General features: G+C 36.8%; 1 protein-coding gene across 2 annotated transcripts; it reads right to left on the bottom strand.

Annotated features, from left to right (window-relative positions):
- Positions 1-84,762: 84,762 nt before the first annotated feature.
- On the bottom strand, positions 84,763-142,940 carry LOC145693735 (luciferin sulfotransferase-like). 2 transcript variants are annotated; one of them, XM_081770028.1, is made up of 8 exons: positions 142,789-142,940; positions 114,004-114,216; positions 109,272-109,368; positions 107,293-107,488; positions 101,482-101,608; positions 95,265-95,359; positions 87,004-87,184; positions 84,763-84,970 (listed from the first exon to the last, which is right to left on the bottom strand). In XM_081770028.1, exons 2-8 carry the CDS (start codon positions 114,206-114,208, stop codon positions 84,864-84,866), a joined length of 1,008 nt encoding a protein of 335 aa, XP_081626154.1. In that variant the 5' UTR covers positions 114,209-114,216; positions 142,789-142,940; the 3' UTR covers positions 84,763-84,863. The 2 variants fall into 2 exon arrangements, with proteins under 2 accessions (XP_081626154.1, XP_081626155.1); XM_081770029.1 differs by lacking the exon at positions 142,789-142,940 and adding an exon at positions 137,015-137,167.
- Between the last annotated feature and the right edge of the window lie 1,239 nt (positions 142,941-144,179).

Here is a 144,179-nt window from a genome sequence, read left to right as displayed (position 1 = left end):
TTTTTGAGAATCTTATCCAAAAAGAACTTACCTTCTAACTTTGCAATGTCAAAAATTTTTGAAACGAAACAAAATATGGGAGACCTGCAGTAATAGTTTCTTAATTTGTTGAATTATGGATACAGTTTCATTGTGTGAACGTCTGAGGTGTATACATTAAAGCACAACAAGATTTTTAATATTTTATTTCGTTTCAAAAATATTTTAATACAGAACGGAAGATCAAAAACACCCTATACATATAAAAGTATTTTGATCTAAAAATGTATCCCTTATCTACGAGTAAAATACATAATCACGCTTTCAAAACATGCTTTTCCAATGTTATAGTATGATGTTTGTTGTTGTTGAAAGCGTTTGCATGCGAGTTGAATGTTTTGATTTAGTTTCTTTTTAAAATCAATTCTTCTCTAACTCCAATTTGATCTGCTTTTGGAACGTTAGCAATACTGTATTCAAACGAAATCCCGCCGGACACCTTATACAATGATGGCAGATGTGTGCAATCAACGTTCTGTTGAATGTTCATAAATTAGGAAAAGGTTATCACAACTACTATCATAACACAGTGGTGTTGTACGAAACATTAGTTTTAATATACTACCAGTGGTTTGATTCCGTAATCTGCATGCAGATTTCAACGTCCATTTAACAAATTCTTGTTAAACATATTGTGCTGTGCACATTTACTATTTGAAACATAAACTATTCAGAAGGTAATTTACAATTTGTTGAGGGTTTCCGTGAATGCTAAAGGATAGCACACAAGGCTTCGCTGTACGCGGTTTCCTTGCGCAAAGTTAAATGTCGGTGTTAGAAGGCCACTGGTAAGCTGGAATTATAGATATCGAATTTCGGGGTATAAATCCAAAAACTCAATCGCTGAATGGAAAAAGACTATCCCAAAAATAAAGAACGTTTTACGATGACGATTTCTGCATAACTAAATATTTAACCTCATTACGAATGTGTAATTTTGTAAAATGAAAGAGCTTAATATAAACTACAAATGTACCATATAAATATGTTTGCCTAAGGAATGGTATTCCTGGTAATTGGTTTTGTTTCTCGTTTTCCGAAAGTATGATTTGAAAAAATCTCCTTTCCCCACTCACTAAATCAAATTGCTTTAGGAATCAACATAGCGGTGCATCATTCAATTGAACGTCTATCAACGTGTGCTTTAGACTAACGTGGAAATCAAGCAGTGGCGTCATCTGAGGGAGCCTTATGGTAAATATCACTATAATATAATGGAATTAATACACATTTTATTACTACGAGGTGTACAAAAGAATTAGTACAAATTTATGTTCTTATCCTTTAACTTATAGTGATAAAATATTAAGTATTACCGATGTGATTTCGTGTCAGAATCGCCTCTAAAACCAAAACACATGAATTCTCTCAAGGAATCCAACCTCGGTCTTCCGCGCATCTGCTAAACATGTAGTCACGAGTTAGCTTTCCATTACGAGTTAGAGCTTCTGAAGTTTAATTTATTTCATTGATCATAATGGTTGTCATCATAATAAATCTCCTGCTTTTACCGAAAACTTATTTGTCTCAAGTTACGAGTTTCTTTGTCTTATGATTAACAGCCGATCAGGAGATTTGAGTAAGACCTGTACAATAAAATGGTTTGAGTACGACCTGTACAATAAAATGGTTTGAGTAAGACCTGTACAATACCGACTGCTCTTCCATTCCTTGTACTGTATTCATCTTAACTTGCACAAAATCGTGTATTACAAGTGTCAATTTTTGGTGATTTCGCTTCAATATTTTTGTACCTCGGTTTGCTATTTCCTTCTAAATTTGCTGTTTGTATTTTTATACCTTGCCGCCAAATCATCCTAACTTGGAACTATTGGAAGATCAACGATTACATATCCATCTTCCGCATATTTACTCATCCAATGAATAACAGTGATCACCGATATCTCTAACAGGATCTCTCCCGTCTTCATCGACCTAGCGTCTCCCCTAGGTAGAAGATACCACGTATTAGTCTTTATTAACCTCTTCTGTGTATTCTGATATGACTTGCACCTCATTAGACACTTCATGTTCATCTCTGGCAATGAAATAATCGTTTCTTTTAAATGAATCTATCTTGCATTTACGGTTTTCTATCGATGTTCCATTGACAATGATTCGATATCGTACATTGCTATTCTCAATGATGATTATGGCCACAGAGACCATAATGTTATGAAATCTAGGTGTTTTTAATAAAGAAATATTTTACAGTCAACCACCAGTAATTTCTCATCCATACAGTTCCTTGGAAATCCTTCCCTACAACAGGGTCTAACCCTCTACAAGACATCCTACATTCGGGCTAGCCTTGAAAGACTCCGATAACCTTGACGATGTTGCTATTTCATTGGTCAATTAGGGTGTAATAACACTTTTCAATTGTGTGGTTATACGGGACTATACGTTTATAACGGGAGCCTTTAGTCTTATATATTAACTTAAGAATAACTAAAACTTTCCTGACTATAATAAGATACTTGCGGCAAATAAGGCACAGTGAAAAGTGACCTATGTGAGAAGCACTGTAGGATAAATTTGACAATGTCGCGAGTAAAGATTACTCACACAATGCCTACTTGCGAGAGCTCATTTTTCTGCCCCTGGTTAGACGGAACACTGGCAGTATTGAATCGTCGAGAAGTCAGTTTCCATGTGTTGATATAATTTACGGAAGAAAGATAAATTCGTCTTTTGTGTGTGGAATAAAGCTAAAGTTAATATCTTGTATATTTGTGATGATCATAGTGTTTAGGACTTGGGATAGTAGTTACTTCGTTTTAATCGGAAACATGTTCGTAAATAATGATTCATAATATAACGAGTACATGGTCAGTAAATAAGACCCACCAAAAATCTACAGGTCGTCATTACCCTACAAAACATGTGTACCTCGTTAAATACTTAGAAACTGGCAACTTGAATGTGTGTTAGTTTGTTATTCTTTCTTGGCCAATGCCAGCCTCTGTAGTTGGGCAGTCTATCACGTTTGTTCCTAGTTGTTGACTATGGGGATTTGCAGGTTCGAGTTCTACGTTGATCTCCTTCATAATGTAAATCTCTAATTATAATGCGTGCGAATGGCTCATACCACCGTTTTGCGGTATATTCTAAGCACATTTTCGTGTGGTTCTGAGCATTCGAGGTATCTTGATATCTTCATTATGCGTCAAAGAATGCATCGGTGACATGCGAAGCTGTAAACGGTGCAGTGTATGAGTATATGACGAACGCATTGTCTTGGTCGACGCCGATGATGAGGAATTCATTTGCTACAAGTGTTATCAAGTGTAAATATTGTTGAAAGTTAGTGTGAAATCTGTTTTCAATGGTGACTTGTTTATTATATGTCCAAGCTTATTCTTTAAAATTCAGTTAATTGCCACGACTTAACTAACGACTGCATAACACACGAAATATTTATATATCCTTATTATTTCATATCCATATTGTTACTAAATGTCATTTTATTATTAGTATTTGAAGTGATGTAAAAATATTAGGTGTTAATTGAGACCCCATGATCTCTCAGGTCTTAAGATTTTACTTTTCAAATAGTGGGCCTTATTTACTTACCGTGCAGGTAATAAGGCCATTTTGATGTTTCTGTTTCATACGTTTTTCATATAGTTAGCTCAATGTTTACGTTAAAGTAAATATACCATAAGATAGATAAAACATTGACAAATAAAATGCATATGTCTATTACGTTATAAGTATTTATGTAATGAAGCAATTTTTCTTATGTGGGCCTTATTTTCCATATGTGCCTTATATACACTTATTTATTAACACTAAAATGTATCACTTATTTAGATTCATGAGACATTATCTGCTGATAACCTTATATTCTAACACTAGGGCAGTTAGTATTTAATGAATCTAAATAAGTTATATATTTTAGTGTTAATAAATAAGTGTATATATTCTGGTCAGAAAAGTTTGTGTTATTCTTAAGTAAGTTCCAGAGTCGTGATGGATAGAACAAATTAAATGTATTCTTCCGTGTGAAAAGCCAGTAAGTGTTGCACTAGAACAATAGAAGAAAGTTACAAGGTTGATATATGTTATTATATATAATAACAGTAACTATTGAATATGATTTTCCTTCTATGTATTCATCTCCAACAAAAAGTTAAAAAACATATATAAATCCACTTGCAGTAAATTGCTTTAAGGGTTGTATCTTGCTCAGATTTATTTCTACAGTATCGACCCATATTGTGAATTGGATGCAAATACATGTTTTAAGGTAATATAACTGTATTAATATGCAGTATAACTATAGTTATATTTAAAAACAGAATTCGAACCACTACTTTGGTTTGTATCCGAAGCAAGTATCCTCTCTAGAATCGAACCGGGGATCTCACATAGAAAATATGAAAGCAGTTACTTAGCCACGAATACGAAATGTTTCTCTCTTTTTGTTTAGTTTAACGTCCTGTGAATATGCTCCAGGGCTAAAGGAAACAATGATGATGAAACTGAAAAAAAGGATGGAATAACGGAAGTGGGAGAAACGTGAGAACACAGAGAAAACCCACGCACACGGTGTTTATCAACCACAAAACCCCGTTTAGCTGGAACTGGAATCTAACAAGGGACAACGCTCACCAGAGGTGAGCACTCTACCACTACGTCACCGTGGCTCCAGTAGTTGAAAGATAATGAAGATGATAGGATAGAACTTCAGGAATATTCATCCAAAAATTCTTGATCTAATACATACGATACACGTCCGCAGCCAGAACATGAGAGGGGGACTGAGTTTTCTTCAGGGGGAGCAAACTTGATTACACCTTACATTATTGACTATTTATTTTTTATGCATATTACCTGGACCTGCGCTATTTACACAGCGCACACTTCTAATATGAGCGTGAATCTCCTTCCCACTTAGGGATGCGCAGGAGACAAGATTTGTGGCTGTCTCGTCTCGAAAATGTACTGTAAAACTGATGTCTCGACTCGAAAAAAATATATTTTTCTATTGGAAGAGCCGTGTCTCGACTCGAATTTTTTCAGAAAAATTCTGTTTCGACTCGTCTCGTGCGCAACGCTATTCCCACTTCTCGCTATATATGTGTGCAATTACCTTTACGAACACAAGTAAAGGACCGGAAGACTCTCAAAGGGAGTGAATTGCTACAGACAAACATATAATTGTAGTATTTTAACTTATTGAATGTTGGGGGAGTTTGTTGCAAAGTTGGATAAGTAATAGATGATAGAAATGCAAATATTTTTTTCTTATAATTTTGTATCCGAGTACATCTCATTGTGGGTCCACAAAGTCTTCGAAGTTGTCAGCTTGCAATAGGCTTTTTTCATTCAGATTAAAGCAAAGTTCCCCATCAACCTGCTATACGTAGCTCTTCAACTGGTTGCCTTTCACAAGGGTCAATAAGGCCAAAACGAAGCCTAAAATATGGAATAGAAAAATAAAGACAATATTTAGAACTGACAAATCTACACAAAATTTCGGATTGACCAGCGAAAATGGCACGTTTCTAGTACTTGTGGTGTCCGAGATCTCATTGTCGAAATGATTGACCACAAATATAACATTTTTCTATCATTTTAATATATAGGTATTTATGTAAGAAGACAACTGAAAGTTTCAGAGGGACTGAAGGTGACCGCAGAAGAATGAGACTCCCTCGCTATCCTTTAGCCGCAAACCTGGTGAAACATAGGCTACTACGGTTCTTTCGTCTTTCTTAAAATCAATCTTGAGCAGGAAAAAGGGAGAGACGATAGATTTCGTGTATCCTTGTTTGTTACTCTCGATGAAACAAAGATTGTGAAGAGAATCGATCCACAGGTCACGGAATGACGGCCGCATCATCATTCGTGGAACGAGCTACCTTCTATCAGTGTTTGATGTGTTCCATCCGTCTGTCCATCCACTGGGCGAGCAGAGGACACGTCTTCCCTTCAACTGAGACCAGAAGGAGAAGCATCTGGCGCTTTTCCAGAGGCGAGCATCAGTTATTCATTCGAAATGCGCTCCTGGGATTAACATCGCTCGCAGGTAATATACCGAGTGATGCTAAGCAACTGAGGAAATGGCTGCCAGCGAAACAAAATAAGTGCCCTGGGAGGAAGAGTTGGACGTGGAAGTTCTCGGTCACTCGGAAATGTCCGTCTCCTTCCACACACACATTCACTTTCTCCACACATGACAGTAATTGCTGTCTTGTACGTACATCACATTTCTATTTTATTTCTGAAATATTTCACTGTTCTTAAAATAAAACACCTTCATAAGATAACATAATTTACAGCACATCTCTTCTAGTATTAGGGTTATTCTTAGCTACAGTTAACACACCTGAAACCAGTACATAAAATTTCTTTTATGTGGAAACGTTGTAATATTTTGCCTTCTGACCATTACTTTCTATATAATTCCGTGACTTCTATACTCTCCCAACTACTTTCGTTAATTTTCGTGAATAAACAAAACAAAATAAAGAATAATATTTTCGATGCTTTTCATTGTAGAAGCTAATGAAAGTTGTTTAATTGAATATTTTCGTCGCCTTAGCACTCACTAATTTTTATCTCAATTGACAAGAGTTATTCTCAATTTTAAAAATCATTTTGTTTTTAATAAAAGGTATTCTGGAACATATTTTTCAGAGAAGGATGCTAATTCAACCCTAATTTCCGGTTCATTACTTCCTCTTTTTGACTGACATGAGGTCTACGCCAAAGCAGTGGAAATGTTTAGAAAGCTTTTAAAACTTATCTACATAATAATGTACCAAAATCGATTTTTTAAAAATGAAAGTTATTGAACTTATAGAAAATCTTTGTAGAGTAAATTTGTTCCTTCATGTTTCACTGGTTGTAACTTTATACGTACATTAGGTATGACTTAGAAGCCTCTAAGTAAATGTGTGCCATATTTTTAAAATCAAAATCTAATATACTTTTTACGAAAATTATCGTGGAACTTTTCTTGAGTCAAAGATGGAGGGTTAAAATTATCTTACACATTTTAATATCAAGATCTGTGGGAGAATAGGAACTGTCAAAGAAAATATACGCCATATTGGGTAAAACTCGAATAATTTGTCGGAAATTTTTAGAAAAAGCTCTACTATGTTTTGAGCGTTTAACGAAAAAGAAACATTTCAAAAGTAAGATAGATTTGAAGAAACTGAGGATGAGTATAAATCCTCACATGAAGTTTTCAAAAAATTGACACATTTTATGAAAACCTAAAATTGATTATCGAACTTACTGTATGGTCTATGGAACCCGGAGATTCCATGCCGATTTCAGAAAAACTGTCCATTTATTTCAGTCCTTAGCCAAATGGATTCAGTCTCTAATTGTATTATTATATTTCTGTGAGATTCGTCTTAACCCATTAGCTACTGTGCTCTCGATTTGGGAATCAAGTACTTTGATCTGCCTGGTAACGCCCTCTATGTCTCTAGTAGAAAACTAGGATGTTCATGTCTTCCTACAGAATATCGTGTATAGCAGCGAACCTAAAGTGATTACGTAGGTGCATTGTGTTCAGCGCAGTTGATAATTTCCCCGCTAAACTCACCTCTTCCTATTACAAAAGCGAAACATCAGTTTTGAAGGCAGATGAGACTTTGCAGATCGGTCTATAAACCAATGCTGTAAATGTGATGTGAGATTTCACATGGGATACTTTAAAGAGTGGTACCAGAAATAGATGATGCTTTTCTTATTTCATTAATAGTATAAAATTATCTTTCATGTTCTATTGTTCAATATATATTTCATGAGGTTTCCTTTTATGATTAGTTGATTAGTTTTTCTTGTGTAGCTACATTTTGTTTTCATTAGCTAATTTGAATGACAACATAAAAGTTACGTTCATGTAATGAGTAATGCAAATGTGAGTTCACATATGTAACAAATCTATTATTAACTGGATTAGAAGCTACATATAAAACCTAACATATATATCACAAAATCAATAAAAAAAGGTAATGTTGCAAACTGAAGTAGCCGTGTTGCGATTCAAGGAAAGACAATTGCAAAATTACTAAATTTGTAGTACGAAAAGAATGTATTACATACAATATGTTAATGTTAGAATGGAGTCATATGTTATATTATTATTTTCGAATTTTCTAATCAGTAATATATATCGAAACATAAAACATACTTTTAAACTGGGCATACTTTCTTTATCTGTCAACGCCTACAAGTGTAATATTAATGTTTGATTCCACATTGAAACTTAAAAGTCTTAAAGGCATATACAAAAATGAAAGTGACTACGTTTGTGGCTTAATAACTTTTGAATCATCAGACTGATGTCCGTCAAATTTGCCACATAGATGAGGTTAGGGCCTGCTATGGTTTTTATCATTTCATTTTGACGGTCTAATTTCAGAGAGAGGGGGGGAGGATATATATATATATATATATATATATATATATATATATATATATGGTATCATCTTACTTACTATCGAAATCAATCCGTATGCTACATAGGCACTGCCCTTAGATGTTACATCATGCCGTTGCAGGATGTCTGACATCTAACAGTTTTCCATGTACCACATACATATACTTATGTTACCTTCGTCAGCTATATGTTATATACGTCCATTTGTACGTGAGATCCTGACCGCCTACATTGTTTCATACGGAAAGTACGTATAGATTGAACACTTATACAGAAAGTATTATAAAACATGCGTTTTCGGTTATACGTCTGGTGTACGTTAACTCCAAAAACTACAGGAATTACGCATGTAACCTATTTTTTTAAGTACGCCACCTACAATTTTTTTCTCAGTCTATATATATGTATATAAATGATCGAAAATGACCGATATTAGTGTCGAATTCATAATTTTCGAGGTAGCTGAAATGAACTGTGATACTTCCGATGCCGTTTAAATCAAAATTTAGCCCCGCAACTTGGGGAAGAGGAAGGGATATACATATATATAAAGGAGTTGTGTATTTAAAGTTTTAATTTCAGCCCATCGAAGCGGGTAATTATCGCTAGTTAAGTATAAAAAACAAATAGCTGTGTCCAACGTTCTGGATGTTCAGAAGAACATGTGGTTAGTCAAAAAACCGCTGACACCACAGCTATCATCTACTAGCAATGTTTTGTTTGTAAAGTAGGTCTCATCCAAAATGTTCGATATCTATCTTTATTTATACTGTTTTACGAGAATACAGCCGCTTGCTAGTATAATGCTTACCTCTAGTACAAGAGGTCTAGGGTTCAATTACACTTTATACACCTTTATGCCAACATTATGTCCAGCAGTTTTCCCGGGTTTCTCCCTTTACTTCTCACATTCTCTGCACCAATGTGTCCATAATCATTCATTTTCATTAATATTCTAAAGCAGTGTTTCTCAACCGCTGTATCGCAAGATTTTTAATGTCTTCTAAGATTTTCCGCAAAGAAATTATCTTTAGAAGAAAAATGAAATGAAATCTTTAAGTTTAACGTCCCACGCTTATGCCGGTTAGGCTAAAGGAGACGGTGATAATGAGAAATAAGTGAAATGGTGGAATGAAGAAAGTGGGAGGAAACGGGAGAACCTCGAGAAAACCCACGACCACGGTGTTTGTCCACCAAAAAGTCCACACGGCGCGAGCTGGGATCGAACCAGAGACACCACGCACCGGAGGTGAACGCTCTACCACTGAGCCACCGCGTACCCTATCTTTAGAAGAAAATAAAAATTTATCGCCAATCGGCTTAATATATAACTACTTACAGGTAAATTTAATATGTTTCTATTCAAGAGTCTTGCGTAATTAGCTTGTGAGATTTGTATGCCTTGTATTTTTTGTGTTTGCTTTTTTTGAATCTAGGAAAAAATCTCATACACGGGTGTCACGAGAGTTTGAAACGTACTTTGGTGCACTTTAAAAGGAAAGACATTGAGAAACGCTGTCCTAAAGGGCATGAATGGAAGAACAAATGACGTGGAACGTTAAATGAAAGATTATAATTAATTGTTGTTGTTCTTCATATGAATCATAAACTTTTGTTTATAATGTACGAAAAGTAAAGTCCCTTTTCCTTTGGGACAGGTATTGAATTTCCAAGGGATCTATATGCAGGGAAAAACTTCACTTTCTAGACTTTGGCACTTAAGAGTCTTCATCCCGGCGAAATTAAAATACCGCTAATGTTACAGTAAGCCCTAGACAACTTAACAAGAGCGCCCTAGACAATATAATTTTACATGAGATACCGTTATCACGACTCACTTATCTGCTTTCGATTTCGAGCCATTTTGAAAATCGGAATTTATTTTCGCGTTTCTAAACAGCTGAAAACGGAAAGCCGCTAGGAGACTTGTGATAACAGTACCTCACGCAATATAATATTGTCTAGGGCGCTCTCGTTCCATATTTCAATTATCTTTTATCTGTTTGAAGATATCACATAATTACTGTAAAATTAGCGGTATTTTAATTTCGCCGGGATGAAAACTCTTAAGGAGGTGAAGAAGTTAACACGGCCCGGCCCGTCTACTTCCCCAGGTACCTATTTCGAAGACGCTTTCTGAACCTCAGGACGACAAAGGAAATAGTGTTGAATGTAAAAATTCCAACCCTCATACCCGGGATCGAACGAGGACCGCCAAAACGCCAGGTAGATGCCTAATTCACTGTGCTATTGCCACTTTATTACATTTCATATCAATTGTAATGATCTTGTGATGTAGTATTTGATATTGCTTACAACATTTCATATGCACTGTAATTAGATTTGTACATTTTCTTACCCCCACGGGTTATAATAAAATTTATTCTTTCTGAAGCTCACGTCTTTAAGCATTCACCCTAGGAAGTCTACCAATGCGAGACAAGGAAGAAGACATTGGTCTTTTCGTGGTTGGTAGCAGTTTTTGCACGTCAACCGGATTTGAAGGAGGTACTGTCACCGAAGCGGAAGTGGAGATTTCCCAACTGACGTATTCGAGGAAGCAGTTCTCATTTCCAGACTCTTAAGTTGTCGTCGCGGCGGCGGATGACGAACGACCTTCTCAATGAGAGGCGATGACTAAAGCTGACAAGAATATCAACATCGTATGACTCTCACCAGTCAACAAAGCCACCGACTTCCTTTATTGCTGAGGAGGGTTTTCTACTGCGTAGCATGCAACATTATATATTTCAAGTAGAAAGACTGAAACATTATTATTATTATTATTATTATTATTATTATTATTATTATTATTATTATTATTATTATTAGTAGTAGTAGTAGTAGTAGTAGTAGTAGTAGTAGTATTAGTAGTAGTAGTAGTAGTAGTAGTAGTGTAGTAAAAAATAAAATTAAATCTTTAAGTTTTACGTCCCACGGTTATGCCGGTTAGGCTAAAGGAGACGGTGGTGATGAGAAATGAATGAAATGGTGGAATGAAGAAAGTGGGAGGAAACGGGAGAACCCCGAGAAAACCCACGAGCACGGTGTTTGTCCACCATAAAGTCCACACGGCGCGAGCTGGGATCGAACCAGGGACCCCCAAGCACCGGAGGTGAACACTCTACCACTGAGCCACCGCGCCCCCAGTAGAAGTAGTAGTAGTAGTATTAGTAGTAGTATTAGTATTAGTAGTAGTAGTAATAGTAGTAGCCGTGTAACGTGGGTTCCTGTCACCACGGCATGGCGCGTCCTCAGGTTGCGGATCGAGGAGAAGGCCTCTAGATATAGAGGTTAGCTGCGAATATACTGAATAAGCAGTCGCGGACAGACGACTAGGAGTGGTCCTCCAGCTTGGGGGTTTTGGGTAAGGCTAACACCCTCATCCTGTAAAAAAAAGGTACTTGTTCAGAAACATTCACAAAAGCCTCGGACAAGGACTGATAACTTGGCACGACATCAGCAAAAGAAAATGGACATGAGATTTGGAACATGGAATATTAAAAGTCTTTATAGGTCAGGCGCGTTAAAATCTGTAACGAGTGAGTTAGAGAAATACAGGATGGACTTAGTAGGAGTTCAGGAAGTTAGGTGGGAAGGAAATGGATCTGAGAATTCCGGAAATTTTACGTTCTTTTACGGGGAAGGAAATAAAAATCACCAGTTACGAACAGGGTTTTTCGTTCACAAACGAATATTACCAGCAATTAAACGGGTTGAATTTGTTACTGACAGACTTTCTTTTATTACTCTTAAGGGACGGTGGTGTGATATTGTTGTTTTAAATGTACATGCTCCAACTGAAGATAAGGGTGACGATATAAAAGATAGTTTTTACGAAGAAGTGGAACGGATATTTGACCAACTCCCGCGATACCATATGAAGATTCTATTAGGGGATTTCAATGCGAAGGTAGGACGAGAGGATATTTTCAAACCGATTATAGGGAACGAAAGTTTGCATAAGCATAGCTGGAGGCGAAAAATTGTGGAACAAGATACACAAACTCATTCTCCTTATCTGGAACAAGGAAGAATTGCCACAAGAGTGGAAAGAGTCAATCATTGTTCCAATTCACAAGAAAGGCGACAAAACTGACTGTAATAATTATCGAGGCATTTCTCTTCTGTCAACATCCTATAAAATCCTTTCAAATATTCTGTTAGCAAGATTGACCCCATACGCAGATGAAATTATTGGAGATTATCAGTGCGGATTTAGACGAAATCGATCAACTATCGACCAAATATTTACCATTCGCCAAATACTCGAAAAGAAGTGGGAATACAATACCCCGGTACATCAACTATTTATTGATTTTAGAAAGGCTTACGACTCGGTTAGGAGAGAAACATTATACAACGTTCTTACAGAGCTTGGAATACCGAGAAAGCTAATTAGATTAATTAAGATATGTTTAAGTGAATCCCAAAGTAAAGTCCGGGTAGGAAAATTTTTGTCCACGAGCTTCCACGTCGAAAATGGCCTGAAACAAGGAGATGCGTTGTCGCCATTATTATTTAACTTTGTGCTGGAATACGCCATAAGGAAAATCAAAGATAGCAACCAGGGCCTAGAGTTGAACGGCATTCACCAGGTTATGGCATATGCTGATGATGTAAATTTAATAGGGGATGATAGGAGAACAGTAGAAATAAATGCAGAGATATTATTAAACGCTTGCAGGGACATGGGTTTAGAAGTAAATGCAGAGAAAACTAAATGCATGAAAGTGCGTCGGGACCGTAATACGGCAAATTGTGGAGGCGTTAAAATATTAAATAATACTTTTGATAAAGTGGATACTTTCAAATATTTAGGATCAATATTAACAGACGAAAATCATATTCACGAAGAAATTAAATGTCGACTAAAAGCAGGGAATTCGTGTTACTATTCGGTTCAAAATCCCTTGTCGTCGCGAATTCTGTCGAGGAATTTGAAGCTTAAAATATATAAAACGATAATCATGCCTGTTGTTCTGTATGGTTGCGAAACATGGTCGCTTACTCTGAGGGAAGAACATAGACTGAAAATATTTGAGAACAGGATCCTGAGAAGAATACTCGGACCCAAGAGGAACGAGAATGGGGAATGGCGGAAGTTTCATAACGAGGAACTACATAGTTTATACGGTTTACCCAACATTGTTAGGGTCGTCAAGTCTAGGAGGCTTAGGTGGGCAGGTCATGTAGCTAGAATGGAAGAAAGTAGAAACGCTTTTAAAGTCTTGACTGGTAGACCCATAGGAAAACGACCATTAGGAAGACCTAGGCGCAGATGGGAGGATAATATTAAGATGGATCCCGCAGAGATAGGAATACAAAGTAGAAACTGGATCCAATTAGCTAAGAATAGAAGTCAGTGGAGAGGTTTTGTGAACGCGGCACTGAACCTCCGGGTTCCATAGGACATAGAGTTAGTTAGTTAGTTAGTTAGTAATAGTAGTAGTAGTAGTAGTAGTAGTAGTATATTTCTGTACTATGAACAGACTAATGGCAAGCATACACCACCTTACCAGACAAAAAATAAGTGGCCGTGGTTGTTCAGTGGTAGACCATTCACCTCAGGAGCGTGGGGATTCTGGTTCGATCCCAGCTCATGGCAAGTGAACTTTGCGGTGGACAAACACCGTGTGCGTGGGTTGCCTCGGGATACTTCCGTTTCCTCCCATTTTCTTCATTCTAACTTTTCATTCATTTGTCATCGTTGTAATGCCCTTTGTCGAACCGGACTACACAGTATGGTAATTTATATAAAGATGTTATTATACAAACCTTTCTGAAACTGTTCTGCTGTCGTATGCATTTTACAAATAGACGTCTAGTGATGTTATGTCGGATGCAGTTTTTTTGCAGTACGACAACACACAACACAGTTGTTAGGTTTTATAGTTTTCACAATTTGGTTCAGTTATTCTACTTGTGTTCTCGGTTCTACAATGGATCACGCTGAACGTTTCCCAGCAGTAACTGAGCTGAAGTTTGGCCCATGGCAACGGTCGCCATCCCACTTGCGGGGAAAATTCCTACAGGTCACACTGATGAGAACTATTTCTTGGAGAAGTAAAATTTGAACAGAGTAATATGTTGTGCAAGATTAAACAGAAAATTGAAATCTACGAAGTACACATACCAGGTAAGTACAATTTTCCTTATTTATTACCTGTTTCCAAATTATTACATTCAGCACTTTATTATAGCCGATTGATATATATATATTAATGAATCTCTCTTCTTTATTTAGGTATACCACGATCTACATCTCTTCCCATCGGATCTAATACAATATTAGGTGGTAAGTATATCATTTCTTTTCTCTCTTTCTTCTTTACAATATTTATATATTTTACTGTATTTTATTTATTTACTTATTTATTCATTCATATTCATTCTTACTTATTTTACTTTATATCTATATTATTATTACCATTATGTTTATATATTTCTCTTCCCATTCGTTGATTAATCTAATATATATATTTTTCTTTCTTTCAGATTGATAGCTTCCACCTGGACATATTTATATTCCGACCATAAACAAGAGATGCAGATATATATATACTTACATTATTCAATTGGAGATCATTCCCAAAATAAATTGTTAATTGATGTTCCATGTTCACAGTTTAACTTAGATTATCAGTCATTATACATATATATATCCATAGGTTAGCACTTGTCATGAACTCTATGTATAAGAATTACGAAAAAGCCACTGAATTTTATTTATACTTAAAATTTAGAATAATTTGTTTTTAAATTTTGTACTATTGTTTACCTCATTGTTTACATGGTGATTGATATTGAGGGAGAGAAAGTCTCCCCGAATCTGCTTTTATTTATCGCTGCATATTATTATTTTCAAAACTCACTATTACGTATATCCATTATAACACCATTTTTCCTACTTATTTATATTTATCGATTCGAAAAAAGTTTGTATATTTTAGAAAGTTTATATCTTTAGATGCGTACCAAAATCCTTATTGCCAATTTACATGTCGTGTAATGCGCTATGGTGCAAGTCTAGAATAGCGGCGCATTACAGACTCCCCTTTGTCTAAAAGAAAAATTTTGTCAATAGATAAAATTTTTCAATATTAATTATGAAAGTTTCTTATTCCACCGAATTATAATTTTTTCCATCAGAATTCTTAGATGTTTGTACTTCCTTTCTACTCATCCATTTGTCATATGACTATTACATTTGGATTTCGATTTAAAGTAATCTAATTCCATGGGTATGAAGTCAATTAACATTCATTGTTGTATAATTATGAATAACATACTTTTGGAAAATAAACAATAATAGATCAAATTATGGAACTTCAATAAATAAATAACGATAATAACTAATTCAACTTAAAAATGACACTTGTCCAACATAACACATCTTTAAAACTTCGAGGATTATTCTTGACTAAGTTAACCAGTATCAAATACAAATAGCTGCTTCCGTATTTGAAACCAGTGTTTTGGTTGATATATTTTGGTTTTCCCTTTTCTTTTTCCCTTCTGTATGTACCAGGTCTTCTTTCTTCTTTTCTTCCTACGTGTTCCACCAATTGTTAACTTCTCTCTACGTCTATATTTCTCAGCTACTTCAGAAGACCTTTTCCGTTTCAAGTATTTTACATTCATCTTGATGAGGTTTTCTAACTTCTTTCTCTTTTTACACATTTTCCTGTGTCCAGTTATATTTAATTTCAGCCTTTTCTTCTGATTTTCAAGTCTAGACTCTGAAGGTTCCTTCATTCTTCCTTTCTTCAACCAATATCTACTACTTGGGTTTTTCTTTTGCCTTTTCTTCAATTGATGTCTACTCCTATAAGACTTCCTCTTTTTCTTTCTCTTCAGTAGATGTCTGATACTGCTTAGTTTTATCATTCTTCTTTTCTTTAGTTGAATCCGATTACTACGGTTTCTCCAAATCCTCTTCCTTCTTTTGATTGAAAACAGTTCATCCATTTTTCGTTGTATCCTCTCGCTTCTAGTATTTTTCCTATTTCCAGACATAGGATGCTCTATCTCTTCTTTCTGGCTTCCTTGTGTAAGTATGATTTCTATCTTCTGTAGTTCTTTGTTATCCTTACATTCACATTCCTTTCCTGACTTCTTATCATCGTATTCGTCCTCTACTTCTTCCAAGACTTTAACTTCCTGATCTGCCTCAGATGATTCTTTTTCTTCTTCTATTTTATTATCTTTTCCTTCTGCATTAACTACATCATTTACATCAAGGAGTCCTTTCTCTTCTTCCTCCTTAATTGTGTTTCCTGTTTCTGTCAGGTTTTCGCCACACTCCATTTCTTTTCCCTTCATTTCGACTTCCATTTGGCAAAATTTATTGTCTATCTTTTTAAACAAATCTGCTGTAAAATTCACTATTTCAGTTTCAAGTTCGGCTACTTGAGAGTACCAGTAGGTGGATAACTGGCTAACAAATAAATTTTCAAATTCCTTAGGTTTCTTCTTTTCTACTTTTTCTTTATCATTATTCCCTTTCTTCTCCTTGGTTGCTTTCTTTTGTACATCACTATCATTCCTCTTATCTTTTGCTGAATAACTATTGGTTTTCGTTCTTCGTTCCTTTTTCTTTCTCTCATCCGTTGTATGATGGTGAGTTCTTTTCTTTTTCGTTTTAACTATTTTTTCGTCATACATAATTATGACTTCTTCTTCTCTCTTACTTTCCTTCTCGCTATCACTCTTGTCACTGTCATGGGATTTTCTCTTTCGTTTCCTAGAATCATTTCTGGTAACTTTCTTCTCTTTCTTTTCTTCTCTATGTCCTATAACTTCTATTTTCCTTATCCTTTGATTCACCTTTACTCTCACTATGATGTTTATGACGTCTTCTATCTTTGTCTTTTCTTTCTTCTTTGTTGTCACTCTTATGTTTTCTCTCCTTTTTCATATCTTCTGTATCACTTTTACTTTTCTTCGATTTCTTCTTATCCGTTAAATGTTTTGTTTCACCTTTCACTATTTTCTTTTCTCTTCCTTCGTTCTTTTCATCTTCTATGTGCCTATATTTTCTGCTTTCTTTATCTTTTACATTTTCTACTTTATCTTTTACTATTTTCTTTTCTTTTTTCTTATTTTCATCTTCTATGCGTACATGTCTTCTGTTTTCTTTATATTTTACATTTTCTATTTTATCTTTTACTAATTTCTTCTCTTTTCTCTTCTTTTCATCTTCAACCACATCTTTTATTATTTTTCTTTCTTCTTCCATATCTATCTTATTCTTCTTTAATATTATTATCATTCGGAAGAGCCTTATTCTCTTCCCTGTTCCGTCTACCACCTTTTATTTCTTCATATTACACATATATTAAAGCTTGATGATAATATACAATGGTAGTTCCAAATTATATTAAGAGAATTCTCCATTCCTCTTAAAATATCAAATTTTGAATTGAAAGGAACTAACGTTGATCCATTTCTCGTATTATACATTGGCACCCGTAGGTAGTATTCACCGTGATATGTAATGCCTAGCATTTTGTTAATAAAATATCAATTATCAAGTATCTTCCTGTTACTTAATGCCTGTAATTCTCAAAATTCATTCCAGCATTCATAACTACGTGAGTACTAATCTCTATTCGTTTTACGATCTAGCAGCCTAATAAAACATTTTTGAACGAACTTAATTTTGTTTCCTAACGTTGTATATACTGTATGTTAATCCAGATAACGACACCAAACTATAGACCTGATCTTCAAAATATTGTATCTTATATAAATATACATATGAGCTGGTATTTTGAAACTCAGGCCATGGCTTGAAAATGAACTCTGTTATTATTATAGTCCATTCGACTGTGAATTTCATGTTTCTATCAAATACTATGTCTAAATCTTAAATTTTTGTTGAACTTTATGCGATGACACTCGAACTACATATTTGATCACGTAGTATTGGGTTTTGTTAATACACCGGGTGTTCACAACATAACGCCGTGTTGTGGTGTGCTAAGTGATGACTAATATGATTGTCAATTAGTAATACAACATTTTCCATTGTTTAACATATTTGAACCTATTTGACCAGGTATTTGTATTTGTTCACAGGTCCAGTTGGATTGAAGACCAACGTTCCAACAGGATGGGGCGACTGCACATAGCACCCATAAGGCGATGAGCTTTTTACAGGACATCTTCGGTGACCGCATGATCTCTCGTGGACTCTGGCCTCCGCGTTCACCCGACTTGCCTCCACTGGATTACTTTCTATGGGGTACGTTGAAGAGAAAGGCCTATGAAGGCAATCCGCACACCATACAAAAACTGCAAGCTGCATTCACAAATCACATTCGGAACATCAGTCTCGATTTTCTGCACAACGTCTTCAAGAACATGCAGAAACATGTCCAACTCTGTCTTCAAATGCAAGGAGATCACTTTCACCATCTCTTATAACTTCCATGACATTAAAGTTTAGCTTCGAGTTAATTTCAGTTGTTTAAAGTGGTTTATGGAATATAAAATACATCAAGTTATGAACTGCATAGTTACTTTTTGAACATCCTGTATAATATATATTTAGTTTTCACATTTAAATCGTGGCGCGCTGACTCAGTGGTAGAGAGCTTACCTTTGGTGCGTGGGATCTGGGATCCCTTGTTCGATTCCAATCCATTTAAGTTTGCGGTGCACAACATCGTGTCTCTGGGTTTTCTCAAGGTACTCCCACATTCACATTCCACTAATTATTTTAGTATCATTCATTTAGTCTCCTTTACCCTGAAAGGCATAATTTTGGGACGTTAAATATTTTCAGAAAATTGTAGTAAATAGTTATCATAATCACTATTTACTATTCTAAAAAAATAACAACCATAAGTGAAGCTGTACATTGCAGATAGTAGTAACAGTTTTTATTTATTTTTTTAAATCAATATTTTAATTGCCCTACTTTTCATCAGTTTCAATCCTAACTAACAAGAGCAGCTATTACTCTTGAAAATGAGATATTTAAACCATGAAAGTTACCCTGGATCATACTTTTTTTAAAAAAATAGAGAGGAGATTCCGTTTCATGTAATTGACTGATTACACCTCTTCTCCGCTACAGTAAGCAAAATCACCATTGGTGTCACTCTTAGCTTCAGAACATAAACGTAGGATTTTAAAATAATAATTTTAAAACACAGGCAATATAAATTGTAATAAAGCCTCAGAGTATTGCAGTACATTGTATTCAAAGGATTTTTTTTAACTCATCGTGGCAGATAAAGAATTTAAGTTACTTTGTAGTTCTGAACTGATGAATCGAGCAATGGGAAACAATAGGAAACATCAATAAATTAGGTTGGTGCAAACGAAATATCTGCTTTGACATCTGCTGGAAAATTCACCGGAAAATACCGTGAATACAGTTTCTGAGGGGTGAAGTATTTCCATAGATTGTACACATGCATCGTATATATCAATCAACTGTCTTTGATGAAAGAAAGTGTGTCAATTCCCAAGATTCAAATTTGAGGATTTTGACACAATAAATTATCATAACACTACGTATATATCATCATACATTGTAAAAAATAAAAAAAACTACTTTTAGACACAGTAGAACACATTACACATTACCGACACTCATTGAACACCTCCAGATTACACATATTCATCCACTTTAGAAACTGTTGTTCAAGTATGTCCCAGATGTATGGACAAAATGTGCAAAATGCATGTTATCATTTTGTTCACGAACTGTTTGCCGACAAGAAATGTTTTAAATATTCAACTAGGTAGGCCTACTGTTTTTAGAGAAGTAACGCTTTTGGACACGCGAAGCACACTTTATAAACACTATTTCATCAATTTTCCCCTCAATATCTGTACTAAAAGTGTTTAAATACTGTTTTATTCTTTACAGGGTAGTATAAGATCCTTGATGCAATCTGAAGGGTTGTTCTGCACTGTAAAAAATAAAACAGTATTTAAACACTTTTAGTACAGATGTTGAGAGTGAAGTGTATAAAGTGTGTATTTGTAAACTGTGCTGCACGTGTCCAAAAGTGCTTATTCTCTGGAAACAGTATCTAGTATTACATACTTGAAACACTTCTCGGCAAACAGTTCGAAAACAAAGAGAGATGATATACATTTTGTACATATGTCTGCGACATTCTTAGACAAAACAGTATCTATAAGGGGTGAGTATGTGTAATCTGGATGTTCAAATAGTGTCGGTAATGTATACAGTGTCCTACTGTGTCTAAAAGTAGTTTCTGTATTTGTTTGCAGTGTGCTTCTGATTCAGAATGTTACACTTTGAACCTTAAGGAGTGAAGCCTGAAAATATTCCTGGAAATATATATTTGTTGCAATTTGATTGGTTGATCGTCTAACCGTCACCAGGTTATAGAAGTATTTTTTCTGGACGATCTGTATATTTCGTAAAGACAGTAATTATTTTTCGATTTATACTTTATTCTGCGACGCAAATAAGTTGTTTCTTCGATGGGAACTGTTTTTCTTGCTACGCAACAGGACAAAGAAGCATTTATTGTTTATTCATATATATATATATATATATATATATATATATATATATATATATATATATATATAACGTTATTTTGCAGTGAGAACATTTTAGTGAGCGACGAAGCTTCTCAGTGTTTCTCCCTGACTTATTAATATGTGAAGAGTATGTTCTATGGTTATTTGGAACTGAATTAAGTGTATCTTCCAATCATTTATGGAAATTCTGCGATTTAAAGTAAACCAGATGTTCAAACGCCAGAACGATGCCAGCCATATCGTTTTACCAGTTCGTTATCTAAATGTTTCCAGATCCAAGTTATCGCAATGTCTCGTGCGTCATGGCCAGTGGACTAAAATTAACGTTAATTCTTTTTTATATTCTATTTACATGTATATACAGGTGATTAAACCTGAGTGCTTTTCAGAATGAACTGCCAACATTCATCAGGCGATCAGCACAACTTGTATCTCGAACCTCTGAGTTCGAGGAGTTTTACTCCATGTTTCGAGTTAGCAACCACGCCCGTTGCATCGGACATCAAGTATGATGTTGTACTAAGGGGTATACGTTATTAGCCACTCAAGGACTTAATTATGGCTAACGCCAATCAGTGAAATCCCAGGTTTTCATACCTTGTGCATATGTTATAAACGCGCCCTCCAACATTATCATTCCACTTTGGAGACTACATATTTTTGCTGAAGGCTGATGTCGACTCTTAAGGTTTTTTTGGAGCAGCAACCACATTACTTTGTAAGATTTTCCCGGTGACATTTCCTCAGTGCTAATCCCCCATGCGCATTAATGGAATGAGAAAAGTATATCTAGTGGAATCATAGTCATAATCTTTTCTACGGATATATAAAAGTGATAAAGGGCTATAGTGTAGTGATAAAAGCAAAGTGTGATTTTATTAATGAAAATAATTATACATATTCAGTGTTAAGTGTTGTGATTGTTTCTCTCCATTATTTTTTTATATATATAGTATTTTAATAAATAAACATAATGTCATTTAATCCAGTGTGTTTTGTTGTGTGTATGAATAATGTTTGTGTGCGTTGTGGCCTGAATGACCGTCTGATCGTTTGTGAGATTTCCGAGACGCAACATCCGAACCTCTTGGCGCCTAATGCTCATCTTATTATTGAGACCGGCGGGCAGTTCGGAAACGATTTAGTAATCCTTTTTTGGAGATGTCCTTCAACGTCTTACCCAGGTAAGTCCAGGTCTCCAGAAAATGCTCATTGGCAGGACAACGGAGGACAGACTACGGAAAGCGGTTACAATCGTTGCCTCTGATTAACAAAAAAATTTCTACTAGAAGTCGAAATTTAAGGTATCAAATGTGATAAAGAATTATTAAAACCCAGTGATACACAAAAACACGTTTCACATTTTGAACTTTAGGATTCATAGCCATAATTGGGAAATAGTCTAAGATTTTTGGTGGAAAATTATCTACTGAAATCTGATTTTTGATCCCTGTTCCGAAGTCTAAATCTTGAAGTAACAGGGGTACATCAATGTACCCATGTCTTATGAAAGAAAAGCCATATTATCTTTCATATTATCTTACGGTGTGTATTATGGCATGCAACCATATAACGTGATAAAGCATGAAAGTGAACGAGATGGACCAACCAAGCTTACAGAAGTACCAAACTTCGAACTGCGATATGTCAACTAAGACGTACATACCTGGAAGATTAAAAATAGTCCCTATCAGCATCCACGACCTTCTGTCAACGTCCTGGAAGCCATAGATTCCATCGCGGTAGAACTTGGTTTGCCGTGAAGCGAAAAATGTATCAAGTGCATTTTGCATCTCTACTAGGGATTTGAACTGGAGTCCTCTAAGTTGATTGTCCAATGTTTCCCATCCAAGGCGTAGAATGGTGTCCCGGGTCATCCTAGCCACATGGGTTTTAGCGTTGTATTGTAACAGGAGGGCCCTTTCGAAATTCAGAAGTATTTTGAGTTTTGAGTTTTTCTTGAACACAGCTCTACTGCTGACAGTACACAGTTACATTGATCCTCTGACCAGCTCATAGCAGTTCCCAATGCACGATGTCGCGAGCAGTCCACCAAATACACAACAGGACCGGACCTTCTTCTGATGTAGTGCTAGTTTCGGTTCTTTCGAAACCGGTTCATGGAATGGTAACCAATTATGACTACGCCGTGGAGCTTCGTACAGGACCCACTTCTTGTCACCGTGTCCAGAAATGGCTTCTTCCTCAGACGAGACAGAAAGAAACACAGGTGTCTGTTCACGTTGCCTTCTGGCCTGGAGACAAATCATGTGGGACCCATCGACCCAACTTGTAGTGCTTCCCAAGTTAATGGAGGTGCTGCTGAATGGTTTCTCCACTCACACTGAATTGTAATCAATGTTGCTCACATGTTTGGCCACTGTTCGCCTCAATTCCTGCCTGACCGGCACGTGGTGCGTCTTCGAGTGTTTTGTCAACGTCCTTAAACTTCTTAAACCACCGCTACACTGTCCGCGTAGTCACGGCATCCTCACCAAAGGTCTGGTATATCTTCCGCCTTGCTGTAGCGGCGTTTGACCTCAGTTTGAACTCATACAGCTCACACGCCCTTATGACGCTCTGTGGATGTCCCACGTTTACTCTGTTCTTAGGAACGTTCATGTTGTAACTTAACTGCCACAACCAGGTAGTGTATTGGATATACTCACACCAACAACTGACCTCCTTCTTATCTCCATTCGAATTCAACTCACGATGTGAGGGCCAATTGAGCACTTGCCTCCACAAAAAGTGACAGAACTTTCTTTGTTACCTTTATACATACACGAGTCCCATACTAAGGTACCGAATTTTTAAATTTGGCCATTTCTAAAATTTAAGAAGAGTGGTTCCATGCACCTCTCCCGAAATTTAGGGGTTGTCCAAAATACTCCTGCCATAATTTAAATTAGGTGGTTCTGTTTCCCTAGGTCATTGAGGCCGGACCAGAGACAAAGGGGCACAAAAGTGTCCTCAAATGATCCCTTAATACTCCCCATATTCGTAAAAGGTGATTTTCGGCTGTCTGTCCGTAAGTTCGTTTGTTTGTCCGTTGATCGCGATGAATATTCATTTTTCTAAAGGCCATATCATATAAAGATATGGCCCCGCCCCGGACCCCACTTTGCTGGAGCTCCCCAAACGGTAGATAAAAAAATAATTTTAAAGAACCTTGTTAGAATGAGCCGTACAAGGACCATCAAGGTTTATAATCCACACCTTCTCTAAAAGCAAACGAAATTAATTGTCAATTTATATTACACCAAATAAGGGATGAAATAACAGAAATATTAGTCTAAAAATAAAATAAAATAAAATAATCAGTGCCGGATTTCCGTATAAGTTAAACAAGCTATAGCTTAGTGCCTTACTCTCTTAGGGACCCGCAAAGAAATTTAAAGAAAAAAACTGAATATAGATTAAAAATAAATAAAATGAAAATTTCATTATCTTGGGGAGGGGGGGGGCAAAGAAATTTAAAGGAAAATGTATGTGAATTAAAATATGAATAAAATAAAAGTTTCACTTTGTTCAATAATCTCAGAGAAATGTGAAGGAAAAATCTGATTGTAGATTAAAATATAATAAAAGGAAAATCGAAGTATATAGTGTTATTTACATTTTAAAGTAATGGGGCCTCGTCTGCTAGCCTGCTTCCTAAAATATCACTGTTTATTTATTTATATATTTATTTATTTATCAGTTCAAGAGAAGGACACAAAGAAGGGATCAACGTACAGAATACTTCATCAGGGTACTAGACTTCTGTTGCTAAGTAGAAACTCTTTAGTGCAGACGATGTAGTTCGCTGATTCCTTGTTTCCCTTCTCTTTCTTCTTTTGTCTTTTACAAGTTGAATTTTCAGAGTACAAAACCCTTTTCCTTAGCTGGTTTCCCCTTTTTTTATCTTGCTTTTCGGCGTATAAATTTACACTTCAGCCCACTAATTTAGAGTGAAGAAAATGTTCAATAAGAAAACAAGTATTCAAAGGAAAAAAATAATTTACGTGAATTATATGTTATATTGATTCCTTCTTTATTTAGATGGAAATAGAACGGAACTATTTTTTACAGGGCGTAATTTGTGTGGTGTATCGCATAGTTTCTCGATAAGCTGGGTAAACTATTGGGCAGCTCCATCATATGTATAGCTGATCACAATCGTGTTGCATGTCCATTCTTGTGATTGTAAACATGCAATATAGTAAAATCAATAGGAAAAAAACTGAATATCAGTGCTTTGTAATAACCTAACTAGTAAACAGAGTCTAAACAGTATTTTGCAAGGAGTCTATGTCAATGTCTTGACTTCGACCTTACAGACAGCACTGGTACTTAAGTATAGTGAAACCTGTTTGTTTGTTTGTTTATTGTTTCAATTGTGATTATCATTGTAAACAAGCTTGGGAGCGTGTAAGGACAGGTCCTACAGTTTTATTAAAGTGAGCTCCGAACCACTGCGTTCCATCGGATCCCATGGATTTGAACCCACAACCGCACGTTCCAAACACGAGCACTCTGACTAGTACGCCAGTCAGGGGTCTAGTAAAGTCTGTGGGGTTACAAGCAACAGCCGAGAAGAAGCAAAGGATGAACCTCTGACTGCACAGGCCAAAGTAAAGCGCTCTATCTATGAAATTCTAGATGAGATGAGACAACAAATGTATGACCGTTTTACTCAGATGCATGATCTGAACGACAGATTTGGATTCCTGTGTTATATTGCCAACTTTGTGTAGCAACCAGGTGATGAGAGTGAAGAGAGGCTAAAAGCAAGTTGCTTTGATTTAGCTTTGTTCTACCCGAATGACGAGGGTGGCGCAGAATTATTTCAGGATTGTAAGTATATAATCAGTTCACTAAGGTGTGATCAGAAAGCTAAAGAACAACTTGACATTTCCTCACAAGGCATACTGAAGTATGTGTCTTCAATGGGGCTTGAAGCTTACTAAAGTTTGGCAACCGCTTTTCAGATTTTGGTAACAATGCCCGTATCTGTCGCATCATGTGAAAGGTCTTTCAGCAAAATGAAGCTGATAAAATCATACTTGAGCTCCACAATGAGTCAAGAAAGTTTCACGAATCTGGATATTCTTTCTATCAAAAACAAAATAGCATCTACTTTGGATATAGTTGAGACTTTCGCACCTACCAAAGCAAGGAAGGTAGCATTTCAGAATGTTGCTGGAACACAGGCTAATAAGGTAGCGGAACTATAGTCGAAAGTAGTTTCGTGTTCCAACTTAAGACAATAAAAATACAAAAGTACCAAAAGAATAATAAAAGGCCGTCAAGATCTGTCAATTGGCTGGTGATGGGTGGTAATGAAAAGTAGGATGGTAAAACCCGAAGTAAAACTCTCTGGTCACATATTTACTCTACGATATTTCCACAATTATTCAATATATTTAGGACTTTTTTTGTTATAATATATCTAATATTAAGTGTGTTAGTAAGTGGTAATGTAAACAGTCATACATGACTAAATATGAACATGATTGAATTATTAAATACAAAAAATAAACAAAAAAAAACAATCATAAAACAAATTTGAAATCTGGAAACAATTGTAAAAAAAAAAGCAGGAAAGAAACATTCTAGTGCTTAACTACAGTAGAGCGTCGATTATCCGAAGTAATTGGGGGACATGAGTGTTCGGAAAACTGGTTTGTTCGGATAATCGAACTGTACATGTTTATTTGCCATGCGCGGAGCGGCACGCCTCAACTCTAAGCTGGCGCAGCTGTTGCTGTGAACAGCTTTGATACTGCCGCTACTTTTACAGCCAGTATATTTGTTTGTATATATATTGTGGCAGTATTCGTTTTTAAATCGAAAATTATGTCTAATAATTTTATTTTAATCAATGTTTATTTGTGTTGCAAAGATCGCGTTTTATAAAATAATAAGGTTAAGGTGAATAATTGTTACGAGTTAAGTATAATGCAAGCTGAGGAATATTATTATTCAATGGTCAGCGAAATGATGTAAAGAAAACGTAAATAAAATGTGTCATTGAGAGTCTGCCAATGCAGGAAGACAATGCAGACAATGTGTCAATTCTTGCATAGGCCAAATACTGTACATTATGAAAAGAGAGATTGTAAGCTTTTGTGAACATTTCACACATTCACGGATATGAGGAAATTGCTTAGAATCGAGAAATCGGAGTGTGTCGAGAGTTGCAGTTTTTGAGTCTTGACACAAGGAAAGAATTTGTTTTTCCAAGTGAAAGGGGGTCGCACGTGCCATCCAGCAGACGACAGGAGGAGGACCAAGTTGATACTTCCAATTAGTGATTGATGTAGACGAGCATTGAGTTTGGTATACTCCCAAATGCTAACGATGACTCGTTGTTCTCCGTAGATAGAATATGATATTCTAAGTTGACTGTCGGTTGACTGTCATTTGACTGTCCGCTGTCTTTGACTAAACACTCAAAGACCGATCTTGTAGACTACTAAGGACTGATTCTCGCTGATCCTAAAGACTGTTCCAAGACTGTCCACCACTGTCCATGACTCTCTATGACTCTCTTGAAAACCTCTCGTCTCCCAGTTTTGTTCAACTTGGTCCTCCTCCTGTCGTCTGCTGGATGGCACGTGCGACCCCCTTTCACTTGGAAAAACAAATTCTTTCCTTGTGTCAAGACTCAAAAACTGCAACTCTCGACACACTCCGATTTCTCGATTCTAAGCATTTCCTCATATCCGTGAATGTGTGAAATGTTCACAAAAGCTTACAATCTCTCTTTTCACTTGAAAGGGGGTCGCACGTGCCATCCAGCAGACGACAGGAGGAGGACCAAGTTGAACAAAACTGGGAGACGAGAGGTTTTCAAGAGAGTCATAGAGAGTCATGGACAGTGGTGGACAGTCTTGGATCAGTCTTTAGGATCAGCGAGAATCAGTCCTTAGTAGTCTACAAGATCGGTCTTTGAGTGTTTAGTCAAAGACAGCGGACAGTCAAATGACAGTCAACCGACAGTCAACTTAGAATATCATATTCTATCTACGGAGAACAACGAGTCATCGTTAGCATTTGGGTGTATACCAAACTCAATGCTCGTCTACATCAATCACTAATTGGAAGTATCAACTTGGCGATACTACACCCATCACCAAGATCATCAGTGGAGCGTCATCAGAAGATATCAGGTATGTGTTACTCCTATTCAGGGCTCAAAGGCTCAATACTCGATCAGCGATACTCGACTGGCAAATATTCCGATCATCCGTAATTAGATACATCACAACACTTACATTCACAAATTTTATCTAAAAGAAATATAATTGTTAGTAAATGATTGAAGTAAATGTTTTATTATAAGAATTAATCCCCAATTGGTATATGGAAATTGAGTTAACCTCTCGCACATGTATATGAGATTATTCCCACTCATTCTAGATGGTGAGTGGAAGGCGCTCAGTATCACTCGAATAGCATCCCCAAATTAGGCACAGAGTGACTGGGTTTACATGGTGTAGAGCTGGGTACAGATCTTAGTAAATTGATTCCGTACCTTCCCACCCGTTTAAGTTTCAGTAAAATTAAAATCCCTTCCATCCCACTCGTCAGCATAAAAGCATGTGGAGTGATAATATTAGTAAAATTAAAATCACACCCTTCCCACCCTTTCGTATTAGGCATGCTAACAAAGATAAAATGGACTAATCAATTACCGCACAGTTACAAAATAGTGATAACGAATAATACTTATAAACCGTTCTGACATATAGTATGAGTAAAAGCGTTAACAAGAGTGAGTACGTGATCCTGTGGTACTCAGTTCGATCCTTGATGAAAATAAGTATGTATTTAAAGGGATAATATTTAGATTTTGATATCGTTTGTTTTTATTGCATATATATTTTAGTATAGTTTCAGTAAGAAATATCATATTTATGGTTATAGGGAGTATTTGTTATAGTGAAATTATTATTATAGTAAAATCAGTTAAAGGAAAACTAGTGCGTAAGAATAGTCAGAACAAGACAAGCATCGCTTCAGCCGATGTGTGTGAGAAGCGCACAGACCACTTGAGAGCGTGTAAAGCCCAATGGTTCCGAGCAGCCACGACGTTAAGCAAACTCGTTGCATGGGATAGACAGGATCAAGGACACGAGTACAGCGACGAACACAGAAACGTATTACAGTGGAATGAGCATGTGCTATTCTAGTAATAATAATAAAGGATAATATAGTAGAATTTAGATTATTATTAAGGTAAAGCAATATGCTTTCTTTAAAAAATAACCATAGGGTACACTACCCAGTAATGAAAGACAATGGGAAACCAGTCTCAATATTTTCTAAATCTAGATACTACTGTTTAGATTTAGGTGTGTTAAAACATTTTTCCGAGTATTGTCCAACTTACAATGAAACGAAAGAACAAGCATTTCGAGGTAACGTACTAGGCTATACATACAAACATTATTATCTGATTGAGTTTTCTCAGAAAAAATTTGACATTGAAGAATTGGTAGAGTTAGGTTTTCTACGACATTATTTGTCAATTTTGTCCGGTATAGCCTAGACAAACATACTAATAAGGAATGCTGTGTTTTTCGCAGTAAAAGAAGACAAAATCAGATATAAAATATGTGCATTATTTTCTAGTGGTGCAAGCCAGGACGTGGTAAACGGTTGGCTGGATAGATTTAGAGTTAAGTATAACTGCACTCAGGCTATTAAGATATCAGATTTTGTGTCAACATTGGCTCAATTAGAGAAACAGTCGAAGATTGTGGTTGCAAGCGATAAATCCTTGCTGGATTTAGCAGCATTTGCTGGATTATTCAAAGAAAGGACACCATGGTTGTTAAAATATATATAATTAGAATGTGGAATGTTGTAAATAGGATTATTATTAGTATTTAGAGGATTATATATATATATATATATATATATATATATATATATATATATATATATATATAAGATATAATATTAGAGCATATATTTTCGATTATGACTATTAGTTGGTGATTAGTAATATTATTAGAATATCTATAGAAATAAGTAGGTTATAAGAATATAGCGAATGTAAGTTTAGTGTTAATGGAAATCTGACTATTTATTTTAGCGAACTATGTCTTTAGACATATAGCATTTAATTTAGATTAAAATTAGGGAAGACTATGGAGAAAAAAAAGAAAATGAATATATGAATGATTTTGTAATTAGTCTTGTTTTAGGAAAAGTAGATTTAAGAAAGGCAAGAATGAAAAACAACACAAGAAAAATGAATGATGCAATTGAAATAGATTTAAGCTAGACGTGTAAGTTAAAATTAGAAACCTGAAAATTAGGCGAACCTTTCATTAGGGGAAACTCTAATTAGGAAGGAAATCCCATTCTCTTCGAGTTGAATTGGGCGATTACCAAACTTCGATGAGAATATTTTGTTTATTAAGTCACATAAGTCTTCCGTGATTGTTGATAAGAGACACAGATGTTGACTCGTACATCACGCGCAAAGCGGTGCAAATTTTTTTGTGGTGATATCCTTCATTTTTAGCAAAAACCCTTAGTGTTAATTAAAATTAAGTTAGTGGTAAATTAGTGTGTAGATAATTCCCTATCCTAGCGAGTAGGAATAGGATAGTCAGAGTAGTTATAGATGTTAGAAAAGCATCTAGAATATTAAAGAGTAGAATATTTAGTTATTCTGGTGTTTATATTATAAGAAGTTAGTCTAGTTTTAATCGTTTCATTTGTATTGGTTTGAAGGAAAGAGGAAAATGGTTTGTTTGTAGGAATGTGAATAGAGAGAAGAAGGAAACTTCAGTAGTAAAAATAGATCCTATGGAAGTAGACTATTAAATATACGTTAGACGTAAGAAAACAAGTAAATATAGATAGATAACATAGACATAAAAATATAAAATGTGAATATGGAGAAGAGAAGTGTTATAGTAATAGATAAAAAAAGGATTATTAATAAATAAGAATAGTAGAGTATTAATAGATATTGAATATTTATAGAAGATAAAATGCATGCATCGTCGGAAGAAATATAGTTATAGAAATACATGTATGTTAAGCGCTAGAGTACTGAGATAATAAGTATATGATAATGATATAGAAGAAATAAGCGCAAGTGAATAGAAATAAGAAATATGTTTTCGGGGACAAGCAGATGTTGTTTTCCTGCAGAGAGTAGCCCTGAACAAGTTTAGTACATTTCGAGTTGGACAAGTGGAGCAGTTATAAGACTCACTCCGAGGTATTCCTTCTCACAAGATAGGCCCTGTCGGCATTCTTTAATAATTTAATACTTTAATAATTTAATATAGTAATATAAGAATAATAATAAGTATAGAGAATAGTAAACAAATAAATGAATAGATGAATAATAATGTAATAATAATAATTAATAATCAAATATAAATAATAAATATTTTTGACCTAATGATATTATTGTGGGAATGGCCACCCAGGACAAGGTAATTAGGCAATAACTGAATAAATAATAATAAATAAATATGAAGTCTATGATTATAAATCTATCAAAATAGATCAACAGTTATGTCTACAAGTTTTAGTGAAAAAAAAGAAGCGTCACGAAAGTTTTATTGAAATTATTTTGGGTATAGAGAAGAATCGAAATTTTGGAAAATTAATTTTAAAACAGTCAGATTTTATAAATATGTAAATAGTTAAATTGTAAATGTGGTAGCTGTAGCCAAATTTTGATTGGGATATACGGCTAGGCAGGCAGCCGTATTTAACAACCAAGGCCTCATCGGATCTCAAGGAAATGTGAGATTCCATCGATTTCCCCGAATCTCAATCAATTTTTGTATTCAGTTATCAAGCGTTAGGTATAACAATAGTATTTATAGGTAAAATATAGTTAGATAGACACAGTGTTAAATCACATATCTGTGTTTTAAATATGTAAAAATTTTGTACTCACCAACATAAGTATTATTCCATTCTGTAGTCCGTTCTATAATCCATTGTTTATGTCCTTTAGGTAACTATTTATATTCACTAAGTTATATTTATCACTTTAATAATATCTCACACCACATTTTAATATTTGAATAGTAAAGAAAAGCCAGTTCGAGTATAGCATAATCAAGTAGTAGCTCGAATTCTGAAATAAGAGTAACACTAGTGGAATGTATAAAACAACGCATATACAGATCACGAAACGGAACAATTTTTGAATACCCGTTAGACATTCGACATGGGAAGAAAACTCCAAAACAACATGTGATGTCATTGTGTTGTAAAAACACAAGATTTTTGGCGAAATTAGTAAAATTTTGTAGTGCGTATTAACAGCCAGTGTTCACGGAAGCAAACCGACGCGCAAACAGATTCGTTGGAGCGGAAATAATCATAACCTTGATTGAATTTTGCTGAACTTGCAGTTGCTAGCTAGGAACTGTCGCAGTGTAGCAAATGCCCTACAGCAGAATTTTATTTCCCCAACATTAAAATTTTAGTGTTCAGTTTTGATGAAGAAAATAAAACGATTATATTTTCAATTTTTTTAGTGCTACGATTATAATATCAGTGTATATGTTTTAATTATTTATTAAAAAGTTTTGTCTTCTAGATTCTGAAGTGCATGACAATGGAAATAAACAATTATCATCCGTTACTAATACTGCCAATAAATGCGTGAGTTGGCATGTATGGACAACAAAAGTAATGGAAGATTCCAGAAATACGACACCTAAACTTAATTGCGAGGAGATCTTGCAATTCAGAGTACCTACGAATGTACATACATATATTTTTCGCACAGAGTATTTGTGTTGATGTGATGCTCATCAAATAATTCTGTTACAACTCACAAGATGTCGTGAGTGTATACTTTTGAGCATACAGATTCCGAAGTTTTAATTCATGTAATTTTTATTAAGAAAAATGATTAAAGGTTAAATATATATATAATATTAATGTTTTGGGTGCAGGAAAATCAATTATTGTCTATAATATTAATCTACGTATTTACACATGTCTTACTCATTTTTCAAGTTTATATTTATGTTTCAGTATTAATTTTCATATATATATATTGTATATCTACAGGGAGTTCAATATTATAACGCCCTCTTATGAGGTCTAGCTTGGATTGCGGAGCAACCAAGATTTTAAGGGAGGACATGTGGCAGTATTCGTTTTTAAATCGAAAATTATGTCTAATAATTTTATTTTAATCAATGTTTATTTGTGTTGCAAAGATCGCGTTTTATAAAATAATAAGGTTAAGGTGAATAATTGTTACGAGTTAAGTATAATGCAAGCTGAGGAATATTATTATTCAATGGTCAGCGAAATGATGTAAAGAAAACGTAAATAAAATGTGTCATTGAGAGTCTGCCAATGCAGGAAGACAATGCAGACAATGTGTCAATTCTTGCATAGGCCAAATACTGTACATTATGAAAAGAGAGATTGTAAGCTTTTGTGAACATTTCACACATTCACGGATATGAGGAAATTGCTTAGAATCGAGAAATCGGAGTGTGTCGAGAGTTGCAGTTTTTGAGTCTTGACACAAGGAAAGAATTTGTTTTTCCAAGTGTGTCAATTCTTGCATAGGCCAAATACTGTACATTATGAAAAGAGAGATTGTAAGCTTTTGTGAACATTTCACACATTCACGGATATGAGGAAATTGCTTAGAATCGAGAAATTTTCCACGTGCCATCCAGCAGACGACAGGAGGAGGACCAAGTTGAACAAAACTGGGAGACGAGAGGTTTTCAAGAGAGTCATAGAGAGTCATGGACAGTGGTGGACAGTCTAGGATCAGTCTTTAGGATCAGCGAGAATCAGTCCTTAGTAGTCTACAAGATCGGTCTTTGAGTGTTTAGTCAAAGACAGCGGACAGTCAAATGACAGTCAACCGACAGTCAACTTAGAATATCATATTCTATCTACGGAGAACAACGAGTCATCGTTAGCATTTGGGAGTATACCAAACTCAATGCTCGTCTACATCAATCACTAATTGGAAGTATCAACTTGGCGATACTACACCCATCACCAAGATCATCAGTGGAGCGTCATCAGAAGATATCAGGTATGTGTTACTCCTATTCAGGTTTCAAAGGCTTAATACTCGATCAGCGATACTCGACTGGCAAATATTCCGATCATCCGTAATTAGATACATCACAACACTTACATTCACAAATTTTATCTAAAAGAAATATAATTGTTAGTAAATGATTGAAGTAAATGTTTTATTATAAGAATTAATCCCCAATTGGTATATGGAAATTGAGTTAACCTCTCGCACATGTATATGAGATTATTCCCACTCATTCTAGATGGTGAGTGGAAGGCGCTCAGTATCACTCGAATAGCATCCCCAAATTAGGCACAGAGTGACTGGGTTGTCAATATTTTCTTATTTTGCATCTCTTTAATTGTTACACTTACTTACAAGCATTATATTAAGTTGTATCCCTGGGTCCGCTACAAAGTTCAAATGAACAATTAGTACAGGGTCTGGCAAAAACGTTCCGTATTTGGAAAGGGCGTTCTGTGAGTCGTGGTGGGGATACAGCGGGCGGAGATTGATGAGGTATCGATCGATAGCGATATGGATACCATTCTCATTAATCGTAATGGCGTGGTGCGGTGATCATCGTGAGTTTGTTATGGAGGAATATATTAGTATTGATAGTTCTGTGATTACTACTCAGTGGGCATTTTGCATTCTGTTCGGACTGTTCCGGATAGAAAAAACTATTCCAGTTTGGGTATCAAACTTTTCTTTGCGCTTTCGGGATTGTTGAATGGACGCTCTCTCTCGCGGTCGCATTGTCTGGCGTTGTTATAGTCCGAGCTCGGCCAAGCGATTTTTTTCTCAGTGCAGAACCTGTTGCTCTAAAAATTTGCTACCTAAACTGAAACATATTTCCTAGTCCGAACCGAATGCGAAATGCCCGCTCAGTAGTAATCACTAATCACAGAACCACCATTACGAAAATACTTCTCCACAACAAACGCACCGCGCCACACTATTGCGACTACTAAAAATGTTACGTATACCGATATAGATGATTGCCCATACGCTGTCGTATCCTCAACACGACTCACACAGCGCCCTCTCCAAATACTGGAGGGCATTTTTGCCGGACCCTATATTTCTGATAGAATATTTTGACTCTTCTACTAAAATATGCCTGAGCTCCGTCATGTCTATATAGTTTAGCGTGATACAAGGAACTCGGGTTTGATTTCCGACGGGAGCTCATGTGGTTTGGAACCTACATGCTCACGTCTCAGTCAGCCTCGGTGGTAAACGGGACACTAAACTCAAATCAATTTTTAAAATAGAAAATATATAACTGCAGGTACGAGAGAAAACACAAGAAAAATGTCAGGGAATTTACCCTTGTTCTTCTAAATGCTACACTCGTGCTTGAAAAAAAAAAAAACTTATCTAGTTGAAGCCAATCCTTATTCCCGCTTTTGAGGTAAGACTTGAATATTAAATTAGATTTAATTCTAGAAGTAGCACTCCTTCTAAAGGAAATAAAAATCATTTGTTCCAGTATATAAAAAGCTGAGAAAGTAATTCTCTTGTAACGCTGGCTGGTAGCTCAGCCATCTTGCCATTCACTGGCCATTAGTCTTTCTTTTTCTTGTTAAAGGAAACCTTTCTATGGTCAGAGGCCCAGGGGGCTCCTCTACGCCTGCTACGAATTCCGTTTCAAACGGTCACTAAATCAAAAGTTATAGGACAAGAGAAATAAAAAATGGACCTATGGGAATTTACCTCTCTCACACATATATACATATATACATAGGCATATGTGTGTGCGTGTGAAAGTTAGTGTCACACAAAAGACCGAACAAGTGTTAATTTTAAAGAGTCTTACTTTAATATGTGGAACAGTGCTTTTACAACGAATATTTCTTTCAATCTACACTCAGATCTCTCGAATCCAAAAAGGCATCTTTCCTATTTGTTTATAATTCAACCACATATAGTTGTCGTTCGTGTAAATAGAATATTATAATTTTTACTAATAAAGTATACGGGCATTGTGAATCAATGATAAAGAGATCACCTTTGAAACCCGGTTTCGCAATATTTTGGTGGATAACACAGTGTCCACGTGTTTCACTAGGGTTTTGTTTCTTCTCGCATTCCCATATCACAAAGTATTTCACAATCATCTATTTTGGTTAATCACCCGTCACCTTTAAACTAAGAAGCATGCGGACCAGGCATGCCCGCAGGATTTCTTGTCAAGAGGGGGGGGGGGTAAAAGACAGACACATAAGCACACTCGTAAACACACACACACACACATTTTGACGTCTGTTCCTATTTCGCAAAATACTGTTTCGCAAAAGGAGGTTCACACTAGTTTCTCACGCTCAGCGTTGCCATGTTTCGAAGAACAGAAAAACAATTCAATGCATGTATTCCTGTTTCGCAGAATGAGAAATTTTATTTTTTAATATAAATTTATGGAAAGTCTGTACTATACCGGAAGTATGCCGATATTTGTATTAATTGTTTAGAAATTGATTTAATCGTAAGTAACAAATGAATTATTTCATAAATTATTGAGAAAGTCAAGATCACCACACCGTAAAGTGGAAAGGAATTTCTGTAAAGTGAAAGGAACGAAAAGATAGTGATAGATAGAGCATTTAAAATTTGTCCACGCCTATTATCATAGTTATATACATTGCACTGAAAGTATTTCGGACATTTGTTCCACTCCTCTTCTGCTTAATGCAAAGCAAAAGTCAGTCACCCATGCTTGAACAAATTAAGAAACGAGCTGAGGATTGTTGTTTCCAGTTTCTGACTGACTTTGAACAAACGGCAATAAATGCTACAATAAAACGTTCCAGTAAGCGTCATTACTCATTTGTTTGTTTAATTTTACCCAATCTGTATGGAGAAAGATACAAGATATTGCATTGGCTCCAATTTACAAGGCTGATAATGATGAGGAAATAGGTTAGGAGGGCAGATGCACTTTTACTCATTCGTTCCTCTTGAAGACATTTCTAATGCATTTTCATTTATACAGGACGACGCACCTGTCATCCCGAGGGCACAGGTTTTCCTATCCTGTCATCCCGAGGGCACAGGACTACTTGGCGGACACCTATGTTGGCGAACTGAATGCAACCTTCCACCCGTAAATAAAGCAATATTTGAAGGTTTATTTTTTTATTGGATTGTTATTTGAATCCTTACGTTCTACTAATTATACATTTATTAATATTTAAGAGCAATAAGAAACAAATTTGATAACAACAGCGAAAAAAGCACAAACAATGTCGAGATGTAGCATTTCAAATTTAATGGGAAGTAGACATAAATCATCCCTATACAAGGGCGGATCCAAGGGGGCCTATAGGGGCTAAAATGAGCCACTGGATAAAATGAGCTTGAATCCTGCTTTACACTGGATAAAACGACAAAATATGGTTTAGCCCCTCCCTTGATCATATCCTGGATCCGCCACTGATATACACAGATTCATTCTACTTTTGAAGCAAGAACAGTCTGATAATGCGGATGGTGGAAGCAGGCAATTTAACTTTGCGAAAAAAAAAATGGCTGGTTCTGGTGAATAACTGGCTAAGTCGAGAAAAGTAAATTTTACAGGAGAGCAGTTTAAAGTTAAATTTTACACCAGTTACCGTACCATGCTAATTTTGACATTAAAAAAAGCTGTAACTTCCTCAATTTTATGAATTCGTCTTAGCCACTTCTACACAATGTAGAACGCACCAAAAGAAGCACATACCTGTAAAATCTCAATTTTGAAAAAAAGTCGACTTAGCCGGTTATTCACTGGAACCAGCCAATTGCGGAGACGTTTAGACAGACGTACTCGGGATCGTAAGAGTGGGTTTAGGTATGGCGAGGTTGACCTTATTCCGTACTTTAATGCAGTATCTCATTGCATACATTTGGATAATTGAAATTACAACCCAATGAAGACAAGGTGCTAGTATGAGTCGCACCTCTATACTAAATGTATTACGGTTCCTGTCATTATTGTTCAGTGTAAATGATTTTTTTTAAATTTATGCGTCTGTATACTCTATGGCTAATTTATTCTTGTAGCAGTAAATCCTGATTGAACTTGTGCAACAAGGCTCTATTGTGAGCGGCCCTGTTTAAATTTATGTTGATGTTTTGTTCCTTTCGAAAAATATTTTTAATATTGAGGTGCTACCAAAACTTCCCATGCGTTTCTGCGTAAAACAGGAATGAGTAAACTTGGCAACGTTACACACTGACAAGGCGTTCTGCGAAAGAGAAAGTAACCCGCCTTGATGCTTGCATGCACATACGACTTCATGTAAAGGAACTTTACTTACGTACCACTCATGTCCAAAATTATTGTCGCATATCTATAAATATATTGTTGAAGGAATATAATTTGATAAGGAATTCGTCCGGTATTTCTTATAATGTTAGTATGTGTATAATCGGCAAAGACATGTATGTGGAAAATTTCATGTCAAAAGAGCAGTAAATAAGAACAATAAAACAAAAATAAAAATTTCTCATTCATTTAGCAACATTTTGTTTTATTATTTCTAATTTTCGTATTTATAATTCTTTTCCTATGAAATTTACCACAAATATACATTTCCCAATTATGCATATAGTATCAGTATTAAAAGTATCCTGCCAAATCATTATCAAATTATATTCTTACAAGAAGACAGTTATAGATATGCGACAATCATTTTGGACATGAGTGTACATTTATATAGGATGTCGCATAAACAACTCAATTTTTGAAATGCCTGCCATTTATGTTCTAGTAAGTTGGTAGCACTGAATGTTACCCGATTTTCATCTGTTGTCTTTGTGGTTAGTAGTCACGCAACGCCGAATGGCGCATTTTCCATCTGTTTTGTGTATGGGTAGAAATGGAGCGCTTCGCTGCGAAACAGCGTGTGACGACGTGGATCGTCACGAATATGTGGGTCACTTGTTATTATGGATTTATTAGGAAGTAGATGGCGCCATCTTTTATTTTTATGGAGACATACGACCTTATTCGCCCTTTTCCATCCTACCTTTTTGGTCTCAAAAACAGGTTTGTGTTGTATTAAGAAAATATATTCGAAGATCTGGTACCAGCTGGTAATGTAAAATGACGAGGTCCTCGTGATCTAAAATCCGGATTGTGATTGGTTGGTTTTGAACCCGGAATGGAAGCCATGGATCAACTGACGTAGATCGTCAGTTGGTCACTGTACGAGGTACGTAGTGTTTGATCTTTATAATTTGTTAAATTAAATTATTGTTTTTTGTGAAAATTGGTGAGAAATTTATCATTGGAAATTTCGTGAGTATGCTCAAATGTATCTTGAAATACGATAAATACTTATGGATTGTCATATTTAGTCACGAGCAAGTGTAAAATATTGCTGATTAAAAAATTAGATAACTGAAAGACAAAAAATTAGAGGTTGGTGTAGGCCATGTTGGAATGGCGATTTTTTTTAAAAATGTATGCTAGGCTGTTTTTCCATCAGAAACACTAAGATTGTTTATTCTTATTATTACTATTAATATTCAACTGTTAATTTTTTGTGTACTATTTGTTTTTTTTATTTATTATTATTATTATTTTTTTCCTTTGTTATAATAAATCGTTTATCCTTGTTAAAATTGAAATAGTAGGTTTGTCATTGCTAATTAACTTCCTTAAAACAACTGAGAAATTTTGCTTGCAATTTCGTAAATTAAAGGTGAGAGTTATACATATACATATTCTGGGTGCGCTACGCGGCCTTTTAATACAGTACCGGCGAAAGCTCTCCTCGCTTTTTTTTCAGGATTATTTCTCCGGTGGGCGGGTCTGTATTTTGAAGGATAGATGTGTGCTGTTTTTTTCATTCTTTTCAAGTACGGATTTTGGCCCGGGGTGGTCATTCTGAAAAAGAGGGGGGATTAAGGGTGTTCTTCGTTACAGAACAGTGGCCAACTCAGTTAAAATTCTCTCACTTATTAAATTTAAATTTAAATTCAGTTGTTTACTTTTCATGTTAATGGCATATAAAGTCAGGGCTGTGTATGTAATTACTTGCTCGTATATATTAATTGGGTACCTTGTAGGAAGTCTTTGTACGGCAGTTCAAGGAATTGGTTCTGGGGATCGAACCCTTGCTTCTGGTATATAAGTATAGAATCGTATCCAAAAATAAAAACAATGGCTGTAGGTGGTGATTCTAGTTTCTTTCTTGAAGAAGAGTTTATAGACGAAATTCCTGTGGATATTAATGAGTTTTTGAATATGACTATAGAAGAAAAGCAATCAAAAATATTTTCTATGAATGAAAGTGACGCTAAGAAACTGCTGTTGTCCATAACAACTGCTAACAGCAAGTCTACACCTGTTGGTTCGGGTGTTGTAGTAGGTCAAGGTAGAGGCACTGATAACACAACCACACAGCCGGGTGGAAGTGTGTGTGTGCAAACAGCTGGCAGTCAGCCAGGTCATTTACCTTTTAGCTCGGTGAACGATAAAGCTAGAACTGAACCTCTATCTGAATTGACACAAAATAGTTGTTTTAATAAGATGGAACAATCATCAGCATTTTTAGTTTTACGTTCATTCATGGAATCATTAGAGAATTGTGATGGTACGGATCCCTTAAAATTGTATCAATTTATTCAAAAGATTGATGAATTTTGTAATATTGAGCGTTTTCCTTTTTCTGCGGTTTTGTATTCATTGCGTGGGAAAGTTACGGGTCCACTGCAGGAAATTCTGAACGAGCTGCCACATACATGTAAAGGCTGGGATTTTGCACGTGATTTTGTTTTTCATAATTTATTATCAGAATGTGCTATTCAGACAATAATAGTAGAATACATGTATCGCCATCAAGAGAATAACGAGGATTTAAAAGCTTTTGTAAAGCGTGTAACCACTGTTGATAAACTTTTGAAGTTGCGTTGTGGGGACGAAAAGCTGATAAGTTTTATTACCAGTGGCGTTCTTCCGAACATAAAGGGAGCGGTTGTTTTACCATAGAAAACCCCAGACAATAGATGAACTTAATAAACTAGTTAGTGAATATAGGTATCATGAACTTTATATGAAGCAGTTTACTTATAAAATGAGGTCCCAAACAGGGTTGCCGGATGCTCCGGTAGGGAGTGACTTTAAGAATTCTCGTAGAACTATAAGCTGTTACAAATGTCAGGGTCCACATCCAGTGAGGCTATGCCCAGAAAACAAAACTTCGAAAACATTTTCTTCTTTTACAAATAAGACTAATAGGAACTTAAATCGTTTAAATAAAAAAAATGATGCGGCGTGTATTGAAGTTAAAGTATGTGGAATTGCAGTGAATAGTTGTTTAGATAGTGGGTGTGTGGCTAATCTTTTGAATTTGGAGCTCTTCAATAAAATTAAAAACTCTAGTGATGTGCAAGTAAATTATAAAGAGTGTTTTAAAGGAAAGACTATAAATAACGAATCTATGGTGTTGAGACCTTCAGTTTTGGTTCCGTTTACGGTGAATAATTACACCTTTAAATGCAAACTGTTATTGTTTAAAGATTTGGAATTTCCCATTTTGATGGGACTAGACTGTTTTCGTCAGGAAGGAGTTTTAGTGAATTTCAATGAATCTAAGGTTGTTTTTAGCAAAGGAAATGTTACAACCCCTCTTGTTGACTTCCCCTCCCCCTCATCTTTCCAAACGAATTCTTCTGCGGCTTCTTGTCATTCCAGGGGTCCTGGCGACGGAGGGTCATCCGCTAGACTTTTTTTGGGAGATCTCTCTAGTCCCGGTGGTACGCCCTGGAGCAAAAGAAAGAACAAACGTGGAGTAAATAGGCAATTGGTCTTCGCTCGCTCGAGTTTTCCTGAAACTACTGCTGATAGGAAGAGCGACACTGGAACTTCGTCTGGTGGTCCAAGGATGTTTGGTAATGGAGAGGAAAAGAACAGGTTTGACAAAAAGTATTCATTCCAGAAGAAACAACATAAAACAATAAACGGTCTGAGAAACAATAAACATTCGGTTGCGGAATTAAAAGAGAATTCCAGCTTTAATTCTAATCGAAAAAGTGTCGCGGATGTAGGTGGCTCTGTTAGTTCTATGCCAATAGAGGGAGAAAAACAGTGTGTTAATATTGATGTAACGTCTTGTAATAGTAATGACGATTATAATTCTTCTGATGTTTTGGGTCAGGAAGGGGATCCGTTACTATTAGCATTTAATAATTGTGAAGGCGATAAGTGGGAAATTAGTACGGATGAAAAGGTTAAGATTTTGAATGGTATCGATGAGGATATTGTGAAACAAGATCCTACTTTGGTTCAGTATGTAGAATATTTATTAGATAAATATGCGAATGTCATTACCCACCGAATTGGTACTATCAGTGACTTTGAATACACTATTCAATTAAAGTCTGATGAAGTAGTTCGGGAGCGCCAATATCCTTTTTCGAAAAGTCAGCAACAAGAGTTATCAAACTTAATTGAACAATTATTAGAAAATGGTGTGATACAACCTTCTAAGTCTGAATATAGATCTCCGTGTTTCCTAGTGCGTAATAAAGATGGGTCACCTCGATTAGTAGTCAACTACTCTAAACTGAATCGGCTCATTTGTGGGGACGGCTTGCCATGTCCTAATATAGAGGAATGTATTAGTTCGCTCGCTAAAGCTAAATATGTAAGCAAGATAGATGGAAAAAAAGCTTGACTCCCGATAGCCGTAAGCTCACAGCATTCGCCGTACAGGATAAATTATATGAATATTTGCGAATCCCCATGGGTATCTGTGTCGGAGTACAAGCACTTATGAGGGCCTTGGATGATATCCTGGGAGACCTACGTGGGCGCGGGGTAGAATACTATGCAGATGACATTGTGATCTTTGGTTCTACAATCCAAGAACATAATCGGTTATTAGAAGAAGTCTTATCGCGTTTTGCGAAAAGGGGGTTAACCATCTCACCAGATAAATGTTTACTTTTGAGAAGTAGTATTGAATTTTTGGGGTTTCTTATTAAAGGTGGTGAGATATCTATGTTGCCAGATAGGTTGCAAGCCATACAGGATCTCCGTCCGCCTGTAAATCGCCGAGGGTTGTGTAAAATGTTAGGATTTTTAAATTTCTACGCTAAATTCTGCGATAATTATACAGGTATCGTAGAACCGATGAATCGATTAAGATCTCCGAAGGTGAAGTTTGAGTGGGGTCCGTTACAGGATGCGAGTCTTACGCAAATAAAAGAGGCTTTTGCTGAAAAAATTATTTTGCGAATTCCAGATATGAGTAAGCGCTTTTACTTGCATACCGATGCAACTTTACGTTGCCAAGCGGCTATTTTGTCACAAAAGGATGAGCAAGGTTTATTGCGTCCTGTTTGGTTCTACAGTAAAACTTTGAAACCAGCTGATTTTAATCGCACTATTTTTCAACTTGAACTTCTTGCTATATATAATGCGGTAATGAGATTTCACCCGTTTTTGTGTTCGGAGTTTACTATTTTCACGGATAATAGTGCCTTGGTTAATATGCTGCGAAACCCTAAGAACTTAGGAAGATATGCCAACATTGTGCAGAACTTATTTGAGTTCAGATTTAAAATAGTGCATGTCTCGTCTTATAAGAACTATCAGGTAGATTTTCTTTCAAGGATTTATGAGATAAATCCGAATGATATTGATGTTGATCCTTGTCCTTTTAATGACTCAGCGGGATATATGTATAGTCTGTGGAATTTACCGCTAGCACATGAGGACATTAAACAGTATCAGCAATCAGAGGCAGATACTAAGAATATTTATGAGATGGTAAAGAGCCATGGCGGAGAGCATCAACAATATAAGTTAATGAGAGATACTTTATACATAAAAACCAAGGCCAAGGTGTCGCCTTATAAAATACTCGTCCCACGTATATTGAGACCACTACTACTAAGTTATTATCATACTTTATTGCCTAATGGCGGGCACTTAGGTTTATTGAAAGTGTACAAAAAGATTTGTAGATATTTTTCTTGGCCAAATATATTCAATGAAGTGCGAGATTTTGTCCGCTCGTGCCATGAGTGTCAATTAATAAAGGCACGAAATACTCTTCCGCAGGGACAACTAATTTCGGAATATTGTAGGGAAATTAACGCCCATTATTACGCAGACTTAGCGGGGCCGTTGCCTTCTAGTTTCGGGTATCAGTATGTCCTTCTGTGCTTAGATAATGCGAGTCGTTATCTACATTTAGTTCCGTTACGCAATGCTACTAGTAAGTTAGTAGTTAAGGCGTTATATGATATTTTCTGTAAATATGGATTTATTAGAGCTATTTCCACGGACCGGGGCCCTTGTTTTTCATCGGCCTACTTCAAACAATTTTTGTTTGGTAATGGGATAAAGCACATACGCTGTTCTCCGTATTTTCCAGGAGGGAACGCAGTTGAAAAATATGTGAGACTGGTTAAAACGAGCCTTCGGGCATATCTGGTTGGTAAGCAGGAGAAATGGGTGCGTTTCCTGAATGAACTCCAATTTTGTCTTAATGCTGCGGAACATGCGGAGCTTAAGTTTAGTCCATTTCGTCTGTTTTTTGGGAGAGAACCGGTCGATACGTTGATGGTAAAGTGGAGTATTACACGAGGATTTGGAGGGTCCTAATAATGCCCAAATATGGGAGCAAGCTTTTGTTAATATGGATAAAGCATGGGAAGCAAGGCGTCGGTTGTATAATAAGCGGATGCTTCCAGTCACGTTTGCTGTCGGAGACAGGGTGTTGGTTAAGTCTCAGTTAAAATCTTCCATGAAAGATAAGGTAACAAAGTCATTGATGCCACAGTGGTGGGGACCAATGACAGTCGTATCGAAACCTACTGCCAATACACTCCAATGTAAGACTGAAGATGGTAAAATGGTTGTTACCCATACAAGTTTAGCAAAATTATATAGAGAACAAAGAAATGTTAATAACATCAGTGAAAATTGAAAAGCATAATGAGAATTGAGGGGACCGGTTTTGTGTGTATATTTTGTTGTTATTGTTCACCTTCAAAATCAATCATCTACTAACACTTTTTTCCATCATCACTTCATTTCATCTTCATTGAAAAATGTGTAAGGTACTCCTCAAATCTGGTTAAGATGATTTAATTTGTTTATTTTATTAAAAATTGGTCAGTAATGAAAAATTTCTTTGGGTAAAATTTTTCATCTACGGAGGGGGATGTGTGACGACGTGGATCGTCACGAATATGTGGGTCACTTGTTATTATGGATTTATTAGGAAGTAGATGGCGCCATCTTTTATTTTTATGGAGACATACGACCTTATTCGCCCTTTTCCATCCTACCTTTTTGGTCTCAAAAACAGGTTTGTGTTGTATTAAGAAAATATATTCGAAGATCTGGTACCAGCTGGTAATGTAAAATGACGAGGTCCTCGTGATCTAAAATCCGGATTGTGATTGGTTGGTTTTGAACCCGGAATGGAAGCCATGGATCAACTGACGTAGATCGTCAGTTGGTCACTGTACGAGGTACGTAGTGTTTGATCTTTATAATTTGTTAAATTAAATTATTGTTTTTTGTGAAAATTGGTGAGAAATTTATCATTGGAAATTTCGTGAGTATGCTCAAATGTATCTTGAAATACGATAAATACTTATGGATTGTCATATTTAGTCACGAGCAAGTGTAAAATATTGCTGATTAAAAAATTAGATAACTGAAAGACAAAAAATTAGAGGTTGGTGTAGGCCATGTTGGAATGGCGATTTTTTTTTAAATGTATGCTAGGCTGTTTTTCCATCAGAAACAGTAAGATTGTTTATTCTTATTATTACTATTAATATTCAACTGTTAATTTTTTGTGTACTATTTGTTTTTTTTTATTTTTTATTATTATTATTTTTTTCCTTTGTTATAATAAATCGTTTATCCTTGTTAAAATTGAAATAGTAGGTTTGTCATTGCTAATTAACTTCCTTAAAACAACTGAGAAATTTTGCTTGCAATTTCGTAAATTAAAGGTGAGAGTTATACATATACATATTCTGGGTGCGCTACGCGGCCTTTTAATACAGTACCGGCGAAAGCTCTCCTCGCTTTTTTTTCAGGATTATTTCCCCGGTGGGCGGGTCTGTATTTTGAAGGATAGATGTGTGCTGTTTTTTTCATTCTTTTCAAGTACGGATTTTGGCCCGGGGTGGTCATTCTGAAAAAGAGGGGGGATTAAGGGTGTTTTTCGTTACAAGCGTATTGTTAGAAATGCGGTGAATGTTGTGAATTTCTACCTGTACCGTGACTACTAACCACAAAGACAATCAGGAAAAGTTCAGTGCTGCCAACTTACTAGATCAGAAATGATGGAGCTTTCAAAAGTTGCCTTCTTTCTGGGACACCTTATAGCTTTATTAACTACCGTTACTATAGTTCTACAGTATTTAAAACAAATACTATATTATGTGAGGGAGTAAATCTAGTATGTTTTAAGCAGTATTTTAAAGAACTAGGTCCCTTCGAAAATCCAGGAGAAGGCAGTCGCTTCCCTTGCCGACTTTACGGATACCCAATACATTTCCTGGGACTAAAACAATACATTTCATTTAATTAGCTATTTGCTGCTGTACAATACGAATATTTTTGTTATTGTTTACCAAAGAAAAATAAGGAAACACATTGTACACGGGTAGAACTAATTACATACATCTAAATAAATAGAAGTGTATGTAACTATGTTTGACGGCTAACTGCTCCTAGACAGCTACACTGATTTCATCAATTTTGGTACAAAAGTATACTCTAGAATAATTTAGGGTTCTAACACATACTCGGCAACAGGGCAGAAGGGGTAAGGGGATGGAATATAAAAATAATTGAAAATGACTTATATTAGTGTGCAATCCTAATTTTCGGTGTCACTGAGATGAATAGTGATAGTACCGATGCTGTTTATTTCCAAATTCATCCCCCATCTCCATAGGGTGTAGAGTGAGATGGAAAGAGGTGACATTTAAAAACAATCGAAGATGATTGATATTAATATCCAATCCAGTTTTCGGCGTCGCTAAGTTGAATAGTGACAAACCAAATGCCGATTAAGTCAACAATTCAATCCCTGTGCCTGTCCTGAGGGGGAAGGAATTCAAATACTTTCCATAAACAGACTCTCCTCATACGAATAAAGGGCATTTCATTTTATCATAAAATTTTGTTGTTGTATGTATGTTATCATAAGATTTTATATTAGGCCGAAGTATGTTTGGTTTATGTTCGTTTCAGTTATAATGTCAAATTGCTTTTTCCTTTCTTTTTTTTTTTTTTTTTTTTTTTTTTTTGCAACTGATAAGAGTCAATTCATTTTGATTTCCCTGCATGTACTTTCTGAATCATTTAATGATATTCGTCTTTACTAAAGTAGATGTGAATAACACTGCTAACAATATAACTGTATCCTAGTCATTTCCATATAAGAACAAGTAAAATAGCATTTAAATTTTATGATGAAACTTAAAGATATAGTTATTCTTCTTACAGAATCTGTTACAATTACTAAAGAAAAATTCTCTAGAAAAATCCCTCCCTGCACAGAATTCTCCGTCTCGAAAGATTAGTCTGTCTAAAGGTAAAATCATTTAAAATATTTTCTACAAACTGCTAGAGGCTTTGACGTACACTTGTACGGACAATTACAGTGCTTCTAAAGGCGCTTCGACGTACAAGTCTACATCTTGTGAAGTAGTGACGAAATGATGCATATATTCTGTCATTTGTTTTTCCCAACATGAACGAAAACCATGTCACTCAAGAAAAGACTGCAATATGCTGTCATCTGCTGGTTTCCCAAACTGTACCACACAAAGTTGGACTTGTTAACTAACAAGAACATAAGACCACTGGCGCAAATCCCGGGGGGAATGAGAGGGAAACGTGCCCTTCAATCTTGGAACTCAGGAGGATTGTCCCACCCCCAATAATCCGATTTGAAATATGTTTTTGGGGAGAAAATTGATTATTTTTGTCCGATTACCACAAAGGAACGTCAGATGAAATTGATGTCCCCAGAATAAGCCTCAAATCTGCCTGCCTCTCAACGTTGAAGACAACTCTGCTTCTCTGATCCTTCACAACATTGTTTTTAGGGATGCGCTCGAGTCGAGTCGAGACAGAATTTTCCAGACAAAATTCGAGTCGAGACACAGCTCTTCCAATAGAAAAATATATATTTTTCGAGTCGAGACATCACTTTTACAGCACATTTTCGAGACGAGACAGACTCAAATCTTATCTCGTGCGCATCCCTAATTGTTTTTCAACTTTATAAATATTTTGGACATAAAAAAAAAGGTTATGGGAACGGTCTTACCTGTAAGTCCTAATGTTGAAGATAGATTTACGCCGCTGCTTGAGACAGAAGCAGTACTTTGTAAGTACAACATATAAGTTTTCATTTTTATTATTATTTTTCTTATTATAGTATAAATGTCACTATTTACACATTTTTCAGCAGTATAATGTTTCGTTTACAAGTCCTGAAAATTTATTGTAAAGGAGCAAACGTTTTTTTAACGTATGCTCAATTTTTTGACATTATCCGAAAATTACACTGAGAAAAATGTATGTGGCGCACGTAAAACCGTAAGTTACATGCATAAATCCTATAGATTTTGGGCTTAACATAAAATCCTATGTACATCGTGCAGCAAACGTGTAACTGAAATAGTATGTATTATGCGTACTTTCCGTATAAGTGTCCCGAATAAACGTACTTTCCGTATAAGTGTCCCGAATAAACGTACTTTCCATACAAAAGAAAGAACTATATATAGGTAGCCAGGATCTCTCACACAGACGGAGGTATATAACATATAGCTGACGTATACGTATGCAATATACGGAAGACTGTTACATATCAGACATCTTGCAGGAGCATGATGTAACATCTAGGCAGGAAAAAAGCAGTACGTATGTAGCATATGGATAACGTATGTTTCTTACAGATTTCCATAGTAAGCATGAGGATTACGTATATTTACAATATACCGCTGTCCAGATAACGCATTTTTCTCAGTATACCGTTTTTAGTTACTTAAAATTACCGCCTCTCGCAGCGGCTGATGGGTATTTAACTCCCTGTTCAAAGGGTTAAGTTAGGCCACAAGACTGCTAAGTTTCCTAGTCATCATATTTCTTCTTCGTGGTCAGGTGTATATGTATGTTTGGTTGTGGGTTCAATTCGCGGTAGAGGAGGTTGCCTTAAGAGTCTTCATCCCGGCGAAATTAAAATACCGCTAATTTTACAGTAATTATGTGATATCTTCAAATAGATAAAAGATAATCGAAATGTGGAAAAGAGCACCCTAGACAATATTATTTCACATGAGAAACCGTTATCACGACTCACTTATCTGCTTTCGATTTCGAACCGTTTTGAAAATCGGCATTTATTTTCGCGTTTCTAAACAACTCAAAACGGAAAGCCTCTAGGTGACTTGTGATAACGGTATCTCACGCAAAATAATATTGTCTAGGGCGCTCTTGTTCCATATTTCAATTATATTTTATCTATTTGAAGATATCACATAATTACTGTAAAAGTAGCGGTATTTTAATTTCGTCGGGATGAAGACTCTTAAATAAAAATATGAATAGTGGATCTGACATCAGTTCAAACAATATGTCCCGTATTACATTAACTCAAGGATGGCAAATGAAATATAATAGCTGTTCTTACTCTAGCACTATTCATAAATATTAACAAAATAAGCATCTATTCTATACCTATATATTGCAGATTATAAGTTAAAAGTCTTTTATGGTTTTAAAGTCAAGACGAAAACAATATTAGTGAAACATTGAATCGTTTTCTCGTATGAAAGGAACGGAGCCTCTTTAAGATTCTCCTCTTTCCCACCGAACTGGAAACAAAAGAAATCTGCGCTGCGGTTGCCTCGTAGATGAGAACTTGTGTGCTAACCAGAAAGAGAAGCTCCTTGGCTGACGGAACAATTGAAAAATTCCACGTGCGGGGAAAAGGAGAGTGTAATTGCCACAGTCGGAGGATGCCGCAGCCGGGTGATTAATTTATCCGCTCGCAAAGGACGAATCGTAAGACTTTGCGTTCTTTTCAGCAGCAGTAATTGAATTTCAGTTGAGGGCAGGAGGTCTCCTTTCATTCTTTCTTTCGCCTGTATTCATTCGAGCCCACAGCACACTTCTAACTCGAAATGTGGAGGTTTCAAACATCAGTTTCAACACAGGCTTCAAACTGTGAGCGGGAGGGAGGAAAGAGGACGTGGAAACTTCCCAAGAAGCTCCGTGTACGCATTCGGAGGTATACGTCGAAGGAAATCTGGTGTCCGCCACGCGTGCTGCGAATATTAACAGTCTCTACAGAACTTCTCTTTACCTCTGAAAAGGATTCGCTTTTTTTTTTTTTTTTTTTTCGTTTTCAAATAACACATTTCTTCACTTACTTCCAAACACTATTACGCACAGTTGTGACGAAAAGCGTGTCGCACCCAGTGCCACAAATAAGAGAAATGGGGCACTGGCCGGGTTTGGCAGAGGCCAAGAAAAGCTATGTAATGTGTTAACCAGTAGAGCATTAACTAAGAGGTCTACATTCAGAAAAGTACAATTTCTGTATTTATTAATATATTTACTTCAACTAAACAAATTAATATTATTATGTACAGAGTCACATTCACGGTAATTAATCATTCTTCGTTTACCAATTTGATTTTCTGCACACTAAAAACTCCTTTTTTCTCAACCAAAACTTCTTCTCACAAGAGCAGTCCCGGGTTCGATTCCCGCTGGGGAAACTCGGTCAAAAAAGTGTAACAGCTTTTTCAGGCAATCCATCCTGAGTGAAGTGTTCATGAATTTCCCTCATTCACACGAAACAAATCAAGGAATGGTTTGTTACATAACGGTCCCAAGGTCCCTTCCTAAATTCCCCAATCCTTTCTTCCTTCGCTTTCATCGGATGCTGTGCTCGCCGAGGGACGTCATACCTCATGTACATGAATTGTTACATGGTCTTAGATTCCGACAGCTCTAGCGGTCCTGGGTTCGTAGCTCTATGTCCCTGCTCGGGAAGACATCTTTAGCGGTCTTAGGTTCGTTCCCTATCGGGCATAACCACCTGTTCATAAAAACACCATTAAATACGTAGCCCCTTGAATTAGCTACGAAGGCTCGTGGGTATGTAATTGTAAAGTGCTCCCGTACTATGTTCCAAATTTTCATTAGTTGGTTAGAAAAGATAATATAGGTCTTACTATACCATATCCTTATGTTAGGTAATGTCTTGCTAGCTTTTATGAGGACATAAATGTACCTTGCACTTTAATTCACTCCGTAGGCCGCCCCAGCTATACCCTGCCCGTGTCCTCTATACAACAATATTATTTCTGTATTGTATGTCGGACCGACCGCCACAAATATAAACCCAGAGAAGTACACAAACTTTACATACTACAATTACCACTTCCCTGTTTCCCAGGTCCAGAGTACGACAAGATTTACGTTTCCGTGTTTCTTCATGTAGCGGTACGGTGCTAAGTTATAATAGAAAAATATGATTTTTTCACTACATTTTAAACCTTGTACACAAACACTTTTTTAGTTACAAGCTTATCACTTAATCACTTAATTAAAGTTGTTTTTCATTCATTTGAAAACTGTTAATATGCGAACACGTAAGAATTCAAAACCCAGTCCTAAACGCGGTTGTCGCGAACAATTCACAGTTTATTTATGAAGTTACAAACAAACTTTTCACTTGTATTACTTATCTTGGTCAGAATAGTCCAGATCCATTTGCTGTTTCTCCTCCAGGAAAACACAACTTTATAGGCGTGCAGCTGAGCATCATTACGTGTTTTAAATTATCTCCTTTTTGTACCATTTTCACTACAAATATATTGTGTACACATAAGTGACATAGTATACATAGGTGACTTTTATCGTAAACTAATACATTTTGCACTCATAGTGTATTACTTTTCAGTTCGTCGAACCAACATTATGTTATTCACAGCGCAAACGTAATGTTCAGCTATTCATTCTGAAGCTTGAGTCCGACTGTCCGCTTTTTTCTCACCGTTGTCCTTATGCCTTTTCTTCCAAACAGAAAATCCGTTTCGGAAACGCAACGCAACAGCTAACGCAATGGTTAAAAATATCGGTGAGTCAGTAGATAGGAATACACTGAGAGGAAATTTGCTCTCTACATTACATTTCAGCACCATATTTGGAGAAGCGAAAGGCTTTAAACGTCGTAGGTGCAACACACACACACATATGTCTATTTACGAAGAGAAAAATTCTTGGAATTATTTTTATACGAGGTTCATTTATAAAGTTAAAAATTTTCTTAATTAACGTCCCATGAGTTGGGCTTTACGGTTACACAACTCAGAAATCTAATTCTTAATCCTAACTTCTTCTCAAGAAACTTTCAAGCATTACAGTGTTATTAGCATATATTAGGTCTGAAAGTTATTCATCAGGTATAATTTCTAAAGTAAAAGTTAGCAATATAAGATCTAGTCGAGATCAAGTAGGGAAGGAAATACTTCAAGGATCTCACCTTGAAACTTTTCTTTTCTCTCTATTTATGAATGATTTACCACAAGAAAATCAACTACTCAAATATACTTTATATCGCAATGATTTTATAGGTAGAGACTAAATGACGGTCCGGGCGAGTCTTTCCCTTCACCAATTTTATTATAAAATTCTAATTACAAATGTCCTTGATAACAAAGAGTAAATAGTGTATTTCCATAATGACTAGATAAAGGGATATCGATGTTTTGCCGGGTGCCCCTTCCGCTCATGGCAGCCTCGCAAGGTTTTAGTTGAAGATGGGATCCCTATTCCAGTGCGACATAGGGTAGGAAAGGTATACTCCTAGTCCAATGCGACCTCAGAGCAGGTGATAGTTAGTTGATCATTTGGTCGACTGATACCAGGTCCCTCCGTGGTTGCGCTTTTATGTGTCCTCTTCGGGTCCTTTCGTGAGCTCCGTCACCTTTCAACTTCTCCGGTGTCTTCCGTGTTGACTTCTCGTCTGCTTCATTGTTTACAATCAATAAGACGTGTTGTATTAACATGTGCTTCTGTTATGATGTGGGGATCCTTACAATATGCAAATGGCATTTATCTTATATCAGTTAATAATGATAATTATTATCTTTTAAGAAAACGTTTAGATACAATAAATTACTAGTGCAGAAACAATTTTATTGGAGATCAACCACCACGAGTAAAGATATGAGTAAAAGAAAACTCAATAGGTAGCTTGGGTATAACAGCTAAAAAGAACAAATTAAAGAAATATATACTAATAAATAACAAACTGAAATTTGACAGATACAAATGATACAGTCCATGACAAGAGAAAAACTATTCTATTCAATCTATAGTCTGATTTTAGAAATGATAATTCTTATGTGTACTTCCGTAAGACAAGTGTTAGATCTGAACTACGTAGAAGTTATCAATAAACTCAGAAGGCACTCATTTTCCTCCTCTAAATTATTGTAGATTGTTTTAAAGAATCATATTAAATGTAGAACTGTTGCTTACACTTATCAACAATGTCATGGATTAAATAAAAAGAAATAAAAAATAGTGAAATGGAGTGTATGAAGATTAAATACGACAGGAAGTTTGTAAAATAAGTTCCATTTCGATTTTTTCCGTTGCAGCGCTACAATCGCAGTTCCACTCATGCGCACAAGTTACTCTGATCCAAGCAGAACGAAATGACGCCATTTTGAGATCGCTCTGTGTTATGTGCTTCTCGTAATGATTATAATGGCAGCGTTGATCAAAAATCCCACCGCTTGTCAAATTAGGTCTGTGATTCATTTTTCACCAAGTGTCATTAATCGACAAATCTCCGAGCTTTACGCAGAAAATGCAATGAGTGATTCAATGGTGAGAAGATGGACCCGACAATTTAAGGAAGGGCATGATCAAGTGCATGAGAAAGAACGATGTGGGCATCCATCTGTGGTTTCTGATGAACTGGTGAGTGCAGTCGAAGAAAGGTTTAAAGAACAGCCATATGTTTACGATTAATGCTCTTAGTGTTGAATTTCCACAAATTTTACGAACAGTACTTTACGAGATTGTTACTGAAAAACTGGGTTTTCGTAAACTTTACGCACGTTGAGTACCTAAACTTCTTACTGAAGAACACAGAAACAACGGATTGGAAACGCACTTGATTTTCTGAGACGTTATCATAATGATGGAGAGAACTTTTTATCGCAGATAGTCACGGGGGATGAAACTTGGGTTGTTTATGACAACCCTCGAAGAAAACGGCAATCCACGGTATGCAGTCATACTTCGTCCCAAACAAAGGTTAAACTAAAGCAATTCTTGATACCCCGAAAAGTCATGAGCATAATGTTTTGGGACAGACAGAGCATTTCACTGATTGACTTTTTACCACGAGGTGCAACAATGAAAAATATGTTTATTGTGAGACGCTTAAGAAACCACGCCGTGCAACACACAACAAACGCTGTAATGCCCTCAAAAGGTGTGGTTTTCATTCACGACAACGCCCGATCACACAGTGCAAATGTGACCAAACAACTCCTTGAAAGTTTTGGCTGAGAAGTTTTTGGCTATCCTCTGCTCAGTCTCGACCTCGCTTTTAGCGACTTCCCTCTCCTTCTGGATCTGAGGTCTTTTCTTGGTGGTAACAACGACGAAGAGTTAAAAGAACATCTTACGACATGGTTGACAACACAGGCGGCAACATTCTATGGCGTAGGAATACATAAACTTTTACCACGCTATGAAAAATGCCTGGAAAATTACGGGAACTATGTGAAAAGGTAGTGTAAGTGTTATTGAATTTTATGCAATACATTGTTTTCTTTATCTGTACTCGATTTCTTTTTTTAGTACCAAATAGAACACTTTCCGAATAAACTTCGTATTTACAATAACAAATAAAATTATCCTTCTGGTCCACAGAAAACACATCATAAATCTTCACACTTTTTTCTCAGTGGTTGGTAACCACAGTGAAGGTGTTGGTGATGTTGCAGCTGTGGTCTAAAGTGCCCATTTCGGAATTTAATTTTGACTCCTTAAGCATTTAGCAAGTAAATACCTCTTTTAACTAGCAGGCTCAATATTGGACTTAGGAAGAAGTAGGTCAAGTGCTATATATGGAGCATTGGACTGTATGGTTCAGAAACTTGGACATTACAGAAGTGAGAGAAGAAATATTTGGAGTGCTTCCAAATGCGGTGTTGGAGGAAGATGGAGAAGATAAAATATGCAGAGAGAACAACAAACGAGGATGTTCTAAAACGGGTAGGAGAGAAGAGGGCGCTTTTACCCACCATCATTTGCGTAGAAATATCAATTGTATTGCACATATCTTGCGAAGATGTTGTCTTCTTCATACCGCCATAGAAGGAAAAATGGAAGGAAAGCGAGGAATAGGAAGAAGAAGAACACAGGTGATCGATGATTTGAAAAATAGAAGAAAATATTGGGAGTTAAAAGAGGAAGCTAAAGATCGAGAAAAGTGAAAAAAATAGTACTTTGAACTACGCTTTAGATATTGCTAAGAAGAGGAAGAGAAACTGGTTGGGACAATGGCTAAGAAGAAATTGTAACATGAGGGCCGTGTTACACAGTATGGAGGCAACAAAGAGAAGAAGGGGTGAAGGAGATTACAATTGATGGATGATACAGAAAGAATCATACCGGAAGGTGAAGAGGTTAGCGGAAGATCGTGGAGCATGGAAGCTTCTGAGTTGCATCAAGTGACCTGCCAATAATTGCATAATATCTATGATGATGATGATGATGAGGAGGAGGAGGCTCGGATTGGCCAGGGCAGCAGGGCAGGGATCCCTGACGGGGCCCTCTCTAAACAAACAATGAATTTTGAATAACATGGAAAGTAAGATAAAACATGTCTGCTGTGTTGGAGCATACCTGTTCGTTATAGTTTGTTCCGTTCCCAAAGTTCGGTGGCCCCACATTAAATGTAGTCTTGGGGTCCCATTATTGGAATGAAACTAACAGTATTATAAAGTCCTGTTTGGGGCCCTTTGTTTGTGCCCTAGTAAATATCGGTATATTTCAACAATATGGAGAATGGGATATGGGTATCATATTGTCTAAATGTATATTGGAGTCCCATGAATGCCTAAACGAGGCTGACATTTGTAAAGTACTTGCTGTGACAATCTGTTAATCGTTTGACGTGTTATTGCAACACCATACAGAAATAGAACAGGTCCCCATCCTGGATCCCCATTACCACTCGTAAATGAAGCTGAAAATACAGTGTCATAACAATAAACAGAATTTAAAATATTATGATGAAACTTAGTATAATTTGTGAGGCTCTTACATGCTACATGGAAAGGAAAGATGGGGCCTTCCAAGTGAGGGTTCTGCCGGGGCCCTATACTCCCCGAGTCCGTGACTAATAATGATGATTCATATAGGACAATAAAGTTAGAGGGAATGGTTTAATGTTTGGCCTCGTATTAAATAGTTTAATATTTTCAACGCAAATCGCTTTAATGTGGTCTCGCGCAACTTTATTAGGCTGAACCTGTCTTCTTGAGAAACGTATGCAAATGGAAGGTATTTTACTGGAAAACAATAGTATACCTCTGACAACACTGCCATATGTTTGAGGTCACTTATAAACAACAAAGTTAGTTTGCTATCTTGTCTCCTGCACAAACATATCAGTCACGTGATAGTAAGGAATTGTTAATGTGAGATGAACTAAAGTTATCACATTACTTAAGAAAAAATAAAAATAAAAAAATCTCCATTCTTAGTGTTCTGGCTATTGCGCTGCTGAATCTACAGCTTATCTTAAAACCAGGGATGGATCCAGGACCGACTTCTGGGGGGGCGGTCGGTTGTCATACTGCTACTTCTAAGGGCTCCAAACTTTGGGATGGGTTTTATATACACTGCTCCACAAAACTTAAGCAACTCGAAGAAAGTGGCAGAAAATAAAACGACACCATCACTGCACCAAGTATAATGAACAAACCGACGGTCCAGATGCACAATGCAACACAAGTGAAGACGAACAATACAGTTAGGATGTACAGAGTGACCAAAAAGTTCAGCACAACAATACCTCAACAGGTGAAGCTGGATTGTGCGAGGGCATAGGCAGTCAATATGGCGTGTGACCACCACGAACAGCTATACAGGCACGACATCTGGCCTCCATGCTGCAAATCAGAGTGTTGATCAAGTCTTGCGGCAGATGTTGCCATTCCTCGAGGAGAGCTGTTCCCAGGTCAGGGAGAGTGCGTGGTGGTGGACTGTGCTGCGCTATTCGCCGTCCAAGAGCATCCCACACATGCTCGATGGGATTCAAGTCCAGAGAATATGCAGGTTATGCAATACGCGTAAAGTCTTCGCTCTCCAGATAGTCGGAAACAAGATGTGCACGGTGTGGGCGGGCATTGTCATCCATGAACAGGAAGTCTGAGCCAAATGCTCCGCGGAAATTGCGCACATGTGTATTCAGGATTCAATCCCGCTACCGTTGTGCTGTCAAAGTGCCATGTTGCACAATATGGAGGTCCATTTTCCCATTCAGCATAATTCCACCCCACACCATAATGGAACCACCGCCATAGACGGCCGTTCAGCAGTGAAGTTTGGATGATAGCGTGTTTCTGGCTCTCTCCACATTAAAGTCCGACCAGAATCAGACGACAAACTTAATCTCGACTCATCGGAGAACATGACACGCGCCCACTGGTGTTCCCCCATGCAACATGTTCCTGACACCATGTGTAACGCGCACGTTTGTGCTCCACTTTCAATAGCGCACACAGCACAGGCCTTCCTGCATACAGTCCTGCTCTGTTGAGCCGACGACGAACAGTTTCACGACTCACGCGTTGTTCTGTAGCCTGAAACAACTCATTGGCCAGTTGAGGGCGCGACTCTTGACGGTTACGTTTGGCAGAAATTGTGAGAAATTCGTCATCGACGGCCGACGTCTTCTTCGGACGGCCTCCTCCATGACGTCTACTGACTTCACCTCCATTTTGGAAGCGACTCCACAACCTTGACACAACGCTTTTGTTCACGTTGAATTCCTCCGCCACTTCCACTTGTGATCGACCCAATTCCAACCGCCCAATTATTCGCCTGCGGTCAAAGTCACTCAAATGTCGTCTATCAGTCATTGCAAGGTGTGTACCCCACACAAGAACCACTAACCCAATGCTTGGAGCCTCGGACACTCCTGGGCTGTGTGTACGCCTCATGGCATAATTTGTTCACCGCGCTTGCAACGGTGCTGCTTATGCGATAGAACGTGTGCTCGCCTTGCCTGTGTGTCTCTGACGCATCTCTGTGTATGTGCATGCCACTAACCAGTGCTGAATGGGCCCTACACGTCGCTTATATCACGTTCTCTCGGGTTACTTAAGTTTTGTGGAGCAGTATATATATATATATATAAAATAAGAAAGTTTCCTCTTCTGGGGGGGTGCGATCGCCCCCCTGGATCCGCCCCTGCTTAAAACAAGACTATGGTTGACAGAAGTCCTGTATATACAGGATTGACCTATTTTTTTACAATCTATCTATTTTTCTGTCCTATATGAAAATTGTCAACGTCGCAGTTTCTTTATAACTGGGGGAGAGTATTCAGGTTGATCAAATATAACCAGACATCAATTAGGATTTTAAACACAAATAGTTACGTTCACCCAAGTAAACTTCAGGGTGCCCATGAATAAGACGCAGTACTTACTAATACCGGCAAAATGTTTGCTTACTAGTTTTACAAGGCAAACTGTTTCTGAGAAATTTCATATAAGCGAATAAATGCACTAATTGAGTACAGTTTTAAATACCAATTGATGTTTGAAATACCCTTATGAAGTTCTTGAATTACCTATTAGGAGTGTTTACGCAGAATATTGTTAAGGGAGGAATTTAACCCCTATTTGACGATTGTCGCGAATTCGCGATATACTACTAATGCGTGGTTCTGCGAGCCGGTGTGTAGCGGTGGCCGCAGTTCCCGATTGCAACGAATTCGAGACGTATGCATCCAACGCTTCATTGCTTACTCTACTCTCTGTTGACTATTTCGTCTATTTCTGCGAGGGTGAGTATTTTATCGGCAACAGAACAACGTGTTTCTTCGTTTTCGCTTGTTTCATATATCGTTTTATTAGAAAACAGTGCTTACCATATAAAAAATTACAGACTCTTGTGATTGTTTCTGTCGTTCTGGAACGCGTTGCTGCCCACTTTGGACCAAACGTTTCTCGAGGTACTGTAGTAATGTGGTAAGTCGCTTTTTCTGAACATAATGGAGCTACATAATAATAAAATACTTTTCGCTTATTTTTCAATTGATCCAACTTCAGCAAACGCAATTCATGTAGAGTGTATAATTAAATATTGTTTTCAAGGTATTTTGCCTAATTCCGGCATTAAAGGGTTAAATAATCAATTTCGTTTATTTTTAGGACAAGCGTGTTTTGGATTGATATCTTACAAGTTTTTCACAGATGTAAATTTAAAAAGAAAAGATATTTGTTTTTCATAAAATCTTGCTGTAATGAAAATAGTATACTGATAAAAAGTTAATATCTTTTAAATGTCAAAACAACTTATGCACTGCTTGTATGTTTAGAAAGCAGTTTTCATTTTTCTTCACATGCGTCCTGTACATGGTAACACTAAATAAGAACATTCGCTGAATCTCGAACTCCGATCTCTGGCCATGACAGCTACAACCAAGGGCGCCCATGTTGTGGTTTCGAAGGGGGGCCAAGTATAAGTGACGTTTCAAAAATAGTTTCAAATTTTGTTGTAACTAATCTTAAAATTCTATTGGATTTTCGATATTCTGAAGTATAATTTCCTCTATGGGGGCGAGCGCCCCACCTTGTACCCCTGATGGGCGTCCTTGGCTACAACTCAACCTATTTAGCCATATGCCTCGTGTAGTCTCTGCCTAAACTCCCAATAGTTGGTTGTGTTATTATTTTCATTGCACAAATGTTACAGAAAGCTTTTTAGTACTTCCACTACAAGTTCTGCTGTTGTTTGTAGATCAGAGCATTTTATTTGAATAATATTTCGCAGATGAACGAGAACAGCGTCTGGAAGACACGAATTTGCTTCCAAATATAAAATTTTACGAGGCTCATTGTTAACAACAATTAGTTTGAAGTTGCTTTCGACCAACGGATTTATACCATGTTTATAATCACCATTGGCGAACGTTACTTTCAACCTCTTTTTTTTTCCTGGAAATAAACTAATTTTCGCCGCTCTCAACGAATTTGGACGAACAAACTTTTTTAATTGCGCCGGTCGGGAGGGCGCTGCACACCCTTTGTAGCCAGTCTCATTCATTTTCAGAGGAAGAGGGGGAAGGGTAGAGTCTGTTGACAACACTCTTTCTGTCCTTTTTTTGTCTCACTTTTATATCTAGTGATCAGTCTTTGAGCCCTGACACCCCAAAGGGATCCAACTGCAACGTTCGAAATCTCTCCACTCTACCCTTTTATTTAAAAAGGCCAATCGAGTTTTTAATTGTTTTTTAAAGTTAGACTAACTATCCTTATATAGGCAACAAACCTAGCAAAACTAAAACATAATATAGACCTTATTTGTAACTTATTTCCCATCGAGTTTCCATAAATACTCCAGTCTCTATTCTGAAGATTTCAAACGAAACCCTTCGTGGCTATATTGTTAGTGTGCGCACCACCAGCACGGGAGACCCGAATTTGATTCCCACTGGGAGCTTATGTTTCGGATCGCATTCTAAACTGTAGGTCAATGTCTTCTATAACATTGGTGTCAATGCAACGCTAAGCCCTGTTTCATACACAGCCACTTAGTTGCACCACTGAGTTGCTTCACTGCTTGTGAAGCATAGCTTTAAATTGGAGCTTTCATACGAAGCAACTGCAGTTGCTTCCACTAAAACAGTTGCTGCCTCGGTCTTGACCAACTCTCAGTATCTGCCACTCGTGAAGAAGCATGGAAGCTTTCATACGGGAACACCGCAGTTAATACAAACACATAAAGTTGCCACTGTATCTTTAGTAAAATAAATAAATAAAACATAAACTTAGTTGGATTACTGATCAGAGGCAAAAAGTGCACAATCATTTAAAATCTACCTTAGTTTAGACCATATTCTGGAGTTCTCGACTGTCTTAAAACAATTATAGAGTATTTTTATATTTTGTCTTAAAATGTACTATCACCGTATTTTATCACCTGTGATGAAACGCATAGCATACCAGGAACAGATTGTTGCCTCCTGATCTTTCTGTAACGTAGAAAATACCTGTGGAAGCTAACTAGTCGTCGATTATGTTTTGTTCTTTGTATATTAACCATCCGATTTCCAACCATCCCTATTTGGCAAATGAAGCATTTTCAGATCTATTATTATTATTATTATTATTATTATTATTATTATTATTATTATTATTATTATTATTATTATTATTATTTTATTCAACCACTAAAGAAAGAAGTAAAGGAAGGAAATATGTTGTTGACTAAACCAAACATACATTGATTGGATTCCTCGTGGTTAAGTGGTTAGAACTCCGCTGCCTCTGCATAAGACCGGTCTTGATTCCTGGTGGTGAGTACTGTGATTTGAATTAAAACCATGGATCTACATATAATTTAGTCTAGTAGCTTAAATACTATATATTTTTATATAATTCTTGAAACTCGTCCCACTACAAAGAAAATACGTGGGTGTTGAAAGATAAAAATAGGAAAAACTAAAAAAAAGTGTCAGTGTCTGCGATCAGTTGCTTGGTTTATATTTCTGTTCATACTAGCGCAAAACTCGGTGGCGCAACTCAGTTGCTGTGTATGAAAGAGCTGTAAACTTCAAATTGGCCAATCAAGATTTTGATCAGCGTGCAAACGAAAATTAATTCACAACGTGGAGCTGTTTTAAAATGTTTCAATTACTTTTATCGTCCTCACTATTGTTAGATAAAATATAAAAAGTTTCCCCAACAATGTATACCATGTAAGACATGTGTTTCTTAACACGTATCCCAAAAGAGTATACATGAGCGGCTCGGGTTAACATAATGCTAAGCGCCACTTCTGGTGAAATTGGATTATTAGAGGAATGGGTTGGGATTGAACCATAGAATAGTATGTAGGAAGTTTAATTTCGGAAATATACCTACAGATGGCAGGGGAAGATTGTTTGGTATTGAATTGTATTGGAATATTGAACCTTCTTTGGTAGAGCGCTTACCTATGATATATGGGGTCCCTGGTTCGATTCCAAACGAAATAAATTGAAATATTAGATGGAAGGGGTTGGATTGAACCATAGAACAGTATGTAGGAAGTTTAATGCCGGAAATATACCTACAGATGGCAGGGATAGCTTGTTTGATATGTGTTATTTAATCGAATTGCATGGGAATGTTGAACCTTTTTTTCTCAGTTTACTGGAAAGTTAGAAAATGTGACATACCAGTATACACCACGCAGTGACGTACACCGAATTTCGTCAGTGAGGAATGAAACTCGCAAGTTTATATGTCTTCAGAATTTTTATACAAAGGGCGTATATTTTAACATGGGGAATGGATATACCACAATATCATGTTGAAGAGAGGTTGCAACCAAGAACCCTCCTCTGTCTATGTGCGCAACTAATATCAGGTATTATAATTAGTATTTAGGCTAACAAAACATTCACACCATTAATTCCACTGCCATCTCCAATTATTATATTATGTTTACTCCCTCAGCATATAACTGATTAACTAGTTAACAAAAACTAGAGGTGTTCCTCAAGGGAGCATTTTGGGACCTCTTGTTTTTCTTAGTACATTAATGACGTCCCAAGTGAAATAAAACTTGCAAATTACCACCTACTGTAGATGCTGTGGTGATTTAGAATGGTACCTTGCAGCTTCACCACAGAAGTTGCACGGAACTATTGAAATATTAAATGCATTCTATGGTAGCGTAGAGATTTAGCTTGAAAATCAACTCAATTAAAACAAAATCTATAGTAGTACGTTGGAGATCAATATTAAGTAACATTCACGAAGAGTTATTACCAAATATTGTTTCAGATGGTACCGTAATTCCATTATTTGAGACAGTTTGCAATCTGAAAATTTTGTTAAGAAAATATTTGGTTAGAATAGTCTTCTGAAACTAGTTTGATGAAAATACACTTGTTTTCGTGTATTTTGCAACCTATGTATAAAAACTGTAGCAATCAATATTCTGAAGTAACTCGGTGAAGTTTTCAACAATGCTACAAATTAGACACATAATTTTGTTCGATATTATGTAATCGTGTTATATACGTAATAATATGATGTAGTGACATTTAAAAATAAAAAAGTACATACGGAGTTGGCAACACTGAATTACTTAGAGGATTGATAACACAGGCCTACAGAAAAAAAATTTTTTCTTGGTGCCTAAAATTTTAGAGCTGATTTTAACTATGTGTGGGGCGCTGAATCCAATAATGTAAGCAGTTTTTTTCTATCAGCTCTACTTTGGTAGATACAGGCTACTGTACCAGTAGTGTTATTTACGTTACAATGTATGTGAAAGAAATATTACAATCCAAAATAAATATGTAAATTATAAATGATGTAACCACTATTTCTGCATGCTTCTTGCAATAGTATACAAAATAAGCAAAAGAAATACAAATATTCTCGTAATAACAAGTTTGAATATGATCTTATAAACTCTGCAACTCAAATAAATCCTACTGTGCTCTATAGAGATTTCTATTTGGAAGAACGGCGCTCTTTTCTCATTAGTGCTGCTATCTGTCGGTACTAAACGGAAACTAGTCATATAGTAGTTCCAGGAACGTCCACTAGATTGCATTGGTATTCTACTTGGCTAGTGGATCGTAGTTGTTGTCTTGCAGGTGGAGTGACATGTTGGAACATGTGAGTTTTGTTCTGAAATCATAACTTGTATCGCGTATACTAAGGCTTTATATTTAACATCCGTGTTAGTGACCTGAACATAAAATGAGTTTAAGTCGAAGAAGTTGTGTTAACCATCCTGATGTGTTTTGCTACATATGTGGTGAGTACACATTTAAAGACAATAGAAAACACATCAGTGACTTTGTAAAAAAAGCATATCATGCATATTTTGGTGTACGCCTAGGGGACCAAGATAAAACGTGGGCTCCACATATTGTGTGTAAAATGTGTACTGAACACTTGCGACAGTGGACAACTGGAAAAAGAAAAAGTCTTAAGTTTGGTGTTCCAATGGTTTGGAGGGAACCCACAAACCATGTTGATGACTGTTATTTCTGCCTGGTAAATGTTACGGGTATGAATAGAAATAACCGGAACAAGTGGACATATCCTGATCTGCCTTCAGCAAGACGTCCAGTTGTTCATTCCGATGAAATACCAATCCCAACGTTTCACCACTTGCCAGAGCTTTGTGAGACTGAAAACGAACGTAGTGAACATTCTTGTGACATGGATGATGGAAGTGACAGTGATTATGAGGGAATGTCAACAATTCCTCAACAGTTTAATCAAGATGAGCTAAATGATCTAGTTAGGGACCTTAATCTTTCAAAAGAATCGTCTGAATTACTTGCTTCCAGATTGAAGGAGAAAAACGTACTAGAACAAGGAACTAAAATCACATTCTACCGAACAAGGGAAAAGGAGTTTTTACCATTTTTCACTGAAGACACAAATCTCGTATTCTGTCACGATGTTAGAGGTCTCCTAGAACACATGGGTCTTCCAGAATACAATCCAGATGATTGGCGCCTGTTTATTGATAGCTCCAAGCGAAGTTTAAAATGCGTCCTTCTACACAATGGCAATAAATATGGCTCAATTCCAATCGCTCATTCAACACGACTGAAAGAAGAATATGAAGCAATTGCTTTGGTTATGGAAAAAATTAAATATCAGGACCATCAGTGGGTGATTTGTGTGGATTTAAAGATGGTGAACTTTCTTCTTGGACAGCAAAGTGGCTACACAAAATATCCTTGTTTTCTATGTCTGTGGGATAGCAGAGACAAAGCAAACCATTGGTCAAAAAAAGAGTGGCCGCAGAGAGACGACATGGTTGTTGGTAAGAAAAATATTATTAACATGCCTATTGTTGAGTGTGACAAAATCATTTTGCCACCTCTACATCTCAAGCTCGGTTTGATGAAGCAGTTTGTAAAGGCGCTAAATAAGGACGGGCCGTGCTTTGCTTACATGGGAAACAAGCTACCTCAGATCAGCACAGAAAAATTAAAAGCTGGAATATTTGATGGTCCCCAAATAAGACAACTCATGAAAGATCCGGCTTTCGTGGAGTCCATGAATGAGACTGAACGTAGAGCTTGGACCTCATTTGTAGAAGTTATCAAGAATTTCCTTGGCAATAATAAAGCTGATAACTATGTTGAGCTAGTGAACCAGATGCTTAATGCATTCCAAAAACTTGGATGTAATATGAGTATCAAAATTCATTACCTGCACAGCCATTTGGACCGTTTCCCAGACAACGTAGGCAGTCTGAGTGAAGAACAAGGTGAAAGATTTCACCAAGATATTAAAACAATGGAGGACCGCTACCAAGGAAGATGGGATGCCCATATGATGGCAGATTACTGCAGGAAACCTAAAAAGAGACTGTGCAAAGAAACATTCAAGGATGTCACGAAAACGAAGCTTCCGAAGTGTTGAATAGATCGTTTTGAACAAATTATTTGATTTTTTATTCATAAAAACTATTATAAAATGTAGTTACAGAGTTATTATGTACTTGATGTTTGTGTTTATATGGTTTTCATTATTTTCAAAGTGTTCCAAATAACAGATTTAAATGTCATAGTTTTCTTTTCACTTACAGTAAAACAGCACCTATGCAATTTTCAACGTTGTAGCAGGTCAGTCTTGCAATTCCTATATCTCAAAAACTAAATCTGTTAGGGGAAAACTAACGCCATATTTGGATTCAGCGTCCCAATTCTACTTCAAATCAGCTAAGAAACACCCGGCACCAAAACCACTGTAAGCCAGTGTAATAATGTCTTTCGTTAACCTCTACAGTGTGTAATGTTACTAAAATTTCATAAATATTGTTTAAATCTTTTGACATTATTTGAATTTATCTTAAAATTTTAGTTGTTTGAATTCACTTTCTCCAATTCTTTATTGTACCGTAACTTCATTATTTATACCCACTAGCAGCTAAAACTAGAATAAATTACACTTTGGAGTAGCGCTCTAAATGTGTTTTCAGAATATGTGAAACCCATTTTAAGGCTGGAAAGCTTTTCCTGTTTAACCCTTTCCGGATCCTATGGTACAATTTTGTACCATACGCGTTTTTCATGGTACATTGCGTTATTTCTATTCTATTTGAGCTTTTTCGTCCGTTTTTTTTTTTTTTTTTGTTTTCCAAGTCCAGAGGCCTTATAGAAGACATTACCTATGGTTTCAGACCGTCCTGCGTCCAGACATAGGAGGTGATGACGTCATAAGTCAAAAATTTCTTTTCTCATTTTCTAAGCCTATGTTCAATATTTTTTGGCGGGCTTATTTTTCTGCGTAGAAGATTGAAATTTTGCACAAACATTCAGTCCACCGAGTAGTGTTTTCCATATTTTTTGTTCCGATGTCAGTGTTAAAACAGGGGGGAACCAGAGGGGCAAAAGTTGAAAAAAAGGGATTTTTATACCCAAAAATCCCTTTTTTGGGAATTTCCCCCTTTACATACATGATAGAGACACGTGATTCATACCGTCTGAAAGGCAGTTCTGTTCTGAAGAGAATGATGGGCGAAACATGACCCTAGGGTAATTAGGGATGTCTCAGGAAATTTTTTCCCTGAGATCATGGTGTTTTGCGGTCGTTTTGGGCATGGTGGGAATTCCTGATAAAATTTCTCCCGCCCTTACTATTCAAGATAGAAACTTGAAATTTGGTACACACATTTAGTTTACCAAGTACTATTAATCAGATTTTTTGGAGGTCTCTACGTTTACACAGGGGGGGCAGGGGGGCCCAAAGTTGGACAAGAAAATTCCCGTCAAAAGTTTCCCTTTGACATCAATTTTCCCTCTCCTGGTATATGGTATGGGCATGAAAGTGATACCATTTGAAAGCCTGCTCTATTCTGAAAAGAATGAAGTATGAACCATGATCCTAGGATAAATAGTGACGATGCAGTAGCTGCTTGACTGAAAGTCTAAAAAATAGCCCAAAATGCCAGGATCCCGAAAGAGTTAATTCCACAGACGTAGCGAAGATTAGAGGATCTAATGGATCATTCTTAATTTATTGTCCTGAATATTTAATTCATTATTCTTAATATTCTACATTATTCCGCAATTATTATTATTATCTTTATGTTATTCCATTATTCTGTTTACTCCTTGTAAACGGTGCTTCCACCTTTTTCATCGATACTGCGCCCCTCCTTATTTCCTTTATATTTGCGAAACAAGCCATGAAATTATTGCTTTCGTAATATCTGGAGTTTTTCAGGGACACAGATGACCCCAGGCAAGTTTTAAGTCGCAGAAGGTGCCCATGGGATTTTTAGTGAGACATAATTTTTCATTGAAAATAGCACTATCGATTTTTAACTATATCTTGATGATGCTTTGAAGAACACCGAGATAAAATTTATCTAAAGTTGAAAGTGTGGCATATACAACGAGGTAAGGAAGAAATCTACAAGCTATATATTAAAATGCCAGGTTTATATGTTTGTGGTCAAGACAAGTTTATATGTTTGTGGTCAAGACAAGTTTATATGTTTGTGGTCAAGACAAGTTTATATGTTTGTGGTCAAGACAAGTTTATATGTTTGTGGTCAAGACAAGTTTATATGTTTGTGGTCAAGACAAGTTTATATGTTTGTGGTCAAGACAAGTTTATATGTTTGTGGTCAAGACAAGTTTATATGTTTGTGGTCAAGACAAGTTTATATGTTTGTGGTCAAGACAAGTTTATATGTTTGTGGTCAAGACAAGTTTATATGTTTGTGGTCAAGACAAGTTTATATGTTTGTGGTCAAGACAAGTTTATATGTTTGTGGTCAAGACAAGTTTATATGTTTGTGGTCAAGACAAGTTTATATGTTTGTGGTCAAGACAAGTTTATATGTTTGCGGTTAAGACAAGTTTATATGTTTGTGGTCAAGATAAGTTTATACGTTTGTGGTCAAGACAAGTTTATATGTTTGTGGTCAAGACAAGTTTATATGTTTGTGGTCAAGACAAGTTTATATGTTTGTGGTCAAGACAAGTTTATATGTTTGTGGTCAAGACAAGTTTATATGTTTGTGGTCAAGACAAGTTTATATGTTTGTGGTCAAGACAAGTTTATATGTTTGTGGTCAAGACAAGTTTATATGTTTGTGGTCAAGACAAGTTTATATGTTTGTGGTCAAGACAAGTTTATATGTTTGTGGTCAAGACAAGTTTATATGTTTGTGGTCAAGACAAGTTTATATGTTTGTGGTCAAGACAAGTTTATATGTTTGTGGTCAAGACAAGTTTATATGTTTGTGGTCAAGACAAGTTTATATGTTTGTGGTCAAGACAAGTTTATATGTTTGTGGTCAAGACAAGTTTATATGTTTGCGGTTAAGACAAGTTTATATGTTTGTGGTCAAGATAAGTTTATACGTTTGTGGTCAAGACAAGTTTATATGTTTGTGGTCAAGACAAGTTTATATGTTTGTGGTCAAGACAAGTTTATATGTTTGTGGTCAAGACAAGTTTATATGTTTGTGGTCAAGACAAGTTTATATGTTTGTGGCCAAGACAAGTTTATATGTTTGTGGTCAAGACAAGTTTATATGTTTGTGGTCAAGACAAGTTTATATGTTTGTGGTCAAGACAAGTTTATATGTTTGTGGTCAAGACAAGTTTATATGTTTGTGGTCAAGACAAGTTTATATGTTTGTGGTCAAGACAAGTTTATATGTTTGTGGTCAAGACAAGTTTATATGTTTGTGGTCAAGACAAGTTTATATGTTTGTGGTCAAGACAAGTTTATATGTTTGTGGTCAAGACAAGTTTATATGTTTGTGGTCAAGACAAGTTTATATGTTTGTGGTCAAGACAAGTTTATATGTTTGTGGTCAAGACAAGTTTATATGTTTGCGGTTAAGACAAGTTTATATGTTTGTGGTCAAGATAAGTTTATACGTTTGTGGTCAAGACAAGTTTATATGTTTGTGGTCAAGACAAGTTTATATGTTTGTGGTCAAGACAAGTTTATATGTTTGTGGTCAAGACAAGTTTATATGTTTGTGGTCAAGACAAGTTTATATGTTTGTGGCCAAGACAAGTTTATATGTTTGTGGTCAAGACAAGTTTATATGTTTGTGGTCAAGACAAGTTTATATGTTTGTGGTGAATTCTTTTGACAATGATATCTCGCAAACCAGAAGCTCTACAAAGATGCCATATTTACTGATCGATTGCAAATTTTGTGTACATGTTCAATTGTAATTGAATATTTAAAAAATGCCCTTTATTTCTTTATTACATTTTTAAGGTACACTGGAAGTATTGACATTTTAAAAATCATCATATCCTACGAGTTATACATTCTAACACCACACATTTATATATGGCGTTAGTATATCTCTCCGGCGTTCGTTTCATGACCAAACGATAATGAAAACCGAAGGCTAACCGTTTCCTCAGCCTATGATGAATCTTTATTGTTTGTAGTGTTGTGACCAATGATCATCATATATCATTGACGTTATAATTAATTGTGTATGCAATGTATTTGCTTATTACATACTGCATACAAGAAGAAAAAAAACACTGATCATACATGAATTCGAAAATCCAACCGGAAGTAGACTCAAATCTGGCAAACGGCGCGAGATATTTGAAATATAATCGAAAAGATCTCCCCTTTATGGTACCTCTTGCCGATTTTTTTTTTTTTTTTTTTTTTTTTTTTTTATCAGGTCATGTACAGACGTTGTGAGGAATGACAAGGAGATTCATGCTGATATGTGAAAGATGCACTGTTTAGAGAGTGTAGGTTCAGCTAGTATAATAAAAATATTCTATGTTGATGCAATATGACATGTATTCAATTTTCCCTAAGGCTTCCCAATCATGTTCATTGGTTAAGGTTTGAATTGACCAAAAGTAGGAGGAGTAAAATAACCATAAATTAGAAGTTGTTGCTTATACAGAATGTAATAAGAAAATAAATTTCCATGATATGAGCTCCCTCGTTATTATAAGGTTGGTGTATGTGCCTTTGGGTTGAAATCCGGGTTCGAACCCGTAGGAACCTATGTGAATCCCACTTAAGCTGTAGGCCCATATATCTCAATAATCATTCAACGAAAACCATGAAGTGTGTCAAACTCTCTCTGATTCTGACTAAACTAAGAATTAAAAAAAAATAGTTCCTTTTACTATTTAAACTTGAAGCAATCGATTAAGAGAATGACGAACTCGCTCTATCTACAAAAAGAAGTCACGCTCAACGATAAATTCCATACAAATTACAAGACAACGATAAATTCCATACAAGATTTTTAACAACACATGGTGTGTGTTTTCATTAAGTCTTACCTATTAGACATGTTGTTTATGGCTGAAGTCACCCAATTAGAAAGTGAAATCTTTTTAAGAAATGCAGGTTTAATGATAATTTCTGAGCAAATTACAGCATTATTATGAAACAAGCCGACTAACCCTCGCCTAGGGCCTTTAGTTGGTACTGGGATCTATGCCTAAGAATGCATCAAATAAAACGTGAGACTTGTAAAGAAAACAGACTAGAATGCTGAAAGGATAAAAGGAGTGAAATTAGGGATAGGAGTAAAACACCGCTCCTTAAGTGCCCTCATTCCTGGCTCCTCCTGAATGGCATTCGCTGGTGACGTCCTGGTTATGGCTGGACAGATGGTTTGTGGAAATGAAAGACTACCTACATGGGAAGATCCATCTTGAAGAAAGAACTCAAATTTATAAACAGTCAGGGGTGACGACAAGATTCTCTGGTTGATTGGACGATGGGGGCCGCGGTGGCTCAGTGGTAGAGCTTTCACCTCTTGTGTATAGGGTTTCGGGTTCAAACCCTGCTCCCGCCAAGTGAACTTTGTGGTGGACAAACACCGTATGCGTGGGTTTTCTCGGGGTTCTCCCGTTTCCTCCCACTTTCTTCATTCCACCATTTCATTCATTTCTCATCTTCACCGTCTCCTTTAGCCTAGCCTGGGACGTAAAACTCAAAAATTTATTTCATTTTCATTTTTGATTGGACGATGGTGCAAACCTCGATATTCTTCATACCAACACTGAACTTAAGTCCGCTTCGGTGGCAATGAATTTCTATGCAGTCTTTGCTTAACACTTATGCCCGGAGATAAACTCTCATCTCCTGATGGTTGAAACATAACCCAATACACTCTACTCGACGGGATGTAACGAATTCCTCACAATTTCTTCAAACAACTGGATTTGTTAATCGAGGAAAATTACATGACGACGATCACTTATCACACAGGCCCATGCTCGCGGAAATAAAGACATGCTCACGTCTTATGTAATGCGGTAGCAAAATGGAATAAACCTAACCTAACCTAAGTTTTCTATAAGTCTGAACGTTTATTCCGATTCGTTGAGGTTGAGATTGGACAAGAATAGAACGTTACATCCCTTAAGTTAAAAATAAATATTTTTCTTGTATTTACAAGGAAAAATGCCGCTAATTTTAAAACAAACAATTCATTCAATGACATACAAGTTGGTTGACAATACCTATGTAATGAATATGTTAACTACTCAGCATTTACAATTATGCGTTGAGATTTTAGAATTGAAGTTTACTGTTCTATATTGTTAACATTGACCTCTCAGTTTAATTTGAAATAAAATATTAAATCTGTGAATATTGGGAATAACACTGGTATAATGGTCATAAAGTTCAATCGAATTTTTAAACTCAAATCAAACAAGACAGTACAAAGGATACAAAACCAGGGATTATCTCCAGATTATTAACACAAATAATACAAAAGTTGGAATAACAAAGCCGTTCGCATGTGCTCATTGTTCCACGGAATCTGATAAACATGCACCAGTGACATAGTCGTGCCTATTGATTGAAAACTGCCAGAGAAAATCAGATTAAAAACCGTGCGTACACCGTGGATGTGTCAAAGACAGGTTGTCAATTACAATGGAGTTCAAATGAAACCTAATCTTCATGCATCTTGATCAGACGAACAAAAATTTCTTTCGCTCGCAAATTCATTTCACATCAAAGTGTCTCTCTTAATTTCGGAAGCTAATTTCAGATTCTGATTTCCATTGTTTAAATTCATTAACTATTTCTTCAATCAACGGAAAATCAAAAGATAAAATTAGATTGTGAAATACTCACATATCAAAAAACGAGAAAAAAAAGAGAGAGAGATTGAATGGTGCTGTACGATTTCAAATAATATGTACTTATTTTACTTATACGGAGCTGAATCATGGGATGAGTAGTCCCAATGTCCACAAACAGCTCCGAAAGCACGTGCTAATAAGTGACATTGCAAATCACTTCTGAATCTAATCTGTTTGGAAGTGTGCTTTTCACTCGAAGAGAATGCTATCCTCCTTGTACTTTCTAAACATAACATTCTTTATAATGAACAGCATCGGAATCCAGGACTGTGTTTCATTACAAAAATTGATTTCTTGTGTTCTGTGCTTTTTCCTAGCAGATGAAACGATACGCAGTACCGACACCTGTTTTTCAAATTTGAAATTCTAATTTTTGTAACTTTTTCACAAAAAGAAATATTTATTTTCTTATTGTATACATTATTTGCAATAATAACTAGTAAGTATGTAATTTAACAAAATGTAGCTATATAAATTGAACATTGTTTTCTACCAATAGCGCAAGAACAAAACAAAACAAAAACATCAAGCAGAAGCGGTTCTTCCAGATCGGAACAGTTCTCTTCGGCACTATATGAAGCAAATTGGTAGTAATGTCATAAATAAATAATACTGCAATATAAAATAATGGAAATTAATAACAACAATTAAATTTAAAATGATTTTAAAGGAGCAAACGCAATTTGAATAAATATTATGTTACAGGTGGATGGAACAACATTTAAAGTTTAAACCTAAAATACTTTTTTTTTTTTATGAATAACTTTGTACTTTATTATTTTAAAAATACACTATAATTAATTGATTTATTTATCTTATCTCATTTATATACAATTTTTTTCAACATTTAAACCATATTTATTATTAGTGTTATTGTGTAATCACTTGCGTATCTTTAAACGTTGATAAATGCTCTTTCGTTAGGTAAGTACAATTACTTTATCTATTTATACTTTTTATAATTTCAGAAATCTAAAGACATTAAATACACAATAATATTTTTTTTTCTTCGAGAGTTTGGTGAGAGGAGAGTGATTACAAAAGGAAAATTTCGTCCAAAGCTTTTCCCGGAGGAAGAGTTCCTAGCATCGCTGCTACGTTCCCTCTTTGCACAGCCATAGGATGAAGCTCGGGTGTCTCCTGTGTTAATAGTTATACGGTGTCCAACTTCATTAATGAAGTTTAAACCTTCCTGACCCCAGGACCCACAAGTTTCAATGGCTGTGGTGACGAAGTGGTATTTGTCCAACAGGTTGTTATATTTTCGTTTCTTTTCAGATTCTCTACGAGTTGCAACCATCCCAGCTTTTGTGGAAGAAGTAGGAATATTAGAGGGGGCTAGAGTATCGGCACAAGTGAAATCCCATATTAAAGCCTTCCCTCGTTTCCATGGTACCAAAGACATTCCGTTAGGTCTCTTGCCGTCAAAACGACTACACCCCATTGGCTCTCTCACGGAAGACGTTCCAGAAGAGATGAGGGCTCTCATGATGAGGTCATTAACATCGGAGTGGCGAGAGTATCTGCCAGCACTGTGAAGACATTATAGGCCATATATACCTTTCTTATCCACTAAACTTCCGCAAGCAAGGCACCGGTGTTGTTCCCAGACATCTGCTCCCAAACGTAACGCATAAGCGATTCGAAAACTTTCGTCGGAAAGGTGCAGCCCTAGGGATGGAGATGGAATAGCCTGTACCCAGGCACCTGCTTCAGGGGATGAAGTAGCTAGAAGACGTGCCTTATCCTCAGGATTGGCGGAGGACTGAAGAAGAGAAGAAAATCTGGAGTTTATAAGAGAAGCGTCCCATGTAGATTGTAAACTTCTCTTATCAAGATCAGGTAGAGCAAGTCCGTCGCACGATCTCCACTGGGAGATACAATCATTAATCTCAGCTTCTGAATCCTGATGAATATCCTAGCGAAGAAGAGAAGTGATCAAAGGCATAGAGCTATACCTAAAATACTGTTTAATTTCTCTGAACGTTGATATATTATTTTTATTATTCTATTGTTCGCTTGTTTCTGTCGTACTAGAGAAGAAACACCTCCTCCAGTTCCCTTCCAGGCGGCAACGTACCAAGAACTGACGAAACTTAAAAAGGTATATTTTAAATTTAAATCTATTTGAAGAGTGGAACGGTATTATGTGGTGTGTATTTAAAAGGTTTATTTACAAAATATTATACTGATTTTTTTCAGTGTCAACATTTAAGGTTTCAAAAGTTGATCACAAATCCTCAGCTGACATTTGCTGAAATCGTAATTAGAAAATTAACACGCAAGTTTAAGACGATCATTTCATAAATAATGCACTCTATGGCAAGACTGATGAGTAGATGATGAAATCGAGGTAAACATTTCGTCAGTTGAAGCTGCATGAGGCAGCAGGACGTGTGCTTGTGTGTTCTCTGCTGAACAGTGTGGCTGCGACAAGTGTTGGAAATGGAGGCGGCAGGTGTTTCAGGTAATGTATCTACTGAAGATCAGAGGTCGTACATAAAGATTGAAGCTTTATGTGTCAAAAACCCTACAGAAATTCATAGTGCTCTACGTGAAGTTTGTGGTGAGACAATCAGTGGACTGTAGTACAGTTTCCCTTTTGAGTACTCACTTCCGTAGTGGTCGTGTAAGCATAAAGGATGATGCAAGACCAGGAAGACCGAAATCAACAACCTATGAAAGAAGTGTGCAACTTGTGGCAGATGCACTTAAACAAGATCGCCGTGTGACTTTGTGAGGAACTTTCTGATATCACAGGGATTATTTTCTGCGTCAGTATACAGAATTCTGACACTTGATTTACAGAGGAGAAAAATTTCTGTCTGATGGGTCCCCCACTTCTTGACTGCTGAGCAGAAGCAGATATGTCTAGAGAATGCGACGGTGCTGAAACAAAGATTCAATACTGAAGACTGCGATTGTACCCTTTTGGGTACAACTGCAGTATCTTCCAGCGAATGTAAAAGGGAGTTCTCTCAGATCAGGCGCGCAACCAGTAATTTTTGTTGGGGGATTCAATACTACAAAACACTATATCTATATATAATATTGAATGGATATTATTTTGCATCGGGAAAGACGATAAATAACTGTAAAACACTTCCATCTATATTTTTTGAAACAATGATAGAACTTGATTGCTTTTTATAAGAGGAAAAGTACAAATGAATTGCAAGATCAAATTTTCATGCTACATCAATCATTTTCCCGTTAAACTAAACAGCGTGACAAACATCTTGGCATTTGAAGGCGGCGCTCCAAGTTCCCTTTAAATGGTGCTAGCAAATGAGAGGTCAGCGGTATTGCCACGTTTAGTTTATACACATCCACGTCTATCCCCTGCCAGCTGATCGCACTGTGGTTCGTCTGCTTAGCCATAGCCACACCCCTTTAACGCTCGACAACGTCGCGTCAGAGCTTGCATTTTATTCGTTTACCTGAAATGCCAAGATGTTTGTCACAGGCCTTAGTATAGTTTCATTAAGAAAGAGTACAAACGTGTGTTGAGTTAAATAGATTTGGGGCGGAGACCTGATTTTACTTTCCGGATTTCTGAAAACTAAAAATTCTGGAATTGACCGTCCCTACTTCGTATTAATAGAAAACAAAAATTTTCGGATAGTCTTACTCAGTGGCACAACAAAGAGTTCCTGATCCAGGGCCCAGTCCCAGAAAACACTATTATGTATCTCAGTTTAACTTTCATAAAATTTAAACATTTTACATATTGTTCATCAAACCATACGCTCCAAAACAGCAAGTTGTGTAGCATTCTTGATTTTTTTTCTTAGGGCAGGACGCGAATCTTTTGGTAGCCAGATCGCCATTTTCGACCAAATATTTTAGTATGGCGATGGCACTTGGCCCATAATTTCCCAAATGGCGACCAAACTCACTCATCTGAGTACTGGATTCAAACCTAACATTTCTTCTCCTGTTCTAGAGGGACACTGGGTTGAGTATTAGCCGACCCTTAGGGGGTTCAAGTCCCTCTTAAGAACTGAACAGTTTTAACTGTCCACGAAATTTGGGTCCGTGTCCCTGCCGTATCGGATTACGTAGTAAATGATCAAATTAAATACAAGACCATGCTGAGAAATATCTTGGATCGGCCGAATTACAAAGTAAGTGTTACAGCGCTCAATTTTGGTCGCGAAGGACTCTTGGTTCTATGCCGTGCCATAAGTTTGTGACAGACAACAACATGTCCTTGGGTTTACTAGGAGTACTTCATTTTTCCACATTCTTATTCCACAAATGTTTTCTTCCTAACCAATCATTTTCATTATCCATCCTCCTCTTATCACTGGTAGTATGCTCAGCTCTGGAGTCTGAGGTCCGCACTTCGATTGCGTCTTCTGCCAAGAAGACTATCGTGGACAAACACCGTGTAAGTGGGTCTTTGCGGGGTTCTTCCACTTTCTTCATTCCAACAATTCCTTCGTTATATTTATCGTCTTTCTCACTCATGGAGCAAAAATATTGGACACTAAAGTAACAAAAAGAGCCGCCTTTAATCTTTAACGACAAAATCGTGGGACGTAAAGCTGAAAGCTTCCATTTTATCTTTTGCTCTTCAGTGCTTTTTAATTCTTACTTAGAAACAACTTACAGTTGGATATAATGCATAGGGACATTGATATTATTATTATTATTATTATTATTATTATTATTATTATTATTATTATTATTATTATTATTATTAATTATTCTGCCTTTCGGCAGATTCCGGGACTAACTAACTAACTCTATGGCCTATGGAACTCGGAGGTTCAATGCCGCGTTCACAAAAGCTCTTCACTCACTTCTATCCGTAGCCAACTGGATCCAGTTTCTGCTTTGTATTCCTATTTCTGCGAGATCCATCTTAATATTGTCCACCCATCTGAGCCTAGGTCTTCCTAATGGTCGTTTTTCTATTGGTCTTTCAGTTAATACTTTGAAAGCGTTCCCACTTTATTCCATCCTGACTACATGACCTTCCTACCTGAGCCTTTTAGACTTGATGACCCTAACAATGTTTCGTAAATGTCCTGTGACTAATTAGTTTTTTTTTTTTTTTTTTTTTTCAATTTTAGATTTAGGCCTGGAAATGTTTCTTCCACGTTTCTCGGCCTTCAACTTCCTATTTTAACTCCCAATATTTTCTTTTGTTTTTTAAATAATCGATAAATTGTGTTCTTCTTCTTCCTACTCCTCGGTTTCCTTCCATCTTTCCTTCTATGGGGCTACGAAGAAGACAATTTGTTTGCAAAATGTGTCCAATCCAATCGGTCTTCCTACGAACGATTCTAGCTTGAAATATCGTGTTCTCTCGTATTTGTTTTAAAACATCTTAGTTTGTTGCTCCTTCTGTCCATTTTATCTTCTCCATCTTCCTGCAACACCAAGTTTCGAAGCTCTCTAAAATATTTCTTCTCTAACTTCTGTAATGTCCAAGTCTCCGAACCATACAGTCCAATGTTCCATACCTATACCACTTGACTAACTTTTTTTCTAAATCCAATATTGGGCATATATATATATATATATATATATATATATATATATATATATATATATATATATATATATATATATATATATATAAAGGAAGTTTATAACGAGCAAAACAATCGTGGCTTCCGTATTAAATCACAATGAATAGTCATATTCTCATTGTTTTCAGCTTTAGAAAAGTTTACCCTCAATTGTTCTTTCGGGATATAATGACAAAATAGGTTTAATGCTCCCAATTTGATTATAAACATAAACGTTTTAGTTTCTGGTCCACAATGCTTGGTGTTTGTTTCACTGGGTTTTTCCTGCTGTTTTCAATAAAGGAAAAAGCCGTGGGCGGTCACTGAACAGTTCCTAACAATATTAAAACAGAAATCACAAGACTGATTGGGGCAGGGAAATTCAAGAATTAGATTAGTAGACATCACAAATTTCTCTACCTACCCCTTTTTTCCTTTTTCTACCAGTATTAAAAAAAACTCTTTTGTGTTTCCTTTTTGGAAATGCAGCTCCCGCAGACAATGCTCTCTTTCTAAGCGGAGCAATATGATTAGCTCTACAGGAAGAAAAAAAAGTTTCTGCTTTTTTGTACGTGTTGGGTTGGATTCCAACGAAATATCGATCCCAGCATAGTTTGCAAATTCCTTCCCTATCCTTCCCATGCTAAGGATTATCTGCCTGCATGCAAAACTATCTGGATTTAAAGTTGAAAATATTAAAAGCTATGGGTGGGAAAAAGTTTTCAATTTATTTCACCTTGAAACAAGAAAAAAATGAAAAAAAGGAATAAATATTTGTTCGTGAGAAGTTTTGTATTAAAGCCCAATGGCTGCGTCGCTTTTAACAACAGCTTCTGCACAAACTCATTTAATGTTTAAAATGCTTTCCAACGAAGAGGTGTTTCAACTCATTACGGGGTAACTCTTTAACTATATGTAACCTTCGTTGTTACATGGTAATATGAGAATGTTGTACATCTGCTCAGGTGCGAGAATCGTGAGTTTTCTATGAATTGTTCTAACTGTAGGTGCTTTGCTTAAACATGTAGGTTTTTTGTCTTTTTTTTTTTTAAAAAAAAACATCAACATCAAAATTTTAAATCATTATGAAAGGCCGAACGTAATATTTTACTCGTATCTGCATTTTCAAATTAGGATTTCTTTTTCACACATTTTATACAGGGTGTTAATGAATACAATGCCTTAAATTTGAGAGCAGATTTTGTAGATCATGATATGAAAGGATGTTTATATGAAAATATCTCCTCGTCTTCATAGTTTCCGAGCAAGAAGCTGTCAAAAACGGGAGAAAGGCAAGTTTTGAAAGTAAAAGAGGATAGAAATAAGGGCGAAGGGACGGAAACATCACTAGAAAAGATGATAGTTTTCGTCGGCAACTGAATATTGTAATGGGATTCAACATGGCAGAAGATTTTTAATGCTATGCGTGGCTGCATTAGTACAGGAGAGAGATGATACTGTAGATATACTACGAATCTCGCAGATAAAAATCATGACTGGGGCACGCTATAATACAAGGATTGATAAATATTCGTGGCGAATTTCCATCTCTAAAACTGCTTTTCTCCCATTTTCGGCAGCCTCCCGCTTGGAAACTATGTGGTTCATGAGATACGCTTATATGGACATTTTTTCGCATTTTGGTGTGCAGAATGAGCTCCCAAATTTGTGCCATATCATTCATATGTATATGTAACACAGGGACTTAGTTATTAGGAAAAAAAACTGAATATGTGAAACTCCCTAATACTAATATTTGAACAATTTTCTTGAAATAGAATATTTATAATGTTTTGGATTCAGTAATTAGAATAAAAAACGTTTCGAAGAGAGATTTTACAACAAAATTTAAATATTTCTTTTTCGTTTATTTGGAAGAGAGTAGTTTTCCTACTTTATTTTCCTTAGTAAATATTTTAGTTTTATGTGTGTGTTACGTTCATTAACATGTGCATGCTAGTGTAATATTGTATAACAAACGTTATCTAAATTAAGAAATGATTTAGATGCGTGTCCCGTTCGATACCCTCTTGAAGTCTTCGTACCATTATCTTTTAGTCATTATGCTGGGCTAGTAAACACCCAAACTTTGGCCACCGGAAATCGAGGTCCTACTTTTTTTTTTAACATTTTCGTAAATTTGTGACATGGACTGGAGAAGACATAGATGAGGAACAAACCCAGACCTTTCTATGTCTAAGTAATTGTACAGGGTGCGGCACGTAAAACCGGCCCGTCGTAATATTCTGGTATATTGTGTTTTTGGCAACACTTAAATAATCTACCTTCTTACCAGGAGATGGCGTGTCGAGGTCAGGTCGACTTACGTGACCTGCAGCAGTCACGTGCAGCCGCAGCCAGTGAAACTTGTCGAAACCAGTTGAGAAAAAGGCCTCGTTGTGTTAAGCTGGGTGAGTGTCAGTGTGTGATAATGCCGTATTCGATACCCGAGCGTGTTGCCATTGTTGAAGGGTTCATTCTCACTGGATCTTTTGTGAAAACAAAGAATTTATTTCAGGAGAAATTTCCAGGACGTTCTGTGCCAGCAAAAAGCACCATTCAGGAATTGATTGAAAAATGGCGGCGTACAGGATCGGTTCAAAATGCTCCCAGGAACAGACGACCATCTGTCTGCACACCTGAATTAAAGATGCAGGTGGAGGAGATAATGACAAGAAGTTCTCGAAAGTCAACCATCCTCCTCGACAAGAAGTCCTCGAAACACATTACATTTCATTTATGTGTTGTAGTTAATCATATTCAATACATTACATTTCATTTTATGTGTTCACTTTACGGGCCGGTTTTACGTGCCGCACCCTGTAGAAGTGGGATTATTGAGAGGTTTTTTTCTTCAGGAGCGAAAGTATCAAAAGAAAATTAATCTTTTTCCGTTCAAGATATAAGATTTCAATTTAAACAGAAGATAAATTTAATATACAACATTATTATAACTAAACATATTAGCTCTCTGCGATGGACTAGTGGATAGAGCGTGTGTCTTTGCCGTACGTGGTATCAGGTTCAATTACTTGTTGCAAAGTATGCTAAGTCTTAAACTAAATATATTAAGGTGTGCCAATGATTAAGCACACTAAAAATAAAATTAGTGATTGTTCTAAGGAAAAGTTCTACCCACAAATAACCACCCTAGTCGAATATTTGCTAACAACTTGATACCCTTTCAGCGAATGCATTTTAGTATCCTGTCTTGGAGTATTTTGCTGTGGTGAACACTCGTATATCGAGGTAGCATCGTACAGTCATGCCAATTTTAGTATTTTGACTTGCAATGTGATACCTTAGAAAAATTTATATACCAAGGATATCTAAATAGACATTTCTCGAAAGACATAGAGGTGCCAAGAACATCCATTCAGATTTCCTCTTCTATTTAATTACTGCTTTGATAATGTTACAATAGCAAATTATTACTATTATTATTATTATTATTATTATTATTATTATTATTATTATTATTATTATTATTATTATTATTATTATTATTATTATTATTATTATTATTATTTGGTTTAGCTGCTTGACAATCAAGGAAACATGTGCAGTTGAGGAAAGGATCCCATGACACCTGAAGATTGAATTTCATTTTCCGTAATATACAGGGTGTTTCAAAACAACACCGACAGCGTTTGGGAGATGATTCCTGACATCAAGATAAAACAAAAAGTATAGACCAACCTCTGTGCACAAATGCTTCCTTTCGGAGTTATTATAGGTTACCGAAAACATGAAAAAATCAACTTTAAAGATCCATAGCTTCAATACTATGGAACCTACCGTAGTCGGGTCAAGACTTCACTTAGGAACTAATGTCTACCCTATCCAAAAATCCATATTTCAGAATCCTAAGGTACTAACCCAACAATTTTTATACAGGGACTTTGGCTGCGGACATATAATTTGAAGTACTCACCAACTACCTCTATAAAATTGTTGCGGAAGTACTGCAAGATTCTGAAACATGGATATATGGATAGGGTATATACTAGTTCCTAAGTAAAGTCTCGTCCCGACTACTGTAGGTCCTATGTTTTAGAATTATGGACCTTTAAAGTTGATTTTTTTTTCATGTTTTCGGCAGCCTATAACTCCGAAAGGAAGTATTTGTGCACCCAGGTTGGTCTATACTTTTTTCTTGGTGTCAAGAATCACCTCCCAAACTTTGCTGGTGTTGTTTTGAAACACCCTGTATGTCAAGTTCCCAAATGGATTCTCTGCGCAGAAAATATGTAAAAGAAAATTCTCTTGCTGATGGTGTCCAATTGGATACTTTGTATTGGTCTACGAGGCAATAGCCCAGTTGAGGCTGCCTCGACTCAAAAAATGTTTCTATTGGAAGAGCTCTTTCTCGTCTGAAAATTCGGTATCGACTCTTTGGTAGATAGCCCAATCTGTACGTCAAGTACAATACTTCTAATACAAACAGACTATTTCATTCGTATGAAAAGTCACTTTCTAGTACCAATTTAAAACGAATTATACATAAGTAAAATGTCGGCATTAGGTGAAATCTCAAGTCTTCCGTCTCAACCATTACGAATATAATGTAGGGAATTATGTATGCCCTTCGTAATCAAAGTAGTAAACCCACAACTCAAACCAAACTTCAAATGGACATGTCTTCAATATTTCCGGTGGTTTCTCATAATGCTCATTAGGATGTAAAGAAAGTATTTGGAGCCACACCAATGAAACGCCTCAATGGGTGTAGTAAGAATACCGTATTTAATCTATCTTAATATGTATATATATCTGAGCATAAATTCAAAATAACTGAACCGATTTTTATTATTCTTTTATATGTGTGGTTTGAAAGAGTATTCCTTCTTTGTTGTCCCATGTAAACCATGAAATTCTCAATGACTGTCAGTGTTCATACTATACATGTATGTGTAATCATAATTTCGACCATAAGTCTCCTAATTTTAGTGATTCTGCTTTTGTTTCAAAGAGTGACCTTTCCTTGTGGTTTCAGATAAACTTTATAAAGATCTAACAATAATCTTTAGAAATCAACTACTAAACTCTTCAACGGCTCTTCATATCTTCATATATATGAGGGGAATCCGAAAATAACCAGAATCGTACTTCTGCGCATCGTGTAGATGTAGTACGAGATTGCAGCGCTAGGGTGCTGGAGGAGGATCTCTCGTAAGTGGCGTCAACCGACAACGACGCATGTTGTTTCTCTGTCAGTTCTCTGCGTGAGTCTGTGGTGTACTCGTGACAAAATAAAATGGTAGATTCTCATGAACAACGTGCGGCTGCGAAGTTTTGTTTCTTACTCGGCAAAAAAGCAGCAGAAAATCTTGTGATAATGCAAACAGCTTAAAAAGAATATGCTCTCAGAAACAAGCAAATGTACGAATGGTTAGCTCGGTTTAAAAGGACGGAAATCACCAACCCTGTTCCGATCGTATCCAAGTGAGCGAATCGAGGACAACATCACCAAACTCCGTGATGTCATCAGGGAAGATCGATGCAGAACAATCGACTAACTCGAAGAGTTATCTGAGTTAATCTGGAGCATCATTCACCGTATTTTGCAGGAGGATTTGGCAATGCGACGAGGGGCTGCTAAGTTTGTGCCTAAACTTGTCACCCAAAACCAAAGGGATCGTCGTGTGGAAACCTTTTCTGAAGGACACAATCACATACAATCTATGTAACCTATTCGCTAGCGTTTGTTCCCCGAACTTCTTCTTATTCCATCACACGAAAAGGGACTTCAAAGGTAAGCATTTTGCTGAAGTCGACAAAGTCGAACGCAATGTCGAGAGACCAAATTTGGAAGATGCTTCCAAAAACGAAATGAACGTTTGGACAAGTGCATGTACTAATGGAGACTACTTAAAGGCGGTTAAAGTTGTACTTTTACTAAAAAATAAAGTTCATGGTTTTTATCAGGAAATTCAGGTTGTTTTTGGGTCTCCCACTATATTCATCATATCCGTCTGTCCGGGAGACAAAAGATCTCGAGAACTACTTGACCAATCATCAAATTTTGGCAGATTGTAGAGGGTCGTAAGTTAGGAATTGAGTTCCTGTTTGGACCCTATATTCATAGCAGAAGTCTTTCAAATTAAACATTTCCAGCTTTAACGTCAATCGCTGTAGACGGAAAAAACAGTAATGGATAGAGAAATGCGGTTTTCTGCAACAAATAGGAAGATTAATCGTCCTCAAAAAACATTACTCTCCATCCTTAACTCTCTGTTAAAATCGGAAATGGTTGAAAAGGTCAACAACTTCCGGTTTCAATATTGATAAGCAGAGAACAGAAACGATAACAGATAGCGAGAAGCGGGTTTTTTGGAAGCACAATAGGTACCATCTTCCTTCTTAAGCAACTATTCAAACCGGAATTGGCAGAAATCAACCAGCCCTCGCCATAGAACGAAAACCGTAAAATATGTAGCAAAAAAGTGATTTCTTGTAAATATTGAGCATCACAAAAATATATTTCATCTTCACTATTACTTTCTGCTATTTAGAGCTTATTATTTTCTACTTTTAGAGCTTTTATAATTTTCTACTTTAGAGATGTTATTTTCCACTTTTAGAGATTTTATTATTTTCTACTTTTAGAGATTTTATTGTTTTCTATTTTAGGCCTTTTATTATTTTACTTTTAGCGCTTTTATTATTTTCTCCTCTTTAGCGTTGTATTATTTTTCTCCTTTTTAGCGCTCTTATCACATTCTACCTTTTAGCTCTTTTCTTCAACTAGGTTAATATTGTTTGTAACAGAAAATATTTTATAAATAATGCAATCAAAAATTAATGGAACTAATGATTTCATTTATTTCTCTGAAAACTTATGTGCATAAATTTCGTTTCGTATGGCATTTACTAACTAACAAAAAAACTTTTAATTATTATTATAGAGGAAACCTAAGGTCTGTCTTCTTCAGATTTTCTTCTATCCACTCATCTGCTTGCTTTGTTAATTCCGGTGTAAACTTCTCTGTCCATCCTCCAACTTGGCCTGGAAAATAGAGATATAACTTATCAATAACAAATCGGAAATTTTGCACTACAAGTGTTTACTTTTTCATTTCGCAAGATTTCGTGCTTTGCATAAATTACGAATTTGTTTAATATTATTAGCATTTAATGGAAACAATGTCCCAAAATGAGACTTATACTAGTCGAAAGATCTTATTGAGCTGAACAAAATTATATATGACTCAGTATGAATCCTCATGAGTAGTTTTTGAATATATATATAGGGTGTTAATGAACTATACCGACAAACTGTAAGAGGTGATTTTTCACATCAAAATAAGAGAAAAAGTCCATATGGACCTATGACGAAAAGTGCATAGTTTCAGAGCTAGGACTGTCCAAAATCGCAGAAAAGCCTGAGGTTCTATTTCGAATTCCAGAAACTGTGGATGGGGGTCCTTAGGAGTATAAAGAAAGCCACGTATACACATTCCAAAAGTGCATATTTCCTCAACTTTCAATAATTGTACAGGGCATTCCCTACAGGGTGTAAATTCTTACATATGCTCTCAATAGACTTTTCATATACCAAGAAGGGTCCAAAGGAGACAGGAAGTAAGCCTTGACAACAATGGACATCCAATGCCTTGGAGGGTGTTAGAAACTAGCAGCTCCATGCTTCTTTGTGTTCGGAATAACGTGTGATGATAGGTATTTCACCACGGTATAATTCATGTTTTCTTCACTTATAAGCCTGAAATAAACTATTGCACCATGTGTTTTCCCGAGTACGAGAGACCGTGCTGCTGACGATCCTTAACACTTCCGACATCGTGCCAAAGAATTCCGTGTTCACTGCTATCAAGGCTTATCGTTTGCCTACTTTGGACCAATCATAAAGTCAGAGCATATCTCAAAATTTGGCTGATGGCATGTGTGGGAAATTCACCCTGCAGGGAATAATGTGTACACCCATTGAACATTAATGAAATATGCATTTTTGGATTGCGTATGCGAGACTTCCTTTTACGCTGATAAGGACCACCATCCACAGTCTCTCGAATTCGAAATAGGACCTCTTGAAATTTGGCTTTTTTGCGATTTTGGACAGCCCTAGCTCTGAAACTATGCACTTTTCGCCATAGGTCCATACGAACTTTTTTCTCTTATTTTGAAAATTAAAGTTTGTCGGTATAGTTCATTAACACCCTGTATATATATATATACTAGCTTGAAATATATAAAACGATAATCATGTCTGTTAAACATGGCCACTACTTACTCTGAGGGAAAAACGCAGACTGGAAGCATTTGAGAATAAAATCCTCAGACGAATATTTGGACTCAATAGGAACGGGAATGTGAAATGGTGGGAAAACGAGGAACTGCATAATTTGTGCCGTTGACAAACATTGTTAGGGTCATCAAGTCAAGGAGGCGTAGGTGAGAGGTCATGTAGAAAGTAGAAACGTTTTCAAAGTCTTAACTGAAAGTCCAATCGGAAAAGAACCATTAGTAAGATCTAGATGCCGATGGGAGGATAATATTAGATGGATCTCGCAGGAATAGGAATAGAAAGTAGAAACTGGATCCAGATGGTTAAAGAGCTTTTCTGAATGCGGTCAACACACTCAAGTTAGTATCGTAAGCGTAATTAGAAACTTATCCAAGAGCGGGCATTATCTATTAGTTCTTTCACGCTGCTTACCTAGCATCGGGGAAACATGGTCCCCAACCAACGGGATATGATCAGTGTATATTGACATTTCGGAGTGTAATCACCCTGTAGCAGTCATTGCCAACTAACTCTTCTATGATGTCACACTTTGGTGCTTCTCTTCTCACTAAATAGCACGGAGAGGAGAAGCAGACAATCTGTCGTTAATAAAGACAACGATGACAGGCGTTATCGATATTTTGCAGGCGTGGTTCCATGACTGCTACTAAATCCCACTCTTCCGATCCTCATTGTATTTCTATCCTATCTTCTTATACTATAGAATCGGTTTGTTAGTTGGACATGACTGCCCTCTAGCACCCGGAAGATCAATGAATAAAGGCAAATAAAAATACCTTTCCTAATAAAGGGCTCCTCTCCTTCATTTGAGAACCCTTTCACAGCGTCGTCTGTGTTGATGGCTTTGTTCTTCCGGAAGTTCTTGATGTCCAAATGGTCGGCCAGCTTCAGTACTTGTTCTTCCGAGTAGCTTTTGTTCAGAAACGTCGATACTCTGTTAATTACAGCCGGCAAGTCCTATAAGAAAAATAGAAAATGAATATTCGCATATAGCAATCTGCTGTAGTGTGTATGTATACTAAACATATTCATAGTACATATGCATGCTCGCTCACGTGCCTTAATTTAACTCTCGATTCCATTAATGCTTCGAATTGTTTGATCTCCTCTGCAACCGAATTTAAATAGTTACGCTGAAGTAGATTTTATGTAATTCATATTTTAGTTTTCTACCCTCTCAGGCACGAACACAGATAAATGTATAGATATATTTTCTATGACGTCTATATCCATAAAGTGCTAAACATAAACTTCAAAATGATATTAATAAGACATATAGTTGGCATATTTTACGGCCACTTATATACGTTGAAGTAAAACTATCCGATTCTTACATTAATTTTACGCAAAACAACTAAATAGGATACGAGGATATTCTGTAATTCATCAGAATATTGTATGCTTCGAAGCCTTCAGGAAAATAGTCATTTCATTTCTGTGCTGCGCGAATCATCTTGAATTTAGACAGAGATTTCCACTGGTCCTATTACTATATTAATTTATCAAGACTACTGTTCGCACTATTTCCAAAAGTATAATATAGTAAACTATTAACTATCCGTCTCGCAACTATCCAGAAAAGGAGCAAAAAAAAGATAGAGAAACTCCGTAATAAAATTGGGAACATTTTTAAACGATCTATTCGACTTGTAATGCATTCATACAAACGCGACTGTGCAAAGGACAAGCAGTTATCTATGAAGGGATTCCTGTACTGTTCGTCTTTTCCCGATTCGCCTTACGATCTCTAGCAATTCTCATATAAAACATGTTATCATTTTCTATCTTGTTGTAAGACAAAACGGTAAATCTCGTTAAGTAATTTCCCGTTTCGTTGTATGAACTTTATGTTGGTATACTTGCAAATATATTCATGAACTCAGTATGTTTATTCATGTAACAAAGTAAATATGGTACATCTAACAAAGCAAATACACGTTCAAAATATTTGTACAAGATAAATCTTATTGTTTACTTTCCAGATGAATACAGTGAGTAACAACATCCATTTACTGAATCAGAGAAATCTATATACTGCAAAATCTGCATTTCAAAATAAAAGCTCTGTGTTTTACATTCCACGATTAGGCCGGGTAGGCTAAAGGAGACGGTGATGATGAGAAATGAATGAAATGGTGGAATAAAGAAAGTGGGAGGAAACGGGAGAACCCAGAGAAAACCCACCTACCTGTGTTTGTCTACCACAAAGCTCAATTGGCGCAACACAATCTGCATTTCAGAATATAAAGTCGATTGTTGAATTGTTCCCACTTATCACTACACTTCTGATGTTCTGTAGTATGTACTACTATAAGCATTGTCAACGAAACTTTGTTTACCGATTGATCCTGCTTCAGTAACCCAATTGGTCTATATATATATTGAAGTGAGAATTCCAGACGTTTCTGTTTAACTTTGAGTGCTAACCGATAAATCCCTCGACCCTCATATTTTATCCTAACAAATGCAACCCGAATAAAAAAAATAATTATATGAATACAAACGGTAATTCTTAAGTCTTTTCAATAATTTATCGCACTAATCAGCAATTCTAAGTCCTGGATCTCATTACCTTCTTTCTCAATGACTCTTTCTTTTTTCTACGTTCTCAATATCCTTCTATCAAAGATTTTAATTATCTTTATTTTTGCTACAGCAGAGATGCTAATATATGAAACTTATTGTAAGGTAAAACAGGAATTCCAGTTTTGCTTTATGATAACAAGTAATCAAATACCAAAGAATAATCAGGGGAAACGGGAAAAGGCATACGGTGCATTCTCGTTACCAAGAACATTTTCAAAAGTTAAAAACTGCAAATTTTAAATCTTTTAGGCTTTTATTTTTGGACTTTTTGAGCATCTTTTAAAAACGTACTGTATACTACATAACAAATATATTAACCCTTTCGTGCATAACGTGCACTAGAGTGGACACTGCTGATTGGTTACGATTGTGTTCTGTCTGAACTCTCTGCTCGCAACCCAAGTGCATTCTTTTACAATAAAAGTTACTTGGGTGGCCTAACGCTCTGAATTTTTCTGCCACCTAGCGTGAAACTCTGAAGCAGGGGTGTGACGTCGTCGGTGCACACTTGAAACAGGCATAGATTCGTGGCGAGTTCTTCTTAAATATCTATTGACATCTTCTATGGAGAATGTGCCAAGCAAGTAATATTTTTTTTCTTTTCTTTGTTACAATGTCTGAAACAAGCTGGCATTATGATATTAACTGGTTTTGTTCTTGTACCTACAAAAATCAACCAAACAGACATGTCCCATGTAGTGGACAGCATGCACTTGAAGCAAATTTGTCTGCAACAATCTGTCCACTACAGTGGACTTCATACATCTATTGAGGATATGATTGTTTTTGCGAAAAGTGGTGTTTGCCACTCAGAAAAATATAATTGGAGCATTTATGGCAACCAATGAGCTTCTTCAAGACTTCTGACTAATATATGTGTGAAATCTGGGTTCGATTTCCAGTTGATGTCACTAAGCTTAACTCCAACACGTTATGGCAGACAAAATTGGTATGTTCAGAACATCTCTCAAAAAGACCATTTCTCCTCAAATCAAACTGAAATCAGAAACATGTAGATCTGTACACACAAACTGCCTTGAACATATGTTACTCAGTATATTGAGGATGACGGAAATGAATCAGCATAAGCGAATGAAGAAAAAGAAACTAAAGATCCTCCTCTGAATAGAAGCAACCAAAGACGACAACAAGTAAAAGTGAGGTGGTCAAAATATGGCAATAAGTTTTCTCACAATGTTTCTCCATTTCTTAAAAATAACAATGTAAATATTACAGGAAATGAACAAATTGATTTGTTTTCGCAGTTATTTACAGATGACGTTGTAAATGACATTGTTTCAGAACAATCTGTATTCGAATCAAAATGGAAGAAACACGACAGTGTTGGTCTTACGATGAAGTTTTAAGTTGTAAAGTTGTGGCTGACGTAATGTCAGTAAACAGGTTTGACCTCATATGGAAATGTCTTCATTTCTATGATAATTCACAGCCTCGAGATGCGAACGACAGACTTCATAAGTTACGATATGTACTGAATAAACTGAAGGAGAGATTCGAATTTGATATGAATGATGAAGAGTATGAATGCATTGCCGGGCAAATCATGCCATTCAAGGGTAGACGTAACATTAACCAATGTATACCCACGAAGCCGAAAGCCTGGGGGTGAAAATTTCGGGAAGGTCACAGAGTAGTGGTTACATGTACGATTTTGTTGAATATGTAGATTTTTAACTCTTATTACCTGTAACAAAATCGCTTTGGCAAGTTTTCTACAATATAACGTTTATTCCATTTATTTTAGTCTAATTTTGCGAACTTTATGTGTCACAATTCAGAAATGATTATCTTACCCAAAATGCATGAAGCCAATTCTAGTGTACAGATAAAGATAATAATTAAATTTTGCTAAGAAAATATCAAATTTTAAAATTTTCGGTTTTACATGTCATAGTACATCAAGAGCAATTTGCAAGAAAAAAAAATAATCATCATGTGAGTGAAAACACAGTTCATGCACGAAAGGGTTAAAGAGTAGTCAGAGACGAAATTACAAACTTGACGATTGTCGTCTCGTTATGGAGACGAGAATCGGGACAGGAGGAAATGTTTCACGAGTCTTTTGCGCAACACTAGTTCATTCAAGTAGATCTCAAACATTGTTGTAGTGTTACTTGAATCTATGAAGTCTATCAAGCTAGGATTATGTCCATGATTAGTCCCATACGAATGCATAGACAACTGATTTTTCCTTGTCCATATTTTGGAGTCAATTGGTTGGATTATCATCGTTAACGAACTCGAACTCACTTTTAACCCTGCACATCCTGGTAAAAATAGATGATAATTCACCAACTGTTCCTTGAGATTTTGTGTCTCCTGGACACACGGATGGACAGAGTAAATATATAAAGGATTTTTTGATAAACGAAACTCCTTTTACAAATAAAATCACAAAAACATAAGTTTCAGATGTGAAGGTCACTCTGCCTTCAGAACCTTACGTTTTCGGTCGAAGAAGCCACGTTAAATGGAAATACTAAGGTAAAAGCAAACTAAGGACTTAAAGTGTTATGAGTTTCAGGCCACATGGAGAATAATTCATTTTAAACATAGTTTACAAGCTCGAAAGAAAATATATGATTCGTCAATGGCAAAGCTCTCGTCTGTCTTACAAAACCTTAGTAGTTTGATTCCAGAATGCATGAACTTCTACAGTAGTCAATATCAGGACGACGGGATTTCTTGTGGTACTATTGTTGCTTAGTACTACACCGTGTTACCCTCATACCACAAATCTATCTCTCAACATTCACTCATTTATTTGATTTATCATTCTTCTCCTGCAACAATTGTCTCCCTAAATCTTTGATCCAAAGATAAGCTCTAGCCAACTTATCTTAACGTAGCAGCGCGGGGCCTCTAAACTAGGGATGGCCATAAAGTTTCCGCGGTTCTTGGAGATCCGGTTTTCACAACCGGTTCCAGACCTGGATCTGAAAATCCGATTCTAGAACCGGATGTTGGGAACCGGTTCCAAACCTGGATCCGAAAACCCTGTCCTAGAACCGGGTCTTAGGAACCGGTTCCAGACCTGGATCCGAAGAACTGGTACCAGGCCTGGATACGAGAAACCGATTCCGGAACCGGATCTTCTAGAACCGGATCCCTTCAGAGCCGAAAACTTGTTTCACCAGGAACAGGTTCTGGCCATCCCTACTCTAAACCAACAGAGCAAGAGTAAGACACAAGTTTCTTTTCTTGTAGTTCAAATAAATACCAGTCCATATGCAGTACGTGAAGTAGTTTAGATTGTATGGTGTGTTTTCTCAATCAATACTGAAGCCAGAAGTGGTAGTAGATTTACGCTTCTTCCGGTTTAAGTAGACACATTAGAGTGCAGATGGAATGCGTTCTAGGGATGATTAATTGATAGAAAATAGCTTCTCATTGTCTATTAGCATTTTATTTTATAGAAATCAACGTTAAAACCGGAAGTGGCTCATTTCTGCTACTCCCGGTTTGAGTAGAGTTAACAAAGTAGATGGTATATATTTTTAAAACTCTAAATCAATTCCATAAAATGGCTTCTCTTGCCTCTCATCGTTTTTACCTTATACAGATCAATATTCAAACCGGAGGTTGTGGTGGGTTTCTGTCATTTTCAGTTTCAGTAGAGACTTAACGATAGACATTAAAAGTATTGCTGGGATCGAATAGCTTGCAGAAAACTGTTTCAGGCTATCTGTTACTGTTTTTGCTGTAATTGATCAACGTTAAAAACCGGAAATGGTTGATTACTACTACTTCCGGTAGACGGATCACCTAAATCAAGGAATTTGATTCCTAACTTTAGACTCTACATCCCGAGCAAATTTAATGGTGATCCATCAAGTAGCTCTTGGGATGTTTCTATCCCGAAAAGACAGACAGGCAACGTAAGTATATTGTAAGGATCCCGACCTTTCAATGTGTATTACTTCTTCAAGCACATGTTATAATTGTAAAACACGTTTTATTACTTATAAAGCAGATGATACGGAAGAAAACAGGAAGACACGAAGCCGACGCGGTAGAATCCGAAGATGGACGAAACACTCAGAAATCACCTATTTTGGTCTAGGAATTAATTCGTGCGGTTGGTACGCACACATTGAAGCTGTAGTACAAACACAAAATACATAAATACCTTAAGAAAAATATTGTCCATCGCTAGCCACCACTTTCGCCCATCTGTCAGGTAATGTACGGATTCCGTGGCGAAAGAAGTCCTCATCCTTGGAAGCGATCCACTCAGAGACCCATGTTTCGATATCTTCTGAAGAAGTAAACCGCTGTCCAATCAAATCGTTGTTCATGCAATCGAACAAGTAGTAGTCCGAAGGAGCAACGTCTGGTGAATACGGCGGGTGGGGTAAAACTTCCCATCCGACATTTTCTAAATAGGTTTTGACCGGTTTTGCGACATGTGGGCGAGCGTTATCATGTTGAACAATAAGTTTATCATGTCTGTTCTCCCATTCTGGTCGTGTTCTGGCCAGAGCTTGCTTCAAACGCATTGTCGTCGATAACGTTCTCCATTCATAGTTTCACCCGGTTGCAGCAGCTCATAGTACACTACACCTTTCATATCCCACCATATGCACAGCATAACCTTTGCACAGTGAATATCTCGTTTTGGTTGTGATGGACCTGGTTCACCTGGTTTCACCCAGGCCTTTTTTCGTTTAGGCTTCTCGTAATGGATCCACTTCTCATCACCCGTAATAATTCGATGCAGAAACCCCTTTCTGCTCTGTCGTTGAAGCAGCAATTCGCAAATGGTTTTTCGTCTTTCAACGTCTCTGTCTTTCAATTCATGTGGAACCCAATGTGACATCTTTTGAATCATTCCCATGGCTTTCAAGCGTTTGGAGACTGTTGTTTGATCAACGCCTAATGCTGCTGCAAGTTGTTCCTGCGTTTGACACGAATCCTGCTCGAGCAATGCTGTCAATTCTTCGTCTTGAAATTTTTTTGGCTGTCCAGCTCGCTCTTGGTCTGCCAAGCCGAAATCACCACTTCTAAACCGTGCAAACCACTTCTGACACGTTCGCTCAGCTAGAGCATAGCCACCATACACTTCCACCAAAATACGATGACTTTCAGTCGCACTTTTCTGCATGTTAAAGTAATGCAGCAGGACACCCCCCATGTTCACTTAACTACAAACTGGTGTTGTTGACGCTTTAATCCACTGCCCTATACTACGAACGATACGCGATGACAGGGGTTTGCAACACATGTGTGGATACACGGAACTGTGGGACGCTCCGTTCGTTGCGCCATCTCTTGTCCACCCGCACGAATTAATTCCTAGACCAAAATATAAAAAAAAACCACCAGAAGAGGACCAAATTATCAGTTGACTACTGACCACTTCACCGCTTTTGAGGTCGTATTGGACAAAGGAGTTTTCCTACCAATATAATCTCTGGTAGCTGCATTGAGTGAAAGAGATTCCTAATCACAACCCACTTCCGGGGGCTGCTTTGCCCGAAGGAGGATACCTATAAATCGTCTCCCATAGTTGTGAAAGATCCCTTTATAAAACCCTGGAGGATGAGTTGGGCAGAAGGATTACCCGCATATACCTAATTCCAACCTTAATCAGCCGAAGCTACTTTACGTATGCTCAGGACTAATATTGGAACACTTATTTTGTAGCTTACAAAGAAACTTTGTAACTATTCCATATAGAATCATTCTATAATAAAATTGGTGAAAAGCTAATCCCAGATTATCACTGATTCTACTACCAAGAGACATTACAATATATTCTAAAGGTGCTTTGGTAAACCAAACTCGTTAAAAAATAGATACTTGAAATTAAAAGCGGATTCAGTTAAATTGGTTTAGAATCAGAATAAAGAATACAGAAACTGTGTAATTATGGCTTCATTAGACAGGAAATGACTTGTTCATGTTACTTAATATTCCTTTGATATAAAGCAATCTGACTTCATACAGTGTCAAGGAGACAGAATCTTCACAGGAACAATTCGATATGTGCAAATGGGAAATTGTAACACATCAATACAGTTAATTATTTCATATTCTCTAAAATAATTCAAAGTGAGGGGTACCCAGTTTAACATAGGATACATAAATTTAAGATCAGAGCTTCCCCTTTCAATTGTCCCTGGAGCCTCCTTCTGAGACAGAGAACTTTAAAAGAAGAATTACGGTAGATACGAAGCCAATTCCCTTGGCACTGCACTAAAAGTTACTGCTTCAGGGTCTTCTCTTAACTGGCTGCCACGTCAAATATAAATGCAAATCAAAGCCATAAAAGCACAAGGATACAAAGTTCACCAAAGATTGAGTCACTCCATGTGAACGCACTTTCTAGGTGATTATCTCGTTTTGCCCACAAGCTTCACTTTAAATCTTCATAGCTTTTTTGAAATATGATACTAATGAGATTGAAATGATTGTAATTTTCTCCTACCTTCTTCAGTTCTTCGTAAAAAAGAAACAAAAGGTTCGGATGACTTCTTTTCTCCCAAGCTTCTATGATATGTCGCCAATATGGTGTCCAGGGAACTGTTGAATATTAGGAAAAAACAAAGAAATTAACATTTGAAATGTAAAACTAAGAGTAATTCCACATAAAAACATTTCATTGTAAATTAATTTTGTATTGTGTATTTCAAATTTATTCTCACTTTCAAAACAGATATTTAAATGGGTATTGATAGGAATACCGTAGGATTCAAAATGTCGGTATCTGTCTGTCTTTTCCAAAATGAGATGAAATGAAATCTTTCAATTTAACGTCCCATGACTATATCATTTAAGCTAAGGGAGAAGATGATTAAGGCAAGTCAATAATGATGGATGAATTGGTGGAATGAGAACGTGGAAGGAAACTGAAGTACACCGAGAAAATCCACGAATACAATGTTGTTAACCACAAAAATACTTGGAGAGGGATCGAACCAGGACCCTACATACCACAGCTCTACCACTGAGCCACAGTGTCCGCTTCTGTGTTTTCTAGAAATGTCTTATTTAACTTTCTACGTCCGGTTGAAGTAGACCCATCCTTAGTTGAAGTAAGTAGTTAGGGAAGAAGATGTAGAGGAAACTGGGGAGCTCCGAAAAAAATCAGGGTCCACCACAAACTGAAGTCGAACCAGGGATCCCTCACACCTGAGGTAAACTCTCTATAACTGTTTTTTAAAGGAAAAAGTTATTTGTCTTCCTTGTAGTGTTGAATCACCGCTGTACTCCACAGGGACATTAACATAGAAACGTTGAGGACAGTTCCAAAGTTCTTGATAGCGCCTCCAACTCTGATAGGTTTACGCTCACTTTCGACAGTACAAGTACTGGAACTCCTTAACTACTGCAATCAGGAACTACTGAGACACAGCGACCCTTCAGGCTGTCACGTAATTTGAAATATTATGATCTAACAAAATGCTTCTTTGTTTATTTGTTATTTAATTTAGCGTATACTAACTTCGATCGATGAATACGATCTGTGTTGTGGTGGATAATTGGTTTGAAGTTGACCGAGATCCATTTTTAGCGTGAACCTACAGCTGAAGATGGTATCCGAAACACGTGTGTAGGGATGCGCACGAGACAAGATTTGTGGCTGTCTCGATTCGAAAATGTGCTGTAAAAGTGATGTCTCGACTCGAAAAATGTATATTTCTCTATTAGAAGAGCAGTGTATCCATTCGAATTTTGTCAGGAAAATCCTGTCTCGACTCGTCTCGTGCGCATCCCTACACATGTGCTAACACCAAGAATCGAACCAGGGTCCCCTATGCTAAACATGAAACCACGAAGGGACATTTACGTTACTGCGTATGTCTTTTACGTTAACTTACAGGTACATAAAAAGATAGAAACGAAGAGTCATTTCATGAGTGTGATGTTAATTAACTATTAACAAGATCGCGCTAGTGACTGTTATAAGACTGTAATGTTAGTATATGTGTCCGTTACTTCACAAGGTAACTCTCGAACGAAAGTGGGGGCACTGTGGGTCAGTTGCAGCCCTCTCCGCTGGTCTAGTCGCTAACGCGTCCGCCTTTAGTGTACGGGGTCCCAGATTCGATTCCCGGTGGGAGAACCTTTGGAATTTTAACTCTCCTCGATTTTTCTGTGTTCGTGTCCCTGTAGTTCTAGGTTAAGCAAGTAAAACAATTAAAAACCTAGTAATAAGTAATTACGTAAGTTAATAACGCACGTTCAGTGAATTAGTTAACTTTAAGAAAAAATGTAGTAGATACCTTACCTCTGGTGCGTGAGGTGCCTAGTTCGATCCCCGAGCAAGTAAGTTTGTGGTAGACATCATCGTGTCCATGGGTTTTCTCAAGGTTACTCTTGTTTCCTCGTACATTTTCATTCCGTCATTTTTCCATCATCATTCACTTATTGTGATATTTCCCATAAGTAGAAGCTTTGCTTTGTTATAATTAAATATAAACTAATTATTTGCTTAGCAAAACTATATATTTTCATTAAAATTCAACACGTGTTACAGTTTCACCAACTAACTCTTTGGCTTCATCAGACACTATGTGATACAGGATAACTGTACAATCGTTTATACATACAACAGCTAAGATATCTTTCTTTCTTATCTTATCTGTTGTTAAGATATCTGTAAGGAAGAAAGATACCTTAGCTGTTGTATGTATATACGATTGTACAGATATCCTGTATCACATAGTGTCTGATGAAGCCAAAGAGTTAGTTGGCGAAACTGTAACACGTGTTGAATTTTAATGAAAATATATAGTTTTGCTAAGCAAATAATTAGTTTATATTTAATGATTCACTTAGCTTAATTATCCATCTCCCTTAGCCTAAAGGACATTATGGGACATTAGACTGAAAGATTTCATTTCATTTATGCCAAAGATAGACAGAATAATTATCTGTGTTCAGTTCGTTAATTTAATTAATACGGTAACATATTCACAGATAACGGTGACTTTCGTCTATTCATTACTCCACATAACGACTCTTGAACAGAGGCGACTTTTTGAATTCTGTATTTTGTACGATTGACAGTCAGAGTAATTAACTCACCTGTGTTTGTTAATCTGTTAACATCATTACGGGTAACGGTTACTTCAACGGTGGCTATGCATAAGCCTTTTTCTACTATTGAAACAAAAATGCAGACGATAATTGTAAATCTTCTCAGTTATCCCACAATTATGCATTTCAGGATAAAGGAAACGAATAATTCAGGCAAGTGAATGATGATGGAAGAATTGGTGGAATGAGAATGTGGAAGGAAATGGAAGTACCAAGAGAAAGATGTCCACTACAAACTTACTTGACCGGGGATCGAGCCCGTGATCTCACACAAAAGAGGTAAGCGCTCTACCACTGAACCACCGTGTCCTCCTTGTATAATTGTAGAATGCTGTAACTTATACATCGCGCCGTTAGATGGCAGTGAACACCCTCTTAGCAGACGACACCTACCAAACGAAATTGAAACTTCGCGTGATCTTCTTTAGTGTCCTTAGCAGAGCTTATTTTATGTGGGGTTGAAAGTGGTTGGAAATAAGTAAGGGGAGGGAATTATAAACCTCCTTCCTTAACATATACCAGTAAAAAGCATGTTTTACCCGCTGATTCTATGTTTATTACCAAGGCTAAATAGAAATAAGTGTAAACCAGGTTAGATGAAAATGAAAAGTCCAAACGAAAAGTCCAGTCAGAGGATTTTCAGGTCAACGAAAGAAGAGAGCTTACATGTTCAATCGAATTAGTTCAACGGAAATTCCTTGGGGGAAACCTGTCAAGGACGGGAAAAAGAAAAAAAAAATCCATAACGAGAACTTCAGCAGAAGGGATTGTTACGACAGGTAAGAACTAAATGACCGAAGACATACAGCAATTAAAATAACTGCACATCACAATTTAAAATATTTAAAATATTTAATGTGCTTCCAAACATGGATACGACAAACAAAACCATTGAATGTGCACAAGAGAATGATGCAGATAAGATTGGATTTGAATCGCACATGCATTACATGCAATAGAAGGATATTTACAGGGATATTTTTATCCACTACAAAGATAGCTTTATCAAAATGTCTATGGCATAAGTAGCTACTGCTTCACGTCACGGGTTTTCAGAGTTGCCAATCTCTGAAAGCAAAATTACCGATTTTTGTCTTTAAAATTATCGCATATCACAAAAAAGTTATCGTATATTCGTTATGCATGTAATAATTGTAGAATAGTATAATACTACTAATAATAGGAATAATATATAATAAATTTATTTAATAATTTTCAGTTTCGAACTCCAAATCGGCATCATTATTCCCACCATTTTTTTGTTATTCTTATTAACAGTACTCTGTACAACAACATTTCCACTCCCTCGTAAAAGTAATTTAATTTACATAATGGATGCAGCGTTGCCATTTTCCAATTATGAAATTGTTATCGATTTATTTTAGCGTGAATGACTGTTAGAAGAAACCTTTGTGATAGTGTTTTATAATTATTTAAATGGAATGAAATGAAATCTTTAAGTTTAACGTCCCACGGTTATGCCGGTTAGGCTAAAGGAGACGGTGATTATGAGAGATGAGTGAAATGAAGAAAGTGGGAAGAAACGGGAGAACCCCGAGAAAACCCACGAGCACGGTGTTTGTCCACCACAAAGTCCACACGGCGCAAGTTATAATTATTTAATGTGCATTTACAATTTATTTGTACATTCAAAAACTGCAAAAAAAAAAAAAAAAAAGTGTCTTCTAAAATGATCATATATGAAGCATTCCAAGCTTAATCAGTCAATTTTGAAAAATGTTGCAGTTTCACTGTCTTCGATTTCATGTTGGTATGTTATGAGGTGTTCAAATGCAAAATGGCAGATGCTGAAGGTTCACCATTTCGAAGATACAGAACACTGAACACATGAAAAATGCTCCAAACATGCACATATTAAAATATTTGTAGTTACAGTTTGGTGAATGTGAGGAACATGAAACTTTGTCACAGTACACACAGTAATACAGGGAAACACATAAAAAGTAAGAAACCAATATCACCAATGTTGGCATCACAATGGCAGGTCAAAGGTAAAGGTCATTTACGCAAAAGTAACCCAAGTTTGGTCATCCTTCTGGAGTAGAAGGGGAAAGAACCACTAGCCTTTATTTTGTGACTGACAGCCTTAGACCTTTCTCAGAACATCATTGTATATTTCAGCTGGTGGTATGTTGTCCCTTCCTGTATATGGATGTAATTGTAACTTAATGTTGTCAATATTGGCCATATTTGAGCGGCCATATTGTAAAAGGGCCTGGGAAAAAAAATCAACATGTGGAAAAATAACTGCCGTATCATGTCTCTTTGCATAACAAATATGATTTGGTGGTTCGCAGTCTTGTCCGAGTTATCAAAAGTGCAATGTTGCTGTACTCATGTAATGAAAAACATAGGTCGATTAGTACATGTAATAGAGATGTCCATGTTTACAATCCATACGTTCACCATAAAAGACATTATTATACCAATAGGGGTTGATATGCAAAATTAATCCTTACATAATCTGGAAAATAAAAGTATGCGTGTTATCAGCAATTCCTTGGAATACACTACCACTGCTATATACACATTCCGGAATTTTTCAGTGTAATAGAGAACATGGTTACTAAGGCTGCCTCGTCCTCAACCAAAACCCTTTGCGGTTGTAATGTAACCATATATCTTTTGATATGTCTTTTGTTAATAATTATAGAAGATTATAACTGCAAAACATTATAGAAAAGTACACTTTTTCTTTTCTGAATCAAATTTGGAAGAAACGGAAAAAAAATAGAGAGAGAAAGGAATAAAGGCTAAATTACAAAAAGAAAGCTGCTAGATCCTCTACAAGACTACTAGTCCGTTATTTCATGAAAATTTATATTGATATATAGACAAAATTAACATGCTACTTTTTTTTTATATATTACTTGAAAGAAAACAAACTTGTTAACAGAAAAACGTTTAGCGTATGCTTTTGGTTTCATGTCACAGGAGAGATAGTATATATAAATTTTAGTGGAGCCAATTAGCCCACATATTATAAATTATTTGCTAACTAAATAAACCACAAAGAGAATCAGAACAAAATCAAATTCTAAATCACAATACGTTAAACAATTATTAGTGTCCGACTGTCACAAAGGAAAGTGAGGTGAAATTGTTGTCCCTTGTTGTATAATATGTATAATATACAACAAGTTCACTTCGGAAATCAGATTTATCTACCCTAATATGAGTATCCCCCCCCCCCGAATAAGCTTTAAATCTGTCGCCTCCCAAAGTTAAAGATGACTCTGCTTTCCTGATTCTCCACAGCATTATTTTTCAAATTCATAAATATTTTAAACCTTGCTTTAAAAAAATATTATGGGAACGGCCTTACCCGTCTCCACCCCGCCAATGTTAAAGACAGATTTGCTCCGATGATTGCTGATCGTAGTTTTCTGAACTGGATTGGATAATGTAACGCACTCACAAAAATTCATTTACTGTTTAATAAAAGTAATCCTCCTGCTTGCAGTCACTATGCCCTATAAACTGGAGTCTTTAGCTGGATGCAACTGAATTATTTTATTTACAACCAAGAGTAACTGCTGCTTGAAATTATAAAGAAAGAAATAGTCTTAAGAGTTACTTACTGAGATCCTTTTGAAAGTAATTCCAATACGATTGGAAGTCCTCTCGAAAATCCATGACAGTGGCTAGTCTTTCGAGATGGTAGTATGATACAGCAACGTCTTTAGGATTTCGGGCTACGTACACCACCTACTCAATAATAATAATAATAATAATAATAATAATAATAATAATAATAATAATAATAATAATAATAATAATAATAATAAATATTTTGTAATTCTAGAGAAAATGACAATATTCGATTTTCATCCTGTAGTAAATTACTCTTACTTTCGAGGTTTAGAGTGAAAATATCCTGAAAACATCTTCAAGAATCAAGTAAAATGTAATTACTATCAAATTTTGCATAAACATCAAGAATATGATTTTCTATTTTTTTAACACTTTCGATCTTAAGCCCGAGTCAGACTCGTTTTGTATGTTTATTCCAAAACGCCGGAGCCCAAGTCGAATCCTTATATATATATATATTTAGAGCTCCTAGGTAACTTATTATGGATAGTGGTCGCTTGATAGTCGTGTTAGATACAGAGATTCAGTTCTTGAAAAAATACTATTTATTTTACATCTAGCAAGAGTAAACGAACTCTATGCAGATAGAAGGGGAGCGCGGTGGCTCAGTGGTAGAGCGTTCACCTCTGGTGCTTGGGGCCGGGTTCGATCCCAGCCCCTGCCAAGTAAACTTTGTGGTGGACAAACACCGTGCTCGTGGGTTTTCTCGGGGTTCTCCCGTTTCCTTCCACTTTCTTCATTCCACCATTTCACTCATCTCTCATTATCACCGTCTCCTTTAGCCTAACCGGCATAATCGTGAGACGTAAATCTCAAAGATTTCATTTCATTTCATTTTCTATGCAGGTAGATTGTTGTGATCAATTTTCAGCGTTTGACTGTAGCACGTTCGATAAAATAGTGGAATATTTTGTTTCGAAAACTATTTCATTGTACAGAAGTTTATAGTTAGAAGCAAGTAAAACGAATCTAGAAGAAATATCAAAGATTATGGAAGAATACAGTGTAGATTCCGGCTTGGAAGATGAATGTGATGATTCCACTTACTGCAAAGAAGGCACACACAACAAAAACCTACAGGGTGTATAGTGAGGTCAAGAAGGATACATGTAAACCGGGATGAAAAGAAAGCTCTTGGTAGTGTAAGGACTGTGGAGATGCTGCTTGTGTTCCAGACTGTTTCAAACTCTACCATACTAAAGCGAACTGCCTGTGAAACAGGGATGCAAATAAGCAACACAATTTTACTAGCCCAAGAAAAATGCTACTAGCCCACATTCGAAATTCCAATTGTGGCTTTTACAGTTTTTACTGTTTTAAAGCTCGGCCCTGGCGAGTGGGCGAGCGGTTATTTGCATCCCTGCTGTAAAAAAAAAGGTAAAGAAAGTTGTAAACATTTTCACTCCTGCTCAAAAAAATAAATGTATTTGTAAACACAGTGTGTCCATCTCATACGCTATTGCTGTGTAAACCACTTATTAATCAAAAGATAAAAACATGTATTTGAGAATATATTGTTAAAAAGTACAAAAATATCGACAATCTAAATATTAGCAGTATATGTTAGTATTATTTTTCAATTGTATTTTTTCGATTGTTCAAAAAACACATATTCCAAAGAGCAGCGTAGCAAATTACCTTTTCTTACGTCAGCAAATGATATATTCGTAATAAAATCTAAAATCCAAAAATTTGTTTTGCAATGTTTTTAGTGCGTCTACCATTATTTAACAATGCTATATTTCTTTTTTTTAAAAAAAGGCGCAAAAAACCCTGGATACTGGAATAAACAAGGTCAGATTAGCACAGTATCGAAAGTGTTAAAAAGGTTTACTTGAAAAGGGTAAGTGAAACAACACGTACTCATTACTAAAAAGGAAGACAATTCCTTCCTGCTGGTCTAGTGGTTAGGGTATGTCTTTGGTCCACATAGTACAGGTTCGATTCCCGGTGGAGATCATGAGAAACTAAACGCATTATGGTACTTTGGATTTCGGTTTAAGCCGGCTGCATATTGATCAGGGTTAGGAGAGCCAAGTCGAGGCAGATGGAAGCAGAAGATGAGGAGAGAAAGCCCTGAGTGCATTGACCGTGTGTTTGAATAATAATGTTGGAGAGACCTTTTGTCCATTACGTCATCGAGTGAATATTGTAATATTTTGTATGTCTCCGCAACCCATTGCGGTCTCGGGACAAGGTATTGTAAGTTGATGATCAGTGCAAGACACTGATAATTTCTTAGTCTCGTCATCCTCTTTTATAGCCATCCTGTGGAGGGGTTATAGGATATCTTCGTGCATCTACGTATCTTCTTTGTTTCCTCCTGAAAGTGTAGTTTCCATGTGTCGTCTGGCACTATTTGTTTACAAGTCGTAAAAACACGTGGTTATAGTAAAAACATGTGGCTTATAGTACATATGGGTGTAGGGGTCCTTGCAATATGTAATACGAGATTTTGTTGCGTTCTTCACAATTCTGTACCTCAGCTAGGCTTTCCTGTCGTCTGCCCAATGTGCGGCCAGTCTAAACTGCAGACCGACGTCTCATTTAGTGTCGTTGCTAAAAAGGGCCACTAAACTTCAGAATAGCTACAAAAGGAAGATAACATATTGTAATACCCCTAGACAAATACTCAAAGTTTGTATTTTGTAAATTCATATAAAATCATTGCTTCTTAGTTTGAGTAAAAGCTACCAACAGTCTGATTCTAATGGATTAAATCAGGATTGCTCCCAAAATAACATTCAGGTCATTAAAACTATGTCAATGCTTATATGTTACCAAACAGATACGTGAAGCTCCCAGACAAGAAAACGTGGAAGACCAATGAAGCACAAACCATCCGTTTGTTCCCATCTACTATACTTCGACACTGGAGAATGGAAAGAAATTCTCGCCATTTGTCTCCACTATAGTAGATTATAACTTGGTTTCGTCTACATCAGCAGAAAGGAAATTACAATATGAATGCCTTTGCATATTACCTGTCCAGATTATTTCAATATTTCTCTACTGAAGGCCAGCATTTTACAGCCATTATGTTGAGAAAATAATCTAAGAAAATCGTTTGTTTATAATTTAGATATCTTCCAAGATTGTAAGATATTAGGGAGATTGTGAACCAACAACTAGATGTTCGATTCTCTCTCTAGTACGGCTACCTAATTGTCACTTGATTCAATATAGTCACGTTCAAAATGTTAAGGAGTACGTGAGTGAGTGGCAATGATAATACGTTACAGTGGTTCTCAACGTAATTCCTATCACGACCCTCATTTTATCACATCCTCTTGCCAGCGACACCCTCATAATTTCTGGTTTGTAATAAGTTTGTATGGGATTTTTATTATGCGGAGATGTTACACTATCCCTTTAAATCTATAATAGTAGAGTCAATTTCTTGTATATAGTAGATACAGTAATTTCCATAAAAGCGAATGGATTAAAACCAGATTTGTTCAGTTCATTTATATTATAAATATCAAATTCGATCCGTCATAATGTTTTAAAATGGAGTCCGTTTGAAAATTCTAAAACTTAATATCTCTTTTTATTTTGGGTCATATGATAAAAAATAAAGTGATTTCTAATTTTGTGTAAAAAAAACTTGGACAGTTGTTTAAAAAGCCATTGAGTATTTTAAATGACTTGATAATGTGTATCACGAAGATTGAACCGCACATTGCCGCACCCGTGAGATCACACTATGCTCAGGTATCTCATTAGCTTTCAATTTTTTTATTGTATTTCAGTATGTATGTTTTGCTGCACTTGTCTTTTTCTGGTATTTCAGTATGCAGTTCTCATTAGTTTCATATCGACCTCTTTCATTTCAATTGATTTTTAAATAAGTCTGTACCTATTGAAAATGTTTAGTCACCTGTTTTTGTTGTTCTTAACAGCATGTATAAAAATAAAAATATGCCTATCAGAACAAAATTTAAAATAATATTTAAAAATATTTTCCGATATTAGATTAAAATTATATTCATCTCTTCCGTTTATTCTACGTGACCCCCAGGTTGGAAAACCCTGCATTAGATTAATTCTGTCTTTTCAGATATTTTATAACGACAGTATTTAAAATCACTAAGGCAAATATGAGAAATAGACATTGATGCTTCGAGGGACCGTAACTTGAATCAATAATCAGAAGGTAATTTAGGTAGTTTCTAATTATTTAGTTTCATTTGTTGATGAGATTTATTGTATATCTCACACGTGTCAGATTCTCTACAATTGGAAACTTATTATGAAAACCATGCATGAGTTATGAATTGATAATCTATTCGATTAATTTTATGGGAAGTATTAATTGGTACCACTTGAAAGTCGGCTGAATTGTTGCGAACATTTTCATTCCATAATAATTACAGTGACTCCGTGTAGCGTAGTTGCTAACGATCTCTGTTTTGGAGCGAGTCGTTCCAGGTTCCAGCGGAAAAGGGTAACAGTTTATCAGACTATTCTGAGTAAGATTTTCCCTGGTTTTCCTCATTGGTACCAGAAAATGCCGGGATGTTTATCTAACATACGGATCTCAAACCATTGGGTTTCTTCCCTATTCCGGACTTCCTTTCCCGGACGTTATCCCTCACACGTAACAGACTTAAGGCATAGATGCCAATATATCCAGAAATATGTATAAATAAATACTAACAATTACATTGAAAGGAGGTGTAGGTTTCAGATAGTAATTATAGACCCTCGCCTGAAATTTTCAGTAATTTGCAATAAAACTGAACCAATTATTACAGACAGCAGCTCAGAGAACGTTGGTATCTTCTGTGCATTGAATAAATTTGGGACCCGAACTCTTTATCTGGTTCGGTATTGGCAGAACCCTAATCAGCTCTAGCCGATCTACGATAGTACAACGATGACCCGTATACAGAATTTTTCACCATTTGACGTGGCAGATTGTCGAAGAGCCAATTCTACTGAAATTTTATCTCACAAGTGTTAGGCACCGATATGGAGCATGCAACAAAGTGATCGCCGGCAGATAACAAAGATGGCAGCTGCACAACGAAGACAGGCTTTTCGATAGATCAAAACGGAGTTGAACGTAGATGGTTCTAATGGCATTAGCAAACACACATTGCATTTCTTGGAATTTGGTACCGTAGCCACTGAGCATTTCTTAAAACCATTTAAAATAGACAGTAAATAACTGCAATCATGAACAGATGGTCAGCACGTGTTTTACGACGACCACATGAAACCAATGATTCTTTGCGTCAGCAAGGTGTGCTGGCATGTGATGTGGAAGTGTTTGGGTTGGAAGAGACATTAACCCTCATAGAGACTACAGCCTACTTTAACAGGCACGGCAAATCTCCTCGAGGATTTCTCTTCTCCTTTATGCTCGCTATATTCTCCAGTAGTGAAGTTTCAATCAGCTGGATAACATCACCGATATAAGACAGAGCAGCACTATAGTTGTTGGAGGAACATTCAATTAAAAAAAAAACGATCGGGAGATTTCAAGTTCCTACAGCATGTATAGAAAAACGTGCAAACGTCCCTAAATGGAATTCAGAACTATCCGCGCAGTGCAACCGACATATGGACAATAATCATCAAACATTCCTGGATTGAAATATCTAGGAGATCTTGTAGACTCTTTGCAACATTATTCGAGGTCGGGAAAAACTACACTTTAGTAGGCAGGGCATATTACTGTATTTTCTTAGTTATTTTTATCTATATTTTCCCCCTAAGGTATCATTTAAGCCTTCTAATAGACACGATATTATTTCATTATTATTTTGAACAAGATCACACAATATACTTACTTTACAAGTGTTGAGAAGCTTTGGGGGTAGAAGGCTCAATGGCAAATGAGCTTTAATGTATCTTGGCGAAGGAGCGTTCTCTAGAAGCTCGTAGCCTGGAGTATTCATACCATCAATTGCCTCTAGTCCCACCGGGTTATCTTTGTTTAGCTCTTTCAGTTTAGACATTACTTGATCATCCGTGATGATACAAAAGCTAAAACAGAAGATAAAACACAATTACTTAGTCTTGAGTGTTATGTATAACGATATAGAGCGCACAGCTAACATTCATAATACAAGTATTATCATCATCATCATTACAATCATCAATACTAAGAAAATGCAATTTTAATTTAGCGCTATTGCACACAACGCCACTTCGTGTGTCAAAGACGCGCCACATGCTGTGTCGTCGCGTCGCTGATATCGACACATTCCAGCGACGCTACAGACACCAGATCTTATTTCACGTGTTGCGAAAATATGACACTTTTTTAGCATCTCCAAATCGGTGCCTGGAATACGCTTATCTTGCAAAGAGATATGCTAATACTTACATATAATGTTATATATGGACTACACTTCCTTTGTACTTCCTTTACTACACGTAGCGGCGGATTTAGAGACTTTCAGGATCTAAGTAAGGTTTTCTATGAGGTCCCCCTTGTTCTGTGAATTTGAATAAATATTAAGCAATTCATAATTTCCTTGATCTCAGATTAGTAACATAACATTTAAAATAAAAACAGTAGGTTACTACAAATTGAACTCAAATAAAATTTGACTGATTTATTCATCACAGTACGAATAGGGTTCTAATTTTGTTTCCGGCTTGAACGGCGAAGTGCAGGCTCATCCGTAGCCTGGGGTTTGAGGTCCCCCGTGAGCCGCAGACTAAACCGGGGCGTAGTAAGTATATTGTTAAATTCGGTACTGACTACATAAGATACTACCTTTATATTTCGCGGTCTCTCCTTATAAATTTCATTATGGAGTGCCACGACGTATCACCGTTATGCCTAAGTACTTATAAAACATTATTTTTCATATTTTCGTACAGTGTACATATTAAATAGACAGAACATATACAACAAAACGAAATGTTATAATATTACATATTGGCCTAGAGGATCGCAGTTCGTGAATGTGTAAAATATATTTTGGAATATCTGGTCATTTGTGCTATTTTTTAAAGTATATTTTGAAATAGTAAGGTGAAGCGATAAACAATGTAGTTTTATTTTGCAATCTCCACCAAACAGTTCATTGGCTTGCTATCGAATTTTGGAAAACGTAAGAAAGAAGAAAATGGTAACATACAGTGTACTACCGATACGATTCTTCTCTTTCGATGAAATATCCATGAATCCACTATGGAATGCACAACACACTTTTCCGCCATGCTTTCGTCTTTTCAATTCTGTTGTTATAGGAATCACTGCTGGAGTTCCATATACTAGGTTGTGCCCGAATTTCTTCAATGAAAGCATCTGTGTCGAAAGCTTTCATTGAACTCATCTTTCAGAATCAATTTCTGGTTGCTGAAAAGACAAATTGTGGCGCTGTGGTGCGTCTTCGACACACGAAGTTGCGTATTATGCGAAAGTTTTAGCATGTGTCGGATGGTGGATTTCCGCAAGAAGCTGCCACAGTGTTACGCTTATCGCGTAGTGTGCGAAGATCCAGCACTACATCCATTGTAACAAATAGGAATTCATTACACAGCGACAAGCCTGCCACAATATCAGAGTAGATTTTTGGCAGCCATTTCTCCTTCAAGCTTATTGGCTGATTTCTAATCTTTCCTCAGCAGCGGGACTACATAAAACAAGAGTTACAGTTTAAAGTGGGATCTAACCACTTATTGTATTTGATGTTCTCGCAGCGGAAATCGAACACGAGATCTCGTACTCGTGCAAGTCTCTAGACTTCAATACTATATAAAGACAATCCTTAATAATATAAACATATCTAAAATATTAATTGGAAGAACTTACTCTATGAAAGGAAATCTCTGGACGAGAGGTTCTTCTGCTCCCTTGTAATCCAAATCATGGCCAACTAACCACATCAACTCCTGTGTCCATGTTGTACCTATACAACAACAACAACAACATAATTAAATCATAGAAAGATATAGAAGTATTATACCAGAAGTATAATACAAAATAGATCTCGGACAGAATCAGCGAAAACAACTAAGAAAGTGTTGTGCAACTAAATTAAGTAAAATACTCAGTTGACAGACTTGGTTCTACTTTATTATCGTTGTCCTCTCTAACCATACAATCTCCATAATCTTCTTTCAATTTAAGATATATCCAATCATTCAGTTAAAAACGACAAATCTTTAAAATCACATTGAGTAAGCAAACGCGTCCTCCTTCTTCTTAGCTGGTAGTCTCGGTTTGCGTGAATATTTAAAGAAAGAAATTATGTTTTTGTTTAAGTCTATGGTGGCATAAGTACGTTGGAGGAAATCAATTCCAAAAACTGATTGATATTGTCCTATCAACTATCCGAAAGTAATGACTAAATATGGTTTGTCCTATTTTGAAAGTTATTAGTGTTATTTATTTCAAATAAATGTTACTTCCTGATACTCCTCTCACTACTCTTTGGAATCAAATTAAATCCGTTCCAAGTGGTATATTATCTAAGGGCCAAATGGAAATATAATCCCTGTATCGACTATTGCATTTTGTGGTCCTAATTTGGTATTGATTATTAAATTTGATCTATTAGTTTCGTCTTCTAAAGTGATATTTTCACACCGATCTGCCAAATTTTCTGATTGAATTTCTTAAGCAGGAATATCGTAATTCATATGGTTCAATCTAGATTTTCTTTCCTTATAATCTGGACAATCTTGACTGTCTGGCCTTACGCGTTTTTAGACGCCTTTAACATGTGGAAGCTCCATGTTCGCGCTTCCGACATACGGAAAAGACTAGTATCTGGTCTTCCGTAGGTGTGGCGTGTTGATTGTTCTAGAAGGGTCCCCTTTTTTCTTTATTATTTTTATATTGGTTGTTCCTCTTCCTAAATCCTTATTGGATTCTATAGCTTGACTGTGCTTTTACTAATGATAACTCCGCTATTTTGTTGGCCAAAGTGGAAAAATCAGATTGAGGAGGAAGTTGCTCCTAGTGGGGAAAGGTCTTCGGTTCACGACTAACTTGGAGATGGTCTTGCGGACTAGGCGTTAATGGTTGAGAGGATTTTAAAGATGTTCTAGACTGATAGCTGTTAAGTTGTTGTTGAGGTACACGAATATAACTGTGCATTGGATGCATAGCAGGTTGCGTCTGTACAGGAAAAGTATAATGGCAAGATTGTTGAACGGGGTACGTCATTTTTTGTTCGTTTGCTAATATGTATGAAGGATTCTGCGCATTAGGTATAGGGTTTTGGCCGTATAATGTATGTAATGTCTATGATAATTCTACATGATCTCATTTTCTTAAAATATCATAGGCGGCTTCTAAGGTATTCAATTTGTTTGTAAGGCATCAATCGTCTCAAATCTTTCTAATGCAATTTTATTGAGAAAATTCCGTTGAAGTCCTAAAGATAGCTGGTGGATCTTCTGCTCCTCTACTGCGTCTGGAATTAACTGTCTCATTGCTCGAAAGTTACCCAAGAAGTATGAACCTATGGGTTCGTTTGGTCCCTGCTAAACTTGAAATAATTCCTGTTCTGCTTTATATGATGAAACCTTTATGTGATGGCTTAATGCAACTAATTTAGCTTTTAAATTTTCATAGGTTAATGCTCCGAATTGGTTCTGATTCTTAAGTTGCAATACTAGATCTAATGCCGTATCCTGTAAATATATCGGTAAAATTTCCCTTTTCTTTGCTGGCGACCACGATTGCATGGTTGCCATATGATCAAATAACATGAAAAATCTGTCTGGGTCCTCATGCACGCGTCGTGAATATTTAGTAAGATAAGGCATACTAAAAGACATACTAGATGCACCCTCTCTCATGTTAAAATTCGTATTGTTATTTCCTCGTGACCTATATGTTTATTTACCACATCTCATTTCCGGCATGGGGGCAGGGTGGCTCAGTGGTAGAGCGTTCACCTCCGGTGCTTGGGGTCCCTGGTTCGATCCCAGCTCGCGCCGTGTGGACTTTGTGGTGGACAAACACCGTGCTCGTGGGTTTTTTCGGGGTTCTCACGTTTCCTCCCACTTTCTTCATTCCACCATTTCACTCATCTCTCATTATCACCGTCTCCTTTAGCCTAACCGGCATAACCGTGGGACGTAAAACTTAAAGATTTCATTTCATTTTTTTAATTTCCGGCATAAAATCGCACTCAAAGAAGGTGAAAAAGAAAAAGAAGAAGAAGAGAAAATAGAACTTAGGAAAATTTTGGTACTGGCCTAATTGATTTTGTGCCTGTCAAAAAGTTAATAAAAAGAGCGTCCCGTACAAAACTTCCGCGCCTATCACCATGTGATGTCTTGTAGGTAGCGTCAATAATGGATTTAGGATTTAGATTTCTGAGCTTTGGCATCTTATGGACATTTAACCCGTCATGTTTAAGGGATGACGTCCCTCGACGAGCACACTATCCGGGGAAAGGAAAGGAAGAAAGGATTGAGGAAGGAAAGTAGCGGCCTGGGGCCTATAAGTTAGGTACCGCCCCGGCATTTGCCTGGTGTGAATGACCAAAACCTCATTCAGGATGGCTGGCCTGAAAAAGCATTTTACACTTTTTCGACCGAGTGTCCCCACCGGGAATCGAACCCGGGACCGCATGCACCAAAGACGAGAGCGTTAGCGAAGAGTCAATAATTGATCGAGAATTTCGCCTTCCACCTATTTTGTTATAAAATAAAAAAAATAATCTTTGTGCTTTACAAAGTTCATATAACAAAGTCTCCATTATGACCAAGGTTGAAGGATATATCGTTTCGTACGGAAACCCCATCGCTCAAGGCAGACATCGGGGCGTCTTATGGTGACTCCAGGTTATGGACCTAGAAAGCCTCAGCTCAAAGCAGCTTTACGAGGTTAGGTTGTGTTGAGGAATCCCCTTAGCTTCATAGCAGTCTCCAGGGATGTTAGAATATAGCCCCTTAGTCCAAAGCGACCTCCAGAGCCGAGATGGATTGGCGATGAATGGTCAACTGATGCCTCCTTCCTCTGTGGTTCGTCTTTTATGTGCCCTCTTCGAATGGTTCGTCTTCTTTCGGTCCCCTTCGTCTTCTTCCTTTTCGGTATATATCGTCTGCTTGTTTATAAACGTTAGCACGTGTCGTTCATAAACATGTGCTCATGTTGTGATGTGAGGATCCTTATAATGTATTGCTATTATGTCAAACCACAAAGAAAACATTTCGAATTTCGTATTTCAAATATTTCATTTTGCAGACTACGGATGCGCACATTTAGTTTTCCGTAGTTACTATATTTATTTTTCTCACTCGACGTATTGGGGTTATATTAGTTAATAATGCCCAAATCAACTTATTAGCTGAACTCCAAACAAATTCTGAATACCAAAAAGCACACCCTCCTTAGTAGAGTGCTCATACAACACTAACTAATCGCGTAACTAACGGTTGATTAACGAATTCTCTCTGAATACCGCACAATATGTTTTTGTATGTTTCCGTAAGCACTCATATTCTTATCAAACTTATTCCCAACCTTAGCTGCTTCTTTAGTTCGCGTGTTTTCTGAGGTTTTGTTTATGTTGGACGATCCGTAAGCTGTAACTTCTATTCTTATAATAAGACGAAGTATCAGTTAATTAATTGGCAAAGTTTGGAACACACTCAATACACTAAACACAGTCAACAGTTAAACTTAGAAAGAGTCTTCTAAAGAAATTTTACACTAGACCTACTTCACGAGCAAGTTGCCACCTCAAAGCGTCGGTTCGGTCGCTACTGTGGTTATACTTCGAGTGGAAGGCAATATAATGTACCGAATTCGTTCAATAACTGCATTCACTGACTGATTGACAAAGGGGTCCGCCGAAAGGCCTATACCTACAAGGAGGTACAGTGATAAGTACATTCCTCGGACTAATGCACGTTCCGGTGATTTGTCAAGTTTATGGTCATGCACCAGGAAAGGGTCGAGTTTGCATTACGCAAATTACTCATTTATCACGTTTCAAATGCCATTTGTTCTTTTTGTTATTTGTGCCACGAGAAATCTTTGTATGACACCAAGATGTTGCAGCCAAAATTTAACTAGATTTTCTGTAAGTTAGAAATATAATCTGATATTTATTAAAGGCGATTTAATTAGTGCAGTCGAGTAGGCGGTACGGCAGAGAAGTCTGCTATTGCTCCATCATTCCCATGTTGACGATCTTAGGTAAAGTCCCTTCCGGAATGATACTGGGATACATTCAAAGGTGAATTCTATAATTTCCTGGTGGGGCTCAAGGAAGGAGAATAATATAAACTATAGTCAGAATAGTTTCTGATACAATTAAAAATCTGTACATTTGAATCGGGCTGAATAAAAACATTAAAATTTCTACTTGCGATGTGGCTGCCACGTGGAACACGTCTCAACACGTGGAAATCCTGGTATATTTTAAGTAAAAAAGTGTTAGAGTTCCGTGTCAGCTGAAAGGTTTTCATGATAGACTTCTGTGCTCACGATTCGATTCACATTCCAATGAAATTCATATGAATTTGCAAGACTTACGGATAAGAAAGAATTGTTAAAAATTATTTCTAAACACAATTACCTGATCGTGGAAATGTGACGATCCACACATCATCCGGGCGAAGTTTGAAATTGTAAAGCATAGCAGCATGCTTTCTGTACTGAGAAGGGAAAAACCATTTATCTGGACCTACTTGGACAAAGCCTGTCTTCTCTCCGTGGTACACTTCAAGAAGTTCATTGTTCAGCTCTGGATCAATATCTGTGATTTCAAATGGAAATGACATGGCTTTACCTGCAACAGCAAAACAAACTAAACTTATATCGAAGAAATTTAGCCTAGAATTGTAGATAGGCCTACATTAGACTGATCAAGTTCTTAAGTGTACAGAAGGAACGCTGCTACAGTGCGATTAAGGATGCTAGAGCTCTGCGAGCCCCAGTTTACACCAAAATAGTTTAAGTTAATCTATTTGTTAATATACATTAATTTTAAGCCCTGAAATTTAAAATTAAATAATAACTTTTTTCTTTCAGGAACATTTGAATACCCAGATGAGCTGTTTTTGGGATCCAATAGTGCTAACCACTTCACTAACAAAATGGTACGTAATCCATGGTAGAAAGCTACAATTTAAATTAATTCATTCATACATACATCTATACAGTACATGATATTGGATTGGCAATTTCTAATCATAATTACTATCTGCTAACTAACTCTATGGCCTATGGAATCCGAAGGTTTAATCCGCATTTACAAAATCTATCCATTGATTTCTCTCCTTAACCAACTGCATCCAGTTTCTATTTTATATGTCAAACGAAACCTTTCAAAGAAGACTCATAAAAAGCGATTTTTGTTGAGTATTGCACTGTATGTATGAGAAACGGGGACATTATGGAAAATTTATGGAAAATGACTGGAAGCTTTTGAAATGCGGCTGTGAAGTAGAATGGAGAAAATTAGCTGGATATGACGGAAAACGAATAAGAGCGTTTTAGAAATGGTGACAGAGAATTCAATAATTATAGATATTATTAAGAACAGGAAGAGAAACTGGTTGGGACACTGGCTAAGCAGAAATCGTACCAAGAGGGACGTGCTGGAGGGTATGGTGGCAGGAAAGAAATGGAGAGGGAGAAGGAGACTACAATTAATTGACGATATCGAAACATAAAAATCGTACATGAAGACGAAGAGATTAATTAGTGGAAAACGATGGAGCATGGAAACTTCTCAGTTGTAGCAAATGACCTGACAATAATGGCAGAACACCTATAATGATTTCTACGAGGTCCACTTCAATGTTGTCCTCTCATCCACGTCTACGGAGATCATTTTGTACAAATCAGTAAAATTCTGAGTGCAACGAAGCAAATCCCCCCCCAGAAAAAAAGAAAGAAAGAAAGAAAGAAAGAAAAAGAAAAAGAAAGAAAGAAAGAAAGAAAAGAAAGCAAATATACTAAGTTATTTAACTATGTTGTAGATTATCAGAAATTTTGAGAGGGCCGCGGTGGCTCAGTGGTTGAGCGTTCACCTCTGGCGCTTGGGGTCCCGGGTTCAAACCCTGCTCCCGCCAAGTGAACTTTGTGGTGGACAAACACCGTTGCGTGGGTTTATTCGGGGTTCTCCCATTTCCTCCCACTTTCTTCATTTCACCATTTCATTCATTCCTCATCATCACCGTCTCCTTTAGTCTAACCGGCATAACCGTGGTACGTAAAACTCAAAGATTTCATTTCATTTCATTTAAGAAATTTTGCGTCGATGCAAATAGATACGCCAGCAAAATGTGCCCGCAAGTTTTTTTAATGGTCTTCGTCCGATTAGGCTTCTAGTTAAAAGGTTGAAAGTATTCCTACTTTCTTCCATTCTGGTTACGTAACCTGTCCACCTAAGCATCCTAGGGGTTATTAATCCTAACAATGTTAGGTAAACTGTAGGGATGCATTCGAGTCGAGTTGAGTCGAGATTTAAGCCTGTCTCGACTCGTCTCGAGAAAATGTTGTCTCGACTCGTGTCTCGACTCGAAAATATGTTTCTGTCTCGACTCGTGTCTCGACTCGACAGTCTCTGTCTCGACTCGACTCGAATTCGAGTCGAGACGTCTCGAAATTCGAGTCGAGACAAAATGTATTAGTTAAAATATAAGCACACATCAGCCAGACCATCATGACTACCTACCTAATTGTCCGTATGTCGACTTTTGGCATGGATAGAAACGGCGACACGTCTTGGCATACACGCAATGATCCTTGATAGGTCACTGGAGAGAGCTGGCACTACATGTGCTCACTCAGGTCACCTAATTCCCGTAAATTCCGGGAAGGGGGGCGATGTGTTCTGACGTCACGTTCAATCACATCCCACAAGGGACATCACTCAAATGTCCGGCTCCAATTTCAATGAAACTTTTTTTGCTGATAGAAGGCATGTATGCATCATTACTTGTGATGACAAATATTTGCCATGGTGCATGTTTTCTATTTTTTTAAATAACTTTTAAGAGTTGTGATGTGGTTATTAGAGATTACTACAGAAGTCCCTTACTACCCTTTGTAAACGGAGCCTTAATGAAGAAAAGTGAAGAAAAACCATGTTGATACATATAAGTCCCGGGGGGAAGTCGTATGGTAGATATGACCTTGATGGCAGCCATCTTGAAATCCGCCATTTTGAATTAAGGTCAAGTTTTCAAAATGGGAATAGGGTAATATGATACATAATTTCGGACTAGAATTTAATTAGAAAAATAATGGTGAGGTTAGTTTTAAGATACACCCATTTGGGGGAAAGTTACAGGCATATTAATTGTTTTTACTTACTGTGTGCGTAAGTCCCTTCTTACTTTTGTCTCAAGACCTGTAAATTGATCGCAACGGCAGAGCCCGGTTTCGCACTAGTGTTTAGAAATCTTTAAACTCACTTGAGGCAATATTTGTGGATTATTGTATTGTATTTTGCCTTTAATTAAATTTGAACCCACTTCATGATCTTGTGTAAAGTATCACTAAAAGAGAATTTCTGTTTTTATGGAGAACGTAAGCATGGCAATTATAAAAGGTGAGTAAGGTGCGTATGTATTTATAAGAAAGTTATTTTTACGAGTCTTTTGTGGTTCCGCCAACCTATTCTTTAGTTGTTTTTTTTTAAATACTCATATCTCATAAATAATGTTAAAAGAGCTATTATAAAATCTCTTACCACTATTCTTTAATACTTATAAAATTTTATTTATTGTAAAAGCACTGGCGAGATATTTCTTATCGCCCACTAAAATTATGGTGGAGCTCCTTCGTGGCTAACGGTTAGCATACTTGCCTTTGGCGTGGGAAACCTGGGCTTGATTCCCGGTGGGAGTTCATGTGGTTCGGATTCCACGTTAATCAGTAGGTCCACGTCTCACATAGCCTCGCTGCTGAACGGGACGTTAAACTCAGAATCAATTCAACTCAAAATTATGGTTTTGACTTTATTATGATGTTATTAGTTTAAACGCCAAACTGCCCAGTAATTATAAACATTGACTACATTATAAAATTGTAATTTGTGACGACTAAAATATCAGAAATTAAAGATTTTTCTTTGGGTTTTGGAACATTTTGAAAAACGTGAAAAACTGGTACTGCACCGATACAACACACCTTTTGGATTTGTCATAACATGTCTTACATAGCTTTCGTTCGATTCTCAACACGGACTGCAACTACCCGTTAAATTGTGCATCCGAAAGGCACTCTTTGTTAAACCTCGCTTATCACCGCTCATCTTAATAGTATATATAACTTCACAGCGAAGCAAATGTTGCATTTCTCTCTTTCATCCTAACACAAAACAAAACTAACCACAGCTGTGAGACGAAGGAGCTATTTCGAAAAGAAACAAGCTGTGCTTCATAGAGATGTGTACCAAATGATAGAAGTATAACGTATTGTTTTCTTTCCTGTTTATTGATATCAGTTGGTGTTCTTAATGAGTTTACTCATTAGTTTAGAAAGAGTATATATGGAATTTGGACATACGTTGTACGTATCTCCTGAGAAATTGATGAGACCAGAAAAGTTATAAGGACAGATAGAATAGGTTTAAGCGCATCTACGTGACTTTATCAAATATTTATTCTCCATAATGGTACCCCGCGGAAAACTTGGTATAGGCCTACTTTTATCTTTGCCTCCCTCTGTTAGCTGTTTTGTATCATATATATCGGATGGTTTTGATATTTCTTCTGATCATTAAAACAACAATGGTACCTGTGTGCGTGCAGAAATGCAAAAGCACAAGGTAACTTCCTATTTGTTTTGGAAACAACAAACCCATTTCACGTGTGCGAGAGAAATTGAGCACAGCGAGATCGGGTGTTTACTCACGGTCAGTTCGCAGCAGGAGTCCATGGTAAAAAATTTGGCTATCTCGAAAACACTCGCAAAACCTTACAAATACAAAAGACTGCGCTTCAAAGAAAGTTTAGACACAGATGTTTCAATTTTCTTTTAGCATCTTTCTTCAGCAAAAGAGTCGGTTCATTGTATTCGAAAAAGGGAAGGGAGAAAGGGTGAATTTATATTTTATATGGGGGTAACGTTGTAAGTAGTATAAACAATACATACCGCTTCCGACTCTGTACTGACGCACTTCCTTTAGCGGTATATCACTAGATCTATTCTGACCCTCATCCCACCTCAAGTTGTAAAGTAGAAAGGGACAGAAGTATTCAACATGACTGCGCACTTGAGTTTCAGTTCACAATACGAAAACCAGTGAGCAAGTAAACAGTCTTTTGTAGGATCGTGTTTTACTTCTTGAATTTATTTTTGAACATTTCTGTGAATTCAACAACAGAACGCAGTAGAAATACGGACTAGTTTTTACTCCAACCATTACTTTCGCTCCAACCCAGGGATGCCACATTTATGATTTCGTACTAGATTTAGTGATTTTACTATTGAACTAGTGATCTAGTACGTACTTTGGGTAAATAGGCACATTCTAATGATTTTTTTGCATTTTTTTTCTGATGCAGACAAATGAGAAGGAAATGGTTCTTAAAATAAAAGGAAGAAGTATATTGCAGTTCAAAACAAATGTAGAAACCTTAAATTATTTTTTCTTTTCCCTCTGACTGAATGAAACCCATGCTGTGTAACAACCTTAGGTAAACAACGGCTATCTTTGGTCTGCTACCTCCTTTTGTTAGCAGACATGAGATGGGTTACTTTTTTTCTGGAAGAAAGTGAAGAAATAATTATCCAGTACATTTACGTTTTGTCAGGCACACAGGCGCAGTCTGTACTTGTTTCCTAACGAATTTTAGCAACATAACATAAATGAAACATATGTATCAAAAAATAGAGGCAGTACAAACGGAAATTTTCATCTGTGACACATTTGATGAGAAATATAGTTAGATGTCACGTGCAAGCACTCTAAACATGTCCTATCCTGTAATTTTATTCGTATGTTTATGTAGGTGAGACTGAGAAATCAAGAAACAATAATAACTGGTTTTCTTCCAGGGGAAAAATCTAAATGTGAAGGGGTGTTACACTGGGACTTTAATTGCGTCCTTTGTACAAGATTAACAAGTAATAGCAATTTTTTAATTTATTTTAGTTCTTGGAGAGAGGAAGATGGAAGCGAACCCTCGTAAGAACCTCTGCAAGGAAACATGAATACTATCCGCCACTGTTTGTTACATTACACAAAATAGTTTTATAGATATATATATATTGAGTTTTAGTCAGGGTTTTCATTCTGCAGGAAAGGGGGGATAGTAATACCTGACGAACATTTTCTATTCTCAGAGTGTTGCAATGATAGCATTTCCTCCATTATAACTTGGCCAAGGTAGTTGCATTATATGTAAGGATTAAGCTTAAATTTCTATGGCTGTTTTACTCTGTACCCATGTTTCTCATTTTCGGTCTACGGGACTCTGTGTCCGGAAATTTTCGATGGCTTCCAAGTCGGAAAATAAGTGTATCAAAGGCATATATATTATATCTATGGTTATATGAGGCATGGATCTACAGTTTAAAGTGGGATACCGGTAACAACTTCATGAGCTTCCACCGTAAATCGAACCAGAGTCTCCCGCGATCAAGGCGTATGTGTTAACCATACAGCCACGAGGAAATTCACATAAGCACACACATATATATATTGTTGAGTTGATTTTGACTTTACCGTCTCTTTCAGCAGCGAGGATATATGAAATGTAGACCTACTGGTTAACGTGGAATCCGAACTACATGAGCTCGCGCCGGGAATTGAACCCGAGTCTTCCACGGCAAAGACGAGTACACTAGCCGCGGAGTTCACACACACACACAGAATCAGAGTCCTCACACACCAAGGGTGACAGCTGTGCCACTGAGTCACAACGGCCACGGGGCTAGGTCGAGTCCACTTTACGTTCATAGTTTCTTAGTACATGAATGTTACGATTATGAAATAGATTTTCCTTAATGAGCTGCATAAAAACAAAAGCTTTCGAAATGCATTAAACAATTAGCTCGATTTGAGTGTGAACTTAAAGTTATATCAGAGTGTAAATACGGATACGCACCAAAGCTCGAAAACTTAATACACTATTTCTCCTATATAGTCAGCATGTATCAAGCAATCGTTCAGCTTTCACTTGAGAGGATGGAAATCGAAGGCCCCTGAACAACTATGTTACTAATGTGCGGAATGTATTTATCTTACAGTGAACTGCTTTGATGCCAAGTGGCCTAACTCCAAAATTGAAATTTTCCAGGAGTGAAAGTTGAAGTTCAATATCTCATGAACAATCCATATTTCTTTTATGTTGGGAACCAAAACCATAACTACTGTATGTAGTTCATTGTTTTATAACTTAGTGTTTACAAAAATCCTTTTAAAAAATACCTATTCATAGAAGTGAATGGTACTTATCTGTACTAGTTCTTGGCATCCAAGCAGTCCATTTATTGTAATACTAGCTTAATATACCCATTCTTCGCATGGGGACTGTATTTGGAAGTCAACACCTGTGGAAGTATCACCATTCATTTCAGTGACCGCGAAAACTATGGATTTGACACTAGTATCAATCAATATGGGCTATTTATACATGTCTCGGTATTCCTCACCCGCTGACACCCGGCCCGCATACAGTAGTAGCTGAATTTGCAAGTCATCGCTGATGGAAGTGACACCATTGATCTCAGCGACCGTGAAAACTATGGATTTGACACTAATATCAATCAATTTGGATTACTTTTACTACATGTCTCGCTAAACGCCCCCCTGAGACCCCCTGGTTCCAATTTTGACAAAAACGCTTCGCCTTAGACTGGGACCTGGACCAAGGTATCCGTGACCAAAATGTAGTAACTCTCGGTCAACTTGTCTGGTCCCCAGGTCGGTCCCAGTAAACGTCCCCCCCCCGAGACCCCCCTGGTTCGAAATTTAAAAAAAACGCTTCGTCTTGATCTGGGGCCTGGACTAAGGTACCCGTGACCAAATTTTGGGAACTCTCGGTCCACTCGTCTGGTCCCCAGGTCGCACACAGACAGACAGACAAACACACAAACAAACTCTTTATTTTATTTATATTAGATAAGATATACTATGTAAAATAGTCTCGTATCATAATATGTGATTTACAACAAATGTTACATTAGGTATATATATTATCCGTAGCTCGTGATATGCTGCAACATATTAAAGCCTCAGAATAGTTGGGCAAGCGAATAATCCAGAAGTTACGTAACCCTATTGCGTTCATGGGAACGAAAACACAATAATTATATCTATGGTAAATTACTATAGACTACCAACTGCTCATTCAGAGAATTTATGAAGTTCACATTATCACAATAGTTTTATACAAACTAGATTTAGACTACGGATAATAGTTTTATACAAACTAGATAATCAATTATTATTATTATTATTATCATTATATTTGCAGTACAACCAAATACAACGACATTAACTATTAGTTCTAATTAACTGAATTGAGCTGAAAATTAAATCTTGATCTTTAAAGATTAACTATTTTATGCGTTCTGTACCTTTCTGAAGGAATAAAAGCTAGAATTGGTTTTAAGGCTGTTTCTGAGTGAATATTTTCTTCAAAATAATATTAAAAATTATAGAAAGATTTTCGAGACATTCGAGTCGAGTCGAGATTTTTAAGAGCCGTCTCGACTCGACTCGTGTCTCGACTCGAAAATTCGAGTCGAGAAATACGTTTGTCTCGACTCGTCTCGAATTTTACAAAGTGTGTCTCGACTCGAGCGCATCCCTAGTAAACTGTATAACTTATGGAATTACTCGTTATGAACTTTCCACAATTCCCCATTTTGATCCCTCTTGGGCAGGAATATTCGCTTCGGGGTTTTATTTTCAATTACTTTCAGTCTGCGTTCTTACGTCAAACTAAGCGACAATGTTTGGTAGCCATGTAGGACAACAGGCAAATTATCCTTTCATATATTTTAAGCTTAAAATTTGTTGATAAAATTCGCGAAGATAAAGGAGTTTGAATTGAATACGTAATAGCATGAATTTCCTGCTTTCAGCCCACATGTTAAAAACAGCTCTCACAAGCGAGAGAAAAGTTTTAAAATTTCCATGTTGCCTACCAACCTATGGTTAAGGTCAGGCACGTAGCCAAGGCGGGGAGTCCAGGGGGTCCAGGGGATCGGGACCCCCCCTTCGAAACCAGAAATGAAAAAGTTAAGGAATAATGAAACAAAAAGAAACGAAATAAAGAGGAATCAACGTTAAAAATAAAAAGCTAGAACAAGCTTTTGCTTACTCTTTCTTTCTTATAAAGATATTTATGTTACTTGCAATGCATGGTGGCGAATGAGCGTGATATCCTGGAAAAGTCATGGAATTTAAAATTTGTAGAAAAGTAACGGAATTCTCAGAATTTCTGCTACTAGTCAAAAAACTTTGAAGCTTTCGAAAGCATAGTGCCGTTCTGTAACAGCGCGGACATTTTTTATCATAATTTTTCGTCATCGCTTCTCTGCAGTATCAAACATGTTATTTCAGAATCAGTTTTCTACTGCTCCTTTAACCTATCATTTGGAACAGATAGTGGTTGACGGAATAATAATAAAAAAAAAAGTTATGTAGAAAGAAAGTTCTGTTAACATTTGATTCAACAGAGAAAAGAACGCAGACATTGTACAGTATTTTACAAGGCATTATTGGATATGAACTTTTTATAATAGCTGAAGTCATAATAAAAGATAAATTGTTATATTTGAATGAACAAAGTAAGGAACGTAAATAGTGTAAAATCTTTTTCAAAGCTTTTTTTTCATTCTTTTACTCGAGATTTCTTCATAGTTTGTTATTATTACTAACATATCCTCATTTTATTGCCCTAACAAACCAATATATAATGCCAGTAAAATAGTTTAGATTCATTGAGCTTCTGGTATGACAAAAACACGCTCCCTACCCCGATTACGAAATCCTGGCTAAACGAACCAATATATCTTGCCAGTAAAATAGTTTAGAACGATCGAGCCCCTGGTGTGATGACTACAGTATTTTATTACACGCCCCCCCCCCCGTTTACGAAATTATGGCCCCGTGCCTAGTTGAGGTGAACAAGAAGAGGGGCATAAAGATTTAACCCATTTAATCCCAAATTATTTTTGTTTCAGAATTTCTTAGTTCCTTCTAAACTTATTGATTCTGACCTCATTTAATATATTTTGAGGATTTTAGTATTGTTGATTTTGTTGATTTTAGTTTATTGTCCCTTTCAGCAGCGAGGCTATATGAGACATGGTCCTACTGATTAACGTGGAATCCGAACCACATGAGCTTCCGCCAGGAATGGAACCTGGGTCTTCCATGCCAAAGGCCCGTACGCTAACCGTTTAGCCACAAAGGAGCTCAAGAGTAGCATATGGACTGATAGCAGGTCCTTATTGTAAAAAACGAAATAAATCCACAGACAAAAATTGATAAAAATAAATTGTTCCCATTTGGGAACAGTGAGATTAAAAGAATTAAAAGAAAGTTTTGTATTTTTTTTTTTTTAAAGAAATTTCAGCAGGTCTTGATTGTCTTTCTCGCTTCTCAGGAGGAATTTGGGAACCATTCACCTATTGGATCTACTAATATATAGTATAAATGCCTGCTTGGTTTACCTTTTTGTAAGTAAAATAGAGATCGGAGTCAAAATGTTCGTGCTGTAATGAAAGTTAAGGGTTTGTAACTTGGGCATTCAGTACATGGGGTGCATATAGCTCTAGTTCTAATTTTGTCTGAAAGGGATCGCATGAAGTAGTGGAACAGGAAACCCCTTTGTAACTTGGGTATTCAATACATAGGATGCATATAGCTCTAGTTCTAATTTTGCCAGAAAGGGATCGCATGAAGTAGAGGAACAGGAAACCCCTTTGTAACTTGGGCATTCAATACATAGGATCCATATAGCTCTAGTTCTAATTTTGTCTGAAAGGGATCGCATGAAGTAGTGGAACAGGAAACCCCTTTGTAACTTGGGCATTCAATACATAGGATGCATATAGCTCTAGTTCTAATTTTGCCAGAAAGGGATCGCATGAAGTAGAGGAACAGGAAACCCCTTTGTAACTTGGGCATTCAATACATAGGATGCATATAGCTCTAGTTCTAATTTTGTCAGAAAGGGATCGCATGAAGTAGAGGAACAGGAAACCCCTTTGTAACTTGGGCATTCAATACATAGGATGCATATAGCTCTAGTTCTAATTTTGTCAGAAAGGGATCGCATGAAGTAGAGGAACAGGAATCCCCTTTGTAACTTGGGCATTCAATACATAGGATGCATATAGCACTAGTACTAATTTTGTCAGAAAGGGATCGCGTGAAGTAGAGGAACAGGAAACCCCTTTGTAACTTGGGCATTCAATACATAGGATGCATATAGCTCTGGTTCTAATTTTGTCAGAAAGGGATCGCATGAAGTAGAGGAACATGAAACTCCTTTGTAACTTGGGCATTCAATACATAGGATGCATATAGCTCTAGTTCTAATTTTGTCAGAAAGGGATCGCATGAAGTAGAGGAACAGGAATCCCCTTTGTAACTTGGGCATTCAATACATAGGATGCATATAGCTCTAGTTCTAATTTTGTCAGAAAGGGATCGCATGAAGTAGTGGAACAGGAAACCCCTTTGTAACTTGGGTATTCAATACATAGGATGCATATAGCTCTAGTTCTAATTTTGTCAGAAAGGGATCGCATGAAGTAGAGGAACAGGAATCCCCTTTGTAACTTGGGCATTCAATACATAGGATGCATATAGCTCTAGTTCTAATTTTGTCAGAAAGGGATCGCATGAAGTAGAGGAACAGGAATCCCCTTTGTAACTTGGGCATTCAATACATAGGATGCATATAGCTCTAGTTCTAATTTTGTCAGAAAGGGATCGCATGAAGTAGAGGAACAGGAAATCATCTTTGTAACTTGGGCATTCAATACACAGGATGCATATAGCTCTAGTTCTAATTTTGTCAGAAAGGGATCGCATGAAGTAGAGGAACAGGAAACTCATTTGTAACTTGGGCATTCAATACATAGGATGCATATAGCTCTAGTTCTAATTTTGTCAGAAAGGGATCGCATGTAGTAGAGGAACAGGAAACCCCTTTGTAACTTGGGCATTCAATGCATAGGGTGCATACAGCTCTAGTTCTAATTTTGTCAGAAAGGGATCGCATGAAGTAGTGGAACAGGAAACCCCTTTGTAACTTGAGCATTCAATACATAGGATGCATATAGCTCTAGTTCTAATTTTGTCAGAAAGGGATCGCATGAAGTAGAGGAACAGGAAACCCCTTTGTAACTTGGGCATTCAATACATAGGATGCATATAGCTCTAGTTCTAATTTTGTCAGAAAGGGATCGCATGAAGTAGAGGAACAGGAAACCCCTTTGTAACTTGGGCATTCAATACATAGGATGCATATAGCTCTAGTTCTAATTTTGTCAGAAAGGGATCGCATGAAGTAGAGGAACAGGAATCCCCTTTGTAACTTGGGCATTCAATATATGGGATGCAAATAGCTCTAGTTCTAATTTTGTCAGAAAGGGATCGTATGAAGTAGAGGAACAGGAAACCCCTTTGTAACTTGGGCATTCAATACATAGGATGCATATAGCTCTAGTTCTAATTTTGTCAGAAAGGGATCGCATGAAGTAGAGGAACAGGAAACCCTTTTGTAACTTGGGCATTCAATACATAGGATGCATATAGCTCTAGTTCTAATTTTCTCAGAAAGGGATCACATGAAGTAGAGGAACAGGAAACCCCTTTGTAACTTGGGCATTCAATACATAGGATGCATATAGCTCTAGTTCTAATTTTGTCAAAAAGGGATCGCATGAAGTAGAGGAACAGGAATCCCCTTTGTAACTTGGGCATTCAACACATAGGATGCATATAGCTCTAGTTCTAATTTTGTCAGAAAGGGATCGCATGAAGTAGTGGAACAGGAAACCCCTTTGTAACTTGGGCATTCAATACATAGGATGCATATAGCTCTAGTTCTAATTTTGTCAGAAAGGGATCGCATGAAGTAGAGGAACAGGAAACCCCTTTGTAACTTGGGCATTCAATACATATGATGCATACAGCTCTAGTTCTAATTTTGTCAGAAAGGGATCGCATGAAGTAGAGGAACAGGAAACCCCTTTGTAACTTGGGCATTCAATACATAGAATGCATATAGCACTAGTTCTAATTTTGTCAGAAAGGGATCGCATGAAGTAGAGGAACAGGAATCCCCTTTGTAACTTGGGCATTCAATACGTAGGATGCATATAGCTCTAGTTCTAATTTTGTCAGAAAGGGATAGCATGAAGTAGAGGAACAGGAAACCCCTTTGTAACTTGGGCATTCAATACATAGGATGCATATAGCTCTAGTTCTAATTTTGTCAAAAAGGGATCGCATGAAGTAGAGGAACAGGAATCCCCTTTGTAACTTGGGCATTCAATACATAGGATGCATATAGCTCTAGTTCTAATTTTGTCAGAAAGGGATCGCATGAAGTGGAGGAACAGGAAACCCCTTTGTAACTTGGCCATTCAATACATAGGATGCATATAGCTCTAGTTCTAATTTTGTCAGAAAGGGATCGCATGAAGTAGAGGAACAGGAATCCCCTTTGTAACTTGGGCATTCAATACATATGATGCATACAGCTCTAGTTCTAATTTTGTCAGAAAGGGATCGCATGAAGTAGAGGAACAGGAATCCCCTTTGTAACTTGGGCATTCAATACATAGGATGCATACAGCTCTAGTTCTAATTTTGTCAGAAAGGGATCGCATGAAGTGGAGGAACAGGAAACCCCTTTGTAACTTGGGCATTCAATACATAGGATGCATATAGCTCTAGTTCTAATTTTGTCAGAAAGGGATCGCATGAAGTAGAGGAACAGGAATCCCCTTTGTAACTTGGGCATTCAATACATAGGATGCATATAGCTCTAGTTCTAATTTTGTCAGAAAGGGATCGCATGAAGTAGAGGAACAGGAATCCCCTTTGTAACTTGGGCATTCAATACATAGGATGCATATAGCTCTAGTTCTAATTTTGTCAGAAAGGGATCGCATGAAGTAGAGGAACAGGAATCCCCTTTGTAACTTGGGCATTCAATACATAGGATGCATATAGCTCTAGTTCTAATTTTGTCAGAAAGGGATCGCATGAAGTAGAGGAACAGGAATCCCCTTTGTAACTTGGGCATTCAATACATAGGATGCATATAGCTCTAGTTCTAATTTTGTCAGAAAGGGATCGCATGAAGTAGAGGAACAGGAAACCCCTTTGTAACTTGGGCATTCAATACATAGGATGCATATAGCTCTAGTTCTAATTTTGTCAGAAAGGGATCGCATGAAGTAGAGGAACAGGAAACCCCTTTGTAACCTGGGCATTCAATACATGGGATGCATATAGCTCTAGTTCTAATTTTGTCAGAAAGGGATCGCATGAAGTGGAGGAACAGGAAACCCCTTTGTAACTTGGCCATTCAATACATAGGATGCATATAGCTCTAGTTCTAATTTTGTCAGAAAGGGATCGCATGAAGTAGAGGAACAGGAATCCCCTTTGTAACTTGGGCATTCAATACATATGATGCATACAGCTCTAGTTCTAATTTTGTCAGAAAGGGATCGCATGAAGTAGAGGAACAGGAATCCCCTTTGTAACTTGGGCATTCAATACATAGGATGCATACAGCTCTAGTTCTAATTTTGTCAGAAAGGGATCGCATGAAGTGGAGGAACAGGAAACCCCTTTGTAACTTGGGCATTCAATACATAGGATGCATATAGCTCTAGTTCTAATTTTGTCAGAAAGGGATCGCATGAAGTAGAGGAACAGGAATCCCCTTTGTAACTTGGGCATTCAATACATAGGATGCATATAGCTCTAGTTCTAATTTTGTCAGAAAGGGATCGCATGAAGTAGAGGAACAGGAATCCCCTTTGTAACTTGGGCATTCAATACATAGGATGCATATAGCTCTAGTTCTAATTTTGTCAGAAAGGGATCGCATGAAGTAGAGGAACAGGAATCCCCTTTGTAACTTGGGCATTCAATACATAGGATGCATATAGCTCTAGTTCTAATTTTGTCAGAAAGGGATCGCATGAAGTAGAGGAACAGGAATCCCCTTTGTAACTTGGGCATTCAATACATAGGATGCATATAGCTCTAGTTCTAATTTTGTCAGAAAGGGATCGCATGAAGTAGAGGAACAGGAAACCCCTTTGTAACTTGGGCATTCAATACATAGGATGCATATAGCTCTAGTTCTAATTTTGTCAGAAAGGGATCGCATGAAGTAGAGGAACAGGAAACCCCTTTGTAACCTGGGCATTCAATACATGGGATGCATATAGCTCTAGTTCTAATTTTGTCAAAAAGGGATCGCATGAAGTAGAGGAACAGGAAACCCCTTTGTAACTTGGGCATTCAATACATAGGATGCATATAGCTCTAGTTCTAATTTTGTCAGAAAGGGATCGCATGAAGAAGAGGAACAGGAAACCCTTTTGTAACTTGGGCATTCAATACATAGGATGCATATAGCTCTAGTTCTAATTTTGTCAGAAAGGGATCGCATGAAGTAGAGGAACAGGAAACCCCTTTGTAACTTGGGCATTCAATACATAGAATGCATATAGCTCTAGTTCTAATTTTGTCAAAAAGGGATCGCATGAAGTAGAGGAACAGGAATCCCCTTTGTAACTTGGGCATTCAATACATAGGATGCATATAGCTCTAGTTCTAATTTTGTCAGAAAGGGATCGCATGAAGTAGTGGAACAGGAAACCCCTTTGTAACTTGGGCATTAAATACATAGGATGCATATAGCTCTAGTTCTAATTTTGTCAGAAAGGGATCGCATGAAGTAGAGGAACAGGAAACCCCTTTGTAACTTGGGCATTCAATACATATGATGCATACAGCTCTAGTTCTAATTTTGTCAGAAAGGGATCGCATGAAGTAGAGGAACAGGAAACCCCTTTGTAACTTGGGCATTCAATACATAGGATGCATATAGCTCTAGTTCTAATTTTGTCAGAAAGGGATCGCATGAAGTAGAGGAACAGGAATCCCCTTTGTAACTTGGGCATTCAATACATAGGATGCATATAGGTCTAGTTCTAATTTTGTCAGAAAGGGATCGCATGAAGTAGAGGAACAGGAAACCCCTTTGTAACTTGGGCATTCAATACATAGGATGCATATAGCTATAGTTCTAATTTTGTCAAAAAGGGATCGCATGAAGTAGAGGAACAGGAATTCCCTTTGTAACTTGGGCATTCAATACATAGGATGCATATAGCTCTAGTTCTAATTTTGTCAGAAAGGGATCGCATGTAGTAGAGGAACAGGAAACCCCTTTGTAACTTGGGCATTCAATGCATAGGGTGCATACAGCTCTAGTTCTAATTTTGTCAGAAAGGGATCGCATGAAGTAGTGGAACAGGAAACCCCTTTGTAACTTGGGCATTCAATACATAGGATGCATATAGCTCTAGTTCTAATTTTGTCAGAAAGGGATCGCATGAAGTAGAGGAACAGGAAACCCCTTTGTAACTTGGGCATTCAATACATAGGATGCATATAGCTCTAGTTCTAATTTTGTCAGAAAGGGATCGCATGAAGTAGAGGAACAGGAAACCCCTTTGTAACTTGGGCATTCAATACATAGGATGCATATAGCTCTAGTTCTAATTTTGTCAGAAAGGGATCGCATGAAGTAGAGGAACAGGAATCCCCTTTGTAACTTGGGCATTCAATATATGGGATGCATATAGCTCTAGTTCTAATTTTGTCAGAAAGGGATCGTATGAAGTAGAGGAACAGGAAACCCCTTTGTAACTTGGGCATTCAATACATAGGATGCATATAGCTCTAGTTCTAATTTTGTCAGAAAGGGATCGCATGAAGTAGAGGAACAGGAAACCCTTTTGTAACTTGGGCATTCAATACATTGGATGCATATAGCTCTAGTTCTAATTTTGTCAGAAAGGGATCACATGAAGTAGAGGAACAGGAAACCCCTTTGTAACTTGGGCATTCAATACATAGGATGCATATAGCTCTAGTTCTAATTTTGTCAAAAAGGGATCGCATGAAGTAGAGGAACAGGAATCCCCTTTGTAACTTGGGCATTCAACACATAGGATGCATATAGCTCTAGTTCTAATTTTGTCAGAAAGGGATCGCATGAAGTAGTGGAACAGGAAACCCCTTTGTAACTTGGGCATTCAATACATAGGATGCATATAGCTCTAGTTCTAATTTTGTCAGAAAGGGATCGCATGAAGTAGAGGAACATTAAACCCCTTTGTAACTTGGGCATTCAATACATATGATGCATACAGCTCTAGTTCTAATTTTGTCAGAAAGGGATCGCATGAAGTAGAGGAACAGGAAACCCCTTTGTAACTTGGGCATTCAATACATAGAATGCATATAGCTCTAGTTGTAATTTTGTCAGAAAGGGATCGCATGAAGTAGAGGAACAGGAATCCCCTTTGTAACTTGGGCATTCAATACATAGGATGCATATAGCTCTAGTTCTAATTTTGTCAGAAAGGGATAGCATGAAGTAGAGGAACAGGAAACCCCTTTGTAACTTGGGCATTCAATACATAGGATGCATATAGCTCTAGTTCTAATTTTGTCAAAAAGGGATCGCATGAAGTAGAGGAACAGGAATCCCCTTTGTAACTTGGGCATTCAATACATAGGATGCATATAGCTCTAGTTCTAATTTTGTCAGAAAGGGATCGCATGAAGTAGTGGAACAGGAAACCCCTTTGTAACTTGGGCATTCAATACATAGGATGCATATAGCTCTAGTTCTAATTTTGTCAGAAAGGGATCGCATGAAGTAGAGGAACAGGAATCCCCTTTGTAACTTGGGCATTCAATACATATGATGCATACAGCTCTAGTTCTAATTTTGTCAGAAAGGGATCGCATGAAGTAGAGGAACAGGAATCCCCTTTGTAACTTGGGCATTCAATACATAGGATGCATATAGCTCTAGTTCTAATTTTGTCAGAAAGGGATCGCATGAAGTGGAGGAACAGGAAACCCCTTTGTAACTTGGGCATTCAATACATAGGCTGCATATAGCACTAGTTCTAATTTTGTCAGAAAGGGATCGCATGAAGTAGAGGAACAGGAATCCCCTTTGTAACTTGGGCATTCAATACATAGGATGCATATAGCTCTAGTTCTAATTTTGTCAGAAAGGGATCGCATGAAGTAGAGGAACAGGAATCCCCTTTGTAACTTGGGCATTCAATACATAGGATGCATATAGCTCTAGTTCTAATTTTGTCAGAAAGGGATCGCATGAAGTAGAGGAACAGGAATCCCCTTTGTAACTTGGGCATTCAATACATAGGATGCATATAGCTCTAGTTCTAATTTTGTCAGAAAGGGATCGCATGAAGTAGAGGAACAGGAATCCCCTTTGTAACTTGGGCATTCAATACATAGGATGCATATAGCTCTAGTTCTAATTTTGTCAGAAAGGGATCGCATGAAGTAGAGGAACAGGAAACCCCTTTGTAACTTGGGCATTCAATACATAGGATGCATATAGCTCTAGTTCTAATTTTGTCAGAAAGGGATCGCATGAAGTAGAGGAACAGGAAACCCCTTTGTAACTTGGGCATTCAATACATGGGATGCATATAGCTCTAGTTCTAATTTTGTCAAAAAGGGATCGCATGAAGTAGAGGAACAGGAAACCCCTTTGTAACTTGGGCATTCAATACATAGGATGCATATAGCTCTAGTTCTAATTTTGTCAGAAAGGGATCGCATGAAGTAGAGGAACAGGAAACCCTTTTGTAACTTGGGCATTCAATACATAGAATGCATATAGCTCTAGTTCTAATTTTGTCAAAAAGGGATCGCATGAAGTAGAGGAACAGGAATCCCCTTTGTAACTTGGGCATTCAATACATAGGATGAATATAGCTCTAGTTCTAATTTTGTCAGAAAGGGATCGCATGAAGTAGTGGAACAGGAAACCCCTTTGTAACTTGGGCATTCAATACATAGGATGCATATAGCTCTAGTTCTAATTTTGTCAGAAAGGGATCGCATGAAGTAGAGGAACAGGAAACCCCTTTGTAACTTGGGCATTCAATACATATGATGCATACAGCTCTAGTTCTAATTTTGTCAGAAAGGGATCGCATGAAGTAGAGGAACAGGAAACCCCTTTGTAACTTGGGCATTCAATACATAGGATGCTTATAGCTCTAGTTCTAATTTTGTCAGAAAGGGATCGCATGAAGTAGAGGAACAGGAATCCCCTTTGTAACTTGGGCATTCAATACATAGGATGCATATAGCTCTAGTTCTAATTTTGTCAGAAAGGGATCGCATGAAGTAGAGGAACAGGAAACCCCTTTGTAACTTGGGCATTCAATACATAGGATGCATATAGCTATAGTTCTAATTTTGTCAAAAAGGGATCGCATGAAGTAGAGGAACAGGAATTCCCTTTGTAACTTGGGCATTCAATACATAGGATGCATATAGCTCTAGTTCTAATTTTGTCAGAAAGGGATCGCATGAAGTAGTGGAACAGGAAACCCCTTTGTAACTTGGGCATTCAATACATAGGATGCATATAGCTCTAGTTCTAATTTTGTCAGAAAGGGATCGCATGAAGTAGAGGAACAGGAATCCCCTTTGTAACTTGGGCATTCAATACATATGATGCATACAGCTCTAGTTCTAATTTTGTCAGAAAGGGATCGCATGAAGTAGAGGAACAGGAAATCCCTTTGTAACTTGGGCATTCAATACATAGGATGCATATAGCTCTAGTTCTAATTTTGTCAGAAAGGGATCGCATGAAGTAGAGGAACAGGAATCCCCTTTGTAACTTGGGCATTAAATACATAGGATGCATATAGCTCTAGTTCTAATTTTGTCAGAAAGGGATCGCATGAAGTAGAGGAACAGGAATCCCCTTTGTAACTTGGGCATTCAATACATAGGATGCATATAGCTCTAGTTCTAATTTTGTCAGAAAGGGATCGCATGAAGTAGAGGAACAGGAAACCCCTTTGTAACTTGGGCATTCAATACATAGGATGCATATAGCTCTAGTTCTAATTTTGTCAGAAAGGGATCGCATGAAGTAGAGGAACAGGAATCCCCTTTGTAACTTGGGCATTAAATACATAGGATGCATATAGCTCTAGTTCTAATTTTGTCAGAAAGGGATCGCATGAAGTAGAGGAACAGGAATCCCCTTTGTAACTTGGGCATTCAATACATAGGATGCATATAGCTCTAGTTCTAATTTTGTCAGAAAGGGATCGCATGAAGTAGAGGAACAGGAATCCCCTTTGTAACTTGGGCATTCAATACATAGGATGCATATAGCTCTAGTTCTAATTTTGTCAGAAAGGGATCGCATGAAGTAGAGGAACAGGAATCCCCTTTGTAACTTGGGCATTCAATACATAGGATGCATATAGCTCTAGTTCTAATTTTGTCAGAAAGGGATCGCATGAAGTAGAGGAACAGGAAACCCCTTAAATGGGAGTAAAGTATCAAGATTGGAATAGAGTAGGAATACGGATTCGAGAATAAGATAGGGCAAGATTGTGGGAAGAGAAAAAACATAAAATTAAATCAGATAATTGGTTAGAAGTATTGAGATGTAAAATAATGTAAATAGGTTAGTTCATTGGATTGGAATTTATTGTCCCTTTCAGAGGCAAGGCTATAAGAGACATGAACACACAGTTTAAAATGGAATCCAAACCGCCATAATGCGTTCAATGTTTCCAATGCTCTCACCGGGAATCGAATCTGGAACCCAGTGCTATAACCAGTACAGGTGATTTATTAGAGTTTATTAAACCTTTTCAAAACCGAGGATAAATTATACAAAATCTATTGCTTAATCTGGCATCTGAATTTTATTTGAGTTTTATCCAAGGTTTAATATACTCCATGGGAATTGAATCTGAGAACAAATGCGCAGGAAGAATGTCCGTTAATAACTCAGTTACGAAGGAGTACTCGCCCTATACTTATTCTATAGTCAAGAATATGGGAAGAAAAAAGAAATAATTGGAAATATTATGCTGTAATATGATATTACTTACACATTTTTTTTAAATTTCTTACAATTTATTTTCAGACTATCGAGATCAGACTGAGAGGGAAACCGAGACCGAGACCGAGATCGTAATATGTTGGCGAAGACGAGATCGAGACTGATCGATGATTTTCGATTTCCGACTCCAGTCTTAATGTTAATATGTACATACATTAAGACTGTATTAAGTACTGTCTTGTCTCCTTTCGATACCATCCCTTATTCAAGAGACACATTTCACTTGAGCTTTATATACTGTATAAATACACAGAACAAGTGTTTCTTCCAGACATGGTTTTTGCGGGGCACTGACACCCCGGAGGAGACCAAAATAATACGCTTTTAATATAATAGTTAATAGAATAGTACCAGCAGCGCCCCCCGCAATACTCAGTGTGCCTCCCCCCCCGGACCACTGTTTCTGAAAGAAACACTGTACAGAACTTGTACACCAAGAAAATTTCATTCCAGTTTAAATGGATATTCGTTCAACCATAGTATTATCTGTCCCATCAAATACGAGATCTAGTGTATTTCCAAAGCAGATACTGTTAGAGACTCCAAATAGTGTGCCATAACGAATAGTTTTATAGCAATTTATTGAATGTATGTATGAAAAGAAAAGGAAACTGGCGACTAACCATTTTCAAAGATATGTAATCTTACCCACATATAAAAATAAACGATCGGAACATTCTTGGACCAGTTAACAAGTTTTTTGAAAGCAAGTTTTAAATTATTCTTCGTGCAGTTGCGAGTATATATAAATAGTTTTTTTTTTTTTTTTTTAAAGGAGTTGGAGACTTTTGAAAAAGAAAACCTCTACATATTACTTTTTAGTACATCTTACGAATATATTGTACGAGGATTACAGAAGGTGTCGAAAAAAATGAAATGAAATCTTTAAGTTTTACGTCCCACGGTTATGCCGGTTAGGCTAAAGGAGACGGTGATAATGAGAGATGAGTGAAATGGTGGAATGAAGAAAGTGGGAGGAAACGGGAGAACCCCGAGAAAACCCACGAGCACGGTGTTTGTCCACCACAAAGTTCACTTGGCGGGGGCTGGGATCGAACCCGGGACCCCAAGCACCAGAGGTGAACGCTCTACCACTGAGCCACCGCGCCCCCCACAGAAGGTGTCGAACCTGTCCTTCGCTCATTGATTATCTTTTCAAAATGAAATGAAATCTTTAAGTTTAACGTCCCACGCTATGTCCTTTAGGCTAATGGAGACGATGATTAAGGTAAGTAAGAGTCCATTCTGAACGCCGACAATTGTGATATAATCCTAAAACGTGTGAAATATTTTAGCCGAAAATATGACGGAAAAACTTCTTGGTTTGTCACTTAAGAAAAAAAATCACCAGCGCCATAATTCCGGAATTTAAATGATTTTAATCTAAATTTTGCTCCCTCTTCCCCCTTTTCACTCTATAAATATATCGGGTCCTACCATCATATAAGGGGCCGTGGTGGCTCAGTGGTAGAGCGATCATCTCTGTTGCATGGGGTCCTTAGCTCGATCCCACTTCGCGCCAAGCAAAACTTTATGGTGGACAAACACCCTGTACGTGTTTTTTTTCAGGAATCTCGTTTCCTCCCACTTTCTTCATTTAACCACTTCTTCATTCCTCACCATCACCATCTCCTTTAGCCTTGCGGGCATAACTCTGGATCGTAAAACTGAAAGATTTCATTTTTACTATCATTTAAGAAATACGATCACATTTTCCCTCTTTTTCTACTTTAATTTTCTCTTATTTAGTTTTCCTTTCTCTTTTTGTGGTCCTGCACAGCGTAGTCGCTTAAGCTATCGTCTTTGGTGCTAGCGCTCCCGGTTCGATTCTCGGTAGGGACACTCGGTCGGAAAAGTACAAAAACTCTTTGAGGCCAGGTATCCTGAGTAACGTTTTTCTTTTTTTCTTTTTTTTTTTTTTTGGGTGTTCCTAGTTCACACCAGATAAATGCCTGGATGCTACCTAACATGCGATTGTCCTCCCCCCAGAAGAAGATTTTTTTTTTATTTTGTACATAAATTAAACCCATCCCAGAATTTGGAGCTCTTAAAAGTAGCTCTAAGTAGCAGTATTACAACCCACCGCCCCCCCTCAGAAGTCCGTCCTGGATCCGCCCCTGTAAACATGAAGACCCCAGGCCGCTTCTTTCCTTCCCTTCCCTCCGATAGTGTGATCGCGATAGGCTAACATGACCATAGATGCTGAAAGCACAGAAATCTAATTTCTAATTCTTTTCTCTTTTTGTATGGATCTTGGGAACTCCACAAATATTCTAGAGATGCTCGAACACTCCTATATTGACGTATACCTGAAATATCTATCCAATTCGAACAGCAGCAAAAGCATTGCGTAATGTGGCTGACCTTCTATTACAGTCATGCAGATCAATGACCCGTGACGTCACTTACCTTGAACTTCAAATGAAACACTTTTTGTCTTCTTTCCTTTCACTCTTGGACAATTTCTTCTATCTCTGTCCAACTCCTCAACTCACTTTTTCACGGCTGCTCCTTTATCACTCAACGCAACTTGCTCTTTTTTTACGACCTTCATCGACTCTCGACTGGCTGTGTGTAATTTAACAATAATCTGTGTACACTGTTGCCATATCTCTATCTGTTTACAGTTTCACAGCTGTTTCAAAAACCAGTGACGTGTGGATTATTAAGTCATCCTATGACCGTCACCATTCAAACGGATACGGGTTTCCAACTAACTGACAAATTAATCAATGCCAAGGTCATTCCTAATAACTAAACATTTACACTTTCAAATTTACATTTATAACAAGTGAAGTAGCTCAAGTCGTAGACCGTTGGCTTCGCATTCGCGAGGTCGCGGGTTCGATTCCCTCTGCCGACCGTCCTGACTAAGGTTTTCCAGGGCTTTCCTCAGTCCTACCAGGCAAATGCCGGGATGGTACCTACTAAACAGGCCCTCGCCGATACCTTCCCAAATCCTTTATGGCCTCTGAGCTGTATCTAGTGATTGTTAAATAAATAAATAAGTAAAATAAAATAAAAGTGATCGGCATTGGTTATGTATGTTTTTTCTATTCTTTAGAGCATCGTGTTGAGACGATAGGAAAAGTAGTCTTACCTATTACTCAATGTAGGATTCCAATAACATTGCAACCTCACTGAGAGTAATGCAATATATGGTGCCCTCGTTCTTGGTCTAGTGGCTACTAAGTACGTCTTTGCTGCATAACGTCCTGGATTCAATTCTCGATGGAAGAGTATCCACAGTGGTTCAGATTTCATTTTAAATTATAGATCTTGTACTATGTGTGTATATCCTATGGTGATGATCTTTAATAGAAATCAATCAATGTAATGTATGGCTTTTCGTAACTGTGGAACAAACCTTCGATTATTATTCGTGCGCGGATTATGTAGTTTGCAGATTTTCCGTGTAGAAAAAAAATGAAGTCTTTTAGTTTAACGTCTTACGTTTATGTCCTCTAGGCTAAGGGAGACGATGATTAAAGCAAATGAATGATGATGGACAAATTGATGGAATGAGAAAGTGGGAGGAAACGTGAGTACGCCGAGCAAACCCACGGACACGATGTTGTCCATCACAAACTTACTTACCCGGAGGTCGAACCAAGGGTCCCACGCACCAGCGGTAAGCTTTCTACCACTGTGTTACCATGTCCCCTTTTCCGTGTAGAGCATTATTATTATTATTATTATTATTATTATTATTATTATTATTATTATTATTATTATTATTATTATTATTATTTACATCCGATAAGATGTTCGAATTGTTGAATCGACAAGAAATTCCGAGCATGTTAGCAATTAGGAATTTTATTTTTGGTCTTTCGGCATCTATGTCCATTTTAGCCCGTCATATATAAGGGATAATGTCTCTCGGCGATCACATTACCTGGAGAAAAGGGGTAGGATGTGTGGGAGACCCGGGTTCGATTCTCGGCAGAAGCTCACGGATTCCACGTTAAGCTGTAGGTCCACGTCTTATATAGCCTCTTTGCTGAAAGGGACGCTAACCTAAAAATCAAATCAAATCAAATCGAGGAAGGAAGCGACTGAGGACCTTTATGTTAGATGCCATCCCAGCATTTACCTAGTATGAATCAATTCAAGTTTTGGACTTCTCCCTATAGAATTTTTACGTTTATTTTTCTTGCTATGCATCATTCCACCTTTGACGTTTCAATATTTGTAATTATCCGTATGATATTCGGTAGAAACCACATACATATTGTGGTGACTGTCCTTACTAAACTTCATTTACGGAGTCGCGGTAGCTCAGTGGTAGAGCGTTCACCTCTAGTGCATGGTGTCCAAAGTTTGATCCCAGCTTGCGCCAACTGAGCATTATGGTGGACAAACACCGCGTGCTTGGCTTTTCTCGGGGTTATCTCGTTTCCTCCCACTTTGTTCATTCCACAATTTCATTCATTTCTTATCATCACTGTCTTCTTTAGCCTAGCCAGTATAACCATAGGAATTAAATTTCATTTTCATTTTCAAACTTCTTTTTTCAAATAAAGCTATAAAAAGTTTTTTACAGCCTATTTTTTCAATAAATAAACTAGCTTTACAACCTATTGAAGCCGCAAGTTCAATTTCGCATTCACTAAAGCTTTCCATTGACTTTTGTCAGCCAACTGGATCCAGTTTCTACTTTGTATTTCTATTTCTGCGAGATCCATCTTAATATCTCCTCCCACCTCCACCTAGATTTGCCTAATGGTATTTTTTTCTATCGAGCTTCCAGTTAAAACTTTGAAAGTATTCTTTTTAAAAAACATATTTATGTAAAATAAATAATTAAATGCAATTTTGAGAGGGCTGAGTCCCCTTGTTTAGCAACTTTGCTACAGTTCTGGGTTCAATCCCTGTTGGTTGGCCGTACTGCTAGTGCCGTATATTATTTTGACGATTTTGGCTACTACTGACCTTGATTTATATATATATATATATATATATATATATATATATATATATATATATATATATATATATATATATATATATATATATATATATATATATATATCCAATTTTGGGTGTTGCAGTTTGATCAACGCTAAGCATAATTTGCGTTCTAATTTGTAGGTGCTTTTGCGATGCGAGGTCAGAAACACAATTTTATGTTTTGTAGTTGTCTATCTTCTGCAACTTTTTTCATAGACTCACGAGCTCAATACTTAGAAAAATAGCAACGTTGTAACGGGAGGCACGGCTTCATGTTCATATAACCTCGCTGCTGAAACGGGCACTGAACTCCAATGAACCAATAGTTTCTGTTGCTTGTAATCCGCAAATTTTGAAAAAGCTTGATTTGCAACGAGGGCCTTTGATATTTAACCTTAAATCTACAATTATTGTACTGTCTTTTAGGGTTAAAAACAAACCTTTTATAATTACTCATTTACTGTACTCTGTAACAAAAATATCGCAAAAATAAAATTTTTCACTTTTCTTCACAGAATTTTATTCTCCCGCATTCTGCACATCTCGCATCAGTGTAAATAGTCCAGTCAACTTCCGACCAGTGTTTCTTTCAGAAATAATGTGTTAAAACTATTTTATCTCAATGGTTAAAACTACATATTAACAAAGCGTACAGCAACTTGTCTTTCGTTCAATTGTCACTGTATCTGTCAAGGTTGGCAGTTAGAGACTCGAGGTAACATCTAAACTCTAAACCAGCGTTTCCCAACCTTTTTCAACTTGCTGCACACTACGGGTGTAACTTGAATTGTCGCGGCACACTCATAGATACATATTATTATTATTATTATTATTATTATTATTATTATTATTATTATTATTATTATTATTATTATTATTATTATTATTATTATTATTTGCAAATATAAAATACCATGGTAATTTTTTTTCTGTGATTACTGATCACCTACTCACAGAGATAAAAACTCGATCACTGGTTTTCCCATATGCTAATTCATTATGCTTATTTTTAATTCTAATTTTAAAATAGAAAACAATTGCAATGAAATATAGGACTCAGATTTTTAAAAATACGCTTTCTTTTTCGAAAACTGTATCCAATCTTTTACTAAGAACGAAGGTTACTAAATAACGAACGAACAAACAAATGTCTTGTACTTTTAACTTTGCTGTTTTAACCAAAACCGGTGCATGTTATTGCAATCACACAGCTTGCGATGCGTCGAAGTCAAAACACAGTTGTTGAACAAAGTGTTGTTCTGTCATTCACGTGCGAACGAGTGTTCTACGAACGTTCACTTGACGCGTACCGTACAAGTGCTTCCATTTCTCGGTGTTAGTATAACTCTCAATTGAAATGTAACATAGCTGCTAACCGTGGAAATATGTACGAGCCGTACTTTCTGCTACACAGTAATAGATGAAATGAAATGAAATGAAATCTTTGAGTTTTTACGTCCCACGGTTATGTCGGTTAGGCTAAAGGAGATGGTAATTATGAAAAATGAATGAAATGGTGGAATGAAGAAAGTGGGAGGAAACGGGAGAACCCCGGAAAACCCACGTGCACGGTGTTTGTCCACCACAAAGTCCACACGGCGCGAGCTGGGATCGAACCAGGGACCGGAGGTGAACGCTCTACCACTGAGCCACCGCGCCTCCGACAGTAATAGATGCTGAATAATATATTACAATTACAGTATTTTTTCCATGGTAGAAATTCATACTAATGTGAAATATAAAAATATACATTTTTCCTATGTCTTGCATAGTATTAATAATTTTGTTTCGATTTCCTCGCGGCACACCGCTTGGGAAACCCTGCTCTAAATATATATATATATATATATATATATATATAACGTACACACTCACACAATAGTTTCAGCACAAGTTTTAGAACACTTGTAAAGTAGCAATATTAAAATTTTTATTTAGGCCTATTTATTTTTATTCTGAAATTATTTATCTCCCACTGCTGGTACTATTCTAGTACGTATTGATTGACCTTATCTATTATCCCAAAAATAATGCCTGAAAGAAACACTGCTTCCAACACCAAATTACAAGAAGGCAGTTTATTGGTTTATTCCAAAGAAAAAGATCGAAAATACATCATTCAAAGTTGCTTGTGATCAAAGCGTCCCAATGTGTTTAATTATGGTGTCATAAAAGATGGCTCCTATTTCACAAAAAGTATCTATTACCAACTTTATCTTTAAAATGTGATGGTTACAAATGATGGTAAAGGAATAAAATTAATTGCACGTGTAGCACTAATCTCTCGTTAATACAGAACATATACTGTACAATATATTCATCCCTGAAAACAAAAAATACTTTTTGTCGCATTATTTTTTTTTTTCAATGTGAGAAAAAAGAAATATCCACAACTAAATTTCTGTTATATGTACATTCTTCCTAATCAGTAAAGCAACCCACATTATGCTTTATTTTTTGTGTAATTATACTTTATTTTTTCCAAATTATTCTTTACTATGCTTTATTGTTAATTTCATTGTTTTATATTAATCGTGTATAATGTAAAATATTTACTATACATTAAATATTCTAAATATCTTGATCTATTTATTAATATTTTATGCAACCAATTTCTTTCATATTTAATGAAATTTCTACTTAATGCATTGTAAAGAGATATGCTTTACTCGAGTCAGTTTTTGTTTCACTTCTGTGCACCTTAGAGGAGCATATATACAAAAAGGGAAAGTAAAAGATGCCACCAAAAAATACAGAAAGTACTCAAGTTCAAGAGGTACACATAACGATATAGTGTAGAGTTCTTGTGTACTATTCGTTGTTGGCGGAAAGTTTTATTCATTTCCTTTTTTCTTTCTCCACATCAAAGCATTACACCGAAAAGTTTACAGAAATAAAAATTAGCTTTTCATTGTTGCATTGTTATGTTCTCAATGAATTTGCTTTGTAAATATTGGTTTTAAAAATATTAATACAGTACGTTAAACATAGTTAAACAGAATTTTCCAAGAATTGTGCTACTCGTATACATTTTAAATTATGCTTTATGCTTTATTCTCTAAAATTATGCTTCTAAAATTAATTTCTTCTGGACCCTTAAATAACCAGAACAATGTTCAAGGTACCAACCATATGTCCAAATTGCTGTTATGCTTTTCATGCTTTTGGGTTGCTCTACTAATCAGTTTCCATAATTTGAACCATGAAATGCAAAAATAAATAAACTTTACCTGTATTATTTCTTGTAAAAGTCTTTGTTTGAATGAATAGTGAGTATTCGTAAAAATGTAAACAATTATAGGAATTACATTAACGAAGACCTTGAAATGGACTCTTCCGTATTCGATGCACTAACAATGAATAACCCCTCAAAAATATTTCTAAACATCTCATAAATATCAACACAACAGACTTTGGTATTTGTGATTTTTCTTTCAATCTAATCTTTTCCTTTCTATCTATTGATGAGGGTTACTAAGTGATAAGAAGTAGATAATATTTGGGACACATATTATATACAGAATGTGGACTTTATACGTAGATTATATTCACTGTTGCCAACTCAGGCGCCTTCCCCACTGAACTAGTTGCTAGCGTCAGCATTTATTGAAACAAGTCCCGGGTTCGATTCCCAGTGCTAAAGCCTTGACATTTCAACATATCACAATGGTGCAGATTTCACCTTAAACTGTAACTGTCCATGTTTCTTACAGCCTCGGAGCTGAAAGCGGACGCTAATTCCAACGAACACAATCAGTTTTCCCCACAGCGGTCTTACAATCGTGTATAGTGGTAAAAAATTAGAAGTCAGCGACTTGACGGAAAACGTGGAGATTTTAAAGCTATTGAAGACGCATTTCGAAAGCACTTACCAAACATTTTGAAACCTTGCTAGTACATCGCAGTAAACAAACAGATCTACTGTAAATCTAAGTTTGTCCTTAATTTCCCATGATAGACTTAACCTTAGAGACTCATTTTTCCAGTGACTTTGCCAAGTGTAAATTTTAAGTTATGCGGCAGGTTCAAATAGCTTTCAAGCATAAATTTGTATACTCTTAAACCAGATGTAAGAATGAAGACTGCGCAAAAAAGCGTATTCGTTAAACTTACCCTTAGAGATCCTTTCTGGGTATGGCTTTGGAAAGTGTAAAATTTTAAGAGATATGTCAATTTATAGGAATTTAATTGCTAGCCGTCTATTACGTATTATTGGCAAGTCTGAAATAAGCCTGCAATCGAGGAATTAACAAGTTTGCTGTAGCCTTGGCTAGATATGGAGCAGCGCAAATTCAAATCTACAGGCTTAACCTTGAGGGCTTGAATAAGGCTATTAAAGGTCTGGAGTGCAATAAGGGATGTCTCAGTAAATAATTTCCTCCATCTAAAGTTTAGGACGTAATCCATCTAAAGTTTAGGACGTAAGTATCACATATGTTTACCAACTGCATGTGTACTGGGGAAGTTGTTATAAACGTATTAGAAACTATGTTTTTTATTTTCTTTTTGAGTTTTAACGTCCCTTTTCATAACCGAGACACGACTTACAGCTTACAATGAACATGAAGATGTTTAAAGTCCTACCATCAGGAATCAAACCCCTGACCCCTTGTAACAAAAG

The sequence above is a fragment of the Thermobia domestica genome, chromosome 8 (genome assembly GCF_964235325.1).
Source record: "Thermobia domestica chromosome 8, izTheDome1.hap1.1, whole genome shotgun sequence".
NCBI classification, from domain to species: Eukaryota; Metazoa; Arthropoda; class Insecta; order Zygentoma; family Lepismatidae; genus Thermobia; species Thermobia domestica.
The sequence above is the reverse complement of the archived record's forward strand: the minus strand, read 5'-3'. Positions and strand labels throughout refer to the sequence as shown.

What these genes read in the sequence shown, in the direction of transcription:
- LOC145693735 (XM_081770028.1), bottom strand. Translation starts at nt 114,208, where the DNA reads ATGTCATTTCCATTTGAAATCACAGATATTGATCCAGAGCTGAACAAT. An exon ending in CGTCACATTTCCACGATCAG is followed by an intron (nt 109,369 to 114,003) that starts GTAATTGTGTTT and finishes GTTGTTGTATAG; the next exon opens with GTACAACATGGACACAGGAG. An exon ending in TTACTTTCAAAAGGATCTCA is followed by an intron (nt 95,360 to 101,481) that starts GTAAGTAACTCT and finishes AATATTCAACAG; the next exon opens with TTCCCTGGACACCATATTGG.